The sequence below is a fragment of the Amblyomma mixtum genome, chromosome 7, assembly GCF_055824585.1.
Source record: "Amblyomma mixtum isolate Tamu chromosome 7, ASM5582458v1, whole genome shotgun sequence".
In the NCBI taxonomy this organism is placed as follows: domain Eukaryota; kingdom Metazoa; phylum Arthropoda; class Arachnida; order Ixodida; family Ixodidae; genus Amblyomma; species Amblyomma mixtum.
Window position 1 is genome coordinate 126662490 of NC_143018.1, and position 126599 is coordinate 126789088.

Sequence of the window (126599 nt, forward strand, 5' to 3'; positions counted from 1 at the left end):
ATTGAAGTCTCCCATAAATATAACACGTCGCTCTGTTTTCAAATACTGCTCGAGGTTTTCAAAAAAATTCTGCGGTCGGCGTCTTTGTTAGGCGCATAAAGACACACAACACGCCACAATAAATCACAGAATGAAAAATCCAGGATAACAAAACGGCCACTTTCGCAAACAATGACTTGTTCCTCCAAAATCCCAATACTGTTACGTACAAAGAGCGTGCATCCCGCCGATGTTCCAACCGCATGAGCTACACAAACATTGAAATGAGTTCTAAAGGGCTGCACCATGCGGTCCGTTTGGTCCTCGCTGCTGACCTTCGTTTCTTGGACAGCAATGATGTCCAGCTCGTTTTCGATAAGTAGCCCACTAACCTGGCACTGCCTTCGCCTACTTGCCAAGCCCCGAACATTCAATGTTGCTACACGGAGGGATTTTTTTAAAGTTTGCTGACATATTTACGCTAGGACACGAGGACCGCACGGGGCTTACCTCGACAATCTGAGGTACGCCGCTGGCGTTGAAAACCGCGGCACTCGACTTTTCCGACCCCGCAGCAAGATAGTAGTCCTCGTCGTTGTTTTGGCCCTTGATACAGCTCCATGATGCACGCTAATTGCAGTTTCGTGGCCAGGAACAAGACTGGCCCACGCTGCTACGAGGACTCCGTGCCGCCCCCTCTGCTGTCGGGCGGAATGTTCGGCTTGGGCTTGAAACTCGGCCGCCGAGTAGCAGACGTCTTGGGAGGCGGTTTCACGTCGGCGTTGTCGCCCGCGAAGACTGTTTCCTTGTGCACTCTTTTTCCTGGCACTGAACTTGTGGTGTCCATGGTTTGCTCACCATCCCACCAGCCCCCCGTCGACACTACTTCCAACTCCTTGCCGGAGTCTTCTTTCGCAGTCCCCGCCACCGAGGGGGTGGTGTTGCCTTGATCTTGTTGGTCGCCTTTGCTGGCGGCGCCTTGAGTGTCCTCGGTGGCTTCAGCCTTGCCGCCCGTTGGAGACTGCACGGGCACATTCCCAGCCTCTCTGGAAGCCTCTTCAGCGTCTTCGTCATCCATAACGAGCTCGGTCACACCGTTCTTTTTCGGCTGACCGGTGATGGTTGCGTAGGTTTTAACGCAGTCCGTATCGTTGTGACCAAAGCGCCGGCATCGAAAAAAGCGCGGGACTTTGCAATCACGCCGTATATGGCCCTTACTGTTGCAGCGCAAACACAAGGGTGCCCCGTTCGGTACCACAACTAAGGCCAGCTCACCGCCCACACGCACCTGATGGGGCAGGTCTTCCACATTGACACCGGCCTTCAACTTCAGGGCGACGGGGCGCGTCGTTGACGACCTGTCGGTAATGCCGTAGATACGCCACTTCTCCCTGGTCACTTCAGTTACCTTGCCATAATTTGCCAGCGCAGCGCGCACATCATCGTCGCTGCCTCCATGAAGGAGCCAGTGAAGCTCGAGCCTGACGTCTTGGTTGTTCAGGTTTATAACCAGACACCGACGCTCCTTCACCAGCATGTCGCCTTTAGCGAGCATGCTCTTCACCGCTTCCGCTGTCTTGAAAGTTACCGCCCATACATGGTTCATTTGGTACGCCCCCAGGGCGATAACATCTGCGAGTGCTCCCAGATTAGCAAGGCCGTCTCTGAAATCTTCGACGCAGAAAGGCCGCGCTCTCACATCACCGTGCAAAAGAACTTTGTTCAAAACAATCTGACCTGATGGCAGTTGCGACAGTATCACTTGATAATCCTGGTCAGCAGTGTCCAAAATCCTGATACCGCGGCCCGACTGGGCCGCTGAACCCTCTCCGAAGGAGCCCATCGAGACACGTCCGTTCGCTTCTGTGTCCGGAAGTCACTCCACTATACTAACGAGGAGACAGAAACACAGGCGCACCGTCGCTTAGTTAAAGACACAGAAGGCCAAAGGGAGAAAAAAAGCGAAGCTCCCCGTCGGGGAATCGAACCACGGTCTCCCGCGTGACAGGCGGGGATACTGGCCACTATACTAAAGAGGAGACAGAAACACAGGCGCACCGTCGCTTAGTTAAAGACACAGAAGGCCAAAGGGAGAAAAAAAACGAAGCTCCCCGTCGGGGAATCGAACCACGGTCTCCCGCGTGACAGGCGGGGATACTGGCCACTATACTAAAGAGGAGACAGAAACACAGGCGCACCGTCGCTTAGTTAAAGACACAGAAGGCCAAAGGGAGAAAAAAAACGAAGCTCCCCGTCGGGGAATCGAACCACGGTCTCCCGCGTGACAGGCGGGGATACTGGCCACTATACTAAAGAGGAGACAGAAACACAGGCGCACCGTCGCTTAGTTAAAGACACAGAAGGAGAAAGGGAGTAAAAAAAGAAGACTAAGCTCCCCGTCGGGGAATCGAACCCCGGTCTCCCGCGTGACAGGCGGGGATACTGGCCACTATACTAACGAGGAGACAGAAACTCAGGCGCACCGTCGCGTAGTTAAAGACCCAGAAGGCCAAAGGGAGAAAAAAAAAGACGAAGCTCCCCGTCGGGGAATCGAACCCCGGCCTCCCGCGTGACAGGCGGGGATACTGGCCACTATACTAACGAGGAGACAGAAACACAGGCGCACCGTCGCTTAGTTAAAGGGGTGGAGACACCAAATTTTGAAGCTATAAAAAGCCTGCTATGGGATTCCTATGTATGCAAGGGTACTCACAGCCAGGTGTTGGACGCAACAAACGTTTAAAAGATATTTTAATTCGGTTCCAAAGATTACCTAAATGCTCGCTCTCACGATCTAGACCCATCGCTTGCGCCATCAAGCATGACGTCACAAGGGGTGTAGAAAAATTAAAGTTTTAGTGACGTCATACCAAAATACAGTGACGTACGATGCGCGGGGCACAGCCGCGTGAGTGCAGTCGACGCACCAGCGAGCCACGTTTGCTGCTAACCGCCACTCGCTCGGTTTGCGGCGCGCCGTTGCGAACAGCGTCGCAACGTCCGATTGCAGCTCGTTGCCTGCGTCCGGCCTGCTAGATGTCAACGGCGGGCCGCTCGCGGCAACAACGACGGAAAGCGGCAGCGCCATGATGACATAGGGCGCACTCCTTGGAGCCGGGCGGTCTGCGCCAGTCTTCGTGCCGAACGCCGGCATCTGAAGAACGCGATAGTATTGTTTGTTCACGTTCATAGCAAACCCTGGGATATATGAATATCAAAAATGCATCGTTCCTGACGATCGTTGGCAAATACCGAGTTCCTGGTAGAAGTGATAATGACTGCGATGCAAGCAAATTTCATCAGCCGGTTTTGTGCTGCTGCTACCTGGTGCGGTTCGCCTGCCGTCTGCTAGCTCTGTTGCTGAAGACGTCGTGGAAATCTAACATATCTTTTATTATGGGACGAGTTCACAGAAAAGGGGTGCCGAGCGGAGCACGTTTCTGAGCGCTGGCCAGTCCCGAAGCGCCCTCAGCTGCGGAGTCGATATGCGAAAGCAGCTAGGCCTAGCGACGACTAGGGCAGTCTGGGACCAGCGCGCAGGTCGCCGGCCGGCGTTGCCGCAGGCAGTGTCGCTGCCGAAAGATCCACTATTAGCACAGTCACGCTGTCGTATCTCGAATCTAGAAAGCATCCTTTCTGGTAGCATGGCTGTTTTGTATTTTCTTGTGCGAACGTGAAGTACGCCGAGTCTGCCGGCCGGTAGGTCAGCCTGGATACCGTCTGCCGACGTCATAAAAGCGAGCTAAAGAGTGTCCTTGACGTAAATAATAAAACATGGGACAAGGAATATGAAAAAAGTGTCATTTTTGAGGATCGCTAACCAATACTGAGCTGCTAGTAGAGGTAACAACTGTGACATGAGCAAATTTCTCACAACCGCGCCTAGCAGCTGCCGCTGGCGCGGCGTTGGGGTCCGGCTCGCCTGGCGCCCGCTAGCTCCGCTGCCGAAGGCGTCGAGGAGATTGACCATACTATTATTTTATTGTGAGATTATTCTGTTAACACTACAGCTATTTGTGAAAGTAGGCCTTTTATTATAGCGTAGGCGACTTCCGAAGCGCCGGCCGCTTGCTAAACAGGCTATAGGCCTAGCGACGACCACGGCAGCCAGGCAGCAGCAGAGCTCGTCGCCCGGAGCGCCCGCGAGCGGTGCCGTTGCCGAAAGCTCCCAACATAAGCAGACATGCTTTGTCACTGCTCGAGTTGCTGGCACTGCTGGCAGTTCTGATAACAAAGCGATCTTGTCTTTTCTTGTGATATTTGTACACCATCCCAAGCAACGCTCAGGTACTGCTGCACGGCAGCGAAGTGTGACACCGGTTGTGGGCGCAGCTTGGGTAGAGCGGCGCTGCGATGCTTACTGGCATTTTGCAAAGTGTTTCGCATCCTCACGCGAACCCACGAAGGCGATATTAGCGTGCGAACAAAAAAAAAAGTCGATGTCCTCACTCATTGGAATCAGATCTGTCAGAATCCGAGCTGCTGGGACTAGACGTGCAGTTGTTTGTTTTCATGCGCTGGTCAGCACGTGTGTGGGAAAGCAGACGATGCAGCAGTAGGTGCGTCACAACTTTTGTGGGCCCACGTGACCAAGCGAAGCAGTTGACCTTCCCCCTCTGTGACGTCACTGTACGACTCGGCGTTCCGAAACCGAAACCGAAAATCGTTCACCTAAAAATGCTATAATAAATTATTCACTGTGAATATATTAATCTTTGAGTGTGTATCATGCTTCCTGGAGCCATAAGAAACGTTTGAAACCAAGAACGCGCGAACCACAAATTTGGTGTCTCCACCCCTTTAAAGACACAGAAGGCCAAAGGGAGAAAAAAAAGACGAAGCTCCCCGTCGGGGAATCGAACCCCGGTCTCCCGCGTGACAGGCGGGGATACTGGCCACTATACTAACGAGGAGACAGAAACACCGGAGCACCGTCGCTTAGTTAAAGACACAGAAGGCCAAAGAAAAAAAAAAGACGAAGCTCCCCGTCGGGGAATCGAACCCCTCTCTCCCGCGTGACAGGCGGGGATACTGGCCACTATACTAACGAGGAGACAGAAACACAGGCGCACCGTCGCTTAGTTAAAGACACAGAAGGCCAAAGAAAAAAAAAGACGAAGCTCCCCGTCGGGGAATCGAACCCCGGTCTCCCGCGTGACAGGCGGGGATGCTGGCCATTATACTAACGAGGAGACAGAAACACCGGAGCACCGTCGCTTAGTTAAAGACACAGAAGGCCAAAGAAAAAAAAAAGACGAAGCTCCCCGTCGGGGAATCGAACCCCTCTTTCCCGCGTGACAGGCGGGGATACTGGCCACTATACTAACGAGGAGACAGAAACACAGGCGCACCGTCGCTTAGTTAAAGACACAGAAGGAGAAAGGGAGTAAAAAAGAAAACTAAGCTCCCCGTCGGGGAATCTAATCGTCGGGGAATCGAGTGTCTGTCCATCATGCGGGTTTTCCACAGGCTGTGCAGTGCAGTCAGAAAGAACATGTCCAGGGGTTCATCAGCAAATGGCAGCGCAGTGAGATAGCGAACAGAATGTGGAGTCAGATGAATTCTTTTTTTAAATGTACGTTGCAGGATATCCCAGAAGAGTACTGCATCTTTGCAACTGACGAAACAATGCTCAATTGTTTCTGGTTCATTACAAAGGCGGCAATTAACGGTAGACACAAAAATGCCCTTTTTATCTAATCATTTTCTAACGGGCAACGTACCGGTGTGTAACTTAAAGAAAAAGATCTTTGTACACGGCGAGACGTACTCGCGTACGTACTCTTTTGGGTACGTCATGCCCCGGTAAACCAAAATACAGAGAGCGGTACATGGGCGGAGGGAAGAGCATACTCATCAAATCCTTATACAACTTTTTCCTCGACACTAAAAAAAGGAACTCAGGAGAAAAACGAACAAGTAGGAAACGGACAGCCAAATACACCTCTTGCATTATGCCCCCCAAACACGGATGGTCACAAACATTGGAAGACACAATGAGGTTGGGTAAAACATGAACTAAATTTGTTTGCAGGAATAAACGTACTATTGGGTGTGTAGTGTCACGGAAAAACATGAAACGTGACACTATCTGTCGGACATACAGGTGAACTAGACCAAGGCCGCCAGCACTTACAGGCCGAAAAAGGTTATCACGCCTCATGGATTCAAAAGACGAATCCCACACAAATGTAGCGAAAAGCCTTTGAAAACGCTCGATAGGAAGTCTTGCGCAATGAATAATTTGCAGTACATAATATATTTTAGTGGCGAGAAACTGATTACAGGCGGTCACCCTGCCAATAATTCAGAGGCCATGGGGGACAAACGTTTGAGCATAGCGCTGAAGAGTTGACACGCGGCCTTTCCAATAATGTGCGCTATGCTTATAAGCACTCAAAGGGACGCCAAGGTACTTTGGTGGCCTGCATGTCCATGTTATACCAGCATATTCAGCAGGTGTCGAACCCTAGCTACCAAACCAAAGACCGCAACTCTTAGAGCGATTAATCCGACTTCCTGACACCGAACCAATGTCCTCCGTTAAACGAATAACCTCATCGATGCTTGGCTTATCACTACAAAAAAACGCAAGGTCATCTGCATAAGCCAATACCGTCAGTTCGTGGCCCATTATTCGGAAACCATTGACAGCTCTACTGTTTATAACACTTATGCAAAGTGGCTCCAAGTATAATGCGAACAGGAGCGGAGACAGTGGGCACCCTTGTTTCACCGAAGACTGAATTGGGACTGGTTGCGAGAGACAGCCATTAACAATCAAGCGCGTGGTACAGGATTTGTAACAAAGGCATATGCCAGTAGAAAGTATTGAATCGAGATTGACGTGATTTAAAAGTGCAAAAAGAAATGAATGCCACAGTCGATCAAATGCCTTTGCCAAGTCAATTTGCAGCATTGCTAATTGCTCTTGAGCGTCACTGCAATACTGCAACACCGTACGCGCTACATGTGGGTTAGATTGTATTGATCGTCCCCGCAAGCCACATGTTTGATGAGGCCCAATCAAAGTAGACATTGCAAGCTGCAGCCGATTTGACAGTACTTTAGCAAAAATCTTATAATCTACATTCGAAAGCGTGATTGGTCTGTAGCCATCTACAAATCGAAGTTTTTCCTTATCCTCGGTTTTTAGTATAAAGACATAATGACTTTTCGTAACTGACTGAGGCAGAAATTCAACATCAATACTTGTCTCAAAAATTTGAAGCAGGACAGGGGCTAGAACGGATTTAAATGTCTTGTAAAATTCTCCTGAGAGGCCGTCAGGCCCCGGAGTTTTCGAAAGCGCCAATTGATCAATTGCATCTTGCAATTCAGCCAAGCTTAAAGAGCCACTTATTGCCTTGCACTCATCCTCATTGAGTGGGTTAATCATGGACACCAATCGCGCTATATGATCATTATCAGCAGTGCTTGACGTGGCAGCAAACAGAGAGCTATAGTGGTTTTTAAACTCGGTAACTATGACATCTGTACTTGTGACCAGCGCACCACAGTAGAGGTCAGAAATTCGCTTGGCAGCCACGTGACGACGCTCATCTAGCAAGGCCTCTCTAGTAGGCTCCTCAGAGTGCAGACCATGGTTGCTGCGGGATCGTACACGGGCCGTACGATAGCGTTCTGCATCAAACTTCTGAAGGTTGCACTTAACAGTACCAATTTCCTCTGTGTACAAGCCAGGAGCCTCACATTCAAGCGCATGCAGATTATAAAGACTCTGAAGTAACCATTTCTCCTCACCATGCTTAAGATAAGACTTCACAGAGCCGATCTCAATAGCTATGCAACGAACTTCTAGCTTAAACATCTCCCAAGCTGCAAATAATGGGACATCCTTGACCAAGCAAGATTCCAAAGCTGTCATGACTCGCTGCTGAAAATGCTCATCATTTAGAAGCTCGGAATTAAGCTTCCACAGTTCCCACTGCGGCTGAAATTTGGGACGGGCGCATTCTCCAATCCGCGCAATGACCATAGCATGATCTGAGAAAGAAACAGGCTTGACATCACATGAAATGTGCCTTTTAAGGAGACCTACGGAAACGTAAATGCGATCAAGGCGTGAATGTGAGGCTCCTCTGATGTATGTGAAGGCGGATGGCAATCCGGCATCAATTAAACCTGCGTTTTCGGTAATAGACAATAATATACCAGAGCTCTTATCGGCGTTTTGGTTAGGACCTGTGCGATCGCGTGGGTCGCACACACAGTTGAAGTCACCCATGAAAACGACATAACGATCACATCCTAGGAGAGTTGCAATGGCATGAAAAAAAAAACTGCTCGTTGCAGCGGATTATTTGAAGCATACACATTGATAACCCTCCACGACTAGCCATGCAGTCGAAAGTCACAACATATCAGACACCCTTCTATGTCAACCTGGTACTTAAAGTCAGGAATAGGTAGACTCTTCTTTAAGGAAAGAAAGCAACCTGCCGAAAGACCCACTGAGTGTGACACACAGACGTTGTAATCTGTTAGGAAAGGTCGCAGGGCTATCTCTGTATCCACTTCACTTTCTATCTCAGTTTCTTGAATAGCGACAATGAATGGCCGATTGCCCCAAAGCAATCAGCGTAACTGTACCTGTTTCTGCCTTGAACGGAGTCCACATATGTTGAGTGTTGCGACAGTCAACTGCTGGTTAGACGCCATGGTGGCTAACTGGAGCTTCAATCAGGCATCCACGGTGTCTGGGGCCATCACTCCGGAAGGTCAGACCTCCCTAGATTTGACGCCCTTTCTCCTTGATCTGGAGCGCCGAGGATGTTTCTTATTCTTTGACTTTCGACGGCGGGACTTGTGCTTGGCGGGGACACTGTCCTCCTCAGAGGAGGCAGAACTCTGAGACACACCGCGCTTCGAGGCCGCACTTAAAATTTGCTCATCGGCATCACAGTTGCCGTCGGGGAGTGAAGTCAGAATGAACTACGAGAAGACAGAAACATAGGCACACCGTCGCTTAGTTAAAGACACAGAAGGCTAAAGGGAGAAAAAAAAAGACGAAGCTCCCCGTCGGGTAATTGCACCCCGGTCTCCCGCGTGACAGGCGGGGATACTGGCCACTATACTAACGAGGATTTTTTTCTTTATTGCATGGAAGAACTTCCGCAGAAAGGAGGAAAACTTCAATCAGACTGGTTCGCGTCTCAAGTTACTGGGCGGCTTAATAGGAGCCCGCCATAGCCCTAACTCAACACTGCATCCCCACCAAAACGAGGAGACAGAAACACAGGCGCACCGTCGCTTAGTTAAGGACACAGAAGGCCAAACGGAAAAAAAACGGAGCTCCCCATCGGGGAATCGAACCCCGGTCTCCCGCGTGACAGGCGGGGATACTGGCCACTATACTAACGAGGATATTTTTCTTTATTGCATGGAAGAACTTCCGCAGAAAGGAGGAAAACTTCAATCAGACTGGTTCGCGTCTCAAGTTACCGGGCAGCTTAATAGGAGCCCGCCATAGCCCTAACTCAACACTGCATCCCCATCAAAACGAGGAGACAGAAACACAGGCGCACCGTCGCTTAGTTAAAGACACAGAATGCTAAAGGGAGAAAAAAAAGACGAAGCTCCCCGTCGGGGAATCGCAGCCCGGTCTCCCACGTGACAGGCGGGGATACTGGCCACTATACTAACGAGGATTTTTTTTTTCTTTATTACCGACTTGGCCGGGCAAACAAAAGAAAAATACAATGACATGACAATAAAAGCACTGGTCAGTTTCTCGCTAGTGCACTATGATAAAATGGGTTAAATGATTTTAGTTGGTAGAGGACAGGCAACCACTCAGGTTGTGGAGCTCGCTGTCCGAAAACTTCCTGTGTGTACATGATGATGCTTTCAATGAAATAGTGATGTGCAGGATGCACAACAACATGTTCATGCCTGACATCCATTCGCGTGCGCCATAGGCTATGCATGCATAGCAACATTAGCAGGTCGCTAGGCGCTTCACCTGGTTCTGCACATGGTAGGAAGCGTATTACAAAAGGCGTCAAGGGTAACTCTTTTTTCAGGGTGCGTTTCAAGACATTACAAAGAAAGACAGCGTCATGACAGTCGAAAAGGATGTGTTCAATAGTTTCCACTTTTTTGCAAATTAGACATTCCACTGACCAAGGAACAAAAAGGCCATTGCTCTGCAACCATGGCTTCACTGGGAGGATTCCAGTATGCAATTGAAAAAAGAAAGAACGCACTGAAGGCTTCACAGGCATTCTTTTGACCCCTTTTAGCACATCCCTTTCGGGACCCAGAAGATATGCACTGCGATAAACAGGCACTGGCAGAAACACATCAAGCAGGTCCTTGTACATCTTTTTCCTTGTTACAATGGTTAGATACTCATCGGAAAATTTTGACCCAAGAATACGGACTGCTGCAACAACTTCTTGCAAGAAAGCACTTAACCCACTCCGACCTGCAGACATGGATGACACAACATAATCAGGCAGTGATACTGACAATCGCACTTGTATAACAGTTCGCAGAAAATCATTATCGACGCAAGAAAAAGAATCTAGTGACTATCTGTCTAAGAAATAAATTTGACAACCCTAGCCCACCGTTCCGCACCTTGTGGAACAGATTGCATCGGCTGGTACGTTCTCATGTTGACGACCAAATAAACGTTAGAAACACTCTGTGCAACCTTTGCACTGAAGTCCTTGGCAAAGTTAATTAACGCTTGCAGAACATAAAAGATCCTCGCTATTAAAAACATGTTGCACACCTTAGCCCTTGCAAACATGGAAAAGTTGTGACCGCCCCAGTTGCTTGTCTGAGCTTTGACTCGTTCGGTTTCATGGGCCAAATATTCTTTGCTTTCTCTGTAGTTGGTTAGCGGCACGCCGAGGTACTTTCCTGGCGTGTCTACCCACTTCATTCGACAGAATACTTCTGGCGTGGCCTGCCACTTTCCATGCCAAAAACCAAAACATTTCTGCCAGCTTATCGCACAGCCACTTGCATCACAAAAATTTACGGCTTCTCTCACCACTTCTTGCACGCTTTCCTGGTCTCTGCAGAACACTGCTATGTCATCTGCGTATGCCAATACCTTCACTTCATTGTGACAAAAGGCGTAACCTCGAATGTTTTGCGTAGTTAACAGCTTTAAACAAAACGGCTCCAGGTAAAGTGTAAAAAGCAGTGGAGAAAGAGGGAAACCTTGCCTCACTGACGACAAGACAGGAATACTATTACTCTGGCGGTTATTAATTATGAACCTTGATGTACAGCCATCATAAACCATTTTCACGCCATCAGTGATGATACATCCTACATTCACATGCTCCAAAAGCACGAACAAAATTTCATGTACCACTTTATCAAACGCCTTATGCAGGTCCAGTTGCATCATGGCGACACGACCCTCCGTTGCATCACAGCATTCAAGGACACTCCTAGCTACGTGTATGTTAGTAAAAATGGATCCGTCTTTTATGCCACAAGTCTGGTGTGGGCCAACAAGGGTTTTAATTACTGTTTGGAGTCGTCCGGCTAGCACTTTCATAAAAATTTTGTAGTCTACGTCAGTTAAGCTTATTGGGCGGTAACACTCAACTGACTGCAACCTACGCGGGTCGTCCGATTTTGGGATCAACACCACGTGGGAAGTTCGAAAAGACGGCGGAGTTAACTTTCTTTCGTAACATTCGCTTATTACGCGCTGCAATGCTATTGCCATTTCTGTTTTCAAAGCCTTGTAAAGTGCGGCACCGAGGCCGTCCGGCCCAGGCGACTTTTTTAAGCTCGGCTGCTGGATTGCAGCTTCGATTTCTGCTGCAGTTATAGGCTCCTCAAGTACCTTCGCCAGGTCATCCTCGACTCTTGGCATTAGCGACAGGAATGCAGTTTTATAGTGTTCAACATCGGGCGTTTTAAGGCTGGACAAGTTTTGGTAATATTCCAAAAACGCCCTTTCAATCAGCTCAGATTCGGAAGTTACGTCATTGCGATAACAAATTTCCTTTCTCTCTTTCGAAACTGCATACTGTTTTCCGTCGCTGAGCGCCCTTTTTGTGGGCGTCTCCCCAAGCCAAAATCTTTCGCTGCGCACCCTTATCACAGCACCTCGATATTTCGTTTCGTCTATTAGTTCAAGTTTAGTTTTGGTCTCTGTTATTTCTTGTCTGTACAACCCCGGCTTGACGCCTTCCATGCTGGGCATGAAATCAAGCTCGGTACGAAGTTCCTTTTCTTGCTGTTTTTCCGTACGCTTTAAAACACATGCTCTTTCTATAGCGGCCACTTTCACGTCGCATTTAAATTGTTCCCATGTTTGTATAAAGTCTGACTCTTTTTCTAAAAAAGCTTTTGACTGAGTCTTTTAGTTTCTTGCTAAACTCCTCATCCTGCAACAATGTGTCATTAAATTTCCATAATTCCCAACTAAACTTGACAGTCCTTTTCCTCTCCCCAAGTGTGACCACGACTAAAGAATGATCACTGAAGCTGACGTGCACAGTCTGGTACTGGGAACACAAGGGCACAACCTCAGAAGAAACAAATTCTGTCCAGCCTTGCGTGACTAACGCCTTGGAAATGCGTGTACTGTGCTTGTTCTGAACCTTGCATTACAATGCCAATGTCTTCCAATTCTGCTTCATTAATCATCTCAGACAGCAGCTCGGCACTCGTGGCCTGCAGGGTTTTGTTGCTTGTTCTATCTTCAGGTCTACACACGCAGTTAAAATCTCCAAGCAATAGTACACGCTATTCTGTCAGCAGGAAAGGTTGAACACGGCGAAAAAAGGCATCACGTTCGGGAATTCTATTAGGTGCATATACACACACAGCTCTCCACTCTACACCAGAAAAAATAAAAATCGCATGCTACAATCCGGCCACTTTTACAGGAAAATACAGTTTCCACGGTGACTTTGCAGTTTCGAGTTAAAACCAGACACCCTCCCGACTTTCCCGTTGCATGGCACACGCAAACACTGAACTGTGCACGGTAAATTTCAGCCATCGCATCTGTCAACTCTTCGCTTTCAATTTTTGTCTCTTGAACAGCCAACAGATCGATTTCGTTTTCGCACAAGAGACGCTTAAGCTGATTTTGCCTCCTTCGCGCTGAAAGACCTCTCACGTTCAGTGTAGCAATACGCAAGCAAGATGTTAGTTGAGACGCCATCTAAATGGTTGGGATTCGCCGCTCTCGAAGTGACATCGGTTTGCAGCTCACCTCATCAAAAATCCTTCCAGTTTGCAAAGCACGGCGGTGTCAGCACTGAACCCGATCGAAGACCGGGTTACCAACACGAAGACCCTGCAAGGCACCTCCGCTAAGGCGGAGGGACAGCCGGCGAAGTCCTACGATCAGGAGGGACGTTCGGCTTGGGCTTGTAGGCCGCACGTCGAACAGGAGGCGCTTTGGGAAGAGGTTCGTCATGGTCCGTCCCGTCGTAGCTCGTCGCCTTGTCATCAGCTTCGTCGTGCGTCCTCTTCGCTGGCAAAGTTGACGCCGCGGGCATCTCTGTGTCAATGTCCTTCCCGTCGGTCGGTTCCAAAACCGTCTCAGGTGCACATACCGTAGCATCATCTGCTTTTCCCGCCTCCGCCTCAGTTCTGGTGTCAGGCACAGATGGTTCTGCTGAGTTGGCTGCCTCATGTTCGGTGGGAAGCGTTGCTTTTTCTGAGGCTATGCTTTTCGGTACTGCGTCTTCCCGACTCTCACGGGTCGCCTCTGCCGCGTTGACTTCGTCCATAATATGCTCCTCAGTACCATCCCTACGACCAGGACCAGTTACGGTAGCATATGTTCGCACGCACTGGGCGTCGTCGTGGCCGAAGCGACGACAGAGCCCGCAACGTGGCACACGGCACTCCCGACGTATGTGTCCGGTGCCGCGGCACCGGAGGCAGAGCGGAGCTCTGCCAGGAACGTGGACGAGTGCGACGTCCTCTCCAACACGCAGCTGGTGCGGTAAGTCCTCGATGGTAACGCCCACCTTCAGCTTCAGTGTCACTGAGCGCGTAGTAGACGCCTTGTCGCCACAGCCTTTGACTCTCCACTTGTCACGAGTTATGTCGGTCACTTTTCCAAAAGCCGCCAGAGCTGCCTTCACGTCGTCATCTTTCACGCCGTGTAGCAGCCAGAACAGCTTCAGCCTGACGCCCTGGTTGCATGGGTCAATGACCACACAGCGGTGGTCCTTGACGTTGAACGCCTCCGCCTGTAGCATTTTGTTTTTTCCTTCTTCATTGCAGAATGTCACGGCCCACACATGATTCATCTGATATGCGCCGAGGGCAACCACTTCCGGCAGCAATGACAGACGCTCAAGAGCGTCACGAAAGTTTTCAACACGGTACGGCCTGGCTTGGACGTCGCCATGCAAAAAAACAGTATGCAAAACGCTCGAACCTGTTGGCAAATGCGGAAAATCAGCTGGTAGTCCTCGTTCGGTTTGATCGTACTCCTGATACCGCGGCCTGGCTGGGCCGCTGAATCCGCTCCTTGGGAGCCCATGATACACACGTCCGTCACGCTCGGTGGCCGGAAGTAGAATCCATACTAACGAGGAGACACAAGCGCAGGCGCACCGTCGCTTAGTTAAAGACACAGAAGGCGAAAGCGAGTAAAAAAGAAGACTAAGCTCCCCGTCGGGGAATCGAACCCCTGTCTCCCGCGTGACAGGTGGGGATACTGGCCACTATACTAACGAGGATTTTTTTTTCTTTATTGCCTGTTCTGCGGCCAGCAACAATACATACACAAATGGAACAAGTTAAAAGGCGCTTGCCGTTCTTTGGCATGCGCCGGTGTTTAAAAGCGCTTCAAATTGACAAGAGCGTCGAACAGCGGCAGCCAGTCTGGCTGGTCACTGCTTGCTTTACACACTTCACGTATGAAAAACACTTTCAATAAAGTACTCTCTGGCGGGTCTTGGGTTCAGATCGGCATGACGCACAGCCATCCTAGTGCGCCATATGCTATGGAGGCACATGATCATAATCATGTCATAGGGCAACCCTCCTTCATTAGCGGTAGGGAGAAAGCGGATGCCGTACGGCGTGACTGGCAAGTCCTTTTTTATGGTGCGTTGCAGAATGTCCCATAGAAAAACCGCGTCCAAACACTCAAGAAAAATGTGGTCGATGGTCTCCGGTCTTCTAAAGTGCAAACAGTTTACAGTCCACGGGACGAAGATGTCTTTTTGCTCGAGCCACGGCTTGACCGGGAGCGTCGCAGTGTGTACTTGAAAAAAGAAGCTTTTTACAGATGGCCTAACCGGCATCCGCTTTACCCTCTTCAAAACATCTTTACCCCCTCCATGTGGATATACTGAACGATACAATGGTACTGGCATACACACATCAACCATATCTCTGTGCAGTTTCTTCCGGGTGACGTTGCTCAGGTACTCTACTGAAAAACGTGCCTGAAGAAAGCGGAAAGACAAAACAGCCTCCCGTAAAAATCCGCGCACACTTGGCCCGTTGGCCAGAGTAGATGACACAACAAAAACCGGCAAATGATCACGCAGTCTCGTTTGAATGACTGTCCGCAGAAATCCATCGCTTTGGTCTCGCACAAACAGAAACCTAGAAACCACTTGCTTCAAAAACAGGTGGGCTAAACCCAGCCCTCCACTCTTCACTGCGCGAAACAGATTGGTGCGACTCGTGCGCTCCCATGTTGAACGCCATATGTACACAGCAAGCACTCTGTGCAGTTTTTGTATGCTCGCTCTTGACGCACACATGACCTGCAGAACATACCAAATCTTTGCTGCAAGAAACAGACTGCACACGGTTGACCTCGCAAATATAGAGAGGTCACGCCCTCCGAATTTTGCTGTTTTTTTCTTAATGCGTTCCGCTTCGTGCTTCCAGTATTCCTCGATGTCTTTATAGTGCTGCATAGGCACTCCGAGATACTTTGCTGGTGAGTGCGACCATTGCATATTTTCAAACACAGCCGGCGTGACGCCCCATTCACCGTGCCAAATACCAACTGATTTGCTCCAGTTGACACTGCTTCTCGTCATCCTGCAGAACTTGGTTGTCATTCTTACTGCGTTGATGACACTGGGTTTGTCGGCGCAGAAGACCAAAATGTCGTCCGCGTATGACAAAAGCTTAACTTCGCTTGAACAAAACCTATAACCGGTAACATCTTTGTTCATTATAATACTTAAACAAAAGGGCTCAAGAAACATTGAAAATAATAGAGGTGACAAGGGACACCCTTGCCTAACAGACGATTTCACTTGGATTGGAGTGGTTAATGTCTTATTTATTATAATTGTGGTAAAATTATTTGCGTAACATAGCTCTATCTCCTCAAGAAGTATCTTGCCGACGTTCACGTGTTTCAAGACACTGAAAAGGACTTTGTGGGCGCCTTTATCGAAAGCTTTCTCTAAATCCAACTGAACCATTGCTACCTTCCCGAAATGCGCATCACAGCACTCTAGAACAGTTCTGGTCACGTGTATATTTGTTTGGATAGAACGTCCTTTAAAGCCGCATGTTTGGTGTGGTCCCACTAGCTGTTGTATTACCCGTTGAAGTCTTTTACCTAATACTTTCGCGAAAATCTTATAATCTGTATTGGCCAGCGTTATCGGTCGGTACGCGCGCACAGACAACAGCGCAGTAGGGTCATCAGATTTGGGAATCAGTACCACGTGGCTATGTCTAAAAGACGGAGGCAATTCTTTTCTGTTGTATGCTTCTTCTATCACACAGTGTTGCAACCTGCAGTGTTGCAACCATTGCAACCTTCTCTTTGAAAGCTTTATAGAATTCCGAACCGAACCCGTCCGGCCCTGGTGCTTTTCCGGTGCTTAATTCATCAATAACACTTTCTATTTCTGTAATGGTAATTGGTGCCTCTAAGCTTTCTTTCACTTCTCCTAGCTTTGGCATGAGCTTTAAGAATTCTGTTTCAAATCCTTCTACGAGTTCTGGTTCCCTGCCAATCAGTTCACAGTAATAATCTACGAAAGCGCACTTTATCGATTCACTGTCTCGCACAACTGTGTCTCTGAACGTTATCGCTCTTATTTCGTTGCGTGCAGCGTAGCTCCTTTCGTCTGACATGGACCGTCGAGCCGGGGCTTCCCCCATGTACAATCTTTCAGAACGCGCACGTATTACCGCTCCTCGGTATCTGTCTACGTCGATTATCTCAAGTTCGCTCTTCACTTTTTTATTTCTTTAACAAACCGACCCGGCGACGAAGCTTCTTCGCTCAAATAGCAGTCCAACTTTTTTTTCATATCATTTTCTTTTTTACTCTTATTCTTGCGCAGTACGCTGGCTCTTTCAATGGCAGTTATTTTCGCTTCTTGTTTGAATAGTTACCACGCCTCAGTGTAGCTTTGCGTCCTGCATGCAAGCACGTCGTTCATTTTTTCTTGCATTTTCTGTACAAAATAATCATCATCAAGAATGTGTACATTGAACTTCCACAGATCCCAGTTGAATTTCGGTGGCTTTCTCGGACCCAACGTCACAGTGACCAGACTGTGATCACTAAAAGAAACGTTTTTGACATCATAATTGGTACACACAGGCACCAGTGTTGCGGAAACAAATTCGGTCTAATCTGGCAAGGCTGCCTCGTTGCTGATGGGTAAAGTACTGTAACGTAGGATTCGACATAAAGTAACCAACATCTCCCATTGCTCGGTCCTCTACACACTCGCTCAGAAACACTGAACTCGCATCTCGAACGGGTGCCTGTCTCGCTCGATCTTCTGAACTGCACACACAGTTAAAATCTCCCAACATGACAATGATCCTTTCATCACTGTTTAGGTGCCGATCAACACTTTCAAAAAACATTTTCCATTCACTTCACTATTTGGAGCATATAAACATATAACTCGGAACTTATTGGCATGCAGCATAAAGTCACACACAATGAGGCGGCCACTGTCACAAGCATAAACACTTTCTATAATCGCTTCAATGGAATTTTTAACAAATAACGCACACCCACCCGCTGTGCCAATAGCGTGAGAAATGCACACATAATATCTCGCTCTGAAAGGTTCCACCATGCGGTTCGTTGCCTCTTCGCTTTCAACTTTCGTCTCTTGAACAGCAATTATGTCTAAGTCGCACTCCATAAAAAGTCGGCTAAGTTGGTACTGTTTCGTACGATTAGACAAGCCGCGCACGTTGAGCGTGCCGACGTGTAAACTTGTTTCTAGGTTGACTGCCATCTTTCCTTAAAAAAGCATTCGAACCACACAGTATCCCCTTCACTATCGGCACTATTCGCATTTCCAACAACTTGCACAGTCGCTTGCGCCCTTCGGCTCATTGAAGCGGCGCTAATTAAGTCGCCGCAAGAAAGCGTCCCTACACTAGCCATTGTCGCTCGCCGGCAGGCCCGACACACTCACTTGGCCGCGGGTCACGTCGGCAGCAGCGCCGACGGCATCCGCTCGGGCCGAGGCTGGGGCGGAATTTTGGGTGCCGGTTTCAGTGTTGATCTTCGGGTGGGCGTCGTTTTCACAGGCGGCTCCCCGCCGACTTCTTTGCTGGTGTCGTGCGCCTCGTTGCCGCTGTCGTCGTGAAGTAGCTTCGCTGCCGTGGCACCGACGCTCGACATCACAACGTCTTCAGTCCCCTGTTGCGTGACGGTTGCAGTAGGCAAGGCGCTAGTCACCCTCTCGGGGCAGTCGTTGGTGGACGTTGAAGCGCTCCCCGGCTTAGCCTCCTTTGCTGGTGCACTCTGTGCCTCTTCTCTCGCGAGAGGAAGCGGTCCAGTGGAGTCTTGAGCAGGCGGTACAGTCGGGCCACCAGCCGCCTCTTCTGCGTACGGCCTAGTCCATGAGATGCTCAGCTTGGACTTCGTTGCTTGCGCCCAGTCCTGTTACGTTGGCGTACGTTCGAGTACACTTGCTCTCATCATGGCCGTAGCGCTTGCACAATGTGCAGCGCCGCACTCGGCACTCTCGTCTGATGTGGCCTCGACTGTTACACCTTAGGCATAACGGCGGCCTACCAGGTACAACTAGTAGGGCATTGCTTCCAGCAATACGTACTTGATGAGGCAAGTCCTCGACAGTCAGTCCGGGCTTCAGTTTAAGGCCGACCGTGCGGGTAGAAGAACCCTTGTCAGCAATGCCCTGAACGCGCCAGCACTCCCGAGACAGGTCGGTTACTTTCCCGTATGGGGCCAGCGCATCACGAATATCTTCGTCCGGGGCGTTATGCAGCACCCAATGCAGTTTCAGCCGCACATCCTGGTTGGCCGGGTCAATGACAAGGCATCGTTTTTCCTTCACTTTCACTTCGCCAGCTTCCAGAATTTTCTTCGTCGCTTCTGGGCTACTGAAGGTGACCGCCCACACGTGGTTCATCTGAAACGCCCCCAGAGCTAGCACTTCTGGGAGCATTTCGAGAAGAACCAACGTGTCGCGAAAGTCTTCAACACGAAAAGGCCTGGCTTTCAAATCACCGTGAAAGAAAGACGGTATTCAAAACGGACGCACCTGTTGGCAATTGCGGCAGTACAACTTGATAATCCTGGGAATCTTGGGCAAAAAACCTGTTTCCGCGGCCCTGCTGGGCCGCTGACACCGCTCCAACGGAGCTCATGATAGCACGTCCGTCACGCTCGGTGGCCGGAAATGGAATCCATACTAAAGAGGAGACAGAAACACAGGCGCACCTTCGCTCAGTTAAAGACACAGAAGGCGAAAGGGAGTTAAAAAGGAGAGTAAGCTCCCCGTCGGGGAATCGAACCCTGGTCTCCCGCGTGACAGGCGGGGATACTGGCCACTATACTAACGAGGAGACAGAAACACAGGCGCACCATCGCTTAGTTAGACACAGAAGGCCAAAGGTAGTAAAAAAGAAGAGTAAGCTCCCCGTCGGGGAATCGAACCCTGGTCTCCCGCGTGACAGGCGGGGATACTGGCCACTATACTAACGAGGAGACAGAAACACAGGCGCACCGTCGCTTAGTTAAAGACACAGAAGGCCAAAGGTAGTAAAAAAGAAGAGTAAGCTCCCCGTCGGGGAATCGAACCCCGGTCTCCCGCGTGACAGGCGGGGATACTGGCCACTATACTTTTTTTTTTCTTTATTGCCTTCAAGAAAACAACACAAAAACTACATACACCAAACTGAAAACCAGCAACCTGCCAGATCTTCCTGGCAGGCCTTGTCAAGTTTAAAATTCTCTCAACAGAGCCAAATTTTCCATCCTGGGTAGCCAATCGGGTACACATGCTTGTAGTTTCATTACGTCCAAAAATCTACGTACATTTTCCCGAAAATACATGCGGGCTGGTCTCGCGTCAGAATCGCAGTAATACCCCGCCATTCTGGAGCGCCATATACTATGGAGGCCCCAGAGCATTACCTGATCAAACGGAAACCCGTCCAGGTTTTCAATTGCCAAATATCTGATACCGTAGGGATGAAGCGGCAGCTCTTTTTTAATTGTTCGTTGCAAAACGTCCCCAAAAAACAGCCCCTCCCAACAGTGAAGAAACACATGGTCTATTGTTTCGGGACACTTGCAGATTAGGCAATGCGAACCCCACGGTAGGAATAAACCCCTTCCCTCTGAAAACCTTTTAACTGATAGTGTTTCCGTATGTAACTTGAAGAAACAAGTTTTAGTTCCTGGCTGTACTTGCGTTCTTTTTACTCTTTTCAGAACATCCCCTCCGTGGCCTCCATCGTACAAAGCTCTGTACATGGCACTGGAAAAGCAACATCACACAGATCTGCGTATAGCTTTCTCCGCTTCACGTCACTTAAATATTCTCTCGAAAAACGCACAACCAGAAATTTAACGCTATCAGCAAATTCTCTGAAGTAACCTAAAGTTCTTCCGGAAAAATAATTTGTTCCCACAACAAAATCAGGCAAAACACGGGTCAACCTTAGTTGACACATGGTTCTCAAAAAAGTGTCACGCACATCTCGGAAAAAGAAAAACCTGTTTACAAGCTGGCGCAGAAACAGATGTCCTAGCCCAAGGCCACCATCTTTCACACGTCTAAACAAATTCGTCCGTCGCACCGTTCCCAGGTCGATGACCAAACAAAAACAGCTAAAATGCGATGTATCTTCTGTACATTTGCCCGAGAATAGTGCAACACTTGCATGACGTACCACAGTTTGCTTAAAAAGAACAAATTACACACCGTCGCTCTCGCACAGATTGACAAATGTGTCCCCTTCTATCTGTCTGATTTTTCCCGTAGTTCGTTCGCTTTTTCTTTCCAATATGCATCACTGTCCCGGTAGCAATTTAGTGGCACTCCTAGGTATTTTGGGGGGATAGTTACCCAAGTCACATTTGCGAAAAGATCTGGGGTTGATGGCCAACCCCCATGCCAAAGTCGCTGGCACTTTGCCCAGTTCACTTTACTTCTGGTTGCCTTCCTGAAACTGTCAACAGACACAACAGCCTCGCGTATGCTATGCTGATTCACAGCAAACACCGCTAGTTCATCCGCGTACGCAGGCAACTTGACTTCAGCTGCCTGCAACCTAAAACCTTGAACAGCCTCGTTCTTAATAATGTTCAAACATAGTGTCTCTATGCAAATGGCAAACAAAAGGGGACTGAGGGGGCAGCCCTGGTGTACCGAACGTTGCATCCGAATGGGGGCCCCCAGACTCTTGTTTATAATTAATCTCGTAGTGCAGCCGCGGTACGCCATGGCCACGCCCTCTCGAATTACGGAACCTACATTCGCGTGACCCAGAATACTGAGCAAAATTTCGTAGGCGACACAGTCAAATGCTTTTTCGAGGTCTAGTTGGAGGATGGCCACACATTCATTAGTCAGTTCACAACACTCCACAACCGATCTTGCCGTGTGTATGCTAGTCATAATTGATCTCCCCTTTATCCCGCACGTTTCATGAGGGCCGACAATATCCTGAATTACTTTTGGTTTTTTGGTTTTATTGGGGTTTAACGTCCCAAAGCGACTAAGGCTATGAGAGACGCCGTAGTGGAGGGCTCCTGAAATTTCGACCACCTGGGGTTCTTTAACGTGCACGGACATCGCACAGTACACGGGCCTCTAGAATTTCGCCTCCATTGAAATTCTAGCCGCCGCGGCCGGGATGGAACCCGCGTCTTTCGGGTCAGCAGCCGAGCACCATAACCGCTGAGCCACCGCGGCGGCATACCTGAATTACTGACTGCAGCCTCCTTGCTAGCACTTTCATTAATATTTTATATTCGAAATTAGTCAAGGAAATTGGCCTGTAAGATGTGACCTGCTGGAGCGCTTCCTCGTTATTTGTCTTGGGAATTAGAATAGTGTGAGATAACCCGTATGACAGCGGCAATCTGTTTATTTCGTAGGCTTCTTGGAACAACGCAGTCAATATTGGCGCTAATTCGTTCTGAAACCCCTTATAGAAGGCTGCACTTAAGCCGTCTGGCACAGGCGACTTTCCCATATTTAAACTGTCGATTGCTTTTTCGACCTCGAGTTCTGTGATTGGCATCTCTAATCTTTTCTTCGTATCCTCGTCTAGTCGTGGCATAGCCATAAGAAACATTTCTTTTAACGCGTTTATGTCGACCTCCTGTTTGTTAAAAAGCTGCTGATAATATTGGAAGAAGCCTTGTCTGATATGTTCGTCATCTGACGATAGCATGCCGCCCCATGCAATCTTATCAATATGATTTTTCTCTGCATGAGCCTTTTCCAATGCCAGTGTTCTTTTCGAGGGCGTCTCGCCCATGTTCCAGCTTTCCGCCCTTGCCCTCACTAACGCTCCTTGGTATCTGTCTTCTTCCATCAACGCAAGCTGTTCTTTTATTTTCCTAATATCTTCTATCCATTTGCCGGGTGCCTTACATTCTTGCTCATGTAGTTTTTCCAGCAAAGCCTTTAGCTGGGTTTCTTTAATTTTCTCCTGATACCGCAGACAACTGGACCTATCAATGGCCTTTATTTTAATCTGTTCTTTGCACATCTCCCATTGCTTCCAGATACCGTACAATGTGCCCGGCCTCACTTTAATGAGTTCATTCAGTACAACCCGTCTAAAGGCTTCATCACTGAGCAATTTGTTTTTAAATTTCCATAACTCCCAGCTAAATGCATTCCTTCGTTTTCTGGTGCCGAATACGCATTTCACTAAGCAGTGATCCGTGAATGTCATGGGCACAACTTGGTATTTATTACATACGGGAATCAAATCCAGCGACATGTAAATTCTGTCAAGGCGCTCGTGGCTCGAACCTTGGAAGTGCGTGTACTGTACGGCACGCGCTCCCCCCAGGTACTCAGCCACATCTTCCATATTCCACTCGCTTGTTAACTGGCACAACACATCAGTACTCTTGTCTCTGAAGCCGCGTGTGCTGGTTTTGTCCCGAGCATTCAGTACACATTTGAAATCGCCCAGCATTAGAACCTGCCTTTCCGTACTTAACTGCTGCATAACATTCTCGAAAAACACTGCTCTTTCCTCAACAATGTTAGGGGCATACACACAAATAATGCGCCACTCAGCATTGGAATATGCAAAATCGGCTATAACACACCGTCCTGACAGACATGAGTAGTGAGCCTGTATAATCAGTCCGGGCAGCTTTTTGACAAACAATACACACCCAGCCGATGTCCCTACCGCGTGGCTCACAATGGCGTAAAATCTAGCCGTGAAACGTTGCACCATGCTCCCGGTCTCTTCCTCCCCATCAACCTTTGTTTCTTGTACGGCAAGCACGTCGATATCATGGTCACTTAGCAGGCGGTGTACTTGGCTCTGCTTCTTTTTGGCCGCCAATCCCCTGACATTTAACGTGGCTACACTCAAAGGGGTTTCAGGCGCCATTTTCATAAAGGGTGAAAAGACCGAGAGCATGGTGCTTACCTTCCTCGTCTAGCGCGCGGCTAGACGCCGTCGTTGGAACCGCCTCCGTCTGGTGCGAGCGGCTGAACTGGCAGCGGGGGCGCTTTGTCCGCTGCACGCCTCTCCGAAGAAAGGTTTGGCCGCGGACGCAGTGTGGAACGCCGGGGTTGGACTGTTTTCGCTGGCGGCTCGTCGACACCGGGGACTGTTGCCTTGCCACCTTCGAGATCGGTCTGTGTGTGGGGTCGCTTGGTTGGGGCTGTGACGCTTGGCGAACGAGTACCGCTGGTGTCCGGGTGCTCCTCACCGTTATCCTGCTCCATGTCGTCTGCCGGCTGAGGTGTCGTCTCTTCGTCTGACCTAGGGAGGTCAGGTGTAGCGTCACTCCTCCCCGCATCGCTGGCAGCATTGGTGTCTCGAGCGGAGTCTCCCGGCGAGTCTGTCTCCCGTGCCTGCGTACGCTCTTCTCCGGTTCCCTTTGCCGCCTCCTCTGCCTCGGCTACGTCGATAGTGAGCTCCGCCGACCGCTCCCTCGTTCCAGGTCCCGCGGCCGAAGCGTACGTGAGCACAAAGTTAGCTTCCTCATGTCCGTAGCGCCTGTATTTTGAACATCGGGGCACCTTACATTCGCGGCGGACGTGTCCCGTGCCTCGACAGCGTAAGCACTGCATCGCCCGCCCAGGCACAACGAAAAGGGCTAATTCCCCGGCGACTGGCAGCTGGTGCGGTAAGTCATCTACCTTGATGCCCGGCTTCAATTTCAGGAGCACCGTCCTCGTGGTGGACCCCTTCTCCTTGACGCCTTGAACTCGCCACCTCTCCCGGGTCACTTCGGTCACGTTCCCAAAAGTCGCAAAGGCCGTCCGGATGCCATCATCTGCCACGCCGTGCAACATCCAGTGGAGTCGCAGCTTCACTTGTTGGTCTCCGGGATCGATGATGAGGCAGCGGCGACCTTTAACTTCCAGTTCCTTGAACGCCGCCAGCTTCTTTGTTGCTTCTGTGCTGGTTAAGGTGACAGCCCACACATGGTTGATCTGATACGCCCCCAACGCCAAAACGTCGGGGAGCGCACCAACGTTGGCAAGGGCGTCGCGGAAATCCTCGACCCTGTGTGGCCTAACCCGCACATCGCCGTGCAAAAAAAACGTGTTAAAAACAACGCGTCCGGTGGGCAAAGTTGGCAGAATAATCTGATAGTCGCTACATTCGTTGTCCTCGAGCCTGTTTCCGCGGCTGGAAAGGGCCGCTATCGCCGCTCCGCTGGAGCTCATGATCCTGCGTCCGTCACGCTCGGTGGCCGGAAGTAGAATGACTGGCCACTATACTAACGAGGAGACAGAAACACAGGCGCACCGTCGCTTAGTTAAAGACACAGAAGGCCAAAGGTAGTAAAAAAGAAGAGTAAGCTCCCCGTCGGGGAATTGAACCCCGGTCTCCCGCGTGACAGGCGGGGATACTGGCCACTATACTAATTTTTTTTTTTTTCTTTATTTCCTGGCTTTGGAAAACAACACTTCACGAAAAAAAAAAGGAACAGACAAATCACAAAAGCAATAGTACAGGACAATGAACACATTGAAAGACATACTCAGCCAGCGTCAGGCTGGCTTCGTCACATTAAAACTCCCGCAAAGACAACAAAGGCTCTACCCTTGAGAGCCAGTCGGGAGGTTCCGCAGCCGCTTTTTGTATAGCGACAAACCAGTCCATACACTCTCGGAAATAAATTCGGGCAGGGCGCGCTTCCCTGTCACAGTGATAGCCTGCCATTCTGGAGCGCCATATACAGTGGAGACCCAGGAGCATAATTAAATCAAATGGAACCCCGTCGTCATTATCAATGCTTAAATATCGAATGCCATGCGAATCTAGGGGGAAATCTTTCTTCATAGTCCGTTGCAAAACATCCCAAAAATAAACCCCTTCCCAACAATGTAAAAAAACATGGTCTATTGTTTCCGGCTGCTTACAGATTAAACAATGCGAACCCCAAGGTAAAAATAAATCCTTTCCCTCGAAAAATTTCTTTACTGACAACGTTCCGGTGTGTAATTTAAAGAAAAAGGTCTTAGCGCCTGGTGGCACCTGCATTTTCTTTACTCTCTTTAAGACGTCTGAGCCTGGGCCTCCACTGTATAAGGCTCTATACAAAGGTTGTGGCAAAACAGTGTCACATAAATCGTGGTACAGCTTTTTCCGTTTTACACAACACAGATATTCGTTAGAAAAACGCACTGAAAGAAATCTAACACTTGCGACGACCTCTCTGTAATAGCCGAATATACCACACGTAACTTCTTCGGTGGAGACAACAAACTCCGGCAGTAGGCGTCGCAGCCTAACTTGGCAGACAGTGCGCAAGAAAGGGTCGGAAACGTCGCGAAAAAACAAAAACCGGTTGACCACTTGCCGCAAAAAGAGGTGTCCAAGTCCCAAGCCACCGTCTTTCACCCGACGGAATAAGTTTGTTCTGCTGCAGCGTTCCCATTCTGCAGCCCAAACAAAGACGGCGAAAATCCTGTGGAGCCTCTGTACATTTACACGCGAACAATGCAAAACTTGCATAACAAACCAAAGTTTACTGATATAAAAAAGGTTACATACAGTAGCTCTGGCGAAAATCGATAAGTTGGCACCTTTCCACTTCTCCGCTTTCTCCCGTAGCGCTTTCGTCTGTTCTTGCCAATATTGCTCGCTTTGGCGGTAACCATCAAGCTCGACGCCTAAGTACTTGGTTGGGGTTTTCGCCCACGTCACATTTGCAAAGTGTTCAGGCTTCGATGGCCACCGTCCATGCCAGAACCCAAGGCACTTGGCCCAGTTCACCCCGCTTCCGGTAACCTGAGAGAACTCACGGACACATTTGACAGCCTCGATTATGCTCTCATGGTCCACCGTACAAACTGCAACATCATCCGCGTACGCCAGCAGCTTCACCTCGGCTGCTTGTAACTTAAACCCATTAACGTTGTCATTGTTCAATATTTTAATACACAATGTCTCAATGTATATACAAAACAAAAGAGGGCTGAGAGGGCAGCCCTGTCGCACCGAACGCTGCACGCTAATGGGGGCCCCCAGACTCTTATTTACGATCAATCTCGTCGTGCAGTTTCGGTACGCCAGGGCTACGCCCTTGCGGATAACTGACCCTACATTCGCATGGTCCAAAACAGAAAACAAAATTTCGTGATCGACGCAGTCAAAAGCTTTCTCGAGGTCGACTTGGAGAATGGCCACCCGACCATTCGAGTCATCACAACACTCAAGAACACTTCGCACCTTGTGAATATTGGACATTATTGACCTCCCTTTTATCCCACACGTCTGGTGTGGCCCAACTATATCCTTAATCACCGTCTGCAATCTCCGAGCCAAAACCTTCATAAAAATTTTATATTCAACGTTTGTAAGTGCTATGGGTCTGTAAGCTGTAACCAGTCGTAATTTATCTATTTGATCCGTTTTAGGAATAAGCACCGTGTGGGATGACCCATATGACGGAGGGAGTGCATTTACTGTGTAGGCAGCGTTAAAGATAACGTTCAGGATAGGGGCAATTTCGTGCTTGAAATCTTTGTAAAAACGCGCGCTGAGCCCATCTGGTCCCGGCGATTTACCGGGGTTTAAACTGGCGATTGCATGCTCCACTTCTGTTTCAGTGGTAGCCACTTCTAATCTCTCTTTTACGTCATCACCAAGACGCGGCATCGCCGCCAGAAACTGATCTTTAAATGTGATAGTGTCTACCGTGTGGGATGCGAAGAGCGCTTGGTAATGCTCGTTGAAAGCTGCTTTTATGTGGTCGTTGTCTGCCGACAAGACACCGCCCCATTCTATTTTGTCGATGTGGTTCCTTTCAGCGTTTGCTTTTTCCAACCCCAGTGCTCGTTTTGATGGCGCCTCCCCTGCAGCTATGTCTTCTGCCCTTGCCCTCACTAACGCTCCCCGATACCGTTCTTGTTCGATCAATTCTAGTTTTTGCTTTGTTTTCCTTACATCTTCCGTCCATTTCCCCGGCGCTAGAGATTCCTGTTGAAGCAGCCTATGGAGCAGCTTCCTTAACTCTGTCTCTTTCTGTTTTTCTTGAAACCGTATACAGGCAGCCCTCTCTATTGCTTTAATTTTTATAGTTTCTTTACACAGCTCCCACTGTTGCCATATGTGCATATTTTTACCGGGGCCTATTTTTGCAATTTCATCTTTTACTATACGGGTATACAGTTCATCCTGCAGGAGTTTATTATTGAATTTCCACATTTCCCATGAAAAAGAATTCCCTCTCTTTACCATCCCAAAACAACATTTAACTAAACAATGGTCTGAAAAAGATACTGGCACAACTTCGTAACCATTACATTCAGGTAAGACATCGACGGATGCATAAATGCGGTCCAGCCGTGCATGGCTCGAACCCTGGAAGTGTGTGAGCTTTACTGCACGCGTTCCCTCAAGACACTCTGCTACATCTTCCATGTTCCAGTTCTCAACCATTCGCGATAACACTTGTGTGCTTGCATCTCTAAACGGTCGAGGGCTTGTCTTATCTCGCGCACTAAGAACACAGTTAAAATCGCCTAGGACGATCAGCTGTCTGTCACAACGAAGGCGTTCTTCGATGCTGTAAAAAAACTGCGCCCTTTCTTCTGCTTCATTTGGCGCGTACACACAAATAATCCGCCACTCGATGTTATTCAATCGAAAGTCAAGGAAGACACACCGGCCCGACACACAAGAGAAATGAGCTTGCACTTCTAGCCCCGGCAACTTCTTTAGAAAGAGAACACAACCAGCCGATGTGCCTACAGCGTGGCTAACGACAGCAAAAAACGAGGACGTGAAACGTTGCACCATTCTCCCGGTCTCTTCTTCGCCGTCGACTTTCGTCTCCTGCACGGCCAGTACATCTATGCCGTGCTCCGTTAAAAGCCGAAAAAGCTGGCCTTGCTTTCTTTTTCCTGCCAGACCTCTAACATTCAGGGAGGTGACTTTCAGCGGAGATGCAGGAGCCATTTTTACATAAGAAGAAGAGACCGAAAGCATGGTGCTTACCTCTCGCGTCCAGCACATGGCTAGACGCCACCGCCGCCTTCGCCGCCGGCGTCATCCTGAGCGAGCACCTGGCCCTGCTCGGAAGGCGCCTTGTCGCTGGCGCGCTTCTCGCTCGCAAGGTTAGGGCGCGGCCGAAAAGAGGCCCGCCTTGCTTGAGGCGTCTTTGCTGGTGGTTCCTCTACGCTGGGCACCGCCTCCTTGTCGCCGTCGTGGCTGGTGTCTCCATGCGGACGCTTCCCTGACGTAGCCACAGTGGTCGTACGGCCACCGGTGTTCTGCCGGTGACCCTCGGTCGACTCCTTCGCTGCAAAGTCCGTGGGCACTGGTGGGCTTTTTGCATCCACTGAAGTCGCCTCCTTTGACTGAGGCGAGTCTCCCGTTGGTGGCTGGAGTCTTGGTCCACTGGCAAGGGGGGCGTCGCCGCTTGAAGTCGCCGACGTGTCCAGCGACACAGGGAGGTTGCCCAACTCGTCGGTACCCCTCGCTGCGTCCTCAGCCTCCGCGACGTCCATCAGCTCCCCGCTGTCTCCTTTCCCTCCGAGCCCGGTCGCAGACGCGTAGGTACGGACGCAGTCCTCGTCCGCATGTCCGTAGCGCCTGCACTTGGAGCACCTGGGAACCTTGCAGTCGCGACGAACGTGACCCGCGCCGTGGCAACGCAGGCACTGCATCGGCCGCCCGGGCACCACCACGAGAGCCAACTCGCCGGCGACTCGAACCTGGTGGGGCAGGTCGTCCACCTTCATACCTGGCTTCAACTTGAGCAGCACTGTTCTTGTGGTGGATCCCTTCTCTTTCATTCCTTGAACGCGCCAACGCTCCCGCGTCACCTCGGTCACGTTTCCGAACGCCGCGAAAGCAGTCCGGATGTCGTCGTCAGCGACGCCGTGCAGCATCCAATGCAGGCGCAGCTTTACTTGCTGATCCTCGGGGTCGAAAATGATGCACCGGCGTCCCTTTACCTCAAGCTCCTTCAAGGCGGCTAATTTCTTCGCAGCTTCTGGGCTGCTGAAGGTTACCGCCCACACGTGGTTTACCTGGTACGCCCCCAACGCCACGACGTCGGGGAGCGCACCAGTGTTGGCAAGGGCGTCCCTGAAGTCTTCGACCCTGTAAGGTCTCACACGCACATCTCCGTGCAAAAAAACTGTGTTTAGAACAACACGTCCGGTCGGCAGGGTAGGCAAAAAGATCTCATACTCCTTGTCTTCGGCACTGAACCTGTTTCCGCGGCCATCGATGGCCGCTGTCGCCGCTCCGTGGGAGCTCATGATCCTGCGTCCGTACACGCCAGTGGCCGGAAGTAGAATGGCCACTATACTAATGGTGTCTTCGACTGGTCGTTTCAGATCGCTCTAGAGCGCTCTGAGATGCAGCCGCACGTTCGGCTGGTCGAAATCAAGCGCTGTGACTACATTCGGCTGGTTCTTTCAGAGCGCCCGCCTCCAGCTCAGAGCGCTCTGAGGCGCTCCGAGAAAAAAGTCGGAGCGGCCCCGCCATGCGGCCCCGAGATGTGTTCACGTGACAGAGCCACTTCCGCCGTTTCGCGGAGACGGATGCGAAGCCAGGGAGCCAGGGTAGCCACGGCACACCACGACCGGTCTGGCGAGGCCTAACGCGTCAGTTTTTACGCATCCGTAGAAGCAAGTTTAGGCGCTTTAGGTATTAGAGGCACTTAAAACGTCCCTGCTGTGTGGCTCTGTGAGGCGAAATGTCGAAAAGAAGACGAACCATTGCGCTGGGTACGCCATCTGTGTTGCTGTCACATCTAGGGCATCACAACAGCGACTACAGCAGCAGCAGCTCGGACGAGGACGACGGCGCTGTTCACAGGGCAGTGTTTCAAGAACTCTTTAGCGTTCCTCCGTGTGTACCAAAGGTTCAGGATTACATCTGCATAGTGGTGCAACACTACTCCGGAGAAGAGGTAAGAATTTGCGTTCGTGTATGTGCCGATATGTAATGATGAATGAATAGAGCTTGCGTTATATAGCCCCCAGTGGATGGAGCCCTTAGTCCAGGGCCCCATTAGCTGCTGCAATCCGGCTTGCCCAATTGATCAGTCATATGCGGTGATGTTTTACAGTTCCGCAGGAACTTCCGACTGAGACGCCAGGTCTGCTATGACCTCATTGGCAGGTTCGAGAAATCGGACTTCTTTCCATCCGATAGACACCATGGCGGTTCTCCAGCAAAGACGCCAGAGGAGCACATTCTTTCCTTTCTCTGGTGAGCTTCGTTTTAAACACCAAAAAAGTGATACGTTTGGCGGGCACGCGCATAATGCGCGTGATTATATGTAGCACTTCTCTGAACTGCGTGTACGTGTAGTACAGGCGGTTCGTGAATAGAAAACAAGAAAATGTGCAACCTCAGTATTGCATTCACTTCATACTTGTTTTTTATATCGTTTGTTCCAGTTGAATCTGTATTTAGGCGTGTTTACAGTTTATTTATACGGTACGTTTGCGTTTGAACATTAATCTTTTGTAACTTGTGTAAATTTATTCCACTGATGCAGTTGAAAAGAGTACTGAGAAAAAAAAATGCTGAAACCTGTTATTAGAACCCAGTATGTTTTTATTTGCCATACAAGGTTTGGTTCATGGGATTTAACGTCGAAAACAACTCAGGCTATGAGAGACACCGTTGTGAAGGGCTCCGGCATCGCACAGTACACGGATGCATTGCGTTTCGCCTCCATCGAAATGCGGCCGCCGCAGCCGGGTTTGAACCCGGGTATTCCGACTCAGAGGCTTAGCGCCCCTAAGCACTGAGCCACCGTGGCGGGTATTTGGCATGCGAGGACACGTTAAAAACATCTTATGCAAGACCACGTGTAAGACTGAATACCAGAAGCACGGCTTACTCCAACAGCTTTGTTGAAGTGTCTTCTTTTCTATTCTCTTGTGTGTTCATCTGATAACTGCAAGAATGTTTGATCTAAGCTGGTTTGATAAATTATAATCATTCGCGTTGCAATTTATTTAACAGGTATGCAGCCAACAAGGCATCGATGCGTGAGTGCTCTGCACTGTTCAACATGGCAGAGTCGACCCAGCTAGTGGTCATCAACAGGGTCCTGGATTTCCTGTGCCAGATAGCCCCGAATGTAATTCACTTCTCATCCGACAAGCACGCACTGGCCAAAGATTTCCTGAATGTGAGTGTTTAAATCTCTCTCAGGCTCCTCTTAAGCATAGAATAACCGATTGACTAGTGCCATGCCCATAATTTTAGGCTTTTTTTTTTTCAATCATAACACATCAAATTAAATGCTGCAATCATTCATGCATTGCATTTTCTAGCTTTTTACTCAAGCTTTAAAGAAAACACTTCATTAAATGTTAAACTGTAGCCAATAGAAAATGCTCAGAAGCATGAAGTAGTGACCGTTAGGTTTTGCTTACATTTGCACACTGCCTTAAAATGGAGGTATCAGAGTAAAATGAAAAGTACCACATGCTGCTTCTATGTCGGCTGTGTTCTCCCATTGCCACAAGGTTATAGCTCCATGCTTGAGATGTACATTGATCAACTCTGCAGAAGACCTACCTTTTCCCTAGTAACTGTAGCTCTCTCGTCTTTTCCAGCTTGCAGGCTTTCCCAATGTCATTGGGTGCATTGACGGAACATACATCCCAATACGCTGCCCAAGCAACAAGATCAGATCAACCTACATCAATAGACATGATCAAGTGTCGATCACTATGCAAGGCATATGTGATGCAAGAGGGAGATTTCTGGATGTGTTCACCGGGCCACCAAGCAAAGTGCATGATGCTCGAGTTCTGAGGTTGTCTCCAGTGCATGAAGACTTGCCAACAGTGTGTGAAGTGAACAAATTTCACATTCTGGGTGACGCTGCCTATCCCATTAGGGAGCACTTGTTAACGCCTTACAAACACTATGGGCCAATGACAGCAGCCAAAGTTGCCTATAACCAACGCCATGCAGCAACTAGGGTCATTATTGAAAATGCCTTTGGCATGCTTAAGCAAAGGTTTCGGCAGCTCCGTTATGTAGAATTCACAACTGTGGATAAAATAACAAAGTTTGTTATATCATGCTGTGTTCTACATAACATATGCTTGGATGCAGGAGATTTTGATGTTAATGATTTGCTTACAGATGCTGAAAGAAATGAACGCAGAACTGATGCTACCCTTCACAGCAGGCTCAGCCTAGCAGAGTTAAGGGCAAGTCGACAGCCAGTGTCTGCAAGTGAAAGCGCTCTTCGCAGGTTGGGTGAATTGAAGCGAAAGGCTTTAGCCGAGAGTTTCTAAGCTGCTTCCACACTGCAACCTTTTTTTTGTGGAAAGATTTATTGTACGCTGAAAAAAAGAAACTGAAATAGAGACTGCAACCTTTTTTTTTGTGACAAGATTTATTGTACACTGCAAAAAAGAAATGAACGAGTTACAAACACTATGGGCCAATGACAGCAGCCAAAGTTGCCTCTAACCAACGCCATGCAGCAACTAGGGTCATTATTGAAAATGCCTTTGGCATGCTTAAGCAAAGGTTTCGGCAGCTCCGTTATGTAGAATTCACAACTGTGGATAAAATAACAAAGTTTGTTATATCATGCTGTGTTCTGCATAACATATGCTTGGATGCTGGAGATTTTGATGTCAATGATTTGCTCACAGATGCTGAAAGAAATGAACGCAGAACTGATGCTACCCTTCACAGCAGGCTCAGCCTAGCAGAGTTAAGGGCAAGTCGACAGCCAGTGTCTGCAAGTGAAAGCGCTCTTCGCAGATTGGGTGAATTGAAGCGAAAGGCTTTAGCCGAGAGTTTCTAAGCTGCTTCCACAGAGACTGCAACCTTTTTTTTTGTGAAATTTATTGTACGCTGTAAAAGCATTTCTTAAATAGACATTTTGCTTTATGAAAAATGAGGTTGAAGTATTGCACATTGCAACAGCGTTTTACAAATAAAGGATGGTAAATGAAGTGTTGCGTCCTACTTTTCTGCTAGAGTGCGCAAAAGTGCCATGTGCTCTGAATGAGCTTTTAGCACCTCCCGGTGTCTTCGCTCCTTCCTTTCTTCTCTTTCTTCCTTTTTTTTTCTTTCTCACTGTTCAATTTGTCCATCTGTTCAAAGAACAGCTGCATATGTTGAATTCTCGTATTGCTTGCGCGCATCCTGCGGTCAGCCCTTTTCTTCTTTGGTTCTTCGTCGTCCCGAGACTCTGTGCACAGTTTCAATGAGCTGTCTCCCGATGATGTCAGGGGCAGGCTATCGTCGCTCATCTCCAAGCTTTGCAGAACGTCTGTGCTTGTAGACGGTCTAGGCGTTGATTTACTGTGAGATGCTTTTTTGTGCCTCACCATGTCCACGCCACGCAGCACTTCCGGCTCAAGACTGTCATCCAGAGCCTTGATGGCATTGAATTCTTCCTCATACTCAACGCGGCAGCGGGAATTGCCTGTCGTGTTGTTATGCTTCACTTCATTCCTCTTGCGCTTTGAAATCGTTTTGAACCGCGTTTCACACTGCACGGCAGTGCGGTGTATCCCCAGAACACCGAACATGTCGCATGAAATCTGTTCAAACATTGCATGCTTGCTGCGGAATTTCTTCAGTGGACCCACTTGTCTAGCATAGCGTGCATAGTAATCCAGCAGCAACTTCGTTTGACTTTCATCCCATGCAGCTGCATTGGAGAAGAAACAAGTGAAATAAGCTTGACATCTTTGACTACAAAGTCGCATGTTTTAGTGGCTGTTGAAATGCTTTCAATGTTCGTTACACCTGGACATTTAGCTTCATGCAGACCTTTTTGGTTACGTTGCAAAAGGTGAAACTGTCGAGGTTGTCCGAACAAGCAACAATTACTTTATCCATATGCTCATCCATGCTTACTATATGAACTTTTTTCTCCCAAGCATATTCACCACACCAAGTCAAATGAATGAATGCGTGCTCTTTGCAGGTACGTGCATAAAAATAAGAATGCAGCCGCAGCATTAAAGCCCAACAGTGATAGACAGACAAATTGTTTAAATGCATGCAGGGTAGCCAACTTGGCTTTGTCATTTGTGTATGCACTCATTCAGCATTAACATGCATTCTGAAAAGTGAGTTGAGTATCATTTGTGAACTAAAACTAACCAATTAAGAGCACTTTTTCACTCGGCTCCTTTTCTGAGGCCACATCCACAACTTCAGGGGTTGTTCGGTCTTCCTCCCCTGTGCAGAGAAAAATCAATACAACATAAAATACAGAGCGTGATGTGCAGCGACTAGCGAGGTAGGTGCTGAATGCTACACAACTGACACGGGTAATATGAACACTGATTGAACGCATCGATTGCTAGGGCATTTGTGCTGACCACGTGAAAAATCATTTCTCGCGCCAGTCTTATTTTGGTGAAGGCTTATTCCAACAGCACAAATAATTCTGTTACTCATTCCCGGGCAGACAAATTGCACCGAAGTTTTTCTGGAGATGGTAATGCAAGGGATAAACTGTGCACAAATATCCTTTGTGAGCCGCTACAAAATGTGCAGAGCACGAGGGAAAGGCAAAAAAAAACGTGAAGTTGAAAGCACTCTGTGTTCAGGAAAGAAAAAACAGCGCTAAATTCTACACAAACCACACAGAAAGACGGAAGCACTCATACGTGAGCAAATGTTATTGTCCGAGAGCAGATTGTAGCTATTTCGCGCAGTTTATTTTTTTTTTTATGCGAAGCATATTACTAGAGCTACACTACAGCCCGTCGAGCGCGGCGGTGGAGCTACCATTGACCTTTAGCGTGACAACATGACGTCACAGCAGAGGAGAGATGAGCTGCCGGCTCGCGCGGTCGGCCGCGGCGGTGGAGGCTCCACATCAGAGGCGCGGCGGCTGACCACGTGACGCTACAGCAGCGGTATAAAGCTGAGCTTGCCTCGCTCTCCGGGCACTTACGAGGCGACCAGGTGTTGGGATGCCGCCTAGAAGCAGGGCTGATTTGAACGCGAAGCGAAAGCTTCAGCGTGCTACAGAGACCGATGAAGAGCGGGATGAACGTCAACCAAGGAAAGCCATGTATTACCAAGCCTAGCCATCAATATGCTTCGCATCTGACTAGGCTTAACCTTAGCTAAGCCTCAGCCATTTTTTTACTTCTCGCGCCAGCATTCACACGTAGTACGAATGCCAATGCGTAGGATATTCGCTATATCATGCGCACTTAGGGCAGAAAGCACAATGCTGCCTTCGGCATCATCGCTGGAAACTCACAGCCTTCCAGTAGAACTGTGGCAGGTCCGTTTTCCCCCACACCTGCCGCCATTAAGCGCACGCTGCGAAAAGGCGCCAAACCACGTTGTCCGTACTGAAGACGAATAAGGCTGGACTTACCGTCCACTGTGGCAAACATCACGACTTCGGCCGGTGAAGGGCTTTCGGGGCGTTGAGGGGTTGCCGCGGCATATCCTGAGTGGTACCACGGGACACTCATTTTTTTTTGTTTTCGACGCGAGCCGAGACGGAGACAGCTGAGGCAGCGATACAGGTTCAGCGGCGTGGGCGGTGCGGACTGTGTGATTGCTGTCGTTGACACCAGCGGCAGCGGCGGCGCCACTGCGGTGTGGCGGTTCCGGAAGTTACGTCCTTTTTCTGCTTCCTGCGCTTTCGCTCTGAAAACTTGCTGACTATTCGGCTTGACCGGTCTCGCTATGCGCTCGGAGCTAGAGCGGCTCTCACTTTACGAAATCCGAACCGGATCGTGGGAGCGACCAGTCGAAGACACCATAAGGAGGAGACAAAAACACAGGCGCACCGTCGCTCAGTTAAAGACACAGAAGGCGAAATGTAGTAAAAAAGAAGAGTAAGCTCCCCGTCGGGGAATCGAACCCCGGTCTCCCGCGTGACAGGCGGGGATACTGGCCACTATACTAACGAGGAGACAGAAACACAGGCGCACCGTCGCTCAGTTAAAGACACAGAAGGCGAAATGTAAAAAAGAAGAGTAAGCTCCCCGTCGGGGAATCGAACCCCGGTCTCCCGCGTGACAGGCGGGGATACTGGCCACTATACTAACGAGGAGACAGAAACACAGGCGCACCGTCGCTCAGTTAAAGACACAGAAGGCGAAATGTAGTAAAAAAGAAGAGTAAGCTCCCCGTCGGGGAATTGAACCCCGGTCTCCCGTGTGACAGGCGGGGATACTGGCCACTATACTAACGAGGAGACAGAAACACAGGCGCACCGTCACTCAGTTAAAGACACAGAAGGCGAAATGTAGTAAAAAAGAAGAGTAAGCTCCCCGTCGGGGAATCGAACCCCGGTCTCCCGCGTGACAGGCGGGGATACTGGCCACTATACTAACTTTTTTTTTTTCTTTATTTCCTGGCTTTGGAAAACAACACTGCACGAAAAAGAATAGACAAATCACAAAAGCAATAATACAAGACAATGAACACACTGAAAGTCATACTCAGCCAGCATCAGGCTGGCTTCGTCACATTAAAACTCCCGCAAGGACAACAAAGGCTCTACCCTCGAGAGCCACTCGGGAGGTTCCGCAGCCGCTTTTTGTATAGCGACAAACCAGTCCATACACTCTCGGAAATAAATTCGGGCGGGGCGTGCTTCCCTGTCACAGTGATAGCCTGCCATTCTTGAGCGCCATATACAGTGGAGACCCAGGAGCATAATTAAATCAAATGGAACCCCGTCGTCATTATCAATGCTTAAATATCGAATGCCATGCGAATCTAGGGGGAAATCTTTCTTCATAGTCCGTTGCAAAACATCCCAAAAATAAACCCCTTCCCAACAATGTAAAAAAACATGGTCTACTGTTTCCGGCTGCTTACAGATTAAACAATGCGAACCCCAAGGTAAAAATAAATCCTTTTCCTCAAAAAATTTCTTTACTGGCAACGTTCCGGTGTGTAATTTAAAGAAAAAGGTCTTAGCTCCTGGCGGCACCTGCATTTTCTTTACCCTCTTTAAGACGTCCGAGCCTGGGCCTCCACTGTATAAGACTCTATACAAAGGTTGTGGTAAAACAGTGTCACATAAATCGTGGCACAGCTTTTTCCGTTTTACACAGGACAAATATTCATTAGAAAAACGCACTGAAAGAAATCTAAGACTTGCGACGACCTCTCTGTAATAGCCGAAAATACCACACGTAACTTCTTCGGTGGAGACAACAAACTCCGGCAGTAGGCGTCGCAGCCTAACTTGGCAGACAGTGCGCAAGAAAGGGTCAGAAACGTCGCGGAAAAACAAAAACCGATTGACCACTTGCCGCAAAAAGAGGTGTCCAAGTCCCAAGCCGCCGTCTTTTACCCGACGGAATAAATTTGTTCTGCTGCAGCGTTCCCATTCTGCAGCCCAAACAAAGACAGCGAAAATCCTGTGGAGCTTCTGTATGTTTACACGCGAACAATGCAAAACTTGCATAACAAACCAAAGTTTACTGATAAAAAAAAAGGTTACATACAGTAGCCCTGGCGAAAATCGATAAGTTGGCACCTTTCCACTTCTCCGCTTTCTCCCTTAGCGCTTTCGTCTGCTCTTGCCAATATTGCTCGCTTTGGCGGTAACCATCAAGCTCGACACCTAAGTACTTGGTTGGGGTTTTCGCCCACGTCACATTTGCAAAGTGGTCAGGCTGCGATGGCCACCGTCCATGCCAGAACCCAAGGCACTTGGCCCAGTTCACCCCGCTTCCGGTAACCTGAGAGAACTCACGGACACATTTGACCGCCTCGGTTATACTCTCATGGTCAACCGTACAAAGTGCAACATCGTCCGCGTACGCCAGCAGCTTCACCTCGGCTGCTTGTAACTTAAACCCTTTTACGTTATCATTGTTCAATATTTTAATACACAATGTCTCAATATATATACAAAACAAAAGAGGGCTGAGAGGGCAGCCCTGTCGCACCGAACGCTGCACGCTAATGGGGGCCCCCAGACTCTTATTTACGATCAATCTCGTCGTGCAGTTTCGGTACGCCAGGGCCACGCCCTTGCGGATAACTGACCCAACATTCGCATGGTTCAAAATAGAAAACAAAATTTCGTGATCGACACAGTCAAAAGCTTTCTCAAGGTCGACCTGGAGAATGGCCACCCGACCATTCGAGTCATCACAACACTCAAGCACACTTCGCATCTTATGAATATTGGACATTATTGACCTCCCTTTTATCCCACACGTCTGGTGTGGCCCAACTATATCCTTAATCACCGTCTGCAACCTCCGAGCCAAAACCTTCATAAAAATTTTATATTCAACATTCGTAAGTGCTATGGGTCTGTAGGCTGTAACCAGTCGCAATTTATCTATTTGATCCGTTTTAGGAATGAGCACCGTATGGGATGACCCATATGACGGAGGCAGTGCATTTACTGTGTAGGCTGCGTTAAATATCCCCGTCAAAATAGGGGCAATTTCGTGCTTGAATTCTTTGTAAAAACGCGCGCTGAGCCCATCTGGTCCCGGCGATTTACCGGGGTTTAAACTGGCGATTGCATGCTCCACTTCGGCTTCAGTGATAGCCATTTCTAATCTCTCTTTTACGTCATCACCGAGACGCGCCATCGCCGCCAGAAACTTATCTTTAAACGTGATAGTGTCTACCACGTGGGAAGCGAAGAGCGCTTGGTAATGCTCGTTGAAAGCTGCTTTTATGTGGTCGTTGTCCGCCGACAAGACACCGCCCCATTCTATTTTGTCGATGTGGTTTCTTTCAGCGTTTGCCTTTTCCAACCCTAGCGTTCGTATTGATGGCGTCTCCCCTGCAGCTATGTCTTCTGCCCTTGCCCTTACTAACGCTCCCCGATACCGTTCTTCTTCCATCAATTCTAGTTTTTGCTTTGTTTTCCTTACATCTTCAGTCCATTTCCCCGGCGCTAGAGATTCCTGTTGAAGCAGCCTATGGAGCAGCTTCTTTAACTCTGTCTCTTTCTGTTTTTCTTGAAACCGTATACAGGAAGCCCTCTCTATTGCTTTAATTTTTATAGTTTCTTTACACAGCTCCCACTGTTGCCATATGTGCATATTTTTACCGGGGCCTATTTTTGCAATTTCATCTTTTACTATGCTGGTATACAGTTCGTCCTGCAAGAGTTTATTATTGAATTTCCACATTTCCCACGAAAACGAATTCCCTCTCTTTACCATCCCAAAACAACATTTAACTAAACAATGGTCTGAAAAAGATACTGGCACAACATCGTAACTATGACATTCAGGTAAGACATCGACGGATGCATAAATGCGGTCCAGCCGTGCATGGCTAGAACCCTGAAAGTGTGTGAGCTTTACTGCACGCGTTCCCTCAAGACACTCTGCCACATCTTCCATGTTCCATTTCTCAACCATTAGCGATAACACTTGTGTGCTGGCATCTCTAAAGGGTCGAGGGCTTGTCTTATCTCGCGCACTAAGTACACAATTAAAATCGCCCAGGACGATCAGCTGTCTGTCACTACGAAGGCGCTCTTCGATGCTATAAAAAAAACGCGCCCTTTCTTCTGCTTCATTAGGCGCGTACAGACAAATAATCCGCCACTCGACGTTATTCAATCGAAAGTCAAGAAAAACACACCGGCCCGACATACAAGAGAAATGAGCTTGCACTTCTAGCCCCGGCAACTTCTTTAGAAAAAGAACACAGCCAGCCGATGTGCCTACAGCGTGGCTGACTACAGCAAAAAACAAGGACGTGAAACGTTGCACCATGCTCCCGGTCTCTTCTTCGCCGTCTACTTTCGTCTCCTGCACAGCCAGTACATCTATGCCGTGCTCCGTTAAAAGCCGAAAGAGCTGGCCTTGCTTTCTCTTTCCTGCCAGACCTCTAACATTCAGGGAGGCGACTTTCAGCGGAGATGCAGGAGCCATTTCTACATAAGAAGAAGAGACCGAAAGCGTGGTGCTTACCTCTCGCGTCCAGCACATGGCTAGACGCCACCGCCGCCATCGCCGCCGGCGTCATCCTGAGCGTGCACCTGGCCCAGCTCGGGAGGCGCCTTGTCGCCGGCGCGCTTCTCGCTCGCAAGGTTAGGGCGCGGCCGAAAACTGGCCCGCCTTGCTTGAGGCGTCTTTGCTGGTGGTTCCTCTACGCTGGGCGCCGCCTCCTTGTCGCCGTCGGGGCTGGTGTCTCCATGGGGACGCTTCCCAGGCGTAGCCACAGTGGTCGCACGGCCACCGGTGTTCTGCCGATGACCCTCGGTAGGCTCCTTCGCTACAAAGTCCATCGGCACTGGTAGGCTTTTTGCATCGCCCGAAATCGCCTCCTTTGACTGAGGCGAGTCTCCCGTTGGTGGCTGGAGTCCTGGTGCACTGGCAAGGGGGGCGTCGCCGCTTGAAGTCGCCGACGTGTCCAGCGACACAGGGAGGTTGCCCAACTCGTCGGTACCCCTCGCTGCGTCCTCAGCCTCCGCGACATCCATCAGCTCCGCGCTGTCTCCTTTACCTCCGAGCCCGGTCGCAGACGCGTAGGTACGGACGCAGTCCTCGTCCGCGTGTCCGTAGCGCCTGCACTTGGAGCACCTGGGAACCTTGCAGTCGCGACGAACGTGACCCGCGCCGTGGCAACGCAGGCACTGCATCGGCCGCCCGGGCACCACCACGAGAGCTAACTCGCCGGCGACTCGAACCTGGTGGGGCAGGTCGTCCACCTTCATACCTGGCTTCAACTTGAGCAGCACTGTTCTCGTGGTGGATCCCTTCTCTTTCATTCCTTGAACGCGCCAACGCTCCCGCGTCACCTCGGTCACGTTTCCGAACGCCGCGAAAGCAGTCCGGATGTCGTCATCGGCGACGCCGTGCAGCATCCAATGCAGGCGCAGCTTTACCTGCTGATCCTCCGGGTCGAAAACAATGCACCGGCGTCCCTTTACCTCAAGCTCCTTCAAGGCGGCTAATTTCTTCGCGGCTTCTGGGCTGCTGAAGGTTACCGCCCACACGTGGTTTACCTGGTACGCCCCCAACGCCACGACGTCGGGGAGCGCACCAGTGTTGGCGAGGGCGTCCCTGAAGTCTTCGACCCTGTAAGGTCTCACACGCACATCTCCGTGCAAAAAAACTGTGTTTAGAACAACACGTCCGGTGGGCAGGGTAGGCAAAAAGATCTCATACTCCTTGTCTTCGGCGCTGAACCTGTTTCCGCGGCCATCGATGGCCGCCGTCGCCGCTCCGTGGGAGCTCATGATCCTGCGTCCGTACACGCCAGTGGCCGGAAGTAGAATCGCCACTATACTAACGAGGAGACAGAAACACAGGCGCACCGTCGCTCAGTTAAAGACACAGAAGGCGAAATGTAGTAAAAAAGAAGAGTAAGCTCCCCGTCGGGGAATCGAACCCCGGTCTCCCGCGTGACAGGCGGGGATACTGGCCACTATACTAACGAGGAGACAGAAACACAGGCGCACCGTCGCTCAGTTAAAGACACAGAAGGCGAAATGTAGTAAAAAAGAAGAGTAAGCTCCCCGTCGGGGAATCGAACCCCGGTCTCCCGCGTGACAGGCGGGGATACTGGCCACTATACTAACGAGGAGACAGAAACACAGGCGCACCGTCGCTTAGTTAAAGACACAGAAGGCCAAAGGTTGCAAAAAAGAAGAGTAATCTCACCGTCGGGGAATCGAACCCCGGTCTCCCGCGTGACAGGCGGGGATACTGGCCACTATACTAACGAGGTTTTTTTTTTCTCTATTTCCTTTTTCACAAGTACACACAATATTCACAAGTTGAAAACGCTTGCCAGCTTTCGGCGAGCGTGGGCATTTAAAACCGTTTCATGTTGACAAGGTCATCTAACACAGGCAACCACTCTGGTGGTTCAGCCCACACTTTGAAAGCCTCACGAAGAAATACAACACTTTCCTTGAAGTATTCTCTGGCAGGTTGGGGATTTACGTCTGCGTGGTGCACTGCCATTCTTGTTTTCCATATTGTCACGTCCAAGGTGGGACAGACGTCAGTAGCAAAGCATCGCATTATAGTTGACCCCACCGAACGCCCTATCCGCCAACACCCCTACAGAGTGTCGACTAAGGAACGCGAGGCTATTCGGACCAAGTTGATGAAATGCTTCGCGATGATGTGACCCAACCGTCCACAAGCCCATGGGCCTCACCTGTTGTGCTGGTCGCTAAAAAGGATGGAACACTCAGATTCTGCGTCGACTACAGGAGGCTCAACAAAATTACAAAAAAAGATGTCTACCCACTGCCTCGAATCGACGACTCGTTCGACCGACTCCGCCATGCCCGATACTTTTCATCGCTCGATCTACGCAGTGGCGATTGGCAGATCGAAGTCGATGAACGTGATCGTGAAAAGACGGCGTTCATTACTCCTGACGGCCTCTACGAATTTAAGGTGCTTCCCTTCGGTTTGTGCTCCGCCCCCGCGACCTTCCAAAGAATGATGGACACTGTCCTAGCCGGCCTCAAATGGCAGACGTGCCTCGTCTACCTTGACGACGTCGTCATTTTCTCTGCGACTTACGACGAGCATCTCAAGCGCTTGACGGCCGTCCTAAATGCCATCCGTGCGGCCGGCCTCTCACTAAAACCGGAAAAATGCCACTTTGCATTCCAACAGCTGAAGTTTCTGGGCCATGTCGTCAGCGCTGATGGTATTAGCCCTGATCCAGAGAAGACGGCTGCCGTAGCTGCTTTCTCGACTCCTACTGATAAAAGTTCTGTTCGACGGTTTTTGGGCCTCTGTGCATATTACAGACGCTTTGTCCATGACTTCTCCCGGATAGCCGAACCACTGACTCGTCTAACAAAGGACGACCAACCTTTCATCTGGGCCGACGAGCAGCAAAGGGCTTTTGAGGAGCTTCGCACACGCCTCCAAACAACGCCCATACTTGGCCACTTCGACGAGGAGGCGGATACAGCATTGCATACCGACGTCAGTAACGTTGGCCTCGGAGCAGTTCTCGTTCTGTGGCAAGATGGTGCTGAGCAGCTTTTGCCGGCAATCTTGCCAGGTGGTGATGGTAGCCTCGTGGTTTTCGAACCACATCTTGGCGGCGTCTTCAAGTGAAAAATAAATGTTCCGCAACTTTCGCTCCTCGTCCCACGCATTAAACGCAGCGACCCGGTCGTAGTTGGTCAACCAGTCCTCAACATCCTCAAATTTGTCGCCATGGAACGGCGTGGGCATACGCGGAGCATGTAAGAACTGCGGCTGGGCACTTACTGGAAGGTGAACGGGCTGGCTTGCCTCTGTAGTCGTCATGGTTCGCGGTAAGGAAAGAAGGGGACCACACTCAGGAGCTAAGCCTCTCAAGCGGCGGCTGGCCTTGTGCACAGGTGTCTCCACGGTGTGTAGCGGGGCTTCGGAGGCACCCAAAAGCTCTTCGGACATGGGATGTACCCAGCAAGCTCCACCAAAATGTCACAGAAGCAGGTAGGCAGGTTTGTATTTGCCACAACGTCCAAGCGCCAGCGGAAACGGCCCGGCCGGCTAACCGACTAGCGAGCGAGCTCACGGGCGAAGAAGAGCGCGCGCCAGCCTCCTGAGCGCGACTACTAGGCGGCGCCAGTAATGCGTTGCGGCAATATGCTATGAAGACATAGTACCATAATCATATCGTACGGCACCCCTTCGTGGTTTGAGGTCGGGAGGAAGCGGATGCTATATGGCGTTACCGGCAAATCTTTTTTTCAAAGTGCGCTGCAATATGTCCCATAAGAATGTTGCATCTTCACAATAAAGAAAAATATGGTCAATAGTTTCTGGTTGCCTGCACGGTAAGCAGTCTGTCGTCCATGGCACAAAGATACCCTTCTGCTCCAGCCACGGTTTAACGGGGAGAGTTCCGGTGTGCAAATGAAAGAAAAAAGTTTTCGCAGTAGGCCGCACTGGCATCCGCTTCACTCTTTTCAGTACGTCTTTGCCAGCCCCTGCTGAGCAAAAGGTGCGATACAGTGGTTCTGGCATAGATACATCAACAACAGCTTTATATAATTGCTTTCGAGCCACGGTGCTCAGATACTCTAATGAAAAATGCGCGGCGAGGAACTGGAAAGACCAGACCACTTCTCATAGGAAGCCTCGCACACTCGGTCCACTGACTTGGGCAGAAGACACTATGAACCCTGGCATCATGTTACAAAGTCGCGTTTGGATCACAGTACGAAGGAAAACGTTCCTTTGGTCTCGCACAAAGAGAAATCTAGAAACTACCTGTTTTAAAAACAAGTGTGCCAAGCCCAGTCCGCCACTCTTCACTGAGCGAAATAAATTTGTACGGCTCGTACGCTCCCATGTTGATCCCCATATATACACTGCAAGCACTCTATGCAGCCTTTGAATGCTTGCTCTCGTCGCACACAATGCCTGGAGGACGTACCAGATCTTCGCTACCAGAAAGATATTGCACACAGTAGACCTTGCGAGTATAGAAAGGTTTCGCCCTCCAAACTTCGTAGATTTTTCCTTTATTAGTTCTGCTTCATTTCTCCAATAGTCATGTGTGTCTTTGTAGTGGTTTAAAGGTATTCCTTGATATTTCGTTGGAACCAATGTCCACTGCATGCTTTCGAAGACTGCAGGAGGAGTGTCCCACTCTCCATGCCAAAAGCCTAAGGATTTGTCCCAATTGATAACGCTGCCTGTCACTTTGCAAAAATTAGTCGCAATGCTGACAGCTTTACTGATACTTGCTTGGTCAGAACAGAAAACCGCAATGTCGTCAGCGTACGAGAGCAGTTTAACTTCACTTGTGCTCAACTGAAAACCTTTTATTGCACTGGACGATATGATTTTCAAACAGAAAGGCTCCAGGTAGAGCGCGAACAACAATGGAGATAAAGGACATCCTTGCCTGACAGAGGTCTTGATCTGAAAACTGCCTGTTAATATTTTATTAATTATAATCCTGCTAAAAATATCTGCGTAACACATTTCTACACCTTCCAGCAGTACTGTACCGACGTTAATATGTTCTAAAATGCTGAAAAGGACACTATGCGCAACTCTATCGAAGGCCTTCTCCAGATCTAGTTGCAACATCGCTACCTTCCCGCATAAGGCATCGCAGCACTCTAGGACGGTTCTAGCTACGTGTATGTTCGTTAGAATGAATCTTCCTTTAATACCAGAAGTCTGGTGCGGTCCCACAAGCTCAGCTATAACACTTTGAAGCCGTCTGCCTAAAATTTTTGCAAAGACCTTATAGTCCGTGTTCGTTAGGTTTATTGGTCGATATGATCGAACTGGCAACAACGTAGCCTGGTCATCTGTTTTGGGGAACAACACAATGTGGCTTTGCCTAAAAGAAGGCGGTAATTTTTTAACTCTGTATGCTTCTTTGAAAACGTTATAAAGAGCTTTTGCTATCTCCGTTTTAAATGCTTTGTAAAATTCTGAGCCAAAGCCATCAGGCCCTGGCGACTTCCCTGCACTTAATTCATCAATCGCCCACTCTATTTCTGAAACGCTAATGGGCACTTCAAGATTTGTTTTTTCCTTTTCTTCAAGCTTTGGCATGAGCCTAAGGAAATCTCTTTCAAACCCTTCTAGTATCTGTGGTTCGTGGCCAAGCAGTTCTTGATAATAGTCGACAAAAGCGCGGCGTATCAGTTCTTGGTCTTGCACAACTTCATCTCTGTATCTTATCGCTTTTATTTCATTGCGCGACGCGTAGCTTTTTTCGTCTGAAAGGGCACGTTTAGTCGGTGTTTCACCCATATATAGCCTTTCCGCCCGTGCGAGTACTACAGCTCCTTTGTATCTGTCTGTATCAATTATTTCTAGTTTGCTTCTAACTTCTTTTATTTCTTTCGCAAACCTACCCGGATCAATGGCTTCTACACTTAAATAAAAGTAAAACTGACTTTGCAGTGCAGTTTCTTCTTTTTTCCGTATTCTGCGCAGCTCACCGGCTCTTTCTATGGCTGCTATTTTTGCATTTTGCTTAAAATCTTCCCATGCTTGAACATAACACTGCGGTTCACTCGCTAGTAGATCTCCAATTATTTCTTTTATTTCCTTCACATACTGTTCATCATCGAGGATCTTAGCGTTGCATTTCCACAGCTCCCAGCTGAACTTGGCTGGTTTCCTTGGTCCTAGCGCACACGTAACCAAGCTATGGTCACTAAAAGAAACGTTTTTGACGTCATATTTTGTGCAGTGAGATGCCAGACCGGCCGAAACATATATTCGATCTAGTCTAGTATTCGACTGTTTCGCTGGTAGTGCGTAAAGCGAGGCACTGTACCGTTTGACAGAAAACACCCTACATCTTGTAATAGGTAGTCTTCCGTTAGCGAATTCAGCACGGATACGCTGGCGTCTCGTATCGGTAAACCTGTCATTCTATCTTCAACTCTGCATACGCAGATGAAGTCTCCCATCATTATAATGACCCTGTCATAGTTGAGATAGCATTCAACACTTTCAAAAAACACTCTGCGCTCGTTTGCTGCATTTGGAGCGTATATGTCAACTATACGAAACTTCTGGGCATGCAGCGTTATGTCCCATACAATGAGCCTTCCAGAAGGGCACGCGTACACACTATCAAGAGTTCTCTCTCTGGTATGCTTCAGAAACAGAGCACAACCACCGGCTGTGCCAATTGCATGGGAAACACACACATTATAATACGTCCTGAACGGTTCAACCATGCGGTTCGTTCCTTCCTCGCTTTCAACCTTTGTTTCCTGTATGGCAATCACATCCAAATCATTTTCCATAAAAAGCCGACTCAGCTGATATTGTTTTCTGCGCGACGACAAGCCTCGCACGTTAAGCGTGCCTACATACAGAGGTGTTTGGAGAGTTACTGCCATTTCTTTGCCGTTTTAATTTCCACATACGGATCGCATGGTAGCATTTTGATTATCACGAGACAGCCAAACACTCACATTTTTAGAGCATATTCCACCCGCTCGAGCCATTTTGGTTGACACTTCGAGTTCGCCGTTGTGCCCTCGACGCACTGTCTTTCTGGTCGGTTCCGGTGTTGCCACTGTCCGGCTAGAAAAAAAGACGCCACGTCACGTCGCCGGTGGTGCCGGCGGTTTCCGCTCGGGCCGTAGCTCGAGCGGTATTTTCGGCGCTGGCTTCAGGGTTGGCCTTCGAGTGGGCGTGGTCTTCACCGGCGGCTCATCCGTTGCAGTCTGGTTGGTCTTATGCCCGTCTTTGTCGTCTTCATGCAGTCGTTTTGACGCAAGACTGCTGGCATTAGTCATGGTCACGTCTGTTAGTTCAGGCACTCCCTCGACCTCTTCACACGGTGCATTGCCTCTGTTCATTGGGTCACTCGTCAGCAGAGCCTCTTTGGTATCGGTCGAAGCGTTGGTATTCACTTTCTCATTTGAAGCTGCATCCACTTCGTGCGCCTGTGCAGCCCTACCTTCGCCAAGAGTTAGCGAGGTATCTGTCTCAGGCGTAGTTTCTGCCGCGTCTGCCTCATCCATTAGATGCTCTGTCGACAGTTCCTCGTTTGCTTTCCGGCCTGCCACGTTTGCGTAGGTACGCACGCATGTGCTTTCATCATGGCCAGATCGCCGACACTTGGTACAACGTGGCACTCGGCAGTCACGCCTAATATGACCCGTAGCATGGCACCTCAAGCACAGCGGGGGCCGTCCAGGAACGACGAGAAGAGCCATGATTCCTGCGACTCGCAGCTGATGGGGCAGATCTTCTATCGTCACACCAGGCTTGAGCTTCAGGCCAACCGTGCGCGTAGACGAGCCTTTGTCTGCAATTCCTTGTACTCGCCAGCGTTCCTTGTAGACATCAGTCACTTTTCCGTACGGTGCCAGCGCAGAGCGCGCTTCTTCTTCCGCTGCGTTATGTAGCACCCAGTAAAGCTTGACACGTACTTCTTGGTTTTGAGGGTCGACAACGAGGCACCGTTTCTCTTTCACCTTTCCTTCGCCTGTTTGCACCTTCTTCTTAGCAGCTTCGGCACTTTTAAACGTGACGGCCCAAACGTGGTTCATCTGGAACGCCCCCAGAGCTATCACTTCAGGGAGCACTCCGAGATGAACTAACATGTCCCGAAAGTCTTCCACCCGGTAAGGCCTGGCTTTCAAATCCCCGTGAAGAAAAACAGTATTCATAACAGACGCACCTGTTGGCAGTGGCGGTAAAACAACTTGATAATCCTGGCTTTCTTCAGCAAAAAACCTGTTACCGCGGCCCTGCTGGGCCGCTAACACCGCTCCGACGGAGCTCATGATAACGCGTCCGTTCGCTAGCGCGGCCGGAAGCAGAATGTATACTAACGAGGAGACAGAAACGCAGGCGCACCGCCGCTTATTTAAAGACACAGAAGGCCAAAGGTAGTAAAAAAAGAAGAGTAAGCTCCCCGTCGGGCAATCGAACCCCGGTCTCCCGCGTGACAGGCGGGGATACTGGCCACTATATTTTTTTTCTTTATTGCCTGTTTTGACAACGATAACAAACAAACAAACCGCTAAAACACGTGAACCGGCCTACGGTCAACGTGGTTGTTTAAAACTTCTTGAGGGCTGCAAGTTCATCCAGCACGCCAAGCCATTCGGGTAGCTCCGACTGGGCTCGGTAACATTCCCGCACACGCACAACACTTTCAATGAAATTTTCTCTTACAGGTCGAATGTTTACATCGGCATTTCTCACTGACTGCCTGGTTTTCCATATGCTGTGGAGGAGCAGTAGCATGATGAGATCATAAGGAACATCTCGGTCATCTTCTGCCGCTAAGAACCGGATTCCATACGGCGTGATTGGCAGGTCTTTCTTTATTGTTCTTTGTAGAATGTCCCAATGGAATACCGGATCCCAACATTCTATAAACACATGCTCGACTGTCTCAGGCTTTTTGCAGAGCATACAGTTAACCGTCCATGGCACAAAAATGCCCTTTTGTTCTAGCCAGGTTTTAACTGGCAGAGTGTTTGTATTTAGTTTGAAGAAAAACCTCTTCACGTTAGGATTTACTGGCATACGTTTCACCCTTTTCAGTACATCTTGCCCTGGGCCTCCGCAACCAAGCTGTCGATACACTGGTACAGGCAGCATGACATCCAACAAATCTTTACACAGTTTCTTTGTCGACACAGAACTTAAATAATCTAAAGAAAAGCGCACTTTCAGCATGTTAAAAGCCGTGACAACTTCGCGCCAAAATCCTCTTACTGCTGTCGTTCTCTTATTAGAACAGGACACCAAAAACTCAGGCAAAGCATTGCGCAGGCGCACTTGCACAAAAGTACACAAAAATGGATCATTCTGGTCTCGCAGAAAAATAAAACGCGACACAATCTGCTTATAAACAAATGCACAAGCCCCACTCCCCCTTTTCGAACCGAAAAAAACAGATTTGTCCGACTCGTACGTTCCCATGTGCTTCCCCACACGAAAACAGCAAAGATTCGATGTATTTTTTGTACGGTTACGCGCGACATGAACAATATCTGCAAGACATACCACACTTTTGCAACCAAGAAAAGGTTGCAAACAGTTGCTCGTGTGAACATAGATAGGTTCCGGCCGTTCCATGCTTGCGTTTTCCTTCTGAGGTTCTCTATTTCCCTATTCCAGTATTCCTCAGTGTCATTGTATTGGTCAAGTGGTACACCCAAGTACTTTGAGGGCAGCGCTGTACATCGCACATTGGCAAACACTTCAGGCTTTTGATCCCACTCCCCGTGCCAGAATCCAGATGATTTCTCCCAGTTAACACGGCACCCCGTTTTAGCGCAGAAATCAGCCGCCACTCTAACAGTTTCTTGAACGCTTTCTTTGTCTCTACAAAAAATAGCGACATCATCTACGTACGCAAGCATTTTTACCTGCGTTGCTTCCAGCGCGAAACCGCGTATCCTTTCGTTCTGTATCATGCTCAAGCATAACGGCTCTAGGTATAAAGTAAAAAGCAACGGGAACAATGGACAGCCCTGCCTCACAGACGATTTCAGTGGCACTCTTTCGGTGAGATTCCTATTTATAATAATTCGCACTGCACAATCACAGTAAGCCATTTTGACTCTCTCTGTAATAACACTTCCTATGTTCACAAATTCTAGGAGATTAAAAAGCACTTCATGGTACACTCGATCCAAAGCTTTTGCTAGGTCGAGCTGCATCATCGCAACTCGTCCATCAAAATTATCGCAACACTCCAAAACACTTCTCGCCACATGTATATTGGTCGTAATACTTCTTCCTTGTATTCCACAAGTTTGGTGTGCTCCGACTAGGTCTTTAATGACGCTCTGTGTCCTTCTCGCTAAAACTTTCATAAGGATTTTGTATTCTACATTGGTGAGGCTTATCGGCAGATAAGACCCCACCAAAAGCAGCTTTGCTGAGTCTTCATACTTCGGAATCAATACAACGTGGGCAGCTTTGAAAGATGGCGGCAATCGTTTTGTTTCATAGGCTTCTTCGATTACTCTATGCAGAACCTGACTTAGTTCATCTTTAAAGGCTTTATATAAAGCTGCACCCAGGCCGCCGGGCCCAGGGGACTTCCCGGCATTTAACTGGTCAATTGCTTTCTCTATTTCTGTTATACTGATTGGAGCTTCAAGTCTTTCCTTCTCACTCTCATCTAATTTGGGCATTAATCGCAAATAGTCACGTTCAAAGCCGTCCTTCTTCACTTGCTCCTGTCCTAGCAAAGCTTGATATTGCTCAAAAAAGGCGCATTTTATCTTCTCTGGATCAGTGGTTTCTTCATTTCTGTACATTAGTTTTTGTATTTCTTTTTTCGAGGCATAGCTCTTTTCATCGCTCAGTGACCGCTTAGTGGGCGCCTCACCCATCCATAATCGCTCAGTGCGTGCCCGCACAACGGCCCCTCGGTACTTATCTTCATTGGCCTGCTCTAGCTTTCTTTTAACTTCCTTTATGTGGTTCATGCATAAACCAGGCTGCGCAGATTCTATGTTCAGCAATAGTTTCAACTGGCTGTGCAATTCCTTTTCTTTCTGTTTTTCTTCGCGTCTTAGTATGCTTGCTCTCTCAATAGCTTTCATTTTTACGTCATTTTTGAAACCTTCCCACCTTTCCAACCAGCTTTCGGCTCCAGACACATGCACTGACTTCAGTAAATTATTTACCTCGCACACGAAGCTGTTGTCGTCCAGAAGTTTGGCATTAAATTTCCATAAATCCCAATTAAATCTCACCTCCTTTAATTTTGATCCTAAGGTGAAGGAAACCATGCAGTGGTCAGAGAAGGATACTGGAATGACTTCGTAGGTTTCGCAGAGCGGCGCCAGATGCACCGATATGTATATGCGATCGAGCCTGGCATGGCTTTCACCCTGGAAATGAGTAAACTGTGCCTGACTGCCGGGTGATAACATGCAGCCAACATCTATCAAGTCGTACTCCTCTACGAGCTCATCCAGAACCTGCACACTTTGATCCTTTAGAGTACGGACTTTAGCTCGGTCCTCTGGCCTGCAAACACAATTGAAGTCTCCCATAAATATAACATGTCGCTCTGTTTTCAAAAACTGCTCGAGGTTTTCAAAAAAAATTCTGCGGTCGGTTTCTTTGTTAGGCGCATAAAGACACACAACAGGCCACAATAAATCACAAAATGAAAAATCCAGGATAACAAAACGGCCACTTTCACAAACAATGACTTGTTCCTCCAAAATCCCAATACTGTTACGTACAAAGAGCGCGCATCCCGCCGATGTTCCAACCGCATGAGCTATACAAACATTGAAATGAGTTCTAAAGGGCTGCACCATGCGGTCCGTTTGGTCCTCGCTGCTGACCTTCGTTTCTTGGACAGCAACGATGTCCAGCTCGTTTTCGATAAGTAGCCTACTAACCTGGCACTGCCTTCGCCTACTTGCCAGGCCCCGAACATTCAATGTCGCTACACGGAGGGATTTTTTAAAGTTTGCTGCCATATTTACGCTAGGACACAAGGACCGCACGGGGCTTACCTCGACAATCTGAGGTACGCCGCTGGCGTTGAAACCCGCGGCATTCGACTTTTCCGACCCCGCAGCAAGATAGTAGTCCTCGTCGTTGTTTTGTCCCTTGATACAGCTCCATGATGCACGCTAATTGCAGTTTCGTGGGCAGGAACAAGCTGGCCCACGCTGCTACGAGGGCTCCGTGCCGCCCCCTCTGCGGTGGGGCGGAATGTTCGGCTTGGGCTTGAAACTCGGCCGTCGAGTAGCAGACGTCTTGGGAGGCGGTTCCACGTCGGCGTTGTCGCCCGCGACGACTGTTTCCTCGTGCACTCTTTTTCCTGGCACTGAACTTGTGGTGTCCATGGTTTGCTCACCATCCCACCAGCCCCCCGTCGACCCTACTTCCAACTCCTTGCCGGAGTCTTCCTTCGCAGTCCCCGCCCCCGAGGTGGTGGTGTTGCCTTGATCTTGTTGGTCGCCTTTGCTGACGGCGCCTTGAGTGTCCTCGGCGGCTACAGCCTTGTCGCCCGTTGGAGACTGCACGGTCACATTCCCAGCCCCTCTGGAAGCCTCTTCAGCGTATTCGTCATCCATAACGAGCTCGGTCACATCGTTCTTTTTCGGCTGACCGGTGATGGTTGCGTAGGTTTTAACGCAGTCCGTATCGTTGTGACCAAAGCGCCGGCATCGGGAACAGCGCGGGACTTTGTAATCACGCCGTATATGGCCCTTACTGTTGCAGCGCAAACACAAGGGTGCCCGGTTCGGTACCACAACCAAGGCCAGCTCACCGCCGACATGCACCTGATGGGGCAGGTCTTCCACACTGACACCGGCCTTCAACTTCAGGGCGACGAGGCGCGTCGTCGACGACCTGTCGGTAATGCCGTAGATACGCCACTTCTCCCTGGTCACTTTAGTTACCTTGCCATAATTTGCCAGCGCAGCCCGCACATCATCGTCGCTGACTCCATGAAGGAGCCAGTGAAGCTTGAGCCTGACGTCTTGGTTGTTCGGGTTTATAAATGAACCTTAAAGGTGAAAACTGAACGTATACCTATCACTAGTGTATGTTTTGTAAATACTGCTCTGGTCGAATTGTGTTTTGAAGTATGCTGTTTGTTTTTCCGCCGAAAGCCTGTGTTTTGTAAGGATGTCTTATGTATTGTGTAAAAAATATTGAATGTGTGTTCTATCATGTAATGCTCTTTCTTGGTTTTTGTAGCCTGTGGTGCCGCCTGTCATCCGGGTGGCGTGGCCTCGTCAGGCAACATATGCCTTTTGCCACGTCACCCTGGACAACCTTTTCGTTGTCTTAAATAAATTCTGAATGATTGAATGAATGAATAAATGAATGAATGAATGAATGAATGAATGAATGAATGAATGAATGAATGAATGAATGAATGAATGAATGAATGAATATAACCAGACACCGCCGCTCCTTCACCAGCATGTCGCCTTTAGCGAGCATGCTCTTCACCTCTTCCGCTGTCTTGAAAGTTACCGCCCATACATGGTTCATTTGGTACGCCCCCAGAACGATAACATCTGGTAGTGCTCCCAGATTAGCAAGGGCGTCTCTGGAATATTCGACGCGGAAAGGCCGCGCTCTCACATCGCCGTGCAAAAAAACTGTGTTGAAAACAATCTGACCTGATGGCAGTTGCGGGAGTATCACTTGATAATCATGGTCAGCAGTGTCCAAAATCCTGTTACCGCGGCCCGACTGGGCCGCTGAACCCGCTCCGACGGAGCCCATCGAGACACGTCCGTTCGCTTCTGCGTCCGGAAGTAAAATGATCGAACCCCGATCTCCCGCGTGACAGGCGGGGATACTGGCCACTATACTAACGAGGAGACAAAACACAGGCGCACCGTCGCTTAGTTAAAGACACAGAAGGCCAAAGGGAGAAAAAAAGCAGACGAAGCTCCCTGTCGGGGAATCGAACCCCGGTCTCCCGCGTGACAGGCGAGGATACTGGCCACTATACTAACGAGGATTTTTTTTCTTCATTTCCTGAATTGTTCATCCAAACACCAAACAAGATCACAGAAAGGAAGGACAAGCTTTCATATCACAATCATAATATTCTTCAGCCGTCCTTCGGCTGGATTTATGCGATTAAAAGTCTCCGAGATTTATCAGCACTTCCACGCGTTCCAGCCATTCAGGCACACATTTCTGCACTTTTTGCTCATTTACATAGCTTCTAATACTTTCCCTAAAGAACTGTCGTGCTGAACGAGCATCAATGTCACCATTCTCAACAGACATTCTGCTTTTCCATATGCTATGCAAGGCAAATAACATGATAAGATCGAAAGGTGTGCCATCATCACTCTCTACTGGGAGGAACCTGATGCCATGTGGATTCAGGGGGAGTTCTTTTTTGAGTGTCCGCTGGAGAACATCCCAAAGAAAAATGGCGTCCCAGCACTCCAGAAACACATGCTCGATGGTTTCGTCCTTTCGGCATATGATGCAGTGCACCCCCCAAGGCACAAAAAGTCCTTTCTGGTCCATCCACTTTTTGACCGTTAGCGTACTAGTGTGGAGCTTAAAAAAGAACGTCTTAGCCCCTGCCGGCACCGGCATCCTCTTCACTCTTTTCAAAACATTTTTCCATTTTTGGAAAGAAAACATCGTCCTATACAATGGCTCAGGAAGCACAACATCACAGAAATCTTTGTACAGCTTTTTCCGACTGACACCACACAAATATTCTAACGAAAAACGGACAGTCAAAAATCTGCAAGCCAAAACAACTTCCTTTAGGAAGCCATAAATGCCTCCTGGTATGTAGTCAGTCGAGACAACGAGATTCGGTAGAGCTCGTCCCAAGCGCAACTGACAGACGGCACGGAGAAACGGGTCCTTTGTTTCTCTGAGAAACATAAAACGATGGACGATTTGGCGCAGAAAAATGTGAGCAAGCCCAAGGCCTCCTGAACTGACTCGCCGAAAAAGGTTTGTCCTTCTTGTCCTCTCCCAAGAGGACCCCCACACATAAACAGCGAACACACGGTGCAACTTCTGAGCATTGACTCTCGAGCAGTGTAGTACTTGCAGTACGTACCAAATTTTCCTGATTAAAAATAAGTTGCAAGTAGTTGCTCTAGAAAATATTGACCAGTTCCACCCTTTCCATTTCCCCACTTTCTCCTGAAGTTCAGTCGATTGACTTCTCCAGTATGGGTCACTGTCTCGGTAGAATCCAAGTGGAGGTCCGAGGTAACTGACGGGGGTCGTCACAAAGCTAATACTGGCGAAAGTACCGAGGGTCACAGACCAGTCGCCATGCCAGAAACCCAAGCACTTTGCCCAGTTAACTGAGCTCCCGCTTGCAGCACAAAAATCTCTTGCAGTTTTTACAACTTGTGTGATGCTGTTGTAATCAGTACAAAAAACCGCGACATCATCTGCATAAGCAAGCACTTTCACTACTGCTTGCTGTAGTTTGAAACCTCGTATTTGCTCGTGATTTATGATGCTCAGACAAAAGCATTCTAAAAACAAACAAAATAGGAGGGGAGAGAGGGCGCAGCCCTGGCGTACTGAGCGCTGTACTTCAATTCTCTCCCCCACGGACATGTTTACTATTAGCCTGGTTGTGCAGGCCTCGTAAGCCATGGCCACTCCCTCTTTAATAACGCTCCCGACATTAGCATGGTCCAGTATACAGAGAAGAACATCATGGGGCACTTTATCGAATGCCTTCTCAAAATCAATCTGGAGCATTGCTACTCCATCTCCTGCAGCATCGCAACATTCTAGAATACTACGGGCGACGTGAATGTTGTTGAAAATAGATCTGCTTTTAATTCCACATGTTTGCTGGTCTCCCACAATATCTTTTATCACGGTTTGTAGTCTTTTAGCTAGTACTTTCATCAAAATCTTATAATCAACATTGGTGAGACTTATTGGTCGGTATGATTTGACACTACGTAACTTATTTATGTCATCTGTCTTTGGAATTAAAACTGTATGGGATGAAGCAAAGGATGGAGGCAGCGTTTTCAGATCATACGCTTCGTTAAAGACCGCTTGGAGAACTGGTGACAGCAGTCCTTTACACACTTTGTAAAAGGCTGCGCTAATCCCGTCTGGCCCCGGCGACTTCCCGGGATTTAGGTTTTCGATTGCACTATTCACTTCTTGCAGCGTAATAGGCTGCTCCAACAATTCTTTGGTCGTCTCATCGAGCCGCGGCAGTAAGGGCATATACTCTGCTTTGAAGCGCTCAACGTCAACTGTACTTCGAGAGAACAGCTCTGCATAATATTAAAAAAAAGCCCGTTCTATTTCCTTCGAGTCGCTCGTGACACGCCCTTTCCATTCCACTTCTGCAATGTGATTTCTACGAGCGTGCCACTTTTCTGTGCTTAACGCTCTTTTTGTAGGCGCTTCTCCCCTTATCAGGTGTTCAGTTCTCGCTCTGACAAGTGCACCACGATATCGCTCCGCATCTAACATCTCAAGATTGTGTTTGAGCGCTCGAATATCTGTGATGAACAAACCCGGTCTCTTGCACTCTTCTTGCATTAGGCGTTGCAGGTTTGCGCGCAATGCATTTTCTTCAGCTCGTTTTTCTCTTGCCACTGCGCTTCCTCGTTCCACTGCCATTAGTTTAAATTCTTGTTTAAAACCCTCCCACTTCGCTGCAAGTTTTGTTACCCTATCCTGATTCATATTCGCAACAAGTCTTTCTACATCAGTCATGAAGCCGTCATCCTCCAATAATTTCGAGTTTAGTTTCCACATTTGCCAGTTGAATTTCTTTCCATTGCTTTCCTTATTACCGATCGTGAACGTGACCAAACAGTGATCACTAAATGACACTGGGCGTACCTGATACTCCAGACACAAAGGTACAAAGTCAAGGGATACATATGCCCTATCAAAGCGAGCATGACTAGATGCCTGGAAATGTGTGAACTGAACAGTGCGTCCAGCTCCCAAGCATTCGGCCACGTCTTCCAGACCACACTCATTTATCAGATCAGCAAGAACAGTTGTGCTAGCATCACTGAACGATCGGCTACTTGTTTTGTCATCCGCTGAAAGCACACAGTTGAAATCTCCAATCATAACAACAAGCCTCTGGCAGTTGCAACATTGGCGAAGGCTTTCAAAAAACTCGCGTCTATCATTCATATTATTTGGCGCGTACACACAGATTACACGCCATTCCCAAGATCCAAACGATACATCGCAAACCACAAGACGACCCGACCCACATGTCATGACGGACTGAATCACGGCATCAAGACACTGGCGCACAAAGAGAACACATCCTGCTGACGCTCCGACAGCGTGGCTAACAACAGCATTGTACCTCGTTGTAAACTGACTAACCATTCTCCCGGCTTCCTCCTCACCATCAACTTTTGTTTCCTGTAGAGCGACTATGTCTAACTCCTGCTCGCTAAACAAACGAAACAACTGATTTTGTTTCCTTTTCGCAGCCAGCCCTCGAACATTAATAGTCGCGAATCGAACTGCTCTTTCGAGCCGTATCATCGCTTAGGGGAGAAAACCCGGGAGCCTGGTCGTACCTTTAGCCGAGGGAGTGGCTTGGCACCACGCCGTCACAGCCGCCTCAGGACTGAGAAGGGGGTGGCGCCCCCGCCACCCGGTTCTCTCAGAGCACGTTCGGCCGAGGACGAAAGGGCGACCGCCGCGTCGGAAAAGCCGCTTTTGTGGGTGGTTCCTCGTCGGCCACTGTCTCGGGAGCCTCAGTTCCGTCCGCACTGTCCTCATGAGCACGCTTTGATGCAGCACCGCTGCTCGCTGCCTCGACGTCCTCCATGGCTGCTACCTCAGAGGCTGCCAACGTGTTGAGGGTGTCACCTGCGCCTGCAGCTGCGTCGCTGATTCTGGGCCCGCTTGACGTAGCCACACAAGCCACAGGAACTTGTGGCTCCTTGCCAATTTCTACGGTGGCTTTAGTCTCAGGTGAAGGGTTCAGAGGCGTAAGAGACCCTTTTACTGCAGCCTTGTCGCTTTTCTGGCCAGCTGCTTCTTCGGCATCCGCCTCATCCATGAGGAGCTCCGAAATGTCACTCGTCGCAGGCCCGGTTACATTCGCGTACGTCTTGACGCACTGCGTCTCGTCGTGACCGTACCTGCGGCAGAGAGCGCAACGCGGCACCTGGCAATCCTTACGGATGTGCCCAGTGGTCTTGCAGCGGAGGCAGAGCGGCACCCTGCCAGGCACGACGAGAAGAGCAAGCTCACCTGCTACCTTTAGCTGATGAGGGATATCGTCAAGCTTTACACCGGCCTTAAGATTCAGGGACACGGTGCGTGTGGTCGAGCTCTTTTCACTTACGCCCGGTGCACGCCACCTTTCTCTGGTGATGTTCGTCACTTTCCCGAACGGCAACAGCGGTGCACGTATATCTTCATCTTCCACGCCATAAAGCAACCAGTGCATCTTCAAACGGACAGCCTGGTTATTCGGGTCGACGATTAGGCACCGGCGATCCTTTACCTTCGCCTCGTTGAAGGCCAGTAGCTTCCGTGTCGTCTCCGTGTCCTTCAACGTCACCGCCCAAACGTGATTCATTTGGTACGCCCCCAGCGCAACCACATCTTGGAGGACACCAAGCAGCACCAAAGCGTCCCTGAAATCTTCGACTCGGTACGGCCGAGCCCTCACATCACCATCCATGAAAACAGTATTCAGCGCGATACGCCCGGTTGGCAAACTTGGTAGAATAACCTGATACTCGTCGGCCGAGGCATCAAAAAACCTGTTCCCGCGGCCCGGCTGGGCCGCTGATACCGCTCGTGACGAGCCAGACATCCCGCGACCGTATCGCTCGAAAGCCGGAAGTGGAATGTATACTAACGAGGAGACAGAAACAGAAGCGCACCGTTGCTTAGTTAAAGACACAGAAGGCCAAAGGGAGAAAAAAAGAAGATGAAGCTCCCCGTCGGGGAATCGAACCCCGGTCTCCCGCGTGACATGCGGGGATACAGGCTACTATATTAAGGAATTTTTGGTGGCCTTGAAAAACACAAAATAACAAAACATAAAATCTTTTCAGCTGCAGTTCACCCGCTGCATAGGAAGTGGAAACTTTTCAAATGAATAAAAATCATTAAACTTTCCTACTATTCAATTTAAATCAGTACAGAAACGTAGCACCCGGTTTATAGTGTCTAACTTTTCCCGCACTGCTCGATTAACTGCAATGAATAGTACTTTGAACCTTTCAAGTGTTTAACTTCGTAGAAAACTCGCGAATGCTAACTTTTCACAAAAATTTACTACCCCAAACACCAGTTAAAATGGGATGTTCTGTCTGTGCTGTCTTTCATATCACCTCGCACAGACCATCGCCGCAACATTCGCATTGCATACTGCCGGGCAATGCGCACTTTAATTCATTTACACCGAAAACGGCCAGCGATTAGAAATACCTGCCCACGTTGGCTCTCGATATTTCTGACACGTGGTTATTTAAAATAGCCGCTGAAAACATGATGTTTGGCTAATGTGCCTTGTTACCTAATCCGATCTCTCTCGTGAAAGCTTATACGGTTTTGTTTCCTAAATTACATCTTGTTTTTGTTTTGCTGCGTTATGACTAATTTTATTCTATTTATTCCACTACCGTTTGTAATGCCCCCAGGGGCCTTGAAGAATTTGTAATAAATAAATAAGCACAGAAACCCACTCTGCTGGGTCAGGCTGCACTCTGAAACCTTCGTGTATAAGCTGCACTCTCAATGAAATTTTCACATGCTCAGCAAATGTTGGAATATGCATGTCGCATCTACATTCTTGTTTTCCACAGACTGTGGAGGCTGCGAAGCATAATCAAATCACAGGGCACCTCGTCGTTTTGTACTGGGAGGAATTGGCTTCCGTAATGGTGTAAGGGAAGATCTTTCTTAAGGCCGGGATACATGCGGCGTTTTTTCCGACGACATTCGCGCGGCAGAAAACGTCGCGGCGGCGCGACGCCCGGCTGGAGATACATGGAGCGTTGGAGCGGCGGCGCGCCGCCGCGTATCCCGTATCCCTCGACGCGAAAGCAAATGTGATCAACAAGTGGCAAACACCACTGTGCAAGGAGGACTGTGAGAACAGTGATGCTGACCATTGTCTTAAAATCAGGAAAGTTTCACTTCGATACCATTGTACGAATTTTAGCACGCGCGCTTAAGTATCTATAAAGATTTGCGTGCTCGAATGCATGCCGTCGCGTACCTTTGGACGCCCGCTCAGCCGCGGACGCCAGCGGCTGCAGTTTTCTTCGACAGATTCGCTTCAGGGAGGGAGCGCAGGCATTCCGATCCAAGATTCGGCCGTGTTCTCCAAAAAAAGCGACATTTCAAGTCTGATGAAGCGTTTATTTTCACGACAATAACATTTCCGTGCCAAAAACACGGCGCAGCTCGACGGCCATGGCGGCCATGTTGGCAGCGGCAGGCAGCGGACCGGAAGAGCGGGCTGTCTGCGCTGCCATTGGCTCGCTTCAGCCGCCGCTTCCGGTCTCACTGGACGCCGCGCGTCAAAATCTAGCCGGTCCTGATCGGCGGCGGCGGGCGTTTTTCTCGACGCCGGGCGTCAAATCTGCGCCGTCGGGCGAAAATCGACGACGCGCCGCGGTAAAAACGGTCCATGTATTCCGGCCTTTAATCGTTCTTTGGAGGACATCCAAAAGAGACATTGATTCCCAGCACTCTAAGAAAGTATTCTCCATCATCTCATGTTTTTTACATAACAAACGATCTGCGGTCTATGACACGCATATTCATTTATCGTTTAGCAATGCTTTAAAGGGAACGTATTGGTATGGATTTTGAAAAGGAAAGTTTTTACTCCTGACCTAACGGGCATCATCTTAACTCGCTTTAGAACACCTTGCTCAGGGCATCCACAGTGAGGTGACCGGTACAAAAGAACCGGCAGCATCATTCAACCAGATCTTTGGATAGTTTTTTTCTTCGTGACATTGCACAGGTAATCTGGACAAAAACGTACTTCCAGCATCTTGCACTACAGAACAACCTCGCGCAGGAGGCTAATCGCAGCCCCAGTCTTGTTTTCGCATAACACTATTCTTCCAGGCAGCAGCTTCTGCAAGCGCACTTGTATAACCGTTCTTAGAAAGACGTCACTTCGATCATGGGAGAACATAGATCGTGAAACAACTTGACGCAAAAACAAGTGTGCCAGCCCAAGCCCTCCGCTTTTGACAGAAACAAATTTGTTCGGCTGGTTTTCGCCCATGCCGATGTGCAAACAAAAACAGCAAAAACACGGTGCGTGTTTTCAATGGCTGCCCGCGATGCGCATATAACATTCATAAGGTACCACAGCTTTGAAATCAGAAGAAAAACATTGCAAATAGAAGCACTCGAAAACACTGACAGCTACCTTCCTTGCCACTCGCTCGCTTTCTCTTTTGCTCTGGAAATTTCTTCTATCCAATGCTTTATTTTTTATTCAAAGGCTATCTGTCTTTGTTAATGTAAAGATCAATTTTGTATACGTCAGATATCGTCGTGCGCTGGATGTGCTTCAACATTTTGTGTTTAGTTCTCGTTGCTGCATTGATTTTATTTATTTTCCCTACGCGTTGATGATTAGAGGTCTCATTACGGTATCTCCTTTGAAACATCTTGCTGTATAACACTTAACCGTATGCTGTAAAGTATTATCAAATATAATAAACGTTCGACTTTAAAACAGTTAAGCACGGGACGTGGTCCGAATTCCTCTTGTTTTTTTTTTTTTGGGGGGGGGGGGGGGTCGAAAAACTAGATATTCTTTAAAGTAGGAATTAGGACGAGATGATAAGCACTGGGCATTAAGCAATAATAAGTTGTTTTGCTCTGTTGAGGTAAATATATGGTAGGAGGTGAATTTTTTCTGCGAAAACACAAAGAAACAGCGTGCGTCATATTTTTTGCAGTGATTTTTTGGTTATCTGTCATAGTTTACCAAGCACAATTAAGGCGGACGTGAGATGTGTTGTTAATGGCCAAGAACCACATAAAAATAACCGATGACAAGGCAAACACAATAATGACATACACAGGAGATGTGATGCAAAAAAAGAAAGTTCAACAGAGCGATGCGTCGCATTAGTGCCGCCCCCGGGCAGATTAAAGATCGGCGTTTCAAGATCGGCGGCAGCTCGTTAAATGATTGAAGCAAGTGCATCAAATCTCCATACAACTCTCTCATTAACGCTTTATCGTTGAATGCTTTCTTAAACGCCGGCTTTCCCTGCGCTTGCGTCAAGCTTGTGTAAGGTGCCCTTTCGGGCTCATTAGCTAAGCAGCGCTGCCACCAATCAGCCATTACAATCGCCAAAGCAGTCGTGCGGACAGCTGCTCTCTTGCTCTCTTGCCTTGTCATCGGTTATTTTTATGTGGTTCTTGGCCATTAACAACACATCTCACGTCCGCCTTAATTGTGCTTCGTAAACTATGACAGATAACCAAACAATCACCGCAAAAAATATGATGCACGCTCTTTCTTTGCGCTTTCGTTGAAAAAATTCACCTCCTACCATATATTTACCACTTACCATTATTGCTAAATGCTTTGTGTTAGTCTTACAAACCAGTATTTTTGCATCTTATTTCTTTTGCTGTTTTTATCTGTGTTTATCTCTTGTTTATTGATTTTTTCCGAGTCAGTTGTGTCTCGCTTATTTTTCCTCAAACGCAATTGTTTTGTTAGTTGCTGCCAATATATGCAATCAAACAAACCTTGAAACCTTGTACGGGGGCGCAGGCGCGCAATCAAGCTCCAGTGAGAGCTTTTTGTCTGCGCCCCTAACATCTGAATGATGTAAATAAAGATTTGATTGATTGATTGATTGATTGATTGATTGATTGATTGATTGATTGATTGATTGAACTATATCGAACTTTCTTGGCATTGTTGCAAGTGTGACTTACGCAAGGTTATTCTTTGTTTTCCTGCATTTGTCTTTTTGATTATAGACGGGAAGACAACCCCGAATATTTTAAGAATCTCAGCAGCGCTTTCACCGCTTTCCTTTGTGAGGATGGTGGTGGTGTAACACTTTTTGTTAACACAGCCTTTATGTTAGGCGTTCAATAGGTCCTGGGCCAAGGTGTCGAGAGCGCGTTGCAGGTTCAGGTTCCGGGAGGCAAGCCAGATGGGTCACGGTGAGGTTGTGTCCAAGGCCCCAGAACGTTGGACTCTGTTAGAGGACGCGAGTCCAAGCGGTTCAGAGTAGCAGTCAAGAAACCGCGCTCTCGCTCAAAACGAGGGCAGTCACAGAGGAGGTGCCCGATCGTTTCATCCTACATTACAAATATCGCAGAAAGTAGACTGGTAAAAAATGTAAAATGCGCAATTTGTAGCGCTCCGTACAGAGGTTTCAAACAGAGCCGAAGCAAAGTGTCAATCATGCAAGATAAAAAAAATAGATCGTGGCCAATTTCTTCACGGGTAGTAATCTCTAGGTTTTTTTTTCGCCATATTCTGACCGCTGTTAATATAAGATCGATCAATTTTACCTGCCATTTCTTGTTGAGACATATCTTCGCTGTTTACTAATATTTCCAGTCATCTCACGTGAATGGAACCGCCTTTCCGCACAAGTTGTTCGCATTGAAAATTATGAGCAGTTCCACGTAGCACCGGCTAACATTGTATATTCAGGTGTTATTTAACATTCATGTAACCAACTGTATTTCTCTCTCTGTTTTTGTGTATTTACCATCCCCCTCCGTAGTGCCACTGGACCTCAGTAATAATGTAAATAAATAAATAAATTTCTTCTGCACTTTCGCAGTTTTTGCTTTTGGCTCTTAAAGTGGTTAATTATATGCCACATTTTTCTCTCGTCTCCGCTGACGGTAAAAGTCTTGCTGTGATAAATAACGATTTTCCTTTCTTTATGTTCGACTTGAATTTGTACTTAATTTTCTTCCACTCCGTAAGCAAAGCGGGATTATGGCTTTGCACGAAAGCATGATGTATTTTATCTGTTCCTTTAATTATTTCGCATAATTCTTTGTTTACATAAGTTTTTCGCATTTCTCTCTCTTTAGCATTACTTTCCAGCCAATAAGTAGGGTATGGCGATAGCGAAGAAATACGCTAACCGAAAGTGGTAGCCGCAGAAAGCACCTACCAGCGCAATGTAGTGGCGTATCGCTTAACCGCTGCAACACTGCGCCAGGGGGGGGGGGGGGGGCGAAGAGAACTCCCAGGGGTCTATGAATATAAAGTAGAGAATGACTTTCTGCATATACAGGAATTAACCCATTAACCTATCTCGTCACACCCTTAAGGCGGGCCTTTAAGCTTAAAGGTGCACTGAAGAGGAATCTTAACTAGTCTCTTTGCCGCGAGAACTCGATCTACACGTTCCGAGCATTCTTAGACACTTCGACTTATTGCCCTGTGTGGCCGATTTCCCTAATTAAGTCGAATTGACGTACGGCTCCCGCCTTTATTTTTTGAATTCTCCCCGTACGGTGGGCGGAGTCGACCAACGCTTGGAGTGTCTTTCAGCCAGCTCCGCGGAGGCTTTGCTTTGGCTTTATTTTGTTTTTTAGGTTTCCGTCAATAAATAGTTTCATTCGCAGATAACAAAGCCGCAAAATAAGCCCGCAGAAATCAAAATACGCGCGGTCTATTTGCTTCTACGGATTACTATGTATTACTCCGCCGATGGCAGAGCGGCAAGCCGCCACGCGGCTTGCCGCGTGGCGGCTTGCCGCTCATACTCTTGCAATCATACTCTCATTTACAACTGTGAAAAGTGTATTCGTAGTTGCTTTGGCGATTTGAAGGTTACTTGTTTGAGTTTATTTAGCAAGACTGGTAGGTTGTGTTTTAATGATTGCAGTTTGTACTGAGTGCGAAAAAATGGAACGAACCAGGGTTGGGAAATTCGAGTTAAAGAATTAGCTCTAGGCTGCAGCAGCGCTAGAGAAAGAAGGGAACTTTGAGTGTCATGTTGAGAAAAATAGAAAACATGCAACAAGCGATGTTCATAGTGATGGTCAAAGCTAACAATATTATATTCTGCAAATAAATGTCTTGTTGTAGACTGACGGTCAATGTTAGCTATGTTACGAATGTACCTTTTTTGAAGAACTATTATTTTGTCAGTATTTGCTCTTGTCGTGCTTGCCCACGCTAAACTACAGTAGCTCATGTGCGGGGCAAATAATGCATTATATAGTTGAAGTTTAACCTTTTGGGCAAGAAAGCACGACATCGAGATACGGCTCCAGTCACTGAAGAAATCTTGTTTGCAACATAGTGTATATGAGTGTCCCAACTCAAATGGCAAGAAAAATACACACCAAGAATTTTATGAGCTTCCACAAGATCAATACTTTTGCCACGAATCATTAGGCACCTTTCAAGAATCAATTTCTTATTACGGGCTCGAAATAAAATAGCTTTCGTTTTCTGAGCGTTTATTTTCATGCGATTTGACTGGGACCAAACAGACAATTTTTCAAGTACATCATTACAATGTAGCACAAGATCATTGGGATCGTTTCCAGAAATAAGGACACTACTATCATCAGCGTATATGATGAACTGAACAGTGTTGTCAATATGAATTATGTCATTTATAAACAAGTTGAACAGAAGCGGACCTAATACACTTCCTTGTGGTACCCCACAAAATATTGGAAGTAAGGATGACTGTTCGTTCTTAATGCAGACAGACTGGCTTCTATTGCTGAGATACGACTTAAGTAAAGCATGAGGTTTTCCGCGGATGCCATATGAAGTGAGTTTTTCAAGAAGTATGTTATGATCAAGACAGTCGAAAGCTTTGCTGAAATCGACAAAGAGGCCCAGCGTGTATGCTCCATTGTCAATGCTCTGCAATATACTTTCTTTTATCATGAGCAGCGCCGTTTCAGTCGATTTGCCCTTTCTGAAGCCAAATTGACAATCAGTCAAAGCTTTAGTCTTGTCTAGAAATTTTATTAGGCGTAGGTAAATGATCTTTTCTAGTCCTTTGGAGAAGACCGGTAATATAGAAATCGGTCGATAATTAGTTACTTCATTTTTGCTTCCACCTTTAAAGATTACAGCGACTCTTGCTCGCTTCATACCCTCAGGAAAAACAGCCGACTCTATTACTAGGTTAAATATATAAGACAGTACTGGACTAAGATATTCAATTACATATTTTATTGGCTTGATTTGTACGTTGTCAAAATCTAGGGCCTTACTGTTTTTTAAGCACAGAAACGATCTCTGTACTTCATTTTCGTCTGTCGGGTGAAGGAAGATGCTTTCAGAGGTACTGGTACGTATCGTGTTTAATGTTGCTGAGCTGTAATTACCGTAATTTGAGACATTAGTAAAGTGACGATTGAAATGATCAGCAAGAGCTTTACCACTTAGGTCAATGCCATTAACTGTTAGGGTTTCTGGCAATGAATCACATTTTTCTCTGCCAAGAACGTTATTTATTGTTTTCCAAATAATATCCGACCGTTTTTCGCCGATGTCGGAGAAAAGATACTCGTAATAAGCTTTCTTTGCTTGCCTAAGCATTGCATTTAGCTTATTTCGGAATGTTTTAAATTCTTTCAGGCTTTCCTCCGTTCGCGTGCGAAGAAATTGAAAGTATAGACGATTTTTCTGTTTGATTTGCTTCAGATGCTCTCTGGTCACCCACGGTTTTTTTGCCTTTTTTGAACGTTTCAGTGTTCTAAACGGGAAGTGTGCAGCGTAAACTCGTGTGAAAATTTCTTTGAACTTGTAGTATGCTTCGTCAACCTCAGTTTCATTAAACACAGGGCTCCAGTCAAACATGCTAATAGTGTTTTTGAATGACTCCAGTGCATTGCTCGAGATATGCTGAAAACTGAATGACTGCCTGGATTTCTGGCTTGAATTAGTACTTTTGACATAGGTCATGAAAACAGGACAGTGATCACTGATGTCACTAGTAAGAGTGCCTGCACTGGTAACAAGGCTTGTGTTGGTGGTGATGATAAGGTCAAGCACAGAGCAGCTTGAAACTGTAACACGGGTTGGTGAGGTGATCACGTTTATGAAGCCAGACGCTTCATAAACGTGAAATTCACCAGCGTATTCCTGAAGTCTTCTACTCGGTAGGGCCGTGCTCTCACGTCCGCATGCATAAAAACGGTATTCAAAACCAAACGCCCTGAAGGCAGACTAGGCAAAACAACACGATACTCATCATCCGATGCAGAAGAAAACCTGTTACCGCGGCCGGACACGGCCGCTGATACCGCTCCAACGGAGCCCATTTCACACGCGTCCGTTCGCTATCGCGGCCGGAAGTGGAATCCCCCTACGCCACGACTGCCGGATACAGGCCACTGTACTAACTTTTTTTTTCTTTATTTCCGGTATTCACATATACGTACAAAACAAACCGCAATCACCCACTAAGTTAAAAACGACCGCACACCTTGTGCTGACGTACTTAAAAGTCCTTCATCGACAATAACGGTTCCAAACGTGACAGCCATTCTGGGACACATTCCTGCAACTTTTGCTCCTCAAAAAAGTTTCTGATGCTTTCTCTAAAATACAGTCGTGCAGGTCTTACATCAGGATCAGCGTGCCGAACCGCCATTCTGCATTTCCAAATACTATGCAGGCACATTAACATAATCAAGTCAAAAGGGGTTCCGTCATCACTTTCTATTGGTAAGTAACGAATTCCATAGGCGTCAAGTGGAAACTCTTTTTTGATGGTACGTTGGAGCACATCCCAGAGGAACACAGCATCCCAACACTGCAGGAACACATGCTCAATTGTTTCTTCTTTTCTGCATATTATACAATGTGTACCCCATGGAACAAAAAAACCCCTTTCGACCATCCACGGTTTTACAGTGAGAGTTCCCGTATGGAGTTTAAAAAAGAAAGACTTTACACCAGCTGGGATTGACATTGCTTTCACGCGCTTTAAAACGATCTTCCCAAGGCCTGCTCTGTAAAGAGACCGATATAGCGCTACGGGCAGAACCACATCGCAGAGATCTTTATAGAGCTTTTTCCCATTGACTTCGCTCAGATATTCAAGTGAAAAACGTGTTGACAGAAACCTGCACGAAATCACGACTTCACGCAGAAAGCCATGGACGCCGCCAGGCAAACTCCCGACGGGCACAACCATATTAGGCAGCTGCATCCCCAAGCGAAGTTGACAGATAGTACGTAAGAAAGGATGGTTCACATCCCTGAAGAAAAAGAAGCGATTGACCACTTGTCTCAAAAACAAATGCGCCAAACCAAGTCCTCCATTCCGAACTCGCAAAAACAAATTAGTGCGGCTTGTTCTCTCCCAAGACGATGCCCAAATGAAAACGGCGAACACGCGATGAAATTTTTGTATGTTTACCCTTGAGCAATGCAAGACTTGAAGGGTGTACCAAATTTTGCTAACTAAAAAAATGTTACAAATTGTGGCTTTCGCAAACATCGACCAATTCCACCCATTCCACTTATTTGCTCTATCTCGAAGATTGTCCACTTCTCTCCTCCAGTACGATTCATTATCCTTGTAACAGTCGAGGGGCACACCCAAGTATTTGACTGGAGTTCTAACGAAGGTCATGTTGCCAAAAGTGGCTGGAGTCGCCGGCCAATCCCCGTGCCAGAATCCCAGGCACTTAGACCAGTTTACAGCGCTACCACTAACAGTACAAAACCTTTTTACACATTGGACAGCATGCGCGACACTCTCAGTGTCAGCGCAGAACATCGCTACATCATCTGCGTAAGCCAAGAGACGGACTTCCGCTTCCTGCAGTTTGAAACCACGTACACAATCACTCTTTATGACACTTAAACAAAGGGGTTCAATGTACAAGCAAAACAACAGCGGCGAGAGGGGGCAACCTTGGCGCACCGAGCGCTGGACTTGGATGCGCTCTCCCACCACCTTGTTGATAATTAGCCGCGTTGAGCAATCCCGGTACGCCATGGAAACCCCGTCTCTTATAATTCTACCGACATTTACATAATCTAAAACACTCAACAGAACATCATGAGGCACCCTATCAAACGCTTTCTCCAAATCTATTTGGAGCATTGCTACATGCGTACCCATTGCGTCGCAACACTCGAGTATACTTCGCGCTATGTGTATATTTGTTGAAATCGTCCGGCCTTTAATTCCGCATGTTTGATGCGGCCCCACTAACTCGTGAATAACTGTCTGCAGCCTCTTAGCCAATACCTTCATCATTATCTTGTAGTCACAATTCGTGAGGCAAATGGGTCGGTAAGACGTCACTCTGCGCAGTACAACTGGGTCTTCTGACTTCGGTATGAGGACCGTGTGGGAAGACGAGAAAGAAGGGGGTAGTACATTTCTATCGAATGCCTCGTTGTACACGTCCGCCAACACTGGAGAAAGAGCACCTTTTAAACATTTGTAAAAGGCTGAAGTCAGACCATCTGGTCCTGGAGATTTCCCCGGATGCATGCTTTCGATAGCGCTTCGCACTTCTTCGGCTGAAATAGGTGCCTCTATTATATCTCTCGTTGTGTCCTCTAACCTTGGCATCAATGACAGGAAATCGTTGTTGAAACGATCTATGTCGACTGAAAAATTGGCAAAAAAAGCGCGGTAGTGCTCGTAGAAGGCGCGTTCGATGTCTTCCGCCGTATCGCTAACTTTTCCATTATGTTCAATTTCCGTTATCTGGTTGCGCCGTGCATGCCACTTCTCTGAGCTCAGCGCTCTCTTTGAAGGTGCTTCTCCCGCTATCAGCCTATCAGCCCTTGCTCTGACCAGAGCACCACGGTATCTTTCGACGTCAAACTGCTCTAGTTTGTGCTTTAGCGCTCGAATATCGTCCATGAAAAAGCCGGGCATTCGACACTCTTCACTTATCAATTTTTCCAGGTTCCTGCGCATCACTTTTTCTTCCTCTCGCTTTTCTCTGCATATAGCGCTCGATCGCTCTAATGCTTTCATCTTGACTGCCTGCTTGAAGATCTCCCATTTTTCGCTCTTTGTCTTGTTATTCATCGCATTCATTTCTTGAAATTCATTAGTTATAGCCGCCATGAACTGTTCGTCGTTGAGTATCTTTGAATTTAATTTCCACAACTGCCACTCGAAACTGTTTTTTCTTTCTTTTGCACTACCTATTACAAAACTGACTAAGCAATGATCACTAAATGAAACAGCACTCACTTGATATTGCCTGCAAAGTGGTATTACATCAAGGCTCACGTAAGCTCTATCTAGCCGAGCGTGACTGGATGCCTGAAAATGGGTATACTGTGCAGCTCTCCCACCGCCAAGACATTCGGCCACATCATCCAAATTGCAGTCTCTTATTATCTCGCTTAGCAGAGTGGTGCTAGCGTCTTTGTATGGGCGGGTGCTAGTTTTATCATGGTCTGAAAGGACGCAGTTAAAATCACCAATAACAATGAGGAGCCTGTCACAGCGAATATATTGTTTCATCTGCTCACAAAATTGACGTCTTTCCTCGGCCACAGTTGGCGCGTACAAACAAATGACACGCCACTTTGAAGAAAACAATGAAACATCGCATATAATAAGGCGACCTGACGGGAAAGTTATTACAGATTCAATTTTTGGACCAAGGCTCTCTCGCACAAATAGCACACACCCAGAAGAAGTACCCACGGCATGGCTCACAACAGCGCAGTATAGCGCTAGGAATCGGTGCACCATGCCTTCGGTTTCCACATCGCCCTCAACCTTTGTCTCCTGCACTGCTAAAAAGTCCAAATCAAAGTCGCTTAACAATCGGTACAATTGACTCTGTTTCCTCCTAGAGGCAAGCCCACGAACGTTTAGAGTCGCGACACGAATTGACTTATCCATTACGATTTTTTTTTCCAAGGCGGAGTAAATACCGGAGGCATGGCGCTTACCTCACAACTGGGCTGTGTTGCTGAGTGCCTTGGCACAAAGAATCCCTCAAGGCGGCAAAGGCGGTGTCTCCGCCTTCTTCCGCTCCACCGAAGTATTCGGGCGAGGACGATAGGGAGGGCGCCGCACAGGAGTCGTCTTGGCTGGTGGTTCATCCGTCCCGACCGCACCAGGACCAGACACCTTTTCCACTGCATCGTGAGCTCGTTTTCCACTTGAGTTGGCACTGTCCGTATCGGTCCCCTGCATTGGCTCCGGTTCGCTGTGAGTCACAGCGGGTACGTTGAGAAAGCTGCTGTCAGCACTGCTGGTCTGCGCTCCCTCACCCCCATCATCTGGGCAATCTTGTCGAAGCTCGGCGACGGGTTCGTCTGCGACGACAGCGTGCGTATCTTTTCCGGTGTCCGATGAGCCTTTCTCGGTGGCCGAACTGAGGCTCGCCCTTGCTGCTTCTTCCGAGTCTGCCTCGTCCATGAGGTGATCTGAAGAATCAATTGCATCCACTGGTCCCGCGACGCTGGCGTACGTCTTGGGGCACTGGTCGTCCTCGTGGCCGAAGCGACGACAACGCCTGCATCGCGGCACCTGGCAATCTCGACGTATGTGCCCAGTGCTCTTACAGCGCAAACAAAGCGGAGCGCGGCCTGGCACAACGGCAAGGGTAAACTCTCCGGCTATCTTCAGCTGGTGGGGAATGTCGTCTATCTTGACTCCCGCGTGCAATTTTAGTGCCACTGTGCGTGTCGTCGAACCTTTCTCCGTAACGCCTAGGGCACGCCACTTTTCTCGCGTCACCTCCGTCACCTTCCCATAGGGCGCCAATGCCACACGAACATCTTCATCTGTAACTCCGTGCAACAGCCAATGCAGCTTCAAGCGAACCTCCCGGTTGTTTGGGTCGATAAGCAAACAACGACAATTTTTTACCTTGACATCGGAGGCGGAAAGTAGCTTCTGGGCAGCATCGGCGCTTGTCAGCGTCACCGCCCACACGTGGTTCATCTGGTACGCCCCCAACGCTAAAACGTCGGGGAGCGCACCGAGCTCGGCCAAAGTGTCCCGGTAATCTTCGACACGGTACGGACGGGCCCTTGGATCACCGTGCATAAAAACGGTGTTGGCGACGATGCGACCGGTAGGCAGATTTGGCAGAATAACTTGATAATCATCAGCACCAGAAGCAAAAAACCTGTTACCGCGGCTGGCTTTCTCGTGCATTGTTGCGCTTACGAAGGAACGGGGACACAATCAGGGACGACACAGAACATATTGTGTCCCTGAATATCACATATTGTGATATTGTGTCCCTGATTGTGTCCCCGTTCCTTCGTAAGCGCAACAATGCACGAGAATAACAACCACCAACTAGCCCAATTTGAAACTCTCCTAGCGGCTGGCTTGCGCCGCAAAAACCGCTCCGTGGGAGCTATCCATCCCGCGACCGCTCCGCTCGAAAGCCGGAAGTGGAATGCGACTGAGCTAGCCGCACTATACTAACGAGGAGGCAGAAACACAGGCGCACCGTCGCTTAGTTAAAGACAGAGAAGGCGAAAGGGAGTAAAAAAGAAGGGTAAGCTCCCCGTCGTGGAATCGAACCCCGGTATCCCGCGTGACAGGCGGGGATACTGGCCACTATACTAACGAGGAGGCGGAAGGGCAGGAGTGATGGCGCTTATATAAAGGCACAGAAGGGCAAAGCGAGAAAAAAAGAACACGAAGCTCCCCGTCCGGGAAATCGAACCCCGGTCTCCCGCGTGACAGGCGGGGATGCTGGCCACTATACTAACGAGTTTTTTTTTCTTTATTGCCTGCTAATACAGTGACAGGTCACACAAATGAATACATACATATATACTGAATAAGCACGTTAGCATGCGATGCGGGTATTTCAAAATTTCTTCAGACACACCAAGTCATCAAGGATGGTAACCCACTCAGGGGGTTCATTTTGTGCACGATACACTTCTCTAATATATGAAACACTTTCGATTAGGTTATCGCGCGTAGATCGCACATTGGCATCTGCGTGCCGAAAAGCCATTCTCGTCCTCCACAAGCTGTGGAGGCCCAGGACCATGAACATATCAAAAGGTATCCCTTGATCGCTTTCAACTGGCAGAAATCGTATTCCATAGGGTGTTATGGGGAGATCTTTTTTTAGAGTGCGCTGCAAAATATCCCAGTGGAAGACTGCGTCCCAGCATTCAATGAAGGCATGTTCAATTGTTTCCGGCTTTTTACACAGCAAGCAATCGGTTGTCCAAGGCACGAATATTCCTTTCTGTTCCAGCCATACTTTAACGGGGAGTGTGTTTGTGTGCAACTGGAAGAAAAACGTTTTGGCCGCCGGTCTTAAAGGCATCCTTCTGACTCGCTTCAGTACATCTTTACCTGAGCCTCCAGAGTACACCGTCCTATACAATGGGGTGGGCAGCATGCTGTCAACTAAGTCCGCGTACAGTTGTTTCTTTGTCACTGAGGACAAATGCTCCAAAGAAAAACGTGCACAAAGTATTCTAAAGGAAGCAACTACTTCTCGGTAGTAGCCGGTCACTCTTATACTGGCAACATTGGACGTGGAAACAACAAACTCAGGCAGTGTTTTCGCCAATCTCGCCTGGATGACTGTACGGAGAAAATCGTTACTTTCATCTCGCAGGAAGAAGAATCGCGATACGATCTGTCGTATAAACAAGTGTGAGAGCCCTAGTCCACCATCGCGAACTTTGCGAAAAAGGTTTGTACGGCTGGTCCGCTCCCAAGTGGAGTTCCAGATAAAGACGGCAAACACTCGTTGCATCTTTTGCACATTTATACGAGGCATGAACAACACTTGCATCATATACCACACTTTGGCAATCAAAAAAACATTGCACGCGGCCGCACGCGCGAACACCGATAATCCGCGACCCTGCCATCCTTTTGTTTTTTCCCTCAACTCTTCTGTTTGTTCACTCCAGAACTGCGTCGAGTCCCTATAGTGCTGAAGGGGCACCCCGAGATACCGTGCAGGCACTGAAGTCCACTCTATACCCGCGAAATTGGCGGGTGTCGTATTCCAGCTCCCATGCCATATTCCCACACTTTTTTCAAAGTTAATCTGGGCCCCAGTATAGCAACAGAAATTTCTGGCAATGCGCACAGCCTCTAGCACGCTTTCTCTGTCCTCGCAGAAGACTGCAACGTCATGTGCATAAGCCAGCATTTTAACTTCAGCGGCGTGCAGCCTAAAACCACGTATGTTTGCATCAAGGATGACTGCCCTACAGAAAGGTTCGAGGTATATGGCAAAAAGGAGAGGAGACAAGGGACATCCTTGCCTCACAGAGGAGCGGACTAGCACCCTTGAACTAAGGCACTTGTTGATGATAATCTGCATTGAACATTCTTCATAAGCCATTTTGACACCGTCTAAAATTATGCTCCCAACATTACAGTGCTGTAGTATACTGAAAAGCACCCCATGCGAGACCCGGTCAAAGGCCTTCGCAAGGTCAAGCTGTAACATGGCCACTCGACCCTCAAGGGCATCACAACATTCTAGTACACTTCTTGCGATGTGGGTGTTCGTTGAAATTGTGCGCTCTCTAATGCCGCACGTCTGATGTGGCCCTACTAGCTCTTTAATTACCACTTGTAATCGTCCAGCTAAGACTTTCATAAAAATTTTGTAGTCTGTATTGGTGAGAGATATCGGTCTATATGAGCCTACAAGAAGGAGCTTTTCCGGATCATCGGTTTTTGGAATCAGCACTGTGTGTGATGTCCGGAATGAAGGAGGGACTTTTTTAAATTCATACGCTTCTGACAGAAGTTTATGCAAAATGCACGCCAATTCTTCACTGAAAGCTTTGTAAAAAGCTGCGCCTAGGCCGTCCGGCCCTGGCGATTTGCCCGACGGCAGCTTCTCTATCGCTGTTTTGATCTCGCTCACACTTATTGGCATTTCTAGGCTGTCCTTAACATCGTCATCCAGTCTTGGCATTCCGATCATGAAATCGCTGTCGAAGCCTGGCTCGAGGCGTGTGACATTGCCGAACACATCGCGATAATGGTCAACAAAAGCATTCTCGATCACCGCGGGATCTGACGTCACTTCATTTTAGAAACGTATCTGCTTGATCTCGTTTCTTGACGCCTGCCGTTTTTCATCGCTCATTGCGCGCTTGTTTGGCACCTCACCCATCCATAACCTTTCACTACGAGAACGTATGACTGCAGCCTTGTATCGCTCTGTATCGATAACTTCTAGTTCATGTCTCACTTTCTTCACGTTCTCAGCCAATTGATCGTGGTCAAAGTTTTGTACGTTTAAAAGAAATTCCAGTTCCCTTTGCAGCTCTTTTTGCTTCTGCAATTCTTCGTGCTTCCGGCTGCCTCCTCTTTCGATTGCAATGAGCTTAACTTGGCTCTTAAATTCCTCCCATGCAGTCCGAAAGTTTTCATGCTTCATTGTCAGCATCTCTGTTAATTTTCCCTTAACTCTGCTGGAGAACAGTTCATCATCAAGAAGCTTTTCATTGAATTTCCACATGTCCCAGTTAAATCGTGTCGTCTTAGTTTTTTTCCCGAGTGCGAAGCTAACCAAGCTATGATCTGTGAGTGATAGTGGTGTGACACTGTAACCGTTACATAGGGGCATCAAGTCTAGTGAAATATACACTCTGTCCAACCTTGCTCGGCTCTCTCTCTGATTGTGTGTGTACTGCGGAAGCATACCGCCAGTGAAGACTCGGCCCACATCTTCTAGGTTGTGCTTCTCAATTAGTGAGCTCAAAAAGAGAGCACTTTTGTCACGAACATGTGCGCTCTGAATCCATCCTCCGCAAAACACACACAGTTAAAATCACCGAGAAATATGACAAAGCGATCACACTTTAAGTACTGCTCAATGTACTCAAAAAATACCATTCGGTCATTCACATTGTTAGGAGCATAAACGCATATGATCCGCGACAAGGATTCAGAAAAAGAAAAATCTACAATAAGCATGCGGCCAGTTTGGCAAACAGTCATACTCTCTTCAATAATGCCAGCACTCTTCCGTATCATCAGTGCGCACCCGCCTGACATGCCATTAGCATGGCACACACACACATTATAATGCGCGGTAAAAGGCATCACCATGCGATCGGTCTGCTCTTGAGTCTCGACCTTAGTTTCTTGTATCGCGATGACATCGAGTTCCTTCTCCATACAGAGGCGACTAAGTTGATACTGTCGCCTACGTGCTCCAAGGCCACGAACATTCAAGGTGGCAACTCTTAATGCTGTCTCTAGTCTCAGAGCCATTTATCTTATAGAGCACACCGTTCGCACAGTACCTGTGGGTAACTACTGATATTAGCGCTTTGCAACAAGTAAGCAATTGGCAGCACAATTCCCACGCGTACCTTTGCGGTGTACGCAGCGGCTACTTCTGAAAAGGCGTCCATCTTTTGACGACGCTGGCCTGGACGCCCCAGTAGGCGCCACGTCCTACGGAGGCGGTGTTGCCGCCGGCCGTCTGTCCGGCGGAATGTTCGGTTTCGGACGGAAGGGCGCCCGACGGCCCACCGGTGCTTTCGGCGGGGGTTCATCGTTGCTCTCGTTGCCAAGGTTCTCGTGCTGGTTGTTGGCTGAGTCCCGTGACCTTTTTGTATCCGCGTTGCTTACACCCGATTCTGCGACGTCCATCAGATCGCCTCCAGGTGCGTGTTTTGCTGCATCCACCTCGGTAGCGGCTGGTTCGGTGGCCAACTCCTTCACATTTTCATCGCTTGGCTTTTCCTCTTCAGTTTTCTGCTGAGTAAGTTGCACTGTAGCCGCGTTCGGTAGGCCAGCGCTATGCTCAGACGGCATTACGGCTGTGTCCGATGGCCGACTCTCCGTGCGGGAGGCCTCAGCGACGTCAGCCTCGTCCATGAAAAGGTCCGCCACGTCTTCCTTGGGCGCCGGTCCTGTTACCGACGCGTACGTCCTTTCACACTGCGCTTCGTCATGGCCGTAGCGACGACAAAGCGTACATTTCGGGACGCGGCAGTCACGTCGAACATGACCGGTGTTTCGGCATTTCAAGCACAACGGTGCTCTGCTAGGGACAACAACCAAGGTCTGCTCACCGGCGATACGAAGTTGGTGGGGCAGGTCTTCCACGGTGAGACCCGTCCGCAGAACCAAGGACACCATTCGCGTTGACGATGATTTTTCTTGCACGCCGTGAACACGCCATTTCTCCCGGAAAACGTCAATCACCTTTCCGTAAGGTGAGAGGGCTGTCCGTATGTCGTCGTCAGGCATGTTGTACAGCATCCAATGCAGCTTCAATTGCACCACCTGGTTGGCTGGGTCGACCACAATACAGCGATGCTCCTTCACTTTCATGTTCTTGACGCTTGCGAGCCTCTTGACGCCTTCGTCGCTCTTGAAGGTGATTGCCAAAACGTGGCTCATCTGATACGCCCCAAGGGCGATAACATCGGGCAGTAGGCCTAAGCCCGCCAGCGCATCGCGGAAGTGCTCCACGCGATACGGCCTGGCCCGCACATCAGCATGCAAAAACAACGTATTTAAAACAATACGGCCTGTCGGCAGTTGAGGCAGACACACTTGATATTCCGGGTCTTCAGTATCAAAAATCCTGTTACCGCGGCCCTGCTGGGCCGCTGAAGCCGCTCCTACGGAGCCCTGCATCCTGCGTCCGTTCACTAGCGTGGCCGGAAGCAGAATCCACTATACTAACGAGGAGGCGGAAGGGCAGGAGTGATGGCGCTTATATAAAGGCACAGAAGGGCAAAGCGAGAAAAAAAGAACACGAAGCTCCCCGTCGGGGAATCGAACCCCGGTCTCCCGCGTGACAGGCGGGGATACTGGCCACTATACTAACGAGGAGGCGGAAGGGCAGGAGTGATGGCGCTTATATAAAGGCACAGAAGGGCAAAGCGAGAAAAAAAGAACACGAAGCTCCCCGTCGGGAAATCGAACCCCGGTCTCCCGCGTGACAGGCGGGGATACTGGCCACTATACTAACGAGGATTTTTTTTTTCTTTATTGCCGGAAAACAATACATGCGCAGGCATAAAAAGTCGCTAGCCAGACTTTGGCTAAGGCGACGGATTAAAACATTTTCATTTCGATCAATTTGTCCATAACTGCCACCCACTCCGGTGGCTGAGGTTGACTGCGGAGAACATCTTTCAGAGAAGCTACACTTTCTATAAAGTTTTCCCTGACTGGTTTCACATTTGCGTCTGCGTGCCTAGCCGCCATCCTAGTTTTTCAGATGCTGTGGAGGCCCAGTAGCATAAACATATCGTATGGCACTTCGCCACTTTCTATAGGCAGGAACCGGATGCCATATGGAGTAACAGGTAGCTCTTTTTTTAAAGTTCTTTGCAAGATATCCCAGTGGAAAACCGGGTCCCAGCAGTCGATAAAGACATGTTCGATGGTCTCGGGTTTTTTGCACAGTGTGCAGTCGACGTTCCATGGTACGAAAATGCCTTTATCGTTTAGCCATGTTTTCACCGGAAGGGTACCCGAGTGTAATTTAAAGAAAAAGGATTTGACGTTCGGTCTTACCGGCATCTTCTTAACTCGATTTAGCACATCTTTGCCTGGGCCTCCGCAGTAAAAGGATCGGTATAAGGGTACAGGTATAAAGATATCTAACAAATCCTTGTACAATTTTTTCCTGGGTACAGCAGCCAGATATTCAGTCGAAAAATGAGAGCTCAAAATGTGAAAGGCAGCCACAACTTCACGTAAAAACCCAGTTACAGCACGATTCGTGGCTGGGAAACTGGACACAACAAATTCCGGTAACACATTTCCTAAGCGCACCTGCAACATTGTGCGCAACAAAGGATCGGTTTGATCACGTAGAAACAAAAATCTTGAGACAACTTGTTTCAGAAACAAGTTGGAAAGGCCAAGGCCACCTCTTTTGACCGGTAGGAACAAATTAGCTCGACTAGTTCGCTCCCAATTCGAGCTCCAAATAAAAACAGCAAACACTCTATGCAGCTTCTGCACGTTTGCTCTGGTGATGAGCAAAAACTGCAAAAAATACCAAATTCTGGCTATCAAAAATACATTGCACACACTTGCACGCGCGAAAACAGAAAGTTCACGTCCTTTCCATCCATCCGCTTTTTTCCTTGCACTCTGCGTTACCTCACCCCACAACTCTGTACTGTTCTTATAGTGCTCTAAGGGTACCCCCAAATACTTCGCAGGGGAGGTCGTCCATTGCATGTTAGCAAACACTGCGGGTGTGCTCTCCCAATCACCGTGCCAAAATCCAATGCACTTATCCCAGTTAACTTCGCACCCGGTCTTTTTGCAATAGGCCCGCGCAACTTTGACAACTTCTTTAACGCTTTCTTGGTTCGCGCAAAAAACAGCAATATCATCAGCGTAAGCAAGCACTTTTACTTGCACCGACTGAAGAGTGAAACCACAGATCCCATCATTGTGTAACAGCGATAACAGAAAAGGCTCAAGATAGATCGCAAAGAGCAGAGGCGAGAGCGGGCAGCCCTGCCTGACCGAGGAACAGACAGGCACAGGTTCAGTAAGCTGTTTGTTCACTATAATACGCGTAACACAGTTTTCGTACGCCATCTGTACACCTTGTAATATTACAGAGCCGACGTTGGCATATTCTAGAACGGCGAAAAGAATTTCGTGTGACACGCGATCGAAGGCCTTCGCCAAGTCAAGCTGCATCATGGCAACTCGTCCCACGAACGCATCGCAACATTCAAGTACAGTTCTAGCAATGTGCACATTCGTTCCAATGGTGCGACCTTTAATACCGCACGTTTGGTGCGGCCCTACAAGGTCCTTTATAACCTTTTGCAGTCTATTGGCAAGAATCTTCATAAACACTTTATAGTCGACGTTGGTCAGGCTTATCGGCCGATAAGCCCCAACGGACAGCAGTTTAGCCTGGTCTTCACTCTTGGGCACTAAAACCACGTGTGCTGTTTTAAATGACGGCGGCATTTTCTTTATTTCATACATTTCAGTGAAGACGCAGTGCAGAGCATAAGTGAGTTCGGCTTTGAAACCCTTATAAAAATCACTGCCTAGGCCGTCAGGACCAGGAGATTTTCCGGTACTCAGTTCTTCGATCGCTCTTCCCACTTCGCTTACGCTGAATGGTACCTCCAGCCCTTGTTTTATTTCATCTCCAAGCTTTGGCATACGAGACAAGAACGTTTCTGTAAAGCCCTCTTCTTCAAGCTGACGGCGCCCAAACAATTCCCTATACTGTTCAACAAAAGCTAACTGAATCATCTTGCTATCATTCGTTACCTCGTTTCTGTACCTAATTTGTTTTATTTCATTTTGAGTCGCATACTTCTTTTCGTCACTAAGCGAGCGTTTAGTAGGCACTTGGTCAAGCCAGAGACGTTCAGCACGCGCCCTTATCACGGCAGCTGCATACTTGTTTTTTTCGATAATCTCAAGTTTACTTTTTGTTTCTCTTTTCTCTTTCTTATATCTTCCCGGCTGGGAACTTTCCAGGCTTACGAGCAAGTCAAGTTGGCAATGTAGTTCTTTTTCTTTAACACGTTTATCATGGCAAATAACGCTTGCTCTTTCAATCGCGTTCATTTTCACTTGCTGTTTGAAATCTTCCCATCTAATTACCCAGTTCCCAGGCTCTGCTGATAGCAATGCTTTAATACATTCATTAACTTTACTACCAAAAAGTTCATCCTCGAGTAACTGTGCGTTAAACTTCCAAAGATCCCACGAGAAACGAGATTTCTTTTCTTTTTTTCCCAGGGTAAACGCAACTAAGCTGTGGTCGGTAAAAGACATGTTTTTCACGTCGTAGCTGTTGCACAAAGGAACAAGATCAAGGGACACATACGCTCTGTCCAATCTCGCGTGACTTTCACCCTGAAAGTGAGTAAAATGCGATGCTACCGAAAGAACTTCAGCAACATCATCTAAACCATTTTCGTGTACAAGCGAATTCAACAATTCCGCACTTTTGTCGCGGACAAGTCTTTTTGTAGTTCTGTCCTGTGCTTTACATACGCAGTTAAAGTCACCCAACAGCACAATTAACCGCTCACAGCATACGTATTGTTCAAGACGCTCAAAAAATTCCTCGCGCTCGTTCTCTTTGTTAGGGGCATACACACATATGATCCTCCACAGTAAATTGCAATAAAGAAAATCAACTACAAGCAAACGGCCAGTTTGACACACAGTTAAATTCTGTTCGACAATCCCCATGGAATTCCTAATAAAGACAGCACAACCCCCCGATGTGCCAGACGAATGGCACACACAAATATTGTAACGTGTCGTAAAAGGCTGCACCATACGGTCCGTCTGTTCCCTTCCTTCGACTTTGGTCTCCTGGACGGCTATTATGTCGAGGTCATTATCGAGGAACAACCGGCTTAGTTGGTACTGACGTTTTTTAGAAGCCAGTCCCCTGACATTAATTGTTGCAATGCGCAACGCTCCAACAGGTGTCGAAGCCATCTAGTTTAAGTACAGGAGCCGTATGGTGCGTACCTGAGGACACAAAGCGACGGCGGAGGGCGACTTGCCTAGTCCATGGTGCTCGATGGGTACAGTGCCGGTATTCCAACGTCTCTTGCACCTCTGCCTCATGCGTACGGACTGGAGACCCAGCCCATGCAGTCCGTCACCAAAAAAGGCCATCTCGCGTCCACAGAAGCCACACACAACGCACTCACTCAACTAAGGCGGCGGCTTAGCCGCCGCTCGTTGATCGGCCGGTATATTCGGCCGCGGTTTCAGCGTCGCTCGCCTCACACCAACAGTCTTCGGCGGTGGCTCGTCGCCCTCGCTCGCCTTAGGCTCTCCGTTCGCACTGTGCTCGTGCGGTCGCTTTCCTCCCTGGTTGCTGGTTGACGCATCCGTCACTTCCATGCTTTCAGCATGTTGGGGAACGACGGGAACTGACGTCCCACTCCCCGAGAGGACTTCGCTCTTTGACGTCTTAACATCTGCAGGCGGCGCTTCCTGTTGCTGCAGCTTACTGCTGAGCGTCTCCGCGGTTGCGGATGTTCCAGGAGTCGACACAGCCGGGGATTTTTCCTTCTCCGCTCCGTCGCCTGCCTCTGCTGCAGCGTCTTCCGCGTCAGCCTCGTCCATGACAAGCTCGGACGAGATGTCATTGTTGACTGGGACGGCAGCGCTCGCGTACGTGCGTACACACCTGCTATCCTCATGTCCGTAACGGCGACAGGCGCCGCACCTTGGAACTTTGCACTCACGACGAATGTGCCCAGTACCGTGGCAGCGCAGACAGAGCGGAGCTCTGCCCGGTACAACCACGAGAGCCAGCTCACCGCCAACCCTGACTTCGTGAGGGAGGTCTTCCAGTTTCACGCCAGGATTCATTTTCAATGAAACCAAGCGCGTCGTCGACCCCTTGCTGGCGACACCCTGGACGCGCCACCGTTCCTTGGTGACTTCGCTCACCTTGCCGTACGGGGCGAAGGCTACCCTCACGTCTTCGTCGGGCACGTTGTGCAGCAGCCAGTGTAGCTTGACGCGGACGTCTTGGTTTGCCGGGTCAATAACTAGACAGCGGCGGTCCTTCACTTTTACTTCCCGGGCAGCAAGAATTTTCTTCACCGCATCAGCACTGGTGAAAGTAATAGCCCACACATGGCTCATGCGATACGCCCCCAAGGCGATAACCTCGGGGAGCAGCATCAGCTGAGCCAGCGCATCCCTGAAATCTTCGACCCGATAGGGGCGGGCCCGCACGTCAGCGTGCAAAAAGACTGTGTTTAACACAACATTTCCTGTAGGAAGGGTAGGCAGAATCACCTGATAGTCATCTTCCGAGGCAAGAATCCTGTTTCCGCGGCCAGACATGGCCGCTGTAGCCGCTCCAACGGAGCCCGTCATCGCACGTCCGTCACGCTCGGTGGCCGGAAGCCGAATCTATACTAACGAGGAGGCGGAAGGGCAGGAGTGATGGCGCTTATATAAAGGCACAGAAGGGCAAAGCGAGAAAAAAAGAACACGAAGCTCCCCGTCGGGAAATCGAACCCCGGTCTCCCGCGTGACAGGCGGGGATACTGGCCACTATACTAACGAGGAGGCGGAAGGGCAGGAGTGATGGCGCTTATATAAAGGCACAGAAGGGCAAAGCGAGAAAAAAAGAACACGAAGCTCCCCGTCGGGGTATCGAACCCCGGTCTCCCGCGTGACAGGCGGGGATACTGGCCACTTTTTTTTTTTTTATTTATTTCCTGGCTTTGGAAAACAACACTTCACAAAAAAAAAGGAACAGACAAATCACAAAAGCAATAGTACAGGACAATGAACACATTGAAAGACATACTCAGCCAGCGTCAGGCTGGCTTCGTCACATTAAAACTCCCGCAGAGACAACAAAGGCTCCACCCTTGAGAGCCAGTCGGGAGGTTCCGCAACCGCTTTTTGTACAGCGACAAACCAATCAATACACTCTCGGAAATAAATTCGGGCAGGGCGTGCTTCCCTGTCACAGTGATAGCCTGCCATTCTTGAGCGCCATATACAGTGGAGACCCAGGAGCATAATTAAATCAAATGGAACCCCGTCGTCATTATCAATGCTTAAATATCGAATGCCATGCGAATCTAGGGGGAAATCTTTCTTCATAGTCCGTTGCAAAACATCCCAAAAATAAACCCCTTCCCAGCAATGTAAAAAAACATGGTCTACTGTTTCCGGCTGCTTACAGATTAAACAATGCGAACCCCAAGGTAAAAATAAATCCTTTTCCTCAAAACATTTTTTTACTGGCAACGTTCCGGTGTGTAATTTAAAGAAAAAGGTCTTAGCTCCTGGCGGCACCTGCATTTTCTTTACCCTCTTTAATACGTCCGAGCCTGGGCCTCCACTGTATAAGACTCTATACAAAGGTTGTGGTAAAACAGTGTCACATAAATCGTGATACAGCTTTTTCCGTTTTACACAGGACAAATATTCATTAGAAAAACGCACTGAAAGAAATCTAAGACTTGCGACGACCTCTCTGTAATAGCCGAAAATACCACACGTAACTTCTTCGGTGGAGACAACAAACTCCGGCAGTAGGCGCCGCAGCCTAACTTGGCAGACAGTGCGCAAGAAAGGGTCAGAAACGTCGCGGAAAAACAAAAACCGATTGACCACTTGCCGCAAAAAGAGGTGTCCAAGTCCCAAGCCGCCGTCTTTTACCCGACGGAATAAATTTGTTCTGCTGCAGCGTTCCCATTCTGCAGCCCAAACAAAGACAGCGAAAATCCTGTGGAGCTTCTGTATGTTTACACGCGAACAATGCAAAACTTGCATAACAAACCAAAGTTTACTGATAAAAAAAAGGTTACATACAGTAGCCCTGGCGAAAATCGATAAGTTGGCACCTTTCCACTTCTCCGCTTTCTCCCTTAGCGCTTTCGTCTGCTCTTGCCAATATTGCTCGCTTTGGCGGTAACCATCAAGCTCGACACCTAAGTACTTGGTTGGGGTTTTCGCCCACGTCACATTTGCAAAGTGGTCAGGCTGCGATGGCCACCGTCCATGCCAGAACCCAAGGCACTTGGCCCAGTTCACCCCGCTTCCGGTAACCTGAGAGAACTCACGGACACATTTTACCGCCTCGGTTATACTCTCATGGTCAACCGTACAAAGTGCAACATCGTCCGCGTACGCCAGCAGCTTCACCTCGGCTGCTTGTAACTTAAACCCTTTTACGTTATCATTGTTCAATATTTTAATACACAATGTCTCAATATATATACAAAACAAAAGAGGGCTGAGAGGGCAGCCCTGTCGCACCGAACGCTGCACGCTAATGGGGGCCCCCAGACTCTTATTTACGATCAATCTCGTCGTGCAGTTTCGGTACGCCAGGGCCACGCCCTTGCGGATAACTGACCCAACATTCGCATGTTCCAAAATAGAAAACAAAATTTCGTGATCGACACAGTCAAAAGCTTTCTCAAGGTCGACCTGGAGAATGGCCACCCGACCATTCGAGTCATCACAACACTCAAGCACACTTCGCATCTTATGAATATTGGACATTATTGACCTCCCTTTTATCCCACACGTCTGGTGTGGCCCAACTATATCCTTAATCACCGTCTGCAACCTCCGAGCCAAAACCTTCATAAAAATTTTATATTCAACATTCGTAAGTGCTATGGGTCTGTAGGCTGTAACCAGTCGCAATTTATCTATTTGATCCGTTTTAGGAATGAGCACCGTATGGGATGACCCATATGACGGAGGCAGTGCATTTACTGTGTAGGCTGCGTTAAATATCACGTTCAAAATAGGGGCAATTTCGTGCTTGAATTCTTTGTAAAAACGCGCGCTGAGCCCATCTGGTCCCGGCGATTTACCGGGGCTTAAACTGGCGATTGCATGCTCCACTTCGGCTTCACTGATGGCCATTTCTAATCTCTCTTTTACGTCATCACCGAGACGCGGCATCGCCGCCAGAAACTTATCTTTAAACGTGATAGTGTCTACCACGTGGGAAGCGAAGAGCGCTTGGTAATGCTCGTTGAAAGCTGCTTTTATGTGGTCGTTGTCCGCCGACAAGACACCGCCCCATTCTATTTTGTCGATGTGGTTTCTTTCAGCGTTTGCCTTTTCCAACCCTAGCGCTCGTTTTGATGGCGTCTCCCCTGCAGCTATGTCTTCTGCCCTTGCCCTTACTAACGCTCCCCGATACCGTTCTTCTTCCATCAATTCTAGTTTTTGCTTTGTTTTCCTTACATCTTCAGTCCATTTCCCCGGCGCTAGAGATTCCTGTTGAAGCAGCCTATGGAGCAGCTTCTTTAACTCTGTCTCTTTCTGTTTTTCTTGAAACCGTATACAGGAAGCCCTCTCTATTGCTTTAATTTTTATAGTTTCTTTACACAGCTCCCACTGTTGCCATATGTGCATATTTTTACCGGGGCCTATTTTTGCAATTTCATCTTTTACTATACTGGTATACAGTTCGTCCTGCAAGAGTTTATTATTGAATTTCCACATTTCCCACGAAAAAGAATTCCCTCTCTTTACCATCCCAAAACAACATTTAACTAAACAATGGTCTGAAAAAGATACTGGAACAACATCGTAACTATGACATTCAGGTAAGACATCGACGGATGCATAAATGCGGTCCAGCCGTGCATGGCTAGAACCCTGAAAGTGCGTGAGCTTTACTGCACGCGTTCCCTCAAGACACTCTGCCACATCTTCCATGTTCCATTTCTTAACCATTAGCGATAACACTTGTGTGCTGGCATCTCTAAAGGGTCGAGGGCTTGTCTTATCTCGCGCACTAAGAACACAATTAAAATCGCCCAGGACGATCAGTTGTCTGTCACTACGAAGGCGCTCTTCGATGCTATAAAAAAACTGCGCCCTTTCTTCTGCTTCATTAGGCGCGTACAGACAAATAATCCGCCACTCGACGTTATTCAATCGAAAGTCAAGGAAAACACACCGGCCCGACATACAAGAGAAATGAGCTTGCACTTCTAGCCCCGGCAACTTCTTTAGAAAAAGAACACAGCCAGCCGATGTGCCTACAGCGTGGCTGACTACAGCAAAAAACGAGGACGTGAAACGTTGCACCATGCTCCCGGTCTCTTCTTCGCCGTCTACTTTCGTCTCCTGCACAGCCAGTACATCTATGCCGTGCTCCGTTAAAAGCCGAAAGAGCTGGCCTTGCTTTCTCTTTCCTGCCAGACCTCTAACATTCAGGGAGGCGACTTTCAGCGGAGATGCAGGAGCCATTTCTACATAAGAAGAAGAGACCGAAAGCGTGGTGCTTACCTCTCGCGTCCAGCACATGGCTAGACGCCACCGCCGCCATCGCCGCCGGCGTCATCCTGAGCGTGCACCTGGCCCAGCTCGGGAGGCGCCTTGTCGCCGGCGCGCTTCTCGCTCGCAAGGTTAGGGCGCGGCCGAAAACTGGCCCGCCTTGCTTGAGGCGTCTTTGCTGGTGGTTCCTCTACGCTGGGCGCCGCCTCCTTGTCGCCGTCGGGGCTGGTGTCTCCATGGGGACGCTTCCCAGGCGTAGCCACAGTGGTCGCACGGCCACCGGTGTTCTGCCGATGACCCTCGGTAGGCTCCTTCGCTACAAAGTCCATGGGCACTGGTAGGCTTTTTGCATCCCCCGAAGTCGCCTCCTTTGACTGAGGCGAGTCTCCCGTTGGTGGCTGGAGTCCTGGTGCACTGGCAAGGGGGGCGTCGCCGCTTGAAGTCGCCGACGTGTCCAGCGACACAGGGAGGTTGCCCAACTCGTCGGTACCCCTCGCTGCGTCCTCAGCCTCCGCGACATCCATCAGCTCCGCGCTGTCTCCTTTACCTCCGAGCCCGGTCGCAGACGCGTAGGTACGGACGCAGTCCTCGTCCGCGTGTCCGTAGCGCCTGCACTTGGAGCACCTGGGAACCTTGCAGTCGCGACGAACGTGACCCGCGCCGTGGCAACGCAGGCACTGCATCGGCCGCCCGGGCACCACCACGAGAGCTAACTCGCCGGCGACTCGAACCTGGTGGGGCAGGTCGTCCACCTTCATACCTGGCTTCAACTTGAGCAGCACTGTTCTCGTGGTGGATCCCTTCTCTTTCATTCCTTGAACGCGCCAACGCTCCCGCGTCACCTCGGTCACGTTTCCGAACGCCGCGAAAGCAGTCCGGATGTCGTCATCGGCGACGCCGTGCAGCGTCCAATGCAGGCGCAGCTTATAGAAGACGACATATTTTTAAGAAAAGTTAAGGAAATCATGGATATGTTTAAAGGGGTTGTGAAAAGAAAATGAAGATGCCTGATTTTAATTTTTGCTGCTTCCATAAACATTAGACATGCTAATTCCGAAATATTTCGACTCAATATTGAGTCTGCATTTAATAAAGCCCGTTCGAAATCGCTGCCTTTTTCAGCTCATGAAACGACCATGCGCCGCCGTCGGCTGGCACACGCACTACTCGACTACGTCATTTTAAGATCTTCAGAAACGTAGAGATATCTTCAACTTTCGTTTGCACTAAAATAATAGATTTATCAGAAATTCAGAAAGTGAAACAAGGTTTTCCAATTATTTGCACGCGTAATTGCACTCTGTTAAACTGCAGTGTGTAATCATACATCAATCACTGACCTGGGGCCAGTTTCGGTTTCGGTTCTGGCTTCAGTATCAGCGGCTCGCATAGCCTTGCTTACGTGAACCTATCTAGGTGGTGTTCCTTGACAGCGGTGGTTTGAGTCAGAGAATCGAGCTGAGCAAGGCCAGCCCATCTCGACGACTCTCTCTTTACATGAACTCGATACGAACGAGTCAGCTATCGCGGCGCGCATCGGCTCCGCGCTTCTGTTCTTTGCTGCAGAAAAATATATTCCAGAAGCGTGAAGAGGGTTAGGCATAATTTGCAGATGGGGCTGCGAGTCAACCCACGCCTTGCGATAGAGATGATGACTCGAGTCCACGACCGGGTTCGGAGGTTAACGGTCGGGGCTCCCGCAGGCAGGTGTGTCGCGGTCTCTCGGCATGACTGCTACTTGCCGGGCGCGCGACGTGCCGTTTCGAGCGGCGTAACAACGACTGACAGCAGCTCGCCGCCTGCGCCCAACCGATGTCAATGACAGGCCGCACGCGGCGCGTCACACTGACAAGGGGCAGAATGCGAGCGCGCAGAGCGCCAGCGTCATAATGACGTGGGGACGCGTTTCTCGGGGCCGGCCTGTCAGCCTGGAATCCGGCCGCAGGCGTCAGAAAAACACGCTAGTATTATTTTTTCACGCTCATAACAAGCACTGGAATAGATGAATGCCAAAAATGAATCATTTTTGAGGATCTTTGGCTGATGCCGAGTTGCTGGCAGTATTCAATTCGGCGATACAAGCAAATTTCATCCAATGACCGCTTTATTTACTGCCTGGTCGCCGCTCGCATAGCTGGCATTTGCTAGCTCCGCTGGCGTCGCGGAAATCGTGCATATCTATTTTATTATGGGACAGGTTCACAGTTAAAGGGGTCACGAGAGTAGTACCTTTTACAGCGCTGACCAGTTCCGAAGCTCCCTCAGCTGCGGTATCGATAGTATCGATGCAAAACCAGGTAGGCTTAGCGACGACCAGGGCCGCCGGCAAGCCTCGATCGCAGCTAGCTTCATCGCCCGGCGCGTCCGCAGGCGGCGTCGTTTCCGAAAGCTCGGCATGCTGCCACTGCTCGAATATAACAGGCAGCCTTTCTGATAGCATGGCGCTGTTCTGTCTTTTCTGGTGCGAATGTGAAATACAGCGGCTGCAGGCCGGCCGGCAAACCTGGATCCCGTCCGCTGGCGTGATAAAAATGAGCTAAATATTTTTCTTCATGCAAATAATAAACTTTGGGAGCAAGAAGTGTGGAAAATAGATCATTTTTGAGGATCGTTGTACAATGCCGAGTTGCTGGTAGAAGCAGCAACTGTAATACGAGCAAATTTGTTGCCACAACCGCCGCTCAGCTGCCGCTGCCTGCGGCCGTTGCGGTCCGGCTTGCGCGCCTGGCGTCCGCTATAAAGCTCCGCTGCCGAGCGCACCGCAACAATGACCATATGTTTTGTTGTGAGACGATGCTGTTGACAGTAAAGCGATGCCAAAAGCAGGCATTTTATAATAACCCAGGCTATTTCCGGAGCGCTGTCCACCGCGGCTTCGGTGCGAAACAGGCCTAGCGACGACCAGGGCAGCCAGAGAGCAGTGCAGTTCGTCGCCCGGCGCGCCCGCGTCCAGCGCCGTCGCCGAAAGCGCGCTACGTGGGCAGGATTGCTTTGTGGCCGCCCGAGTACAGCCGGCAGTCTTTCTGATAACATCGCTATTTTGTCTTTTCTGGTGCGAACTTCAGTAGCCAAGCAGCGCGCAGGCGCTGGTGTGCGGTGGCAAAGTGTTACACCGGATGTGGGCCGGGCATGAGTCAAGTGGCGCAAAGATGCTTGCCGCTCCGTGTCCCTGCTTGCTGTAGGCGGCAGTTCGCAAGCGGCGACTGGTGCGGCGCGCCGTCCAAGTTTTCGCGCATGTGTCAGCTTGAGAGCTAGCAGACTCCATTCTGAGCAGACGACGGTGCCACATTCGAGTCAATATGCGTGCTGTAACCTCGGTCAACTATGGCTAAGCAGGCCTCGCTAAGCCGCCATGTTGTGTTGACGACAGAAGCCTCTGATTGGCTTCTTAAAATGACGTTTTCTGTGAGTTGAGGGGGACGCGCGCTGGGAAACCGAAATTTAGTTTTTTTTCGCTATTCAATCAACACAGACGATAAAACGAACCAAAGTATACTATAGAATGAAGGGTCAGAATTCCAAATACACACGTCGTTCAAAATTTTCGGAAAACGTTTCACGACCCCTTTAAGAACAACGCAGCGAGCTATGGATAGAAAAATGATAGGTGTAACGATAAGAGATCGAAAGCGAGCGGAGTGGGTGAGGGAACAAACGCGGGTTAATGATATCTTAGTTGAAATCAAGAGGAAGAAATGGGCTTGGGCAGGGCATGTAATGCGAAGGCAAGATAACCGCTGGTCCTTAAGGGTAACGGAGTAGGTTCCAAGGGGACGGCAGAAAGCTAGGTGGGCGGATGAGATTAAGTTTGCGGGTATACAGTGGCGGCAACTGACAAAGGAAAGGGTTAATTGGAGAGACATTGGAGAAGCCTTTGCCCTGCAGTGGGTGTAGTCAGGCTGATGATGATGATGATGAAAGTAGTAACCACCACCACCATGTTTTCGCTTCATTTGTGCTGCAAATTTTTCTACACTAATTCTAGGTGATAAAGGTGCAGAAAATGCGAAAGGGTCACAGAAAGATGGCCCCGGGCGTCGGGAAATAACCCGTCATTGCGTCCCTCCCAATTCAGCTTGCCACTCGCTCTAAGAAGTCATCTTTCACGCGCAGGGGCTCACTGAGCCTGTGTGAAGGTGGCTTAAAGTCATCTCTACAGACAAATGAAAATTCAAGCTAGCTACGGCAAACACGACAGTAACTTTGCGCAATATTCATTGCCGCGGTCAGATAGGACGACATCGTGAGTTCCAAAAGGAAAACTAATGCGTACAGTCACCCACAGACTGAACACGAATAACGGAATGCGTGGCCCGGACTGCCGTTTAGCGCCCCGAAGAGATAGTAATCGGTGCGGGATAATGCTCCCTGTTTGTTTACGGTGGCTGACGACAGCCGGGAGGAAGACCAGAGATAGGTGGGCGTTCAGTACACGCACATACTCAGCACGCGCTGATCTTACGATGCTGTACAATGAACCATGTCACAGCACAAATAAATGAGTGAATAAACGATGCCGTCACGCGCGGCGACTGTAGTGAGTGGGCGAAAATTGGAACCGGAAGTAGCTGGCAGACTATTTTCCCGTGATTACTTGCGTTCACTCCAATAACGCCCCTCAACCATTTCGCGCGTTACTCATTCATGAGACATCGTCCGCCCAGCGTCCCGCTCCAGTCGCCATCCCCTCATCAAGCCAGTACAAAGTCGGTGTTCGCGCAGCGCGGGCACGAAGAGGAGCTTCGCGAGGAGGACGCTCAGCTCAAGTCCAGATGTGGTAAGCCGATGGTTCTGTCCAATACACTATTTCATTCTTATGCAGTGTTCTAAAGACAAAAGTAGCTGTTCTCCCACAACTTCGAGATCAAGTACGTTTGCACCCACAACTTTGTTGACGGCTACCTCGTTGTAAACAAACTGAATGCGCGTGGAACTGCGATTTCACTACAAAATTACTGTTCCTGCGCTTCAATCACCTTTGGGGCAGTCATTACCAGCGGTATAAGCTGTATTTTATTTCCTAAGCACGCGGCTAATCAAGTAAGGTTCACGCCTCGTATTAATGACTCGTGTCCTGACCGTTACTAAACCGCTTTCTCATTTTTGGTTTGGTTTGGTTTATGGGGTTGAACGTCCCAAAGCGGCTGAGGCTATGAGAGACGCCGTAGTGGAGGGCTCCGGAAATTTCGACCACCTGGGGTTCTTTAACGTGCACTGACATCGCACAGTACACGGGCCTCTAGAATTTCTCCTCCAATGAAATTCTAGCCGCCGCGGCCGGGATCGAACCCGCGTCTTTTGGGCCAGCAGCCGAGCACCATAACCGCTCAGCCACCGTGGCGGCCTTCTCATTTTTCGGGGTTCAAAGTTCTCTCCGTAGAAATACTGTATTTCTCAGCGTGTAAGACGCCCTAAGAACCCCAGATTTCATTTTGTTAGTGTTGACTTCCGTGTGCTGTTTACGACTGCAGTCTTAAGCAGCTCGAGGGAGCGTGCGCCGTCGTGCAGTCGGATGTCGCACTCCGGCTCAGATTCGAAAAGCCGCGGGCGTATTGGTCGCGTGGTAGAGCCGCCCACTGACTTAACGCGAATGACGGAACGCATGGCCTGGTCTGAAGTCAGCGGCTCGGAGTGATAGTAATCTGGTGCGAGATAATACTGTCGGTAAGTTTACTGTGGCTGACGATAGCTGGTGCGAACCGCGGCAGCATAGCGCGCAATTTTTGGTACCGGCGAAGAGCAAACTGCAAAGAGCGTTGCGGGTCGTGGAGGCCGTGTCGGCGAGCAAAAACGGCAGAAACGCCCCCGTGACGAACGCGCTGTCCTCGCGGCGATCAGGCAGAATCGAAAAAGCAGTCAAAGCGAGCGGCGCACCAGCTGACGTCAGCCACCGCGAACATACAGAGAGCATTATCCCGCACCGATGACTAACTCTTCGGAGCGCCGACGGCAGTCCGGACCACGCGTTCCGTAATTCGTGTTCAGTCTGTGGTTGACTGTACGTATAGCGTTTGCGGTTTGAACTCATGACCTCGTCAAATTGGACCGCGGAAATCAATCTTGCGCAAAGTTACTGTCGTGTTTGCCGTAGCTGCCTTGAATTTTCAGTTGTCGGTAGAGATGACTTTAAGCCGGCTTCACGCAGGCTCAGTGAGCCCCTGCGCGTGGAAGATGACTTCTTAGAGCGAGTGGCAAGCTGAAGTAGGACTGATGCAATATTTCTATGGGAAAACTTGGCCCTTTCAGATTTTCTGCATCTTCATCACCTAAATTAGTATAGAAAAATTCGCAGCACAAATGAAGCGCAAACGTGGGGGGGTTACAACTTTACTGCCACAAAAGGGAAGGGATTAGTTGCTGCTGGAGCCAGTACAGGTTGGCCTCCAGTCGGGGGCGACCTCTTGACCTTGAGTGATGAGGGATAGTGGGGTTGTTTTTCTTGAACTGACCGAGAACCTGCCCCCATTCGTCTGCTGAGGGAGCTGGCAAAAGTGCCGTCGGATGGGGTTTGCTAGCGCATTTTCATAAAATATGGTCTTGGGTAGTGTGTATCCCGCCACCGCAGTGCGTACATACAGGATCATATTCACCGTTAGTGATTAGACATAATCGGTAGGGGCTAAGAATTACTTTTTTTAGGCGTCTGAATGTCGGGGCTTGCGCCCTGTCCAGGTCAGGGTGAGGGGCGGGGTACGTGCATCTTTGCTCGCGATAAGAGTCTGTAACCTCCGCGTACGAACAAGGCGCCTCGGCGGGGGCGTCCGTTCCCGAGATGTATCCCTTCCTCCGGTTGGTTAAACCTTGGGCTAGACAGTCGACTGTCTCTTTTCTGGAGTTAACCGCGTGAGCCGCAACCCATACGAGATTGATGTGATTTAGAGTCCGGTTGCGCAGAATTCGCATTGCGAGCGCGCTTAATTGTTTTTGGCGAAATTTTGAAAGGCGCCCTTAGAGCCGCTTAGCATCGTTTTGGTGCCGTGATCCGCGATGGCCAGTGCAAGAGCTACTTCCTGTCTCGCGTATAGAGCAAGCGTGAAAGGTTGTGGCGATCACGAGGCCGGGCTTTGGAGTGGCCATACATGCCACGTATGTTCAGCTCGTGGTTCGTTCTCGTACTGTTTCACAAGGGCCTGCGCCCCTGCCTTCCTGCGGGCGTCGTGTTTGTCTGGCACCATGTTCTTCGCTACTGCTTTAACAACTAGTTTTTCGGTAATGTCGACAGATAAATGTGATGTTGCACATACCTCCTCAGCAGGGTAGATGTGGAGTTTGTCGTGAACTACGTATTCCGCAGCAGTGCGCGAAATGCGGGTCATTTGTGCCATCTTATGGAGCTTCTCGAGCTTATGGAGCGAGCGTGTGAAAATATTTCCCAACTGCAGCACTTGATCTGAGTTGGCGCATGCCGGCAGGCCAAGGGCCGCGATGTATGCCGTTATAATGATGCTATTATGAGCGTATTCGTCCCTGTAACGCAGGTGCTAGTAAGGTCAGGCGTACGTGATTCGACTTATCATGAACGATTGCATGATCCGGCACAAGGTGGCTTTTCTCATGCCCCTGTGACGGGCGGCAATGCGCCTCACCAGCCCGCGTATCTGGTGCGCCGTTACGCGTAGAGGGTGGATCGCTTCCGTGTTGAGAGTATTCTTCTTAATACACATGCCAAGAACCCTGAGGGGGTATTGGATGGTTGTCAATGTGCAACTCGATAGGTTCCCGAGGGTCGGGTGCTGCCTGTGAGGCTAGTTTTTTCCTGCTAACGAAGTGTTCGGATTTAGCCGGTGAACACGCAAGGCCGTTCCCCTGCACGAAAGAGTGTACCGTGTAGATAGCTCGGTGTAATGACTCTGCAATCTCTCCATCGGATCTGGAGTTGGTTCATATGGTGAGGCCGGCGCATATAGAATGATGTTTATGTGGGATACCATCTAGCAGACGTTGGATGCCACTCATTGTAAGGTTTATGAGAAACGGGGAAACGGGGGGGGGGGGGGGGGGTGGAGAAACGCGGAAACAATATGCCCCATTACCTTTCTTAGACATGTTGTTAGCGAATCGGGCGGAGGCTCCCAATCCCGAGTCTTTTTCCCGGTTTATGAATGAAAATGATTTAAGGGTGCTTCCATTCGGCGGGGTTGCTGCCTTCTGTGCAATATCTGTTGAAGAGGTCCGTAAGGTCCTCTACTGATTTGTCCTCTACGTTGCGGAACATCTTATTGGTGATGCGATCGTCGCCGCCTGCGAGGTGGTGTTAATTTGATTACGAGCAGCCGCCTCGGCTACGGTAAAAACCTTATCCATGTGAGCGTTATCCAACGCTGAATACCCATCCGGGGTGTGTATATCCGGGGAGGTGTATACGTACTGATTTTATTATGTGATCATGCGCTCTTCATGGCTGCCCTGGAAAGCTTGCGCGATCCTCTGTGGGGTCTTTTGAGATTCGGTCTTAGTTTTCGTAGCATCGAGTAAATGCTTGAGTAGAAACGATGTTCTTATTGCCCAGTTGCTCATTATTGCGGTCGCATATCTGATGCCACTGATTTCGGCTAAGCTCCCACATGTATGCCCCGATATGCAACCCCGAGTCCCTTTTAGAAATTTTAAAAACTGATAGGAATGTTACCTACGGTGGCCTACACGCTTAATAAATAAGGAGATTAGCAGTAATTGCTAAAACGTTAAAAGCCGATTTTAGTTACCAAACCTACTAGTTAGCTCGTTTCAGATGTATTCTGATGCGCTGGACTGCTCGCACTGGTATGCTGAAAAAAGTGCTCTTCTAACTCAAAAACGTATATTTTAAAGTTGCTCAAGTTCTTAGGTGAAACTCCCATTATTATTGTCGTGTTAAGTTCCTTTATCCCATAACTTTCGCGTAATATTTATGGCGACCCACCGGACCGGCTCCGTGGTTTTAACGTTCGGCTGGTGATCTCGCCCGCGGCCCAGTATTTCGATTGATCGAGGCAGAACACATAAACGGCAGTGCATTGTACAATGTAATTTGTAAATAACCGAGCCCTCCTTCACAGCGACCATCGATCATAGCTGATCTGTCCTTCCGGGTCTTTGTAAACCACGCAATTCGCAATGTTTGCAGCCCCTTAGACCGCGGCATCTCAACGAAAAAAAAAAAACAAGGACACAAGTTCCGCCTTAAAGCTATGATGCGATAGCGTAATAGGTTAATCCCTTATATGCATAAGGTCGATCCGTTTCTATACATTCATAGATGCCTGGAAGTCCTCATACCCCTCTTCGCGCAGTGGTGCAGCGGTTAAGCGATGCGCCACTGGACTGGGATGGCAGGCGCTTCCAGCAGTGGGCCTTGTGCCGCCCAGGTTTGCTCTTCCCGAGCGACCCGTCATTAATTTAAATTCCACGGTGAGCAGCTTACTCACTATCCGATGGACAGGTTGCGATGACTCGGTGCAAGGTCACGTGACCTTGCGGCCCACGTGCCTCCTATAGATTTACTTAAGGGAAATAAATAGCGCACAAGAGAAGACGGGACAAGCGAGGAGACACAGACAAGCGCTAACTTTCAACAGACGGTTTATTGCAAAATCGGGAGCATATATACACATGTCCAGATAGGCAACAAAGAACAGGATCGAAGATAACATTAACAAGACACACACCCCCTCGACAGCCATCTGCTTATCGTGCCAGATATGCAAGCTCTTTTTTCGACAAATTAACGGAAGGTTCGCTGACACAATCCGGTCCAAAGCGCACGATGTTCGACGCTTCAACAATCTCCCTGGTGAGTTGGTCGCGGTGATGATACAAGATCACAGTATCTTCAAAAATTGGACGGCAAGGAGGGTCGCAGTCACATGTCTTACAATGCAAAGCCAAATGCCCGTCGACACCACCTCTGACTTTCTTCGCGTGCTCTTTTAGGCGTACGTTGAGGCATCTGCCCGTTTGCCCGATGTAGAATCTACCGCAGGACAAGGGGATCTTGTAGACTACCCCCAGCCGACAATGGACGTAGGACTGCCTATGTCTGATATTACAGTCGGGTCTACGCATTTTGATCGGGCAACTCATTCTGCACAATCTCCCCAGCCTCTCAGGAGCCGTGAACACGACCTTCACATGAGACCGTTGACCCACCTTCTTGAGGTTGTGTGATACCTTATGCATGTAAGGTATCACCGCCAACTTTTCTTTCTCTCTTCTATCCTTTTTCTTTTTCTTGTCCCGTCTATCCCCGTCTCTCTTCTATCCTTTTTTCTCGCTTGTCCCGTCTTCTCTTGTGCGCTATTTATTTCCCTTAAGTATGTCATACCAACATGCCCAAGCCTCGTCTCTTCCTATAGATTGCTCTGTGGGCACCACCTGCCAAAGCCATGCTCGTGAGTTTTCGCTCTCAGCGCCGGCAACGCCGACGCCTGATTTTCTTGGTAACGGGGCCTCAGAACTCTCGCGTTACGATAAAAACTGCCTCATGGTGCACTAACGTAGCAGAGCCTGTACTGGCCTTTTTGCCTTTCGCCTCTATCTAAATGCGGTCGTCCCTGCCCGATTTCTCTCGGACGTCCTTGCGACTAGTAGCCAAACACCACAACCATCAACAACATCAAAGTGTCAAAGAAAAAAATAGAAGCGGACAAACGTCAGGAATATCCGCGACGCTACGCCATCAGCTGCAATGCCTCGCTGCTTCGTCACGCAGTGTTTCACCACTGCTGCGACGGCACGGGAGAGACAGGAACTGCCCCGCGAGTGGGCAAGCGGGGCTCCCAAGACCGCACGAGGAAACACACCCAATCATAAGCTCGACATCACAAACATCACTCTCGTTCAGCCATCAGTTGTGATGCCTTGTTGCGATGCAGCACCAGTCTGGTCCTCCCTGCACATAGCATATTTCCGTGCAGTGCACGATATCTGCCCGTTAGTCTTATATGAAATTCGTTTGTAGGGCTCCCTTTTTTGGTGTTAAACGTGCATATAGCACACAGCAGTGATGTCGACCCCACTGTCGAGAATATGTAGGCATATTCTCGGCGAGCGAATAGCGACAAGGCTGAAATAAGAATCTGTGTATTGCGTGTACTTTGCGACTACTTCAATGCCTGTGATCAACTGCTTAGCCACACTTTGGTGAGCGCATTAGAAAGTACTGTGCTGTTAAGCCACTTCACAGAGGGGTAACCCGCTACGGTGCCTCAGTGGTTATCGTGCTCGAGGTGCGGGTTCGATACACGCCATGACGGTGGAATTTCGATGGAGACAAAATGTTAGAGGTCCATGTACTGTGCGATGTCTGTGCACCTTAAAGAAACCCCTGTGGTCTAAACTATCCAGAGCCCTGCACTACGGCGTCCCTTATTCCTTGAGCAAAAAAAATGGCTGTGGTTTATCTGTGGTTAAACCTGGAGCGACGCGATAGCAACAGCTGGTCGAGTGGAACTCGCTCAGTCGAATTGCAAAACCAGTCTTTCACCGCTCAGTTTCGAAGGGCGTTCCTTCTTCATCTTCTTCTTCCCTGGAGGTGGATTCACTCACTCCCCCCTCTCCACTCCACCCCCACTCGGTTTCGCCGGCGCGCCGCGCCACTGGCAGCTGCTCCGCTCAACGTGACCAGCCACGGTGGCCACGGCACCACCACACTGAAGGTTGGACATGCTAGCATAACGTAGTCGCGCGGCGCGCACTAGATGCGTGATTTGACGTCCCTTCGCGCATGCCGGGAGGCGTCTACACCGCCGTCGGCGCAGGGGCGAGGTGCCCGGCGCGCACTCCAGCTGTACGCTATGACGTCTCTCCGCACATGCGCACAGGCGGAGTTGCGGTGGTGCCACGGCTCAGCGCGCAGCCACGCTGACCTCGCGAAGCAACTGGCATAGTGTAGCTATCGCTACAAAATACATAGGTAGCACATAGCTGCAAGCGGTTCTTCTATGGTTAGCGCATCTTTATTAGCGCTAACCGAAACATGGCTTAGTGATGTTAGTCCTGATTGTTCGATTTTTGTCAGCCAGACGCATTTTAACATCTTTCGTTGCGACCGACCGTGCCGGAGAGGAGGTGGTGTACTCTTGGCGAAAAGGGATGATTTGGCAACTGTGCCTCTCATGATTAGTTCTTTTCTTGAGTGTACATGAGTTTCTTTTAAGTGTTGTTCTATTGATATAATTATTGGTGTTTTTTATCGTCCTCATAACATAATTAATGGCTTTTCTTATGAATTTGATCGAATTCTGTGTGAAATATGTACGCGTTTCCCTAACTCATATTTGGAGACTTTAACTTCCCTAGTATAAACTGGTTCACACAATCCGTCACAGCGAGTGAAACTGAAGCTAACATGTTTCTTCAATCATGTCTTGATTTTTCACTAAAGGAACACATTACCAATCCCACACGTCGCACATCGAGTACTGCCAACATTCTAGACTTAATATTAACAATTAATCTCGATATTTGTTCAGACATTATTCAGTTAGAAAACTTCACCAGCACTGCGACGAGGAACAAAGACAGAATAAAGGACAAGGACAAGGGCTACTAACAAATGAAAGTTTATTTGAAAACAACCGATTATATGCACACAACTGACAACCCAAAGCGCCTGTGCTTCCCGCAAAAAGCACGCAAAGGAAAGTTACGAATCTAGATAGAAAATTTCACTCATGTATGTTTACAGATGGTGCGCTAACGCACGTGTCGCTGTTCTTGTGAATGTGATAGGCTTCACACAACACCCTAGTCAGCTGATCTTGATGTCTAAATTTAATCTTAGCCCTGTTAAGCAGTTAAAAGCATGCTTTTTTATTAGACACCTTGGGCACACCGGGTGTGTTCAGATGACAATCTCTGTAATGAAGGGACAGATTTGATGAAGGAGCACCATTCAAAGAGGTTTTATGCTGGCGTAAGCGTGTATTTATGCATTTCCCGGTTTGCCCAATGTAATTCTCGCCGCATTTAGAAGGTATGTCATATACCACTCCCTCTGCACATGGCACAAACGGTGATTCATGATCCACCTGGCACGCATTTTTTCTTTTGCCTCTTTTTTGCTTCTGTTCCCGGGCTCTTTTGTCAACAATAGCACAAACCTTGCCTAGTTTACTAGGGACCGAAAAGAGCATTTTAACCCCATATGTATTGCCAACCTGCTTAAGCCTATGGGATAACTGATGAATGTAGGGTATTACCGCATACTTCGTTCTATCTTTACCGGAATTTTCCTGTGCTTCATGTCTATCAAACAACTTCATCTTCTTCGGGACCTTGTTGCTAGCAAGCGCTATCACATCTTTGTGGAAGCCGAAGCTGCTGCCTAAAGTATAAATACATGATTTATTAAGTGCACATCCTAAACAAGACACTGCTATGCCGCATTTAACTATTTTCGAATGCCCAGACTGATAATTTAGCAAAGGCTTTTCCGACCGCTGTAGGAAGGACGAACAAACATGATTCACCTTTTTCTCCAATCTAATATCTAAGAATTGCAGCTGATTATCTTCCGGTAATTCATTCCGGTATTCATTTAGATGGCATTTCGGATCATTACGTAATAACAGGACGCATTGCTGGTTCTTTTAACGCAAAGAAAACGACTGTTCAACAAATCAGACGTTACAACTGAGCTAACTATGAAAAAATACATTCCGAATTATAAATTTTTTCCGCCAAGTTCATTAATCAATGTTTATTGCGCACTGTTCAGCAAAACTGAGATTTATTCAAGGGTACTTTTAACAAACTTATCGAAGACCTCGTTCCTCTATTGACATTTAGATGTAGCAGCAGTGCACCATGGTTTACTCAGAAGTTGCGACGTGCGAATAACAAGAAAAAACGATTTTGCCGGCAGGCAGTGAAAAATGGTGTTCTAAGCGCATTCTAAGTGTTCTAAGGCCAGGGCCAGGCCACTTTCCAAGTGCAAGTCTCTTGCACAAAGTGCTTGGTGCGCCCCCTCACCAGAGACTGCTCTTGTACCAATTTAGGTTTGGTCATCCTCGGGCTCGAAAGCCCTCCCATCGAGCGTGGCGGACTGGCGAACTACTGCCACCCCGATGGTCGTGTGTGGGTCCAACCCACGAACTTCGGAAAGGCGGGGTCGTTACGCCCCGTGGTGCACCTCTGTGATGTGCACCTCTGCCAGACGCCGAAGCGCCCTCGACTTCGGGTAATCCCTTCGCGCCGCACTGCAAGCGGGAGCCCGATTCTATCAACTTTTATTAAGCGTCTTGGATTTGACGCCGGCCCTGCAAGCAGGACCTACCGCCTACGTACCCGCAGTGCGAGTGTGGGCTTCATCCCACACCCGTCCGGTCTCACGACGGTACTACTCACAGACTCTCAAGGGACGCAAGCGCCAGTTCTGCTTTCGCTTTGCCCTCGCTCTCTTAGCCTACTGAGACGCCCGAAGGCGTCTCCTGGTTTCCCGGAGGGGGAACGAGGGCAGACCCCAGCAGCGCTCCCGAGTGGTCTTTGGACACGGGTTACACAGGGATGCCCCTACCCCTGATGACTTTAGTCAGCGGGGATTTCCCTGCAGCGAATCTGCTGGAGACTTAGCCACAGCAGCCTATCCCTAGACTGCCGCAGCGTATGAACTCTCTCGCTTTAAGTCCTGGTATAAGATCACCACAGACCCTTCCCAGGATCAAAGTCCTGGGATGCATTAGCATCGCCTCCTATTTCACTGGATTACAGGAGTACGCAACTACTCCCAGCGTTTCGCCTCAGGACTTTCATCGCCAGTGCCATCACACCCCGCTAGGTAACAGGAGGACGCTATCCTTCCGAGTGTCAGCCGGCCTGGGAGCAACCCTAGTACACCACAGCCCCAATCACAGCTTTTCAACTGCGACCAGGTAGCCAACCCTCCGGTTGACAGCCGACAGCAAGCGGTGGTGCTGTGATAGACACAACACCCCAGTCAATCCAGCCCTGACACGAGGCTGCTAACGTTTGGGTGGGGCTTCGGCTCACCACACACCGAGCAGCGCCAGCCCCGAGGCGCCGTACACAGTTTAGGGAGCACAGATTAGCCCTATTTTAATAGGGCCGCCTCGGGTGAGAGTTCACCCATGCGCTTAGGAACCCAACCTCAGCCAGCCTTTGGCTTGCTTTACAGGCTCACGCCAACCGAGCCCGGCTGAAGAGACAGAGAACTTATGCAACACAAAACTCCATCTCCAAGAAGTTTTCGGCCTGCCAAAACAGCCTCCCCCAGCCATACACAGACTAGGCCAGGGCCAGGCCACTTCCCAAGTGCAAGTCTCTTGCACAAAGTGCTTGGTGCGCCCCCTCACCAGAGACTGCTCTTGTACCAATTTAGGTTTGGTCATCCTCGGGCTCGAAAGCCCTCCCATCGAGCGTGGCGGACTGGCGAACTACTGCCACCCCGATGGTCGTGTGTGGGTCCAACCCACGAACTTCGGAAAGGCGGGGTCGTTACGCCCCGTGGTGCACCTCTGTGATGTGCACCTCTGCCAGACGCCGAAGCGCCCTCGACTTCGGGTAATCCCTTCGCGCCGCACTGCAAGCGGGAGCCCGATTCTATCAACTTTTATTAAGCGTCTTGGATTTGACGCCGGCCCTGCAAGCAGGACCTACCGCCTACGTACCCGCAGTGCGAGTGTGGGCTTCATCCCACACCCGTCCGGTCTCACGACGGTACTACTCACAGACTCTCAAGGGACGCAAGCGCCAGTTCTGCTTTCGCTTTGCCCTCGCTCTCTTAGCCTACTGAGACGCCCGAAGGCGTCTCCTGGTTTCCCGGAGGGGGAACGAGGGCAGACCCCAGCAGCGCTCCCGAGTGGTCTTTGGACACGGGTTACACAGGGATGCCCCTACCCCTGATGACTTTAGTCAGCGGGGATTTCCCTGCAGCGAATCTGCTGGAGACTTAGCCACAGCAGCCTATCCCTAGACTGCCGCAGCGTATGAACTCTCTCGCTTTAAGTCCTGGTATAAGATCACCACAGACCCTTCCCAGGATCAAAGTCCTGGGATGCATTAGCATCGCCTCCTATTTCACTGGATTACAGGAGTACGCAACTACTCCCAGCGTTTCGCCTCAGGACTTTCATCGCCAGTGCCATCACACCCCGCTAGGTAACAGGAGGACGCTATCCTTCCGAGTGTCAGCCGGCCTGGGAGCAACCCTAGTACACCACAGCCCCAATCACAGCTTTTCAACTGCGACCAGGTAGCCAACCCTCCGGTTGACAGCCGACAGCAAGCGGTGGTGCTGTGATAGACACAACACCCCAGTCAATCCAGCCCTGACACGAGGCTGCTAACGTTTGGGTGGGGCTTCGGCTCACCACACACCGAGCAGCGCCAGCCCCGTGGCGCCGTACACCCTTTAGGGAGCACAGATTAGCCCTATTTTAATAGGGCCGCCTCGGGTGAGAGTTCACCCATGCGCTTAGGAACCCAACCTCAGCCAGCCTTTGGCTTGCTTTACAGGCTCACGCCAACCGAGCCCGGCTGAAGAGACAGAGAACTTATGCAACACAAAACTCCATCTCCAAGAAGTTTTCGGCCTGCCAAAACAGCCTCCCCCAGCCATACACAGACTAGGCCAGGGCCAGGCCACTTCCCAAGTGCAAGTCTCTTGCACAAAGTGCTTGGTGCGCCCCCTCACCAGAGACTGCTCTTGTACCAATTTAGGTTTGGTCATCCTCGGGCTCGAAAGCCCTCCCATCGAGCGTGGCGGACTGGCGAACTACTGCCACCCCGATGGTCGTGTGTGGGTCCAACCCACGAACTTCGGAAAGGCGGGGTCGTTACGCCCCGTGGTGCACCTCTGTGATGTGCACCTCTAGCAGACGCCGAAGCGCCCTCGACTTCGGGTAATCCCTTCGCGCCGCACTGCAAGCGGGAGCCCGATTCTATCAACTTTTATTAAGCGTCTTGGATTTGACGCCGGCCCTGCAAGCAGGACCTACCGCCTACGTACCCGCAGTGCGAGTGTGGGCTTCATCCCACACCCGTCCGGTCTCACGACGGTACTACTCACAGACTCTCAAGGGACGCAAGCGCCAGTTCTGCTTTCGCTTTGCCCTCGCTCTCTTAGCCTACTGAGACGCCCGAAGGCGTCTCCTGGTTTCCCGGAGGGGGAACGAGGGCAGACCCCAGCAGCGCTCCCGAGTGGTCTTTGGACACGGGTTACACAGGGATGCCCCTACCCCTGATGACTTTAGTCAGCGGGGATTTCCCTGCAGCGAATCTGCTGGAGACTTAGCCACAGCAGCCTATCCCTAGACTGCCGCAGCGTATGAACTCTCTCGCTTTAAGTCCTGGTATAAGATCACCACAGACCCTTCCCAGGATCAAAGTCCTGGGATGCATTAGCATCGCCTCCTATTTCACTGGATTACAGGAGTACGCAACTACTCCCAGCGTTTCGCCTCAGGACTTTCATCGCCACTGCCATCACACCCCGCTAGGTAACAGGAGGACGCTATCCTTCCGAGTGTTAGCCGGCCTGGGAGCAACCCTAGTACACCACAGCCCCAATCACAGCTTTTCAACTGCGACCAGGTAGCCAACCCTCCGGTTGACAGCCGACAGCAAGCGGTGGTGCTGTGATAGACACAACACCCCAGTCAATCCAGCCCTGACACGAGGCTGCTAACGTTTGGGTGGGGCTTCGGCTCACCACACACCGAGCAGCGCCAGCCCCGAGGCGCCGTACACCCTTTAGGGAGCACAGATTAGCCCTATTTTAATAGGGCTGCCTCGGGTGAGAGTTCACCCATGCGCTTAGGAACCCAACCTCAGCCAGCCTTTGGCTTGCTTTACAGGCTCACGCCAACCGAGCCCGGCTGAAGAGACAGAGAACTTATGCAACACAAAACTCCATCTCCAAGAAGTTTTCGGCCTGCCAAAGCAGCCTCCCCCAGCCATACACAGACTAGGCCAGGGCCAGGCCACTTCCCAAGTGCAAGTCTCTTGCACAAAGTGCTTGGTGCGCCCCCTCACCAGAGACTGCTCTTGTACCAATTTAGGTTTGGTCATCCTCGGGCTCGAAAGCCCTCCCATCGAGCGTGGCGGACTGGTGAACTACTGCCACCCCGATGGTCGTGTGTGGGTCCAACCCACGAACTTCGGAAAGGCGGGGTCGTTACGCCCCGTGGTGCACCTCTGTGATGTGCACCCCTGCCAGACGCCAAAGCACCCTCGACTTCGGGTAATCCCTTCGCGCCGCACTGCTAGCGGGAGCCCGATTCTACCAACTTTTATTAAGCGTCTTGGATTTGACGCCGGCCCTGCAAGCAGGACCTACCGCGTACGTACCCGCAGTGCGAGTGTGGGCTTCATCCCACACCCGTCCGGTCTCACGACGGTACTACTCACAGACTCTCAAGGGACGCAAGCGCCAGTTCTGCTTTCGCTTTGCCCTCGCTCTCTTAGCCTACTGAGACGCCCGAAGGCCTCAGCGTTTCCCAGAGATGGCCCTGGTTTCTCGGAGGGGGAACGAGGGCAGACCCCAGCAGCGCTCCCGAGTGGTCTTTGGACACGGGTTACACAGGGATGCCCCTACCCCTGATGACTTTAGTCAGCGGGGATTTCCCTCATCCACAGCAGCCTATCCCTAGACTGCCGCAGCGTATGAACTCTCTCGCTTTAAGTCCTGGTATAGGATCACCACAGACCCTTCCCAGGATCAAAGTCCTGGGATGCATTAGCATCGCCTCCTATTTCACTGGATTACAGGAGTACGCAACTACTCCCAGCGTTTCGCCTCAGGACTTTCATCGCTAGGTAACAGGAGGACGCTATCCCTCCCAGTGTTAGCCGGCCTGGGAGCAACCCTAGTACACCACAGCCCCAATCACAGCTTTTCAACTGCGGCCAGGTAGCCAACCCTCCGGTTGACAGCCGACAGCAAGCGGTGGTGCTGTGATAGACACAGCACCCCAGTCAATCCAGCCCTGACACGAGGCTGCTAACGTTTGGGTGGGGCTTCGGCTCACCACACACCGAGCACCGCCAGCGCCGAGGCGCCGTACACCCTTTAGGGAGCACAGATTAGCCCTATTTTAATAGGGTCGCCTCGGGTGAGAGTTCACCCATGCGCTTAGGAACCCAACCTCAGCCAGCCTTTGGCTTGCTTTACAGGCTCACGCCAACCGAGCCCGGCTGAAGAGAGAGAGAACTTATGCAGCACAAAACTCCATCTCCAAAAAAAGGGCCACAAGTTGGGCTTATGCCGCACGAGGCGGACTTATGGTTGCTTGGCAGGGGAACTTATCACTCATCCGCCAAGGCAACTGTTTGGTCTAAGACCCTTTTCCCAAGCATTTCACCCTAGAAGAGCCGAGCACCAGGCCAGGGGAAATCTTGTACCCATTAAAGAAACCGTTGGGTACCCGGCGGCACTGGGGATCGAACCCAGCACCTCCCGAATGCGAGGCGGATGCTCTACCACAAGTCCACGCTTCGGTCGAAATGACTGCTGCTGATGCTGCTGCGGTGAGCCAGCGGAACAGTGCGAGAGTTCTGTGGGTAGAACTGCAGGACGGTGTGTGTGTACACCATGGCGCTGAGGGAGGTTTTCCCTGAGGAGGGGCTTTCTTTCTCCTCACGTAGAGTGAAAGGCCGTTGCGCTAGGGCGTGCGTGCGCCCAGTGCCAGCGTTGGGGCTTTGCTCGCGTTCGAACCGCGTTGGCCGAGGGGTGCCTACCACCTTTAGCATGCTGCGAGGTTGTTCGAAACTAGGCTTGGCCCGCAAGGGGCACAGCGGGGTTTACGGAGCTTCTCCCAAGCGTACACCCCTAAAGGAAGCCGAGCGCGAGGCCGGGGGACGCTTGTACCCATTTTACCGGTGGGTGCCCGGCGGTGGGTTTCGAACCAACCACCTCCCGCAGCCGAGATGGGCGCTCAAACCGGGCCCCGGAGCCGGAAGCGGAGGTGCTGGGTTAAGCATCTTATGCATCTTTGGCTACGCCGAGTAGGGGCCTCCCCTAGTGTTAGCCAGATCCGCCTTTTGGTTGTTTGTCTTTTTGCCGTTGTATCTAACTTGTATATGCTGTAAATAGCTGTACATAAACTGTACATAAGTATTCCCTTTATCCCTGCATCTCTACTCATCGTGAGAGCGTCTCTGACGGGGCACCCCTGGTGCAGAGAAAAAGCTTCAGTCTTCCAGTTGGAACAAACCGTCTGACGGGGCACCTCTGGTGCGAGGAAGACAGGGAACCTGTGAAACTTTACTACCTCACTGTCATTGATGGTCGGGGATCAGCCGCGATTCTGTTCCAAACACAATATCAGCCTCTAGTGATTCAATGAGGCCCGCGAATTTGTCTACTTTGTTCACAATGCTTCTGCAGTTTGCGACAACAGCCGCTAGATTGTGAGGCAACGGCCTTTTTGCTAGCAGGGTGTCTATTTTTTAGGACTGAAGCCACTTCCTCTTTTTCTTTGTCCCAAGTAAAGGCCTATTAGTAACGACGACAAGTCTCGCCGTGCGGCCGCCAGCACGCCTGTTTCAACTCTATATGGCTGCGAGCACCTTGAGTGTGACGACCCAGGTGACAGCTGATTCCAATTACCGAGTTTGCCCGGTCGTAGCGCAGGACCGAAACGAAGGGGCTAAAGTTTAAGCAAACCCAGACTGCCTTTTTGGAGTGTCTGCATGTGTCGAACGCCGTCGCCGGCGCCGCGGGGAGACGGACGTCATCTTCCCCAATTGCCGTGACCGTGCGAGGGAACAAAGGGCCTCGTTTCCTATGGCTCTTTGGTGAGCCAAGCACCTCGACGAGCTGGCGGCATCATCCCCAACCCTCGCGAACATCTCCAAGTACGAGGGACCACTTTCCGGCATCACCTACCGCAGTCGACGCTACCTTCACGGCAACCTTCTTTCCCTCAATCTGAACGAACAAACGTAGCGTTTAAAACAAGACAGAAGACAGAAGACAGAAGACAGAAGACAGAAGACAGAGTCTGACGGGGCACCAGGGGTGCCCCGTCAGAGACGCTCTCACGATGAGTAGAGATGCAGGGATAAAGGGAATACTTATGTACAGTTTATGTACAGCTATTTACAGCATATACAAGTTAGATACAACGGCAAAAAGACAAACAACCAAAAGGCGGATCTGGCTAACACTAGGGGAGGCCCCTACTCGGCGTAGCCAAAGATGCATAAGATGCTTAACCCAGCACCTCCGCTTCCGGCTCCGGGGCCCGGTTTGAGCGCCCGTCTCGGCTGCGGGAGGTGGTTGGTTCGAAACCCACCGCCGGACACCCACCGGTAAAATGGGTACAAGCGTCCCCCGGCCTCGCGCTCGGCTTCCTTTAGGGGTGTACGCTTGGGAGAAGCTCCGTAAACCCCGCTGTGCCCCTTGCGGGCCAAGCCTAGTGTCGAACAACCTCGCAGCATGCTAAAGGTGGTAGGCACCCCTCGGCCAACGCGGTTCGAACGCGAGCAAAGCCCCAACGCTGGCACTGGGCGCACGCACGCCCTAGCGCAACGGCCTTTCACTCTACGTGAGGAGAAAGAAAGCCCCTCCTCAGGGAAAACCTCCCTCAGCGCCATGGTGTACACACACACCGTCCTGCAGTTCTACCCACAGAACTCTCGCACTGTTCCGCTGGCTCACCGCAGCAGCATCAGCAGCAGTCATTTCGACCGAAGCGTGGACTTGTGGTAGAGCATCCGCCTCGCATTCGGGAGGTGCTGGGTTCGATCCCCAGTGCCGCCGGGTACCCAACGGTTTCTTTAATGGGTACAAGATTTCCCCTGGCCTGGTGCTCGGCTCTTCTAGGGTGAAATGCTTGGGAAAAGGGTCTTAGACCAAACAGTTGCCTTGGCGGATGAGTGATAAGTTCCCCTGCCAAGCAACCATAAGTCCGCCTCGTGCGGCATAAGCCCAACTTGTGGCCCTTTTTTTGGAGATGGAGTTTTGTGCTGCATAAGTTCTCTCTCTCTTCAGCCGGGCTCGGTTGGCGTGAGCCTGTAAAGCAAGCCAAAGGCTGGCTGAGGTTGGGTTCCTAAGCGCATGGGTGAACTCTCACCCGAGGCGGCCCTATTAAAATAGGGCTAATCTGTGCTCCCTAAATGGTGTACGGCGCCTCGGCGCTGGCGGTGCTCGGTGTGTGGTGAGCCGAAGCCCCACCCAAACGTTAGCAGCCTCGTGTCAGGGCTGGATTGACTGGGGTGCTGTGTCTATCACAGCACCACCGCTTGCTGTCGGCTGTCAACCGGAGGGTTGGCTACCTGGCCGCAGTTGAAAAGCTGTGATTGGGGCTGTGGTGTACTAGGGTTGCTCCCAGGCCGGCTAACACTGGGAGGGATAGCGTCCTCCTGTTACCTAGCGATGAAAGTCCTGAGGCGAAACGCTGGGAGTAGTTGCGTACTCCTGTAATCCAGTGAAATAGGAGGCGATGCTAATGCATCCCAGGACTTTGATCCTGGGAAGGGTCTGTGGTGATCCTATACCAGGACTTAAAGCGAGAGAGTTCATACGCTGCGGCAGTCTAGGGATAGGCTGCTGTGGATGAGGGAAATCCCCGCTGACTAAAGTCATCAGGGGTAGGGGCATCCCTGTGTAACCCGTGTCCAAAGACCACTCGGGAGCGCTGCTGGGGTCTGCCCTCGTTCCCCCTCCGAGAAACCAGGGCCATCTCTGGGAAACGCTGAGGCCTTCGGGCGTCTCAGTAGGCTAAGAGAGCGAGGGCAAAGCGAAAGCAGAACTGGCGCTTGCGTCCCTTGAGAGTCTGTGAGTAGTACCGTCGTGAGACCGGACGGGTGTGGGATGAAGCCCACACTCGCACTGCGGGTACGTACGCGGTAGGTCCTGCTTGCAGGGCCGGCGTCAAATCCAAGACGCTTAATAAAAGTTGGTAGAATCGGGCTCCCGCTTGCAGTGCGGCGCGAAGGGATTACCCGAAGTCGAGGGTGCTTTGGCGTCTGGCAGGGGTGCACATCACAGAGGTGCACCACGGGGCGTAACGACCCCGCCTTTCCGAAGTTCGTGGGTTGGACCCACACACGACCATTGGGGTGGCAGTAGTTCACCAGTCCGCCACGCTCGATGGGAGGGCTTTCGAGCCCGAGGATGACCAAACCTAAATTGGTACAAGAGCAGTCTCTGGTGAGGGGGCGCACCAAGCACTTTGTGCAAGAGACTTGCACTTGGGAAGTGGCCTGGCCCTGGCCTAGTCTGTGTATGGCTGGGGGAGGCTGCTTTGGCAGGCCGAAAACTTCTTGGAGATGGAGTTTTGTGTTGCATAAGTTCTCTGTCTCTTCAGCCGGGCTCGGTTGGCGTGAGCCTGTAAAGCAAGCCAAAGGCTGGCTGAGGTTGGGTTCCTAAGCGCATGGGTGAACTCTCACCCGAGGCGGCCCTATTAAAATAGGGCTAATCTGTGCTCCCTAAAGGGTGTACGGCGCCTCGGGGCTGGCGCTGCTCGGTGTGTGGTGAGCCGAAGCCCCACCCAAACGTTAGCAGCCTCGTGTCAGGGCTGGATTGACTGGGGTGTTGTGTCTATCACAGCACCACCGCTTGCTGTCGGCTGTCAACCGGAGGGTTGGCTACCTGGTCGCAGTTGAAAAGCTGTGATTGGGGCTGTGGTGTACTAGGGCTGCTCCCAGGCCGGCTAACACTCGGAAGGATAGCGTCCTCCTGTTACCTAGCGGGGTGTGATGGCACTGGCGATGAAAGTCCTGAGGCGAAACGCTGGGAGTAGTTGCGTACTCCTGTAATCCAGTGAAATAGGAGGCGATGCTAATGCATCCCAGGACTTTGATCCTGGGAAGGGTCTGTGGTGATCTTATACCAGGACTTAAAGCGAGAGAGTTCATACGCTGCGGCAGTCTAGGGATAGGCTGCTGTGGCTAAGTCTCCAGCAGATTCGCTGCAGGGAAATCCCCGCTGACTAAAGTCATCAGGGGTAGGGGCATCCCTGTGTAACCCGTGTCCAAAGACCACTCGGGAGCGCTGCTGGGGTCTGCCCTCGTTCCCCCTCCGGGAAACCAGGAGACGCCTTCGGGCGTCTCAGTAGGCTAAGAGAGCGAGGGCAAAGCGAAAGCAGAACTGGCGCTTGCGTCCCTTGAGAGTCTGTGAGTAGTACCGTCGTGAGACCGGACGGGTGTGGGATGAAGCCCACACTCGCACTGCGGGTACGTAGGCGGTAGGTCCTGCTTGCAGGGCCGGCGTCAAATCCAAGACGCTTAATAAAAGTTGATAGAATCGGGCTCCCGCTTGCAGTGCGGCGCGAAGGGATTACCCGAAGTCGAGGGCGCTTCGGCGTCTGGCAGAGGTGCACATCACAGAGGTGCACCACGGGGCGTAACGACCCCGCCTTTCCGAAGTTCGTGGGTTGGACCCACACACGACCATCGGGGTGGCAGTAGTTCGCCAGTCCGCCACGCTCGATGGGAGGGCTTTCGAGCCCGAGGATGACCAAACCTAAATTGGTACAAGAGCAGTCTCTGGTGAGGGGGCGCACCAAGCACTTTGTGCAAGAGACTTGCACTTGGGAAGTGGCCTGGCCCTGGCCTAGTCTGTGTATGGCTGGGGGAGGCTGTTTTGGCAGGCCGAAAACTTCTTGGAGATGGAGTTTTGTGTTGCATAAGTTCTCTGTCTCTTCAGCCGGGCTCGGTTGGCGTGAGCCTGTAAAGCAAGCCAAAGGCTGGCTGAGGTTGGGTTCCTAAGCGCATGGGTGAACTCTCACCCGAGGCGGCCCTATTAAAATAGGGCTAATCTGTGCTCCCTAAAGGGTGTACGGCGCCTCGGGGCTGGCGCTGCTCGGTGTGTGGTGAGCCGAAGCCCCACCCAAACGTTAGCAGCCTCGTGTCAGGGCTGGATTGACTGGGGTGTTGTGTCTATCACAGCACCACCGCTTGCTGTCGGCTGTCAACCGGAGGGTTGGCTACCTGGTCGCAGTTGAAAAGCTGTGATTGGGGCTGTGGTGTACTAGGGTTGCTCCCAGGCCGGCTGACACTCGGAAGGATAGCGTCCTCCTGTTACCTAGCGGGGTGTGATGGCACTGGCGATGAAAGTCCTGAGGCGAAACGCTGGGAGTAGTTGCGTACTCCTGTAATCCAGTGAAATAGGAGGCGATGCTAATGCATCCCAGGACTTTGATCCTGGGAAGGGTCTGTGGTGATCTTATACCAGGACTTAAAGCGAGAGAGTTCATACGCTGCGGCAGTCTAGGGATAGGCTGCTGTGGCTAAGTCTCCAGCAGATTCGCTGCAGGGAAATCCCCGCTGACTAAAGTCATCAGGGGTAGGGGCATCCCTGTGTAACCCGTGTCCAAAGACCACTCGGGAGCGCTGCTGGGGTCTGCCCTCGTTCCCCCTCCGGGAAACCAGGAGACGCCTTCGGGCGTCTCAGTAGGCTAAGAGAGCGAGGGCAAAGCGAAAGCAGAACTGGCGCTTGCGTCCCTTGAGAGTCTGTGAGTAGTACCGTCGTGAGACCGGACGGGTGTGGGATGAAGCCCACACTCGCACTGCGGGTACGTAGGCGGTAGGTCCTGCTTGCAGGGCCGGCGTCAAATCCAAGACGCTTAATAAAAGTTGATAGAATCGGGCTCCCGCTTGCAGTGCGGCGCGAAGGGATTACCCGAAGTCGAGGGCGCTTCGGCGTCTGGCAGAGGTGCACATCACAGAGGTGCACCACGGGGCGTAACGACCCCGCCTTTCCGAAGTTCGTGGGTTGGACCCACACACGACCATCGGGGTGGCAGTAGTTCGCCAGTCTGCCACGCTCGATGGGAGGGCTTTCGAGCCCGAGGATGACCAAACCTAAATTGGTACAAGAGCAGTCTCTGGTGAGGGGGCGCACCAAGCACTTTGTGCAAGAGACTTGCACTTGGAAAGTGGCCTGGCCCTGGCCTTAGAACACTTAGAACGCGCTTAGAACACCATTTTTCACTGCCTGCCGGCAAAATCGTTTTTTCTTGTTATTCGCACGTCGCAACTTCTGAGTAAACCATGGTGCACTGCTGCTACATCTAAATGTCAATAGAGGAACGAGGTCTTCGATAAGTTTGTTAAAAGTACCCTTGAATAAATCTCAGTTTTGCTGAACAGTGCGCAATAAACATTGATTAATGAACTTGGCGGAAAAAATTTATAATTCGGAATGTATTTTTTCATAGTTAGCTCAGTTGTAACGTCTGATTTGTTGAACAGTCGTTTTCTTTGCGTTAAAAGAACCAGCAATGCGTCCTGTTATTACGTAATGATCCGAAATGCCATCTAAATGAATACCGGAATGAATTACCGGAAGATAATCAGCTGCAATTCTTAGATATTAGATTGGAGAAAAAGGTGAATCATGTTTGTTCGTCCTTCCTACAGCGGTCGGAAAAGCCTTTGCTAAATTATCAGTCTGGGCATTCGAAAATAGTTAAATGCGGCATAGCAGTGTCTTGTTTAGGATGTGCACTTAATAAATCATGTATTTATACTTTAGGCAGCAGCTTCGGCTTCCACAAAGATGTGATAGCGCTTGCTAGCAACAAGGTCCCGAAGAAGATGAAGTTGTTTGATAGACATGAAGCACAGGAAAATTCCGGTAAAGATAGAACGAAGTATGCGGTAATACCCTACATTCATCAGTTATCCCATAGGCTTAAGCAGGTTGGCAATACATATGGGGTTAAAATGCTCTTTTCGGTCCCTAGTAAACTAGGCAAGGTTTGTGCTATTGTTGACAAAAGAGCCCGGGAACAGAAGCAAAAAAGAGGCAAAAGAAAAAATGCGTGCCAGGTGGATCATGAATCACCGTTTGTGCCATGTGCAGAGGGAGTGGTATATGACATACCTTCTAAATGCGGCGAGAATTACATTGGGCAAACCGGGAAATGCATAAATACACGCTTACGCCAGCATAAAACTTCTTTGAATGGTGCTCCTTCATCAAATCTGTCCCTTCATTACAGAGATTGTCATCTGAACACACCCGGTGTGCCCAAGGTGTCTAATAAAAAAGCATGCTTTTAACTGCTTAACAGGGCTAAGATTAAATTTAGACATCAAGATCAGCTGACTAGGGTGTTGTGTGAAGCCTATCACATTCACAAGAACAGCGACACGTGCGTTAGCGCACCATCTGTAAACATAAATGAGTGAAATTTTCTATCTAGATTCGTAACTTTCCTTTGCGTGCTTTTTGCGGGAAGCAAAGGCGCTTTGGGTTGTCAGTTGTGTGCATATAATCGGTTGTTTTCAAATAAACTTTCATTTGTTAGTAGCCCTTGTCCTTGTCCTTTATTCTGTCTTTGTTCCTCGTCGCAGTGCTGGTGAAGTTTTCTAACTGAATAATGTCTGAACAAATATCGAGATTAATTGTTAATATTAAGTCTAGAATGTTGGCAGTACTCGATGTGCGACGTGTGGGATTGGTAATGTGTTCCTTTAGTGAAAAATCAAGACATGATTGAAGAAACATGTTAGCTTCAGTTTCACTCGCTGTGACGGATTGTGTGAACCAGTTTATACTAGGGAAGTTAAAGTCTCCAAATATGAGTTAGGGAAACGCGTACATATTTCACACAGAATTCGATCAAATTCATAAGAAAAGCCATTAATTATGTTATGAGGACGATAAAAAACACCAATAATTATATCAATAGAACAACACTTAAAAGAAACTCATGTACACTCAAGAAAAGAACTAATCATGAGAGGCACAGTTGCCAAATCATCCCTTTTCGCCATGAGTACACCACCTCCTCTCCGGCACGGTCGGTCGCAACGAAAGATGTTAAAATGCGTCTGGCTGACAAAAATCGAACAATCAGGACTAACATCACTAAGCCATGTTTCGGTTAGCGCTAATAAAGATGCGCTAACCATAGAAGAACCGCTTGCAGCTATGTGCTACCTATGTATTTTGTAGCGATAGCTACACTATGCCAGTTGCTTCGCGAGGTCAGCGTGGCTGCGCGCTGAGCCGTGGCACCACCGCAACTCCGCCTGTGCGCATGTGCGGAGAGACGTCATAGCGTACAGCTGGAGTGCGCGCCGGGCACCTCGCCCCTGCGCCGACGGCGGTGTAGACGCCTCCCGGCATGCGCGAAGGGACGTCAAATCACGCATCTAGTGCGCGCCGCGCGACTACGTTATGCTAGCATGTCCAACCTTCAGTGTGGTGGTGCCGTGGCCACCGTGGCTGGTCACGTTGAGCGGAGCAGCTGCCAGTGGCGCGGCGCGCCGGCGAAACCGAGTGGGGGTGGAGTGGAGAGGGGGGAGTGAGTGAATCCACCTCCAGGGAAGAAGAAGATGAAGAAGGAACGCCCTTCGAAACTGAGCGGTGAAAGACTGGTTTTGCAATTCGACTGAGCGAGTTCCACTCGACCAGCTGTTGCTATCGCGTCGCTCCAGGTTTAACCACAGATAAACCACAGCCATTTTTTTTGCTCAAGGAATAAGGGACGCCGTAGTGCAGGGCTCTGGATAGTTTAGACCACAGGGGTTTCTTTAAGGTGCACAGACATCGCACAGTACATGGACCTCTAACATTTTGTCTCCATCGAAATTCCACCGTCATGGCGTGTATCGAACCCGCACCTCGAGCACGATAACCACTGAGGCACCGTAGCGGGTTACCCCTCTGTGAAGTGGCTTAACAGCACAGTACTTTCTAATGCGCTCACCAAAGTGTGGCTAAGCAGTTGATCACAGGCATTGAAGTAGTCGCAAAGTACACGCAATACACAGATTCTTATTTCAGCCTTGTCGCTATTCGCTCGCCGAGAATATGCCTACATATTCTCGACAGTGGGGTCGACATCACTGCTGTGTGCTATATGCACGTTTAACACCAAAAAAGGGAGCCCTACAAACGAATTTCATATAAGACTAACGGGCAGATATCGTGCACTGCACGGAAATATGCTATGTGCAGGGAGGACCAGACTGGTGCTGCATCGCAACAAGGCATCACAACTGATGGCTGAACGAGAGTGATGTTTGTGATGTCGAGCTTATGATTGGGTGTGTTTCCTCGTGCGGTCTTGGGAGCCCCGCTTGCCCACTCGCGGGGCAGTTCCTGTCTCTCCCGTGCCGTCGCAGCAGTGGTGAAACACTGCGTGACGAAGCAGCGAGGCATTGCAGCTGATGGCGTAGCGTCGCGGATATTCCTGACGTTTGTCCGCTTCTATTTTTTTCTTTGACACTTTGATGTTGTTGATGGTTGTGGTGTTTGGCTACTAGTCGCAAGGACGTCCGAGAGAAATCGGGCAGGGACGACCGCATTTAGATAGAGGCGAAAGGCAAAAAGGCCAGTACAGGCTCTGCTACGTTAGTGCACCATGAGGCAGTTTTTATCGTAACGCGAGAGTTCTGAGGCCCCGTTACCAAGAAAATCAGGCGTCGGCGTTGCCGGCGCTGAGAGCGAAAACTCACGAGCATGGCTTTGGCAGGTGGTGCCCACAGAGCAATCTATAGGAGGCACGTGGGCCGCAAGGTCACGTGACCTTGCACCGAGTCATCGCAACCTGTCCATCGGATAGTGAGTAAGCTGCTCACCGTGGAATTTAAGTTAATGACGGGTCGCTCGGGAAGAGCAAACCTGGGCGGCACAAGGCCCACTGCTGGAAGCGCCTGCCATCCCAGTCCAGTGGCGCATCGCTTAACCGCTGCACCACTGCGCGAAGAGGGGTATGAGGACTTCCAGGCATCTATGAATGTATAGAAACGGATCGACCTTATGCATATAAGGGATTAACCTATTACGCTATCGCATCATAGCTTTAAGGCGGAACTTGTGTCCTTGATTTTTTTTTTCGTTGAGATGCCGCGGTCTAAGGGGCTGCAAACATTGCGAATTGCGTGGTTTACAAAGACCCGGAAGGACAGATCAGCTATGATCGATGGTCGCTGTGAAGGAGGGCTCGGTTATTTACAAATTACATTGTACAATGCACTGCCGTTTATGTGTTCTGCCTCGATCAATCGAAATACTGGGCCGCGGGCGAGATCACCAGCCGAACGTTAAAACCACGGAGCCGGTCCGGTGGGTCGCCATAAATATTACGCGAAAGTTATGGGATAAAGGAACTTAACACGACAATAATAATGGGAGTTTCACCTAAGAACTTGAGCAACTTTAAAATATACGTTTTTGAGTTAGAAGAGCACTTTTTTCAGCATACCAGTGCGAGCAGTCCAGCGCATCAGAATACATCTGAAACGAGCTAACTAGTAGGTTTGGTAACTAAAATCGGCTTTTAACGTTTTAGCAATTACTGCTAATCTCCTTATTTATTAAGCGTGTAGGCCACCGTAGGTAACATTCCTATCAGTTTTTAAAATTTCTAAAAGGGACTCGGGGTTGCATATCGGGGCATACATGTGGGAGCTTAGCCGAAATCAGTGGCATCAGATATGCGACCGCAATAATGAGCAACTGGGCAATAAGAACATCGTTTCTACTCAAGCATTTACTCGATGCTACGAAAACTAAGACCGAATCTCAAAAGACCCCACAGAGGATCGCGCAAGCTTTCCAGGGCAGCCATGAAGAGCGCATGATCACATAATAAAATCAGTACGTATACACCTCCCCGGATATACACACCCCGGATGGGTATTCAGCGTTGGATAACGCTCACATGGATAAGGTTTTTACCGTAGCCGAGGCGGCTGCTCTTAATCAAATTAACACCACCTCGCAGGCGGCGACGATCGCATCACCAATAAGATGTTCCGCAACGTAGAGGACAAATCAGTAGAGGACCTTACGGACCTCTTCAACAGATATTGCACAGAAGGCAGCAACCCCGCCGAATGGAAGCACCCTTAAATCATTTTCATTCATAAACCGGGAAAAAGACTCGGGATTGGGAGCCTCCGCCCGATTCGCTAACAACATGTCTAAGAAAGGTAATGGGGCATATTGTTTCCGCGTTTCTCCACCCCCCCCCCCCCGTTTCCCCGTTTCTCATAAACCTTACAATGAGTGGCATCCAACGTCTGCTAGATGGTATCCCACATAAACATCATTCTATATGCGCCGGCCTCACCATATGAACCAACTCCAGATCCGATGGAGAGATTGCAGAGTCATTACACCGAGCTATCTACACGGTACACTCTTTCGTGCAGGGGAACGGCCTTGCGTGTTCACCGGCTAAATCCGAACACTTCGTTAGCAGGAAAAAACTAGCCTCACAGGCAGCACCCGACCCTCGGGAACCTATCGAGTTGCACATTGACAACCATCCAATACCCCCTCAGGGTTCTTGGCATGTGTATTAAGAAGAATACTCTCAACACGGAAGCGATCCACCCTCTACGCGTAACGGCGCACCAGATACGCGGGCTGGTGAGGCGCATTGCCGCCCGTCACAGGGGCATGAGAAAAGCCACCTTGTGCCGGATCATGCAATCGTTCATGATAAGTCGAATCACGTACGCCTGACCTTACTAGCACCTGCGTTACAGGGACGAATACGCTCATAATAGCATCATTATAACGGCATACATCGCGGCCCTTGGCCTGCCGGCATGCGCCAACTCAGATCAAGTGCTGCAGTTGGGAAATATTTTCACACGCTCGCTCCATAAGCTCGAGAAGCTCCATAAGATGGCACAAATGACCCGCATTTCGCGCACTGCTGCGGAATACGTAGTTCACGACAAACTCCACATCTACCCTGCTGAGGAGGTATGTGCAACATCACATTTATCTGTCGACATTACCGAAAAACTAGTTGTTAAAGCAGTAGCGAAGAACATGGTGCCAGACAAACACGACGCCCGCAGGAAGGCAGGGGCGCAGGCCCTTGTGAAACAGTACGAGAACGAACCACGAGCTGAACATACGTGGCATGTATGGCCACTCCAAAGCCCGGCCTCGTGATCGCCACAACCTTTCACGCTTGCTCTATACGCGAGACAGGAAGTAGCTCTTGCACTGGCCATCGCGGATCACGGCACCAAAACGATGCTAAGCGGCTCTAAGGGCGCCTTTCAAAATTTCGCCAAAAACAATTAAGCGCGCTCGCAATGCGAATTCTGCGCAACCGGACTCTAAATCACATCAATCTCGTATGGGTTGCGGCTCACGCGGTTAACTCCAGAAAAGAGACAGTCGACTGTCTAGCCCAAGGTTTAACCAACCGGAGGAAGGGATACATCTCGGGAACGGACGCCCCCGCCGAGGCGCCTTGTTCGTACGCGGAGGTTACAGACTCTTATCGCGAGCAAAGATGCACGTACCCCGCCCCTCACCCTGACCTGGACAGGGCGCAAGCCCCGACATTCAGACGCCTAAAAAAAGTAATTCTTAGCCCCTACCGATTATGTCTAATCACTAACGGTGAATATGATCCTGTATGTACGCACTGCGGTGGCGGGATACACACTACCCAAGACCATATTTTATGAAAATGCGCTAGCAAACCCCATCCGACGACACTTTTGCCAGCTCCCTCAGCAGACGAATGGGGGCAGGTTCTCGGTCAGTTCAAGAAAAACAACCCCACTATCCCTCATCACTCAAGGTCAAGAGGTCGCCCCCGACTGGAGGCCAACCTGTACTGGCTCCAGCAGCAACTAATCCCTTCCCTTTTGTGGCAGTAAAGTTGTAACCCCCCCACGTTTGCGCTTCATTTGTGCTGCGAATTTTTCTATACTAATTTAGGTGATGAAGATGCAGAAAATCTGAAAAGGCCAAGTTTTCCCATAGAAATATTGCATCAGTCCTACTTCAGCTTGCCACTCGCTCTAAGAAGTCATCTTCCACGCGCAGGGGCTCACTGAGCCTGCGTGAAGCCGGCTTAAAGTCATCTCTACCGACAACTGAAAATTCAAGGCAGCTACGGCAAACACGACAGTAACTTTGCGCAAGATTGATTTCCGCGGTCCAATTTGACGAGGTCATGAGTTCAAACCGCAAACGCTATACGTACAGTCAACCACAGACTGAACACGAATTACGGAACGCGTGGTCCGGACTGCCGTCGGCGCTCCGAAGAGTTAGTCATCGGTGCGGGATAATGCTCTCTGTATGTTCGCGGTGGCTGACGTCAGCTGGTGCGCCGCTCGCTTTGACTGCTTTTTCGATTCTGCCTGATCGCCGCGAGGACAGCGCGTTCGTCACGGGGGCGTTTCTGCCGTTTTTGCTCGCCGACACGGCCTCCACGACCCGCAACGCTCTTTGCAGTTTGCTCTTCGCCGGTACCAAAAATTGCGCGCTATGCTGCCGCGGTTCGCACCAGCTATCGTCAGCCACAGTAAACTTACCGACAGTATTATCTCGCACCAGATTACTATCACTCCGAGCCGCTGACTTCAGACCAGGCCATGCGTTCCGTCATTCGCGTTAAGTCAGTGGGCGGCTCTACCACGCGACCAATACGCCCGCGGCTTTTCGAATCTGAGCCGGAGTGCGACATCCGACTGCACGACGGCGCACGCTCCCTCGAGCTGCTTAAGACTGCAGTCGTAAACAGCACACGGAAGTCAACACTAACAAAATGAAATCTGGGGTTCTTAGGGCGTCTTACACGCTGAGAAATACAGTATTTCTACGGAGAGAACTTTGAACCCCGAAAAATGAGAAGGCCGCCACGGTGGCTGAGCGGTTATGGTGCTCGGCTGCTGGCCCAAAAGACGCGGGTTCGATCCCGGCCGCGGCGGCTAGAATTTCATTGGAGGAGAAATTCTAGAGGCCCGTGTACTGTGCGATGTCAGTGCACGTTAAAGAACCCCAGGTGGTCGAAATTTCCGGAGCCCTCCACTACGGCGTCTCTCATAGCCTCAGCCGCTTTGGGACGTTCAACCCCATAAACCAAACCAAACCAAAAATGAGAAAGCGGTTTAGTAACGGTCAGGACACGAGTCATTAATACGAGGCGTGAACCTTACTTGATTAGCCGCGTGCTTAGGAAATAAAATACAGCTTATACCGCTGGTAATGACTGCCCCAAAGGTGATTGAAGCGCAGGAACAGTAATTTTGTAGTGAAATCGCAGTTCCACGCGCATTCAGTTTGTTTACAACGAGGTAGCCGTCAACAAAGTTGTGGGTGCAAACGTACTTGATCTCGAAGTTGTGGGAGAACAGCTACTTTTGTCTTTAGAACACTGCATAAGAATGAAATAGTGTATTGGACAGAACCATCGGCTTACCACATCTGGACTTGAGCTGAGCGTCCTCCTCGCGAAGCTCCTCTTCGTGCCCGCGCTGCGCGAACACCGACTTTGTACTGGCTTGATGAGGGGATGGCGACTGGAGCGGGACGCTGGGCGGACGATGTCTCATGAATGAGTAACGCGCGAAATGGTTGAGGGGCGTTATTGGAGTGAACGCAAGTAATCACGGGAAAATAGTCTGCCAGCTACTTCCGGTTCCAATTTTCGCCCACTCACTACAGTCGCCGCGCGTGACGGCATCGTTTATTCACTCATTTATTTGTGCTGTGACACGGTTCATTGTACAGCATCGTAAGATCAGCGCGTGCTGAGTATGTGCGTGTACTGAACGCCCACCTATCTCTGGTCTTCCTCCCGGCTGTCGTCAGCCACCGTAAACAAACAGGGAGCATTATCCCGCACCGATTACTATCTCTTCGGGGCGCTAAACGGCAGTCCGGGCCACGCATTCCGTTATTCGTGTTCAGTCTGTGGGTGACTGTACGCATTAGTTTTCCTTTTGGAACTCACGATGTCGTCCTATCTGACCGCGGCAATGAATATTGCGCAAAGTTACTGTCGTGTTTGCCGTAGCTAGCTTGAATTTTCATTTGTCTGTAGAGATGACTTTAAGCCACCTTCACACAGGCTCAGTGAGCCCCTGCGCGTGAAAGATGACTTCTTAGAGCGAGTGGCAAGCTGAATTGGGAGGGACGCAATGACGGGTTATTTCCCGACGCCCGGGGCCATCTTTCTGTGACCCTTTCGCATTTTCTGCACCTTTATCACCTAGAATTAGTGTAGAAAAATTTGCAGCACAAATGAAGCGAAAACATGGTGGTGGTGGTTACTACTTTCATCATCATCATCATCAGCCTGACTACACCCACTGCAGGGCAAAGGCTTCTCCAATGTCTCTCCAATTAACCCTTTCCTTTGTCAGTTGCCGCCACTGTATACCCGCAAACTTAATCTCATCCGCCCACCTAGCTTTCTGCCGTCCCCTTGGAACCTACTCCGTTACCCTTAAGGACCAGCGGTTATCTTGCCTTCGCATTACATGCCCTGCCCAAGCCCATTTCTTCCTCTTGATTTCAACTAAGATATCATTAACCCGCGTTTGTTCCCTCACCCACTCCGCTCGCTTTCGATCTCTTATCGTTACACCTATCATTTTTCTATCCATAGCTCGCTGCGTTGTTCTTAAAGGGGTCGTGAAACGTTTTCCGAAAATTTTGAACGACGTGTGTATTTGGAATTCTGACCCTTCATTCTATAGTATACTTTGGTTCGTTTTATCGTCTGTGTTGATTGAATAGCGAAAAAAAACTAAATTTCGGTTTCCCAGCGCGCGTCCCCCTCAACTCACAGAAAACGTCATTTTAAGAAGCCAATCAGAGGCTTCTGTCGTCAACACAACATGGCGGCTTAGCGAGGCCTGCTTAGCCATAGTTGACCGAGGTTACAGCACGCATATTGACTCGAATGTGGCACCGTCGTCTGCTCAGAATGGAGTCTGCTAGCTCTCAAGCTGACACATGCGCGAAAACTTGGACGGCGCGCCGCACCAGTCGCCGCTTGCGAACTGCCGCCTACAGCAAGCAGGGACACGGAGCGGCAAGCATCTTTGCGCCACTTGACTCATGCCCGGCCCACATCCGGTGTAACACTTTGCCACCGCACACCAGCGCCTGCGCGCTGCTTGGCTACTGAAGTTCGCACCAGAAAAGACAAAATAGCGATGTTATCAGAAAGACTGCCGGCTGTACTCGGGCGGCCACAAAGCAATCCTGCCCACGTAGCGCGCTTTCGGCGACGGCGCTGGACGCGGGCGCGCCGGGCGACGAACTGCACTGCTCTCTGGCTGCCCTGGTCGTCGCTAGGCCTGTTTCGCACCGAAGCCGCGGTGGACAGCGCTCCGGAAATAGCCTGGGTTATTATAAAATGCCTGCTTTTGGCATCGCTTTACTGTCAACAGCATCGTCTCACAACAAAACATATGGTCATTGTTGCGGTGCGCTCGGCAGCGGAGCTTCTGTCTTCTGTCTTCTGTCTTCTGTCTTCTGTCTCCTGTCTCCTGTCTTCTGTCTTCTGTCTTCTGTCTTCTGCCTTCTGTCTTCTGTCTTCTGTCTTCTGTCTTCTGTCTTCTGTCTTCTGTCTTGTTTTAAACGCTACGTTTGTTCGTTCAGATTGAGGGAAAGAAGGTTGCCGTGAAGGTAGCGTCGACTGCGGTAGGTGATGCCGGAAAGTGGTCCCTCGTACTTGGAGATGTTCGCGAGGGTTGGGGATGATGCCGCCAGCTCGTCGAGGTGCTTGGCTCACCAAAGAGCCATAGGAAACGAGGCCCTTTGTTCCCTCGCACGGTCACGGCAATTGGGGAAGATGACGTCCGTCTCCCCGCGGCGCCGGCGACGGCGTTCGACACATGCAGACACTCCAAAAAGGCAGTCTGGGTTTGCTTAAACTTTAGCCCCTTCGTTTCGGTCCTGCGCTACGACCGGGCAAACTCGGTAATTGGAATCAGCTGTCACCTGGGTCGTCACACTCAAGGTGCTCGCAGCCATATAGCCGTCGGGCACAGGGGACTTCCCGGCATTTAACTGGTCAATTGCTTTCTCTATTTCTGTTATACTGATTGGAGCTTCAAGTCTTTCCTTCTCACTCTCATCTAATTTGGGCATTAATCGCAAATAGTCACGTTCAAAGCCGTCCTTCTTCACTTGCTCCTGTCCTAGCAAAGCTTGATATTGATAAAAAAACTCGCGTTTTATCTTCTCTGGATCAGTGGTTTCTTCATTTCTGTACATTAGTTTTTGTATTTCTTTTTTCGAGGCATAGCTCTTTTCATCGCTCAGTGACCGCTTAGTGGGCGCCTCACCCATCCATAATCGCTCAGTGCGTGCGCGCACAACGGCCCCTCGGTACTTATCTTCATTGGCCTGCTCTAGCTTTCTTTTAACTTCATTTATCTGGTTCATGCATAAACCAGGCTGCGCAGATTCTATGTTCAGCAATAGTTTCAACTGGCTGTGCAATTCCTTTTCTTTGTTTTTCTTCGCGTCTTAGTATGCTTGCTCTCTCAATAGCTTTCATTTTTACGTCATTTTTGAAGCCTTCCTACCTTTCCAACCAGCTTTCGACTCCTGACACATGCAATGACTTCAGTAAATTATTTACCTCCCAAACGAAGCTGTCGTCCAGAAGTTTGGCATTAAATTTCCATAAATCCCAATTAAATCTCACCTCCTTTCATTTTGATCCTAAGGTGAAGGAAACCATGCAGTGGTCAGAGAAGGATACTGGAATGACTTCGTATGTTTTCGCAGAGCGCCGCCAGATGCACCGATATGTATATGCGATCGAGCCTGGCATGGCTTTCACCCTGGAAATGAGTAAACTGTGCCTGACTGCCGGGTGATAACATGCAGCCAACATTTATTAAGTCGTACTCCTCTACGAGCTCATCCAGAACCTGCACACTTTGATCCTTTAGAGTACGGACTTTAGCTCGGTCCTCTGGCCTGCAAACGCAATTGAAGTCTCCCATAAATATAACATGTCGCTCTGTTTTCAAATACTGCTCGAGGTTTTCAAAAAAAATTCTGCGGTCGGTTTCTTTGTTAGGCGCATAAAGACACATAACACGCCACAATAAATCACACAATGAAAAATCCAGGGAAAAAAAAACAGCCGCTTTCGCAAACAATGACTTGTTCCTCCAAAATCCCAATACTGTTACGTACAAAGAGCGCGCATCCCGCCGATGTTCCAACCGCATGAGCTATACAAACATTGAAATGAGTTCTAAAGGGCTGCACAGTGCGGCCAGTTTGGTCCTCGCTGCTGACCTTCGTTTCTTGGACAGCAACGATGTCCAGCTCGTTTTCGATTAGTAGCCTCATAACCTGGCACTGCCTTCGCCTACTTGCCAAGCCCCGAACATTCAATGTCGCTACACGGAGGGATTTTTTAAAGTTTGCTGCCATATTTACGCTAGGACACTAGGACCGCACGAGGCTTACCTCGACAATCTGAGGTACGCCGCTGGCGTTGAACACCGCGGCACTCGACTTTTCCGCCCCCGCAGCAAGATAGTAGTCCTCGTCGTTGTTTTGGCCCTTGATACAGCTTCATGATGCACGCTATTTGCAGTTTCGTGGGCAGGAACAAGACTGGCCCACGCTGCTAAGAGGGCTCCGTGCCGCCCCCTTTGCGGTCGGGCGGAATGTTCGGCTTGGTTGTCTCCCGCGACGACTGTTTCCTCGTGCACTCTTTTTCCTGGCACTGCACTTGTGGTGTCCATGGTTTGCTCACCAGCCCCCCGTCGACACAACTTCCAACTCCTTGCCGGAGTCTTCTTTCGCAGTCCCCGCCCCCGAGTTGGTGGTGTTGCCTTGATCTTGTTGGTCGCCTTTGCTGACGGCGCCTTGAGTGTCCTCGGTGGCTTCAGCCTTGTCGCCCATTGGAGACTGCACGGGCACATTCCCAGCCCCTCTGGAAGCCTCTTCAGCGTCTTCGTCATCCATACCGAGCTCGGTCACATCGTTCTTTTTCGGCTGACCGGTGATGGTTGCGTAGGTTTTAACGCAGTCCGTATCGTTGTGACCAAAGCGCCGGCATCGGGAACAGCGCGGGACTTTGCAATCACGCCGTATATGACCCTTACTGTTGCAGCGCAAACACAAGGGCGCCCGGTTCGGTACCTCAACTAAGGCCAGCTCACCGCCCACACGCACCTGATGGGGCAGGTCTTCCACACTGACACCGGCCTTCAACTTCAGGCCGACGAGGCGCGTCGTCGACGACCTCTCGGAAATGGCGTAGATGCGCCACTTCTCCCTGGTCACTTCAGTTACCCTGCCATAATTTGCCAGCGCAGCCCGCACATCATCGTCGCTGACTCCATGAAGGAGCCAGTGAAGCTTGAGCCTGACGTCTTGGTTGTTCGGGTTTATAACCAGACACCGACGCTCCCTCACCAGCATGTCGCCTTTAGCGAGCATGCTCTTCACCACTTCCGCTGCCTTGAAAGTTACCGCCCATACATGGTTCACTTGGTACGCCCCCAGGGCGATAACAAC

At 49.7% G+C, this 126599-nt stretch overlaps 8 protein-coding genes and 8 non-coding genes across 16 annotated transcripts; all 16 read right to left on the minus strand.

The window, feature by feature from the left end:
* Positions 1 to 2371: 2371 nt before the first annotated feature.
* TRNAD-GUC (transfer RNA aspartic acid (anticodon GUC)) lies at positions 2372 to 2443 on the minus strand. The gene has a single exon. It is a non-coding gene; the product is annotated as a tRNA-Asp (tRNA).
* A 71-nt stretch (positions 2444 to 2514) lies between these two features.
* On the minus strand, positions 2515 to 2586 carry TRNAD-GUC (transfer RNA aspartic acid (anticodon GUC)). Its single transcript has one exon. It is a non-coding gene; the product is annotated as a tRNA-Asp (tRNA).
* A 2234-nt stretch (positions 2587 to 4820) lies between these two features.
* Positions 4821 to 4892, minus strand: TRNAD-GUC (transfer RNA aspartic acid (anticodon GUC)). The gene has a single exon. It is a non-coding gene; the product is annotated as a tRNA-Asp (tRNA).
* Positions 4893 to 28901: 24009 nt separating this feature from the next.
* LOC149337526 (uncharacterized) lies at positions 28902 to 30152 on the minus strand. The gene has a single exon (XM_089554440.1). The coding sequence runs from the start codon at positions 30150 to 30152 to the stop codon at positions 28902 to 28904; it is 1251 nt and encodes a 416-aa protein (XP_089410566.1).
* A 3747-nt stretch (positions 30153 to 33899) lies between these two features.
* LOC149337527 (uncharacterized) lies at positions 33900 to 36257 on the minus strand. The gene is made up of 3 exons (XM_089554441.1): positions 36239 to 36257; positions 35002 to 35079; positions 33900 to 34543 (listed from the first exon to the last, which is right to left on the minus strand). Exons 1-3 carry the CDS (start codon positions 36255 to 36257, stop codon positions 33900 to 33902), a joined length of 741 nt encoding a protein of 246 aa, XP_089410567.1.
* Positions 36258 to 36712: 455 nt separating this feature from the next.
* On the minus strand, positions 36713 to 36784 carry TRNAD-GUC (transfer RNA aspartic acid (anticodon GUC)). Its single transcript has one exon. It is a non-coding gene; the product is annotated as a tRNA-Asp (tRNA).
* A 69-nt stretch (positions 36785 to 36853) lies between these two features.
* On the minus strand, positions 36854 to 36925 carry TRNAD-GUC (transfer RNA aspartic acid (anticodon GUC)). The gene has a single exon. It is a non-coding gene; the product is annotated as a tRNA-Asp (tRNA).
* A 3606-nt stretch (positions 36926 to 40531) lies between these two features.
* LOC149337530 (uncharacterized) lies at positions 40532 to 42052 on the minus strand. The gene is made up of 2 exons (XM_089554442.1): positions 41135 to 42052; positions 40532 to 40546 (listed from the first exon to the last, which is right to left on the minus strand). Exons 1-2 carry the CDS (start codon positions 42050 to 42052, stop codon positions 40532 to 40534), a joined length of 933 nt encoding a protein of 310 aa, XP_089410568.1.
* Positions 42053 to 42183: 131 nt separating this feature from the next.
* Positions 42184 to 42255, minus strand: TRNAD-GUC (transfer RNA aspartic acid (anticodon GUC)). The gene has a single exon. It is a non-coding gene; the product is annotated as a tRNA-Asp (tRNA).
* Positions 42256 to 42327: 72 nt separating this feature from the next.
* On the minus strand, positions 42328 to 42399 carry TRNAD-GUC (transfer RNA aspartic acid (anticodon GUC)). Its single transcript has one exon. It is a non-coding gene; the product is annotated as a tRNA-Asp (tRNA).
* A 5470-nt stretch (positions 42400 to 47869) lies between these two features.
* LOC149337533 (uncharacterized) lies at positions 47870 to 49060 on the minus strand. Its single transcript, XM_089554443.1, has one exon. The coding sequence runs from the start codon at positions 49058 to 49060 to the stop codon at positions 47870 to 47872; it is 1191 nt and encodes a 396-aa protein (XP_089410569.1).
* A 9338-nt stretch (positions 49061 to 58398) lies between these two features.
* Positions 58399 to 59565, minus strand: LOC149337534 (uncharacterized). The gene has a single exon (XM_089554445.1). It carries the CDS (start codon positions 59563 to 59565, stop codon positions 58399 to 58401), a length of 1167 nt encoding a protein of 388 aa, XP_089410571.1.
* Positions 59566 to 71635: 12070 nt separating this feature from the next.
* On the minus strand, positions 71636 to 72859 carry LOC149337535 (uncharacterized). Its single transcript, XM_089554446.1, has one exon. The coding sequence runs from the start codon at positions 72857 to 72859 to the stop codon at positions 71690 to 71692; it is 1170 nt and encodes a 389-aa protein (XP_089410572.1). The 3' UTR covers positions 71636 to 71689.
* A 4260-nt stretch (positions 72860 to 77119) lies between these two features.
* On the minus strand, positions 77120 to 78313 carry LOC149337536 (uncharacterized). The gene has a single exon (XM_089554447.1). It carries the CDS (start codon positions 78311 to 78313, stop codon positions 77120 to 77122), a length of 1194 nt encoding a protein of 397 aa, XP_089410573.1.
* Positions 78314 to 78439: 126 nt separating this feature from the next.
* Positions 78440 to 78511, minus strand: TRNAD-GUC (transfer RNA aspartic acid (anticodon GUC)). The gene has a single exon. It is a non-coding gene; the product is annotated as a tRNA-Asp (tRNA).
* A 3499-nt stretch (positions 78512 to 82010) lies between these two features.
* Positions 82011 to 83536, minus strand: LOC149337538 (uncharacterized). Its single transcript, XM_089554897.1, has one exon. The coding sequence runs from the start codon at positions 83534 to 83536 to the stop codon at positions 82355 to 82357; it is 1182 nt and encodes a 393-aa protein (XP_089411023.1). The 3' UTR covers positions 82011 to 82354.
* Positions 83537 to 126599: the final 43063 nt, after the last annotated feature.

Coding starts and splice junctions, on each gene's coding strand:
- LOC149337527 (XM_089554441.1), bottom strand. Junction 34,544..35,001: donor TGAAAAAGTGCTCTTAATTG/GTTAGTTTTAGT, acceptor TCTCCAATGCAG/CTGCATGGGATGAAAGTCAA.
- LOC149337534 (XM_089554445.1), bottom strand. CDS start 59,565: ATGTCTGGCTCGTCACGAGCGGTATCAGCGGCCCAGCCGGGCCGCGGG.
- LOC149337533 (XM_089554443.1), bottom strand. CDS start 49,060: ATGAGCTCCGTCGGAGCGGTGTTAGCGGCCCAGCAGGGCCGCGGTAAC.
- LOC149337536 (XM_089554447.1), bottom strand. CDS start 78,313: ATGCAGGGCTCCGTAGGAGCGGCTTCAGCGGCCCAGCAGGGCCGCGGT.
- LOC149337535 (XM_089554446.1), bottom strand. CDS start 72,859: ATGCACGAGAAAGCCAGCCGCGGTAACAGGTTTTTTGCTTCTGGTGCT.
- LOC149337538 (XM_089554897.1), bottom strand. CDS start 83,536: ATGACGGGCTCCGTTGGAGCGGCTACAGCGGCCATGTCTGGCCGCGGA.
- LOC149337526 (XM_089554440.1), bottom strand. CDS start 30,152: ATGAGCTCCCACGGAGCGGCGACAGCGGCCATCGATGGCCGCGGAAAC.
- LOC149337530 (XM_089554442.1), bottom strand. CDS start 42,052: ATGAGCTCCCACGGAGCGGCGACGGCGGCCATCGATGGCCGCGGAAAC.